The 144179-nt window shown below is 43.7% G+C and overlaps 5 protein-coding genes and 1 pseudogene across 6 annotated transcripts; 3 read left to right on the top strand and 3 right to left on the bottom strand.

Annotated features, from left to right (window-relative positions):
- Positions 1 to 25441: 25441 nt before the first annotated feature.
- On the bottom strand, positions 25442 to 38336 carry LOC121477848 (beta-defensin 119). Its single transcript, XM_041732380.1, has 2 exons — positions 38282 to 38336; positions 25442 to 25635 (listed from the first exon to the last, which is right to left on the bottom strand). The coding sequence occupies exons 1-2, from the start codon at positions 38334 to 38336 to the stop codon at positions 25442 to 25444; spliced, it is 249 nt and encodes an 82-aa protein (XP_041588314.1).
- Positions 38337 to 47607: 9271 nt separating this feature from the next.
- DEFB121 (defensin beta 121) lies at positions 47608 to 49082 on the bottom strand. The gene is made up of 2 exons (XM_041732379.1): positions 48986 to 49082; positions 47608 to 47765 (listed from the first exon to the last, which is right to left on the bottom strand). The coding sequence occupies exons 1-2, from the start codon at positions 49041 to 49043 to the stop codon at positions 47608 to 47610; spliced, it is 216 nt and encodes a 71-aa protein (XP_041588313.1). The 5' UTR covers positions 49044 to 49082.
- A 32117-nt stretch (positions 49083 to 81199) lies between these two features.
- DEFB123 (defensin beta 123) lies at positions 81200 to 92420 on the top strand. Its single transcript, XM_041732342.1, has 2 exons — positions 81200 to 81285; positions 92275 to 92420. Exons 1-2 carry the CDS (start codon positions 81228 to 81230, stop codon positions 92418 to 92420), a joined length of 204 nt encoding a protein of 67 aa, XP_041588276.1. The 5' UTR covers positions 81200 to 81227.
- A 14870-nt stretch (positions 92421 to 107290) lies between these two features.
- DEFB124 (defensin beta 124) lies at positions 107291 to 111431 on the bottom strand. The gene is made up of 2 exons (XM_041732378.1): positions 111374 to 111431; positions 107291 to 107445 (listed from the first exon to the last, which is right to left on the bottom strand). The coding sequence occupies exons 1-2, from the start codon at positions 111429 to 111431 to the stop codon at positions 107291 to 107293; spliced, it is 213 nt and encodes a 70-aa protein (XP_041588312.1).
- A 1434-nt stretch (positions 111432 to 112865) lies between these two features.
- On the top strand, positions 112866 to 124490 carry REM1 (RRAD and GEM like GTPase 1). Of its 2 annotated transcripts, none has more exons than XM_041733540.1 (5): positions 112866 to 112995; positions 114013 to 114387; positions 115440 to 115522; positions 119602 to 119803; positions 121091 to 124490. In XM_041733540.1, the coding sequence occupies exons 2-5, from the start codon at positions 114048 to 114050 to the stop codon at positions 121360 to 121362; spliced, it is 897 nt and encodes a 298-aa protein (XP_041589474.1). In that variant the 5' UTR covers positions 112866 to 112995; positions 114013 to 114047; the 3' UTR covers positions 121363 to 124490. The 2 variants fall into 2 exon arrangements, with proteins under 2 accessions (XP_041589474.1, XP_041589475.1); XM_041733541.1 differs by having other exon boundaries at positions 112986 to 113116.
- Positions 122926 to 136296, top strand: LOC121477845 (annotated as a pseudogene).
- Positions 136297 to 144179: the final 7883 nt, after the last annotated feature.

Raw genomic sequence — 144179 nt, 5'->3', positions numbered from 1 at the left:
CTGGACTAGAGGGGTATAGACAAAGAAAATGTATCCCATAATTCCCATAAGTTTTAGATAATTAATGTGATTCAGAAGGGGTCAAGGGTCAGTGAAGAGAAAGGCCAGGAATATGAGAGCATTACTAAGGTACTTGCCTTGTTAAAAGTAAGGCATAATTATAGATAAGTTTCAATATTAATAAAGATAGGTTTTCATGGACATGAGCTTTATGCTATTGCTAATAGCATAAGAATAAAAATAAAATGAGTACATTTTAAGCCAGCTGGAAAAATCCTTATTTCTCTAATTAAAAATAGTAAGAAAGAATAAAAATTACTAGTAGAAAATATAAAGTAAGATAGCAGACATAAATCCAAATGTAATTTTAATTACAATAAATGTAAATGAACTAAACTCACTAGATGAAGGCTTAGGCTTTCAAATGAGAAAGAAAGATCAAACAACAGGTAATCTACAAGGCACAGAAATGTTTGATCTAAAAACATCTGGATTAAGATAATGAAATGCCTTATCAGGCATATATAAACTAAATAAAAGCTGAAGTAGCATTCTTAATATGTGGCAAAGAAAACTCTAAGGCAAAATATATAATAATTGGCAGAGGCTGGTTATTTACTGGTAAAAGAAATAATTGGGTCATAAGAACCTGTGGCACTTACAATTTCAGCTTCCAGATTTGAAAAACAAGTCAGAGAGGGAGACAAATCATAAGAGACTCTTAATGTAGGAAACAAACTGAGGGTTTCTGGAGGAGAGATGGGTGGGGGTTGGGGGGTAACTGGGTGATGGGTATTAAGGAGGGCACTTGATGGAATGAACACTGGGTGTTGTATGCAACTGATGAATCACTAAATTCTGCCTCTGAAACTAATAATATACTATATGTTAATTAAAATTAAATTTAAAAAAAATTTTAAAGAAAAACAATAAATGATACTTCAGAGAGGAATAGTTAAGCAAACAATGGCATTTGAAGAACTTTAACTCAATTTTACCACTTAACTGATAAGAATACACTGAAGATCCAACCAGTGTATTAAGTAACCTAAGTTATTGGATATATATATATATATATGAGGACATTTATCTGCCCAACAGAGAGTAAGCATTCTTCTAAGAACACAAAAAATTTACAAAATTTACAAAAATATCTCACATATAAGACCACAAAGAAAGCTACATACTCCATGCTCATGGATTGGAAGAATTAATATTGTGAAAATGTCAATGCTACCCAGGGCAATTTACACATTTAATGCAATCCCTATCAAAATACCATGGACTTTCTTCAGAGAGTTGGAACAAATTATCTTAAGATTTGTGTGGAATCAGAAAAGACCCCGAATAGCCAGGGGATTATTAAAAAAGAAAACCATAGCTGGGGGCATCACAATGCCAGATTTCAGGTTGTACTACAAAGCTGTGGTCATCAAGACAGTGTGGTACTGGCACAAAAACAGACACATAGATCAATGGAACAGAATAGAGAATCCAGAAGTGGACCCTCAACTTTATGGTCAACTAATATTTGACAAAGCAGGAAAGACTATCCACAGAGAAAAAAAGTCTCTTCAATAAATGGTGCTGGGAAAATTGGACATCCACATGCAGAAGAATGAAACTGGACCACTCTCTTACACCATACACAAAGATAAACTCAAAATGGATGAAAGATCTAAATGTGAGACAAGATTCCATCAAAATCCTAGAGGAGAACACAGGCAACACCCTTTTTGAACTTGGCCACAGCAACTTCTTGCAAGATACATCCATGAAGGCAAAAGAAACAAAAGCAAAAATGAACTATTGGGACTTCATCAAGATAAGAAGCTTTTGCACTGCAAAAAAAAAAAAAACAGTCAACAAAACTAAAAGACAACCTACAGAATGGGAGAGGATATTTGCAAACGATGTATCAGATAAAAGACTAGTATCAAGATCTATAAAGAACTTATTAAACTCAACAGCAAAGAAACAATCCAATCATGAAATGGGCAAAAGTCATGAAGAGAAATCTCACAGAGGAAGACATAGACATGGCCAACAAGCACATGAGAAAATGCTCCGCATCACTTGCCATCAGGGAAATACAAATTAAAACCACAATGAGATACCACCTCACACCAGTGAGAATGGGGAAAATTAACAAGGCAGGAAACAACAAATGTTGGAGAGGATGTGGAGAAAGGGGGACCCTCTTGCACTGTTGGTGGGAATGTGAACTGGTGCAGCCACTCTGGAAAACTGTGTGGAGGTTCCTCAAAGAGTTAAAAATAGACCTGCCCTACGACCCAGCAATTGCACTGTTGGGGATTTACCCCAAAGATTCAGATGCAATGAAACGCCGGGACACCTGCACCCCGATGTTTATAGCAGCAGTGCCCACAATAGCCAATTGTGGAAGGAGCCTCGGTGTCCATCGAAAGATGAATGGATAAAGAAGCTGTGGTCTATGTATACAATGGAATATTACTCAGCCACTAGAAACGACAAATACCCACCATTTGCTTAGATGTGGATGGAACTAGAGGGTATTATGATGAGTGAAATAAGTCAATCGGAGAAGGACAAACATTGTATGGTCTCATTCGTTTGGGGAATATAAAAAATAGTGAAAGGGAATGAGAGGGAAGGGAGAGAAAATGAGTGGGAAATATCAGAAAAGGAGACGGAACATGAAAGACTCCTAACTCTGGGAAACGAACAAGGGGTGGTGGAAAGAGAGGTGGGGTTGGGGTGACTGGGTGACCGGCACTGAGGGGGACACTTGATGGGATGAACACTGGGTGTTATGCTATATGTTGGCAAATTGAACTCCAATAAAATGAAATTTTAAATAAATAAATAAATAAATAAATAAATAAATAAATAAATAAAATAGTATAATAAAGATCATACTCCCCAGTACAACGAATAAAATTGGAAATTAATAATAAAAGAATAGCAAATAACTTATTTATTTGGAAACAAAATAGCACATTGCTAAATAAACTTTGATATGTATAAAAAATTATATATGCTAACAAATATGTCACATGGATATGCCTTAAGTCAAATGGTGGGACAGATCCCCTCAACCATAATGGAAGAAAATCATAAAATTATAGAGCAAAAGGTGTGGATCCAAAAGGGGGTGAAAATTTGGGGGACTTTTTCACAGTAAGCCTACCATATATTAGAAATCAGGGTGGGCAGTGGGGGGATGGGGAGAAGAACATTAATGGCTGAAGGAAGACATGAAGGGGCTTTCTAGTGCTGATTACATGAGTAGTTTTATGATGATCCATCCAGTTGCACATCAATAATTAGTGCATATTTCTGGAACATGTTATGCTTGAGTTAAAATTTTACTTTAAAAATTCGAGCATAATTTTGCTATAAATAGCTTCTAGATTTATACCTTCTGTTTTTTTATCTAGATTACCTTCCATGTGTCCTTTTTCTCTCCTTTTTTTTCAATATTCAACCTGATTCCTGAATATCTTCTTTCATTTGAAACTATATTTGGTATCACTGAAGTGTTTAGAGTAGCAAATTTTAGCCATTATTAGTTAAGCATTGGATCTAGTTAAAAAAATATTTTTAAAACTGTATATAAACCCTGTGGGAACTTTTAAGATTAATAATAAAACATCAGGTCACAATGAAATATACAATGATATCTGTTGCATTTCTCAATTTTTAAATTTTATCTTTCTCAATTAAAATATGTGTCATTAGAAAATCTACTTAGATTCACTTAACAATTAAGAGTCAAATTTTGACAGTTTGGGGATACCTAGGGATAATGCTTCAACAGGTAAAACTTGTCACTTAAATGTACCCTATCCCATAAAACTTGGAAAATTCTATGTCTTGTCCATCTGTTTTCTGTGAAGTGACCAATAGGCCTTTCCTGAACATCTCAAAATTAAAAGGAAACATATTTTCATGTAACTGTGAGGATATTCCATCCTCAGAGATTCTGTACAATTCCTGATTTGTGCTCTTCCAGAATTTATTAATGTGTGGACATTTCCTCCAGATATGTTATAGATTTTGCCTATGGGATGCTAGGTCTCTCAATTACCACCATCAGCATCACCTGGGAACTTGTTAGAAATGCAAATTTTTCCAGCTTTATTGAGATATAATTGACAATTAAGTTGTGATGTTGCGTAAGTTTAAAGTGTATACTGTGTTGACTTGATACACTTATATATAGCAAAAGATTACCACCACCAAGTTAGCTAACACCTCCATCATGTCATGTAATTTCCATTTCTTTTTTGTCATGAGAACATTTACCATCTACTCTCTTAGCAATGTTCAAGTATGTAATACGGTATTGTTAACTATAATCACCATGCTGTATGTTAGATCCCCAGAACTTATTTATCAATTAGAAGTTTATACCCTTTGACCAACATCTCCCCATCTCTCTCACCCATTGGTAACCATCATCCTAATCTCTGTTTCTATGAGGTTGATGCTTTGATTTCACTTATAAGATCATACAGTATTTGTATTTATCTGTCTGACTTATTTCACTTAGCATAATGTTCTCAAGAACATTGGATGGCCATGTTGTAACAATGACAGGATTACCTTCTATCTCGTGGCTGAATAATATTCCTCTGTGTGTGTGTGTGCATATGTGTGTGTGATCTTTATCCATTTATCTGTTGATGGACACTTGTATATCTTGGCTGTTATTTCTGTATCTTGGCTGTTGTGAATAATGATATAATGAACATAGGAATATAGACATCTCTTCACAATAGTGGTTTCTCTTCTTCAGATATATGCCCAGAATTGGAATTGCTGGATCATATGATAATTCTATTTTTAATTTTGGAGGGAAACTCTATAATGTTTTCCATAGTGGCAATAGCAATTTACATTCCCACCCACAATGCACAAGGATTCCATTTTCTTCACACCTTCTCTAACACTTGTTATCTCATATTTCTTTATAGTGTCCATTCTAACAAGTGTGAAGTGATATCTCACTTTGGTTTTAATTTGCACTTCCCTGAAAATTAGTGAAGCTGAGCAACTTTTCAGGTACCTGTTAGCCACTTGGATGTCTTCTTTAGAAACTATCTGTTTAGGTCCTTTGCTCATTTTAAATTGGATTGTTTTGTGCTTGTTTGTGTTTGTTTGGTTTTGGTTTTTTCTTTTGAGTTATATGAGTTCTTTATACATTCTTTATACACATTAACCCCTTACTAAATGTGTGATCTGCAAGTATTTTCTCCTATTCCATAGGTTGCCCTTTCGTTTTGTTGATAGTTTCTTTTGCTGTGTAGAAGATTTTTCATTTGATGTAGTCCTATGTGTTGATTTTTGCTTTTGTTGCTTGGACTTTTGAAGTAATATCCAAAAAAATCATTGCCAAGACCAATGTCAAGGAGATATTTATCTAGGTTTTATTCTGAGAGTTTTACAGTGTCAAGTCTTCAATTTCAGTCTTTAATTCATCTTGAGTTCATTTTTGTGCACGGTGTAAGAGAAGGGACCAATTTCATTTTTCTGCATGTAGACATCCAGTTTTCCCAGCACCACTTGTTGAAAAGATTATCCTTTCTTCACTGATGACTGTTCTTGCCTCTCTTGTCAAACATTAGTTGACCATATGTGTAAGGATTTATTTCTGGGCTCTCAATTCTGTTCCATTATACCAATACTTTACTGTTTTGATTATGATAGCTTTGTAATATAGTTTGAAATGAGGAAGTATGATGCTTCCAGCTTTGTTATTTTTCAGGATTGTTTTGGCTATTTTGCGGTGTGTGTGTGTGTGTGTGTGTGGTCCCATATGAATTTTAGAATTGCTTTTTCTATTTCTGTGAAAAATGCCATTGGGTATTTTTTATAGAGTGCCTTGAATCTACAGATGGTTTTGGGTACTGTGGACATTTTAACAGAATTGATTCTTCTAATCTTTGAATACAGGACATCTTTCCATTGATTTGTGTCTTCAATTTCTTTCATCAAAGTCTAATAATTTCTTAGAAATGCAAATTTTCAAGCCCCATCTCAGATATACTGAATCAGAAATCCTGGGGGTGGGGCCAGCAATCTGTGTCTTAAGTCCTCTGGCGGGTTGTGACACATGCTCAAGTGTGAGAATCAGTAATAATCTACTATAGCTGTGCTTCTGAGATGGCCAAATAAGACACTAATTTGTTTTATTATTCCCTTTTAGAGCAATTATTTTCGTGGCATTTATGGACTCAGTTAAAGCAGTAACTTCTATACTTCTGGTATGATAAATGCAAATAACACCACTAAAGCAGAATTCAGTTAGCCCACTCTGCTCAGCTAATTTTACATAATCACACTACCTCTTACCAAATAATTGCAGTTCCTACTGGCTAGCAAGTTCCTTTGATACATTTTGATATTGATAAGATGCTTAGAAATATGGTATATATCAATCTTGCTTTACTTACACAATCTTCCCTAATGAACACAGGATTGTTGTGAAGATTACAAATATAGTCACTCTAATTGTTACAAATATAAGCATCAATATCTTGAGATAATTGACACTCTACTCTTTTCAGTCTGCAGGAGCCAAAAATCTTGCTGGATCATAAAAGGACACTGCAGGAAAAACTGCAAATCTGGTGAACAGGTGAAAAAGCCATGTAAAAATGGTGACTATTGTTGCATTCTAAGCAAGACAGATTCTCAACCACACAGACTAACCCAAGCTCCTACTGGGAAATCTCAGATTTTAAGCACTGATTTGGAAAGAAATGATGTTTTGGAGCATGTACCATTAGTCATCATGAGTCAAGGAAAAATTTAGAGTGAAGCAGAAGAAATTTGGGACTTGTCAGGCCAGGGATTGTTAATTCCAGTCTCTCTTCCATGGGTCCATTAATGCACATGATCTCCTTTCAGCTGTCATTCATCTCTATGTTCACAAGACTGGATTAAGACCTTGAGGTGCCCAAAGCACTCACTGAAAATACAATGGTGTTCCACCTTAACCAATATATAATTCTAAACAAAACAATAATAGATCACTATAATAGAAGAAAACTTCAATGTTTCCCATGAAAATTTCCTCAATAATTTTTTGAAACATCAAGTATCAAATTACTTCATCCAAGAAAAACATTTTTCCATTTCTTTTGCACCTGCTTTGCTAGTGTCCCATGTCAAAGGTACTCTTCTCTCCATCTAGACCAATGAGTTTGAGAAATATCTGGGAAATTCTTTGTTTTATACTTGCCTTCTGGTTCAACATAATAGCTCCATGATTTTTTGGCCAATAGCTACCAGGACACTAAGAATTTCTTTATAAAACAGAAGACATTTCAGAAAAATGCATCCCATTTATTATTAACCTATTTTTGGTTGTAAATGTCTGTCTGACATAGACCAATGGAACAAATTTGAGAGCTTGGAATTAAGTCCCCACATATATGATCAACTAATATTCAACAAGAGTGCCCCAGTGGAGAATATTCAATGAAGAAAGAACAGTGTCTCCATTAAATGGTCCTGAGAAAACTGGATAACTATATGCAGAAAAAATGAAACTGTACCCCTATTTTACACCACTCACAAAAATGAACTCAAAATGGATTAAAGACTGAAACTGAAGACCTGAAACTGAATAACTTCTAAAAGAAAACCTAGGGGGAAACCCCTTGACAGTAGTCTTGGCAATGATTTTTTGGATGTGATACCAAAGTCCAAGCAACAAAATCATAAATCAACAAATAGGAGTATATCAAACTAAAACTCTTCTGCACAGCAAAAGAAACTGTCAACAAAATAAAAAAGAAATCCATGGAATGGGGTAGAATATTTGCAAATCATTTATCTGGCAAGGGATTAATATCCAAAATATATGAAGAACATACAACAATTCAGTAGCAAAAGCAGTCAGATAAAGAAATGGGGAAAGGACCTGAACAAAACAATTTTTCCTAAGAAGACATACAAATGGCCAACATATACATGAAAAGATGCTCAATATTACCAACCAACAGGGAAATTCAGCTCAAAATCACAATATGAAATCACCTCACACTAAAATGGCTATCCCCAAGAAGATAAGAGTTAAGAAGGATTGGTGAGGATGTGGAGAAAAGGGAATCCTTGTGCACTGTCGGTAGGAATGTAAATGTGTGCAGCCACTGGGGAAAACAATATGAGGTTCCTCAAAACATCTAAAACAGAACTGCCATATGATCCAGCAATTTCAATTCTGGGCATATATTTAAAGAAAGTGAAAATAGGAACTCAAAGAGACATCTGCACTTCCATGTTCATTGCAGCATTGTGCACAGTAGCCAGCATATGGAAGCAAGCAATCTAAGTGTCCACCAGTGGATGAGTGGGTAAAGAAGATGTGGTGCATATATCCAATGGAACATTATTCAGCCATGAGAAAGAAGGAAATCCTGCCTTTTGCAAAACATGGGTGGACCTTGAGGACATTATGCTAAGTGAGATAAATCAGATAGAAAAAGACAAATCCTGTATGATATCACCTATATGTGGACTCTAAATAAAAGCCAAATTCGTAAAAACAGAAAGTAAAATAGTGGTTACCAGGGGCTGGGGGATAGGTTACCAGGGGTAAGAGAGAGGTTATTTAAGGTCAGAAACTTGCAACTAGTAGGTAAATATTAAATCCTGGAGATTTAATGCACAGCATAGTGAATATAGACAACAGTATTGTATTACAGCCATCAAACTTGATAAAAGACTAGATTTTAACTATTCCCACCACAAAAAAAAGAAAGATAATTATGTGACATGATAGAAGTGCTATTACTGAAATGGCAATCCTGTTGCAATATATAAATGTATCAAATCAACATGCTCTACACCTTAAATTTACACAATATTATGTCAGTTATTTCACTTAAAAATAAAATAGCCACTTCGCCAAATAAACAAACAAACAGAAAAGTCTTCTGTCTGATATCCTGCTTTAGAATGCAGCTGGCCAGAGGAAAGTTCTGAAGAATCCTTCTGTCTCCTTTACTTAAGGACTAGATGACAAAGACAACCCTGTTGATTTTCAGGCTCTCTGGGCTTCTTTTCTTTTTTTAAATATATTTTTAATGCTTTATTTCTTTAAGTAATCTCTACACCCAATGTGGGGCTTGAACTCACAACCTGAGATCAAGAGTCACATGCTCCTCTGAACAAGCAAGCCAGGCACTACTTCATGGGGCTTATTTTCTTGACCCAAGCTCAGATCATACTTGGCAATCCAAGGGCCTATCCAGGAGGTAGCTGAACCCTACGTGATAATACTTGCTTTCTTGAGGATGTGTGTGTAAGGAGAGGAGGACCCAGAAAAAAACAAGGGGATAAAAGCTCAAATAAATTCTCCAGCATAAGCACTACAGAGAGGACAGAGCTCAATATCAGTTTTATTTCATACCCTTTTTGTTACCTCCACTAAAAGGTCCATTCCAAGGGACCACTTAGAAATCCTCGAGGACTCCCCCATTTTGGTTTTGATCTTTGCACAGCTCCATCTTCTTGGAGACTCAGCAGGATGAGGAACTTTGAGTTCCCCTTCATGGTTTGAATGTGTGATAATCTCAAGGTATGGGAACTTGTAAGAAAATCTTATCCTGAATAGAAAGAGCTTATAACAGCAAGTACAATTAAACGCAGACTACTGGCCACTGTCCTGCAGACAGTTCCCAGCTCAGTATCCCTAATCCAACCAGTTTTTGTTACTAAATAATTATGCTCTGCTGATACCATTCTATCTAAACTTCACATGTTACAATGCCAGGAGCTCAATTTCCCTTCTTGGGGAAATACAATTGAGTTCTAAGAATAAAACACTACTAAAACCTAGCAGCACTAAAATAGAACAGAACCCCTGTGACATACTAGTACTATCACTTTTTTTTTTAATCTTTATTTTTTTTTAATTTTTATTTATTTATGATAGGAACACAGTGAGAGAGAGAGGCAGAGACACAGGCAGCGAGAGAAGCAGGCTCCATGCACCGGGAGCCCGACGTGGGATTCGATCCCGGATCTCCAGGATCGCGCCCTGGGCCAAAGGCAGGAGCCAAACCGCTGCGCCACCCAGGGATCCCGTACTATCACTTTTTGTAGATGAGAAAACTAAGGCCAGACAGGGATAATAATTTCATTAATTTATTCAACAAATATTTTCTAAATACCTAGGCTGTTGAAAGACCTGTGGTTGACACTGGAGCTACAGTGCTGGAGATGACAGGCTTGTTAGCTGATCTGATGAAGCTCATGGTCTAGCAAAGAAAGTGGAAAATAAACAAGTGAAAATATACATGATTTGTGATTGCTAATACAAATGAAACAAGGCCTTCAAGCCAAATGACAACTTGAACAGGAGGACCTCTCCTATTCAATTAGGAGTATTCCTAGAAATCCCTTCTGAGAACATAACATTCAAGCTAAAATCTAAAGCATATAGCCATGAAAAAAAAAATCATAGGAACAATGTTCTAAGAAGAGAACACAAAGAATATTTGCTAGGTAGTGTATAGTGACAAAAGGATAGATTATAGCAAATAAACCCTAAAATATCGGTGGTTTAACAACAGTAATTTATGTTTGTTTATAAAATGTCCAAGGATGGTCACCTTCTCTATCTTGTATTCGTTACAGCATTTGAAACATGTGGCATCTAAGATTATCATAGCACAGGAAAAGAAGGCTGGATAATCACGTGAAGTATCCTTAGGAGCCAGAGCAGGAAGACTTACATCATTTCTCTACTTAATCCCATTGCCAGAGCCCAGTCACATGACACCAACCTAGCTGCTAATTAACCCATCTGAAATGGTTATAACCACCAACAAACATCATTTCTCTACTTATTCCCATTGGCCAGAGCTCAGTCATGTGACACAAACCTAGCTGCATGACAAAAACTTAGCTGAAGTAGTTATATCCTCTTAATTTCTTCTTCCTCAAATATAACACACTCAATACCTTCCCAAGATATACGGTTCAAAATCCAATCCTGCTGAAAACCCAGTAGCCCTGAGTGATACATGGCCCTCACCACAGGTCCAGATGTGGATCTCCTCAGTCTGACACCTATGAACTAAAAAGACAAGTTATCTGCTCATCCACATCATATAAAATGCCGGGTGAGGAGTAAAGCAACTACAACAAATATTCTCATTTAGAAAAGTCCAGCACAAACATTATATGTTCTCATTCATTTGGGGAATATAAATAATGTGAAAGGGAATAGAAGGGAAGGGAAAAGAAATAGGTAGGAAATATCAGAGAAGGAAACAGAACATAAAGACTCCTAACTCTGGGAAATGAACTAGGGGTGATGGAAGGGGAGGAGGGCAGGGGGTGGGGATGAATGGGTGACGGGCACTGAGGGGGGCACTTGACGGGATGAGCACTGGGTGTTATTCTGTAAGTTGGCAAATTGAACACCAATAAAAAATAAATGTATTATTAAAAAAAAAAAGTCCAGCAGCCATTATTCTGTAGCAATGCTGAAATGCCATTAGGCCCAAATTGTGAAGCTCTTACCCCGTGCCCAGGGGAGAACCCTTCCTGATGCCCTGATTCTGTTCTCTGAGATGAGTTCCCTTGCCCTTTATTCTCTGTGACCCCTAAATCCATCCCTTGGAGCTTCTTCTTTACATACATAATTCTTCTTGGCTATATCTGAATTTTGGGAACTTGCCTCTGAAGCCTGCTTCCCTATGGAAGACTGGAAAACAAAAAATTGTTTTACATCTCACAAAGACTTTGTTGGCCTAGGGTTAAAAGTTTCTCCGGCAATATGGTACTTTTGAAGACTTAGCAGGCTCCTAATCTATTTGCTTCTAATCAGTTCCATCTGCAACTAACCAAACCCTATGCTCCATTCTACACTTACTTACTTCTCAAATTATTTTTATACTTCTTTGCACTGTTCTTTCCCTCCCTCCCCCTCTCCTATCTCCCCCCTGCCTTTCCCTCTTCTTCTGTCTCTCTCTTCTTTTTCTCTCTCTCTTTCTCTTCCCCATGAGTAGTAGCCACCTTGAGGCTCTCAGGCTAAAACCGGAAGTCCATATCATTCCTCTAATCTTCTCCCTCACTCCAGCTCACCTGAAATATTTTACTGAGATTTAGTTGTTCAATGCCTTTTAAATCTCATCTCTTATTATTTGGGACCTAGTATCAGTCTGATTTTCCAACCCCATGAAGGCCCTTGATTTCTGGACTCTTTATTCATATCTTTATTTGTGATAGCCAAAACTAGAAACAATCCAAATGTCTGAGTGGTTAAACAATGGTATATTCACCCTGTGGAATACTACTCAGCAATAAAAAGGAGTAAACCATATAAACATGGAATCACTATGTGGTACATCTGAAACTACTGTAACATTGTGTGTCAACTAGACTCAAACAAAATGGCTAACAAAAACCATGTATGCATACACCAAGGAGTGAACTGCTGAAACATGTCACAACATGGATAAATCTTAAAATAATTGCACTGAAGTATAGAAGTCAGATTTTTTTAAGAGTATATACTGTGTGATTACGTTTATATATAATTCTGGAAAATACAACTAATCAACTAATGCATGATTACAAAAACCAGATCAGAGGCTGCCTGAGGATGGAGGTAGAGGACGGGCAGAGGCAAGGTGGGGAGGGGATTCCAAAGAGGCATGAAGAATCTTTGGGGAATAGTAGACATGTTAATTATCTTGACATGTATTAATTATACATGTCAAAATTATCAAATTGTATGCTTTAAATATGTACAATTTATTGTTTGTTAATTATACCTCAGTAAAGCTCTTTTATAGCTTTCAGCAACATGAAAGCCCAATGGATAGGTAAACAATAACTAAATAATATCCTCCAGGTATATTTATTGATGGGTAAGATCCCAACTTATCCCCACAAAAAGAATGGCTGAAAGTGGGCACAGGGCCCCAGACAGTGGTACCATGGGCCACACCCACTTACCTTCTCCCCTGTAATAGGCTCTTCCCCCTTTTAAGGAATTACCCTTCTGCATTCCCCCCACTGCCATCTCAGACATTAGGGCAGACTATGAATTGGAGTGGGGTGACTCAAATGCTCCTGGTTTTCTGTAGTAAGACAAAGAATGATTTCCTCAAAGCCTTCCATTTTGAAAGGGTCAGGGGTCTCTTCATCATCAAGACATGGGGACACACCATTCATAACATTTAAAACATAAGCTTTTATGCTTGGATGGAATCAGAAAAGCTATTCTTTATCCTATGTAGAAAGTTCTACTCCATTACTTAGCCTCAACTTGACCAAGTCAGTTACAGAATACCTTTGACCTCTGGGCAGCCATGTCCTAGTAAGGGAGTTCAGCCTAATACTAAATAATATAATACTAAAATTATGTTAACTATAACTATAATAATAACTAATATAATGCTAAAATTAATTTGGAACTAGCCCATCACCATCCTGGGCACTCTACATGGGGTCATCCAATAAGAGAACAGTTTCTTTATACACATGCCAGCCCTGCAAATTCCTGCAGACTGTTCTCCTGCAGATATGGTCATTGATCCCAGTAGAATCAGCAACCCCCTCTAAAGCTCTACAGGGACTTTTAGGGCCAAGTAAAAAAAAGGAAACGAGTTGATGTGGTGTGAAAATGCTATAAGGAGGCAAGATAAAGCTAGTCAACTGTAAGGATCACATCAGGGTTCTGCATCCCAAAGGCAGATCTGAATGTAAAGGCCTTCACGATGACTCCAAGACCTCCAACGGCCTCCAGGGTGCCCTTGTCAAAAGTAATATCCCAAGTTACTGTGGAGCTGCCTTGGGTAGGGAGTCTTTTTGATAGCATTGGATATTATCCCCCTTTGAGTCCTATTACAAATTATCTCCTGCAAACTCTGCAGCAAGCCAGCTCTGTTGTCTCGGGCAAGTCACTTCCCCTGGGGGGCACATATGTAAGTGAGGAATTTGGACTATAGATTAGCATGTGTTTTTAACCTTTATTTCCACCAACGCTCACTGAGAAAATGCTATGTACCTTGGAGGGATTAAAAAATGAGAGACAGTCCTTATTCTCAGCAATCTCTCAGTGCAGTGTGGGGAGACAGACAAGTAAACAGTTCAAATGTGGGCTTATGCCAGTGTGAGCAGGACTGTGAACAGGGAAGGCAGGATTCCTGGAGAAGCCAGGAAAGATGGCCTGTGGGCAAGCCCTCCCTCTCCATGCCCCCAGCCACTCCCCTTTTTTAAAAAATATTTTTGTTTATTTGAGAGAGAGAGAGAGAGAGAGTGCACGCCTACATGAGCAGGGGAGGGGCAGAGGGAGAAGCAGACCTTCTCCCCATCGGGGAGCTGGACATGGGATTTAATCTCGGGACCCCAGGATCATGACCTGAGCTGAAGCAGACGCTTAACTGACTGAGCCACCCAGACACCCCTCCTCAGTCACTTCCCAAAAGCTGTGGCTTTAATCATCCACATCTTCTCTCAGTGTCTGTAACAGATGCTCAATCAATGTACCAGCCAACAGACTGATGTTCTGCATGGATTAGCTCTTACATATCTGTCTGTATCTGTCCAGTTCAGTGCTCCAGCCCTCTGCCCCACCCCAGAGAGGCCAATAAAACTCGAGATCAGATTTGAACTGCACCAAGTGTTCTGGACTCCTGGATCCACTGGCTTCTGCTTCCCAAGGACCATGAGACTCCTGTTCCTGACTTTTGCTATTCTTGTGTTCCTACCACAAGTGATCCCAGGTAATCAGAACCCAGGGAGGTTGCAGAAATGGAGGCAGGATCTGTCTGACCTATAGAGTGTTCAAAATGTTACTGTACCCCTTCAACCTGGGCATCTCCATGGCCCCTACACTGGGCCCATGTCCCTGGCAGGGGTAGAACCTAAGGATAGGACAAGTTGTCCTCAATAGACAGGGGCAACCACAACATCCAGAGTTGTTTTGGGTTCTATATTCCAAGTTGCCACCTAAAGGAGCCAGATGAGAGCTTGACGCACATCAGTTCTCTTTCCATTTGGTGCCAGCTTGAAAATGATTCCAAAGCCCTCTTTCCTATATTTTTTTGCCATAAAAGTTTTGAGAAAGCTTTTTTTAGATTTTTAAAATTTATTTATTCACGAGAGACACAGAGAGAGAGAGAGGCAGAGACATAAGCAGAGGGAGAAGCAGGCTCCATGCAGGGAGCCTGATGTGGGACTCAATCCCTGGCCTCTGGGATCACACCCTGAGCCAAAAGCAGACACTCAATCACTGAGCCACCCAGGTGTCCCAAGAGTCTGGTTTTTTGTTTGTCTCTTTTTTCTTTGTTTGTTTTGTTCCTTAAATTCCACATAAAAGTGAAGTCATATAATATTTCCCTTTCTCTGACTTATTTCACTTAGCATTATTATAATTGAATTAAAAAATTTAAAAAAGAAAAATGTAAACATACTATATGCAAGTTTATACAGCATTCTTTTGTTCACTTAATAGTATTTTGGGATTATCTTTCTATAACGTCACCAAAAGATTTACCTCATTCTTTGTAAAGTTGTGAAATCTCACTGTAAGATAAGTCATAATTTAGGTAGTCATTTGAGAATTTCCTAATTTTCTAATAACACATCAGTGATCATACTTATATAAATATCTTTACATATTTGGACAAAGATTGATATAGAATAGATTTGTGGGAGTCAAATGGCCAGGTTCAAGGTCAGTGTAAAATGTTTTCTTACATGAATTCCTCCCTTATTTACCTCTTAGGACATTCCCTATAAAAATTGCTAGCTATTGGGGTTTGAGTAATTCTCTGGTTGCAATTCTAAACACAATCAGGGACAATTTCAGATGGTCTACATGGAACCAATTGTGTCTGCTTTGAGTTCTGATGAGGGTGGTGAGACTAGGAAAGAGACAGATGTGAAAGATTTGGTAAAAGCAATCCATGAATCATGGGAACTCAGAGCATGTGGGGAAATATTACATGTTCTGGGGTTTCAAGTCTGAGGGTTCTGGTAAGAGATAAATTTGGATCCATTCCCTTGAAGGAATAGTTCAAAGGATGAAAGAAGCATAAAGTCTTCATGTTTCATCTTGGACAACTCCTAAGTTTAAAGACAAGAATAAATATTAGTGACATTTTTATAAACATGGAAATCTCTCCCCACCTCTCACCAGCAGTGCACCAGGGTTACCATATCACCATATTCCTCCCAACACTCACATTATTTTTTCCAGTCTCATGGGTATAAAGTGATATTATGCCATTGGCTTATCTAATTTTTTAAAGATTTTATTTATTCATTTGAGAGAGAGAGAGAGAGAGTATGAATGTGGGAGAGGAGCAGAGTGAGAAGGAGAAGCAGATTCCCCCCTGACAGGGAGTCCATGCGGGGCTCAATCCTAGAACCCTGAAATCATGACCTGAGCTGAAGGCAGGTACTTAATCAACTGAGCTGCCCAGGTGCCCTTACACCATTGTTTAATCTGCATTTTTCTTATGATCAAAATACATGAATGGCTTCCTCTCAATGACCTGCAAGACCCTTTGAGATCTTAACCTCCATTTTTTTTCTCTAGTTACTCTCTACTTAACTTATTCTGTTGACAGTATCACTCACTACCTTATGGTTTTTCCAAAACTTCAGGATAGATCCTGCCTCTGGGCCTTTGTACCTGCTGCTTCTCCTCCCTGGTACACCATTCCCACAGTTAGCATCAAAGCTCCCTCTTTCACGTCCTCTCCATGAAGTCTCCTTCCCTTTCAATCACACACTTCCTGCCCAAACTTTCCTGCTTCACCACTCTCCATAATGCTTGTCTGTATTTAACTATGTCTAATATAAAGAAAGCATCACCTTTTTCTCTTACTTATTGTGTTACTATCTCCGGAAAAGACCAACATCTCCATGATAGCAGGACCTTTCATTTATATTGTTAATGGATGTATCCTCTTGTATCTTGAACAGTGTCTGATATGTAGTCAACACTTAATAAAAATTGTTGAATGAATGAACAAGTGACTCTTTCCACTTCTATTAATTGCCTATTCGTGGCATTTGGCCATTATTTCTTCTGTGCAGGTGATGCTTTTTTGTTGATCTATAGGAATTCCTTATCTTTGATATGATTCTCCAGTCAGCTTTAGTCATTGGGTATATTATCTCCCAAACTGTCATCTACCTATAACCTTTGCCCATGATATGTCATTCATTGAACAGAAATACTTAATTCTGGTATCAAATTCAACATTTTTTTGCCTTGTGGGCAATGCTCAGTCATTTTATTTTTTATTTTTTTAAGATTTTATTTATTCATGAGAGATACAGAGAGAGTCAGAGACATAAGCAGAGGGAGAAGCAGGCTCCCTGCAGGGAGCTTGACGTGGGACTCCATCCCGGATGCCAGGTTCATGACCTGAGCCAAAGGCAGACGCTCAACCACTGAGTCACCCAGACGTCCCTGCTCAGTCATCTTATTAAAGAAGTTTTTTCCCCATTCTTATGTCTCAAAAAGAATGTCTGGCATTATTTTCTTTTTAAAAATTTTTTATTTAGGGGACCTGGGTGGCTTAGTGATTCAGCATCTGCCTTTGGTTCAGTTTGTGATCATGGAGTCCTAGGATCAAGTCCCACATAGGGCTCCCCATGGGAGACTGCTTCTCCCTCTGCCTATGTCTCTGTCTCTCTGTTTATCTTTCATGAATAAATAAATGAAATCACACAAAAAGGTATATATAAAAAAAGTTAAAAAGTATTTACCCACATGTATTCTTTATCCAATCATCTGTTGATGGATGGGCTCTTTCCATAGTTTGGCTATTGTGGACATTGCTGCTATAAACATTAGGGTGCTTGTGCCCTTTGAATCACTATGTTTGTATCCTTTGGATAAATGTCTAGTAGTGCAATTGCTGGATTGTAGGGTAGCTCTATTTTTAACTTTTTGAGGAATCTCCGTACTGTTTTCCAGAGTAACTGTACTAATTTGCATTCCCACCAACAGTGTAAGAGGGTTCCTCTTTCTCCCCATCTTCACCAATATCTGTTGTTTCCTGAGTCACTAATTTTAGCCATTCTGACCAGTGTGGGGTGGTATCTCACTGCAGTTTTGATTTGCATTTTCCTCACACCAAGTGATGTTGAGCTCGACACTATTTTCTAACAACTTTTTTGCTGTGCCTTTCACATTCAGATCAAGGCACGAGATGAAATGTGTAAATTCACTTTTGATTTTTCTCATGGAGTGAGCCAGTTTTCCCAGAACTATATGCTGAATCATCGATGCTTTCGTCCTTGAGCCATGGTGTCATTGTTACAGTATGGAATAGATCGATGAGTGTTAAGAAACAGAAATAGCAGTAAGAAACCTCTTCTTCCCCAAAACCTCAGCCCTGGATGATTTTTAAAATTTTAGTAAAATACATAAAACATAAAATGTACCATCTTAACCCATTTTAGGTGTATAGTTCAGGGGCATTACGCACATCCACATTGCTGCATTACCATCCCCGCCATCTCCCCAAAACTCTTCACTGCAACTCTGAAACTCTGTACCTGATAGAAAGTGACCTCCTCATCCCCCTGACAACCACCATGCTACTTTCCATCTCTCTGTATCTGACTATTTTAGGTGCCTCATACGAGTGAACTCACATAGTATCTGTCCTCTTGTGACTGGCTATCTCACTTAGCATTATGACTTAAGTGCTCACCACATTGTAGCATGTGTCAGAATTTCCTTCCTTTTAAAGGCTGAGTATTATTCCATTGCATGTGCACACCACATTCTCTTTGTTCATTCATCTGTTAATGGACAGATAATGTTAAATGTGAGTTCTTCTAATTTCACAGAAGATCAGTCCAAGTATTACCTTATATAAAATGTTCCAGAAAACAGGAGGGAAAAAGAATTATAGCTCCATTTTGTTCATAAATATAGATCCAGTTTCTTAACACTCATTGATCTATTCAAGTTTACATTTCCTTCCTGTGCCATCCCTGGAATATTTTTCAGGATTTACCCATTTCATCTAGATTTTTAATTTTAGTGGTGTACAGTTATTGATAATTTTCTTCTGTTATTTTTAATACGGTGAATCTGTTTTGAGTTCACCATTTCACGATAGCTGTCATTTTTGTCTTCCTTTTTTTCTTAGTCTTTCCAGAAGTTTTCTGATCTCATTTCTTCCGACTTCATTATTCCTGACTTTATTTTACTATTCTTCTAATTTAAGTTTTATTTTTTACCATATTATTTAATTTCTAAACACATGAAATTTTTAGTTCTAATATGGCATTTAGTTGGAAAACATAGAACACATAAACATTAAACACTATTGAATTAAACTAATACACTATTGAATATTAAATACATGAAATTCACTGAGGTTTTTTTATGGCCAGAAACCTTGCTCTATAAAATGTAAGCCTTGGAGCAGCAGTGTTGGCATCACCTAGAGGATTTAGAAGAGCAGAAACTCAGACCCTGCCTCACCAACTGAATTAGAATCTACATTTTAAAAAGATCTCTATATGATTCACATGCACATTACAAAATTGAAGAAGTACTGCCTTAATACCTAAGCAAACAAAGCATCTCATGTAGGAATATCTACACTATTCTAAGTATCTAGTAACATTCCACTTCTAAGTATCTAGTAATGTTCTACTTCTTAATGAGCATACAGGCAGGGCAGCCCTTGTGGCTCTGCGGTTTAGTGCCGCCTTCAGCCCAGGGTGTGATCCCGGAGACCTGGGATCGAGTCTCATGTCGGGGTCCCTGCATGTAGCCTGCTTCTCCCTCTGCCTGTGTCTCTGCCTCTCTCTCTGTGTCTCTCATGAATAAATAAATAAAATCTTTTTTAAAAAATGAGAATACAAGCATATGGGTATTCACATTATTGTTACTAGTATGTTTTATAGGTTCATTTGAATATATTTTTAAAGTAATTAACCACACAGAGTATGACCAATGCAAATAACTCCTCTACAACAGTGACAACAGATCAACTTTCTTTGTGTGAATAACATCTCACAGCCCCAGGCAGCTTCGTTATAGTAAGCTCAAATTTCTTGTGACTAGCAAATTTCTTTTCATTTATGGTAAGATTCATCTCACTTTCAGAAAAGTTAAAAAATGGGCAGGTTGGAAAAGGTACTTTTAGAAACCTGGTATTTACCAGGCCTGAGCTGGGAGTCTTAAGACCAGAATCTAATTATGACCCATGATGTTGTCATAGGATGCCAAAGATACAGTCAGTCATGCTTATAAAACTGAAAGCATCAGTAGCCTAAAATAACCATTATCTTCTTTTGTTATTTAGCCTATGGTGGAAAAAAATGCTGGCACAAATCTGGATACTGCAGGAAAACCTGCAAAGCTGACGAAGTGATAAAAACAGTATGTCAACATTATCAAGTCTGCTGTATTCCAGCCCAGAAGTTTCCTATCACTTCTCCCACACAAATATATAATTTTCTATTCGATATTACTGATACAATGGTAACAAGTCTTACCACACCTAGTTTTGAAATAAGTACCATGAATAAAGAAAATGAAAAGTTTGACTCAGAACTGGAAACTTAGAACTTTCTCTGAGAGGTTCATCAAAGCTCATGACTTCCTCTTGGCTGTCTGTCGTTCAGCCCCATCCTCAGAAGGATCAACTAAGTCATAACAATAAAGCACTGAAAATACCACAGTGATCCACCCCGACCCAATATCAATGTGTAATTCTAGATAAAAACAGCTGTCTAAAGAAGTCTGAAATTTTTCAATATTTCCAACAAATAAACTCCTCAGTGCTTTTCTCAAAATTTCAAAATTTTTGTACGGCAAGTTTTAAACCATTTTTACTGTCTCTTGTTTGCTGGTATTCCATTCCTGTTCTTTCCATTGTCCTATCTTTTCAACACGTGCTTTGGTATAGTAGAGGCATCCTTTGGGTTTCATCCTGCCTCTTGATGGCAGCAAAAATTGTCACAAAATTCCAAATCCTTGCATTTATAAGAGTAGCTTCTAGGACACTAAAGCCTTTCTTTACAACAACAGACACCTCAGGTGAACGCACCCATTTTACTACTCACCACCTTTGTTCCTAAACGCCTATATTATCACTCACTGTGGGAAAATGGTGACCCAGGTGTAAGCTATGAGGACTCCTTTTTGCTCCAATTGCTTCAAGTTTAGAAGAGAAGCTATTGAAAGGTTGGTCTCATAAGCCCATTTCCTGATGGGTCATTTTGTCCACTTGGTTATTGAGAGCTTTATTTATCTCCCTCTGATGGCACAAAAATATCTACACACTCTGTGCACTTTCAGAGAGGCCCACTCACATAACCACCACACACATCATTTTTACCTAACTTCTAATCTTGTTCTAAGACACTGATTAGCCCACCAGTCAGCATGTTATCACTATCCATGAATTACTATAGATCCAGCATCCCTCCTTCTACAGAAAGGATTTCCTTTACTCACTGTTGAATTTCAGGGTCACTTCTAAATCAGGCTATAATGCATCACTTCTGGCCAGTGCTAGATTTGGTGTAAGCCACTCCACAAGCCTGGTTTTCCTTTTCCTCCTTTGTTATCTAAACATAGGAATTCTCTGTGACACCATTAGTCTATATGAAGGAGAGCAAACAAAGCACAGGCATCTGAGCCACCTGGTCCTATAGGTTATTTATGCCTTTCAGATCTACTGAGTCTCTGCTTTGAATATATCATTTCCACCCAGTACTGGAATGCTTCTTCACAATAATCAGGTAATAACCACATGATGATGGAAAATTCAAATCTCATTAATTTATTTTTTCAAATTATTCTTAAAATTATTGTTACTAATAATTCTGATATTTGAAGTCCTTGAAGTCTGAATCTCTGGTCTGTGGTTTCTGCTGGCTTTAATTCATGATGCCTTAGTTCCTTGTGATTTTTGTGATTTGGGGCTCTAAGCTATGCATTTTCCTTGGAACTTATCTGAGTAAATTAGCTGACTCATGACTTAAAGGTCCACTCCTTCATTTGCTTCTGTCACACATCTTTGCTGCTACTACTTTGGGACAACTTTAAGCTAAATCTCAGCTTAATTTTCTTTTCAGACCATCTGTATACCAAGAAACTATGTGAGAGGAGCTCTTGGCTGGCTCAGTCAGAAGAGTATGTGACTCTTGATTTGGGGGCCATGAGTTTGAGCCCCACACTGGTGTAGAAATTACTTAAATAAATTTAAAGAGAGAGAGAGAGAGAGAGAGATGGGCCACCTGGGTGGCTCAGTTGGTTAACATCTGCCTTCAGGTCAGTCATGATCTCAGGATCCTGGAATTGATCCCCATATCAGGCTCCCCACTCAGCAGGAAGCCTGATTCTTCCTCTACCTGCTGCTCCCCCCACTCGTGCTCTCTCTTTTGTGCTCTCTCACATGTGCTCTCTCTCTTTCAAATAAATAAATAAAATCTTTTAAAAAGAAAAAAAGAAGAAGAAGAGGAAGGGGATCCCTGGGTGGCTCAGTGGTTTAGCGTCTGCCTTCTGCCCAGGGCATGATCCTGGCGTCCCTGGATCGAGTCCTGTGTCGGGATCCCTGCATGGAGCCTGCTTCTCCCTCTGCCTGTGTCTCTGCCTCTCTCTCTGTGTCTTTCATGAATAAATAAATAATATCTTTTAAATAAATATAAATATAAATAAAAACTTTTTTAAAAAGAAGAAGAAGAAGGGATACCGGGGTGGTTCAGTTGCTTAAGCATCTGCCTTCTTCTCAGGTCATGATCCCAGGGTCCTGATCCCAGGGTCCTGAGATCGAGCCCCACATCAGGCTCCCTGCTTAGTGGGAAGTCTATTTCTCCCTCTCCTTCTGCACCTCCCCTCCGCTACTGCTTGCTCTCTCTCTCTCTCTCAAATAAATAAATAAAATCTTTAAAAATTCTTTTAATTAAAAAAAAGAATATTAAAAAAGAGAGAAGCTGTGTGAGAGCCAACCTGAGGTTGTAAATTCTCCACAGAGATTTTTTTTCCGTGTAATGAGTACCAAAGTTTAAGACCAGACAGTATTCCTTGAAAAATGCCTAGTGAAGGAGGACAAATATTGCATCTGTTTTATCCTCCTTACACAGCATGTGTAACACTTTCAGGACTGAGATTTATGTAGGAGTCTCCTACAAGACTCCCGTTTTTTTCAGACCCTAGGCACTGTCTCCTCTCCCCTTTCTACACCTGATCCTGGCCAAAGCCATGGAAATCAAAGCTCAAGTTCATCTGATTCAGCAAATGCTTTCAAGACAAAAGCCAGCCTCAGTTACTGCCTTCAGAAAAGCAACTGATTTCACTTGGCCTTAATAGTCTTTACTTTTTATAGAAGGTCAAGGATGCATAAGGGTTTTTTTTAAGATTTTATTTATTTATTCATGAGAGACACAGAGAGGCAGAGACACAGGCAGAGGGAGAAGCAGGCTCCCTGCAAGGAGCCTGATGTGGGACTTGATGCTGGGACTCCAGGATCACTCCCTGGGCTGAAGGGAGGTGCTCAACCATTGAGCCACCCAGGTGTCCTGAAGGGGTTTTTTTTTTTTTATTTTAAATTAATGATTTTTTAAAAGATTTTACTTATTTATTCATGAGAGATACAGAGAGAGAGGCAGAAACATAGGCAGAGGAAGATGATTTTAAATATTCTCAATGAGAAGGTTCATCTGGGTTCTTAGACCATTACTCTTCCAGAAACAGAGGTCAGAGCTGCCAGTTTTGTCCAGATCATAAGGTTTGTTGTTATGGGCAACAGCATAGAAGGAAGTAAGAGAAGAGAATTGTCAAAGGAGGAGACTGATAGAGTCTGAAGCTAAAATGCTGAAATGATTGTTTTCTTTTTATTCCTCTCTTTTATTTAAGAGAGCCATGCTGATCATACATAGGCTCATTAAGCAGAATAAAGTGCTGAACTTATACAGCATTTGGGGGGAATGATCCTGGGGGAGTGGTGTTGGTTACAGATGCAGAAATGGGTTGATGACAACTTACAAGTGTTGACCCTGAAGTAAACCCAACTCTAACTGATCTTCAAACTATAATGCTCTCACTGACGATTTGGCTTCCAGAGGTGTGTTCACTGAAACAAATTGTCACTGATGGATGAGAAAGGTTTCAAACCTCTCAAGGTGTTTACTTTCTAACGTGGCTATAGAACCTTTATCCTAGGGATATGGAGGGTTTTGATTCTCAGAGGACAAGAGAGATTCCAGAGGAATGCAAGGAAGCAAACGACAGCAGAGGAGCTCCAAAAGTAATGGAGGAGGAACAGCCCAGAAGTTGGGAGGAAAACAAAGAGTGAAATCATAGAAACCAACCAAGTTCCTGCTTCTAGGGAGACAATGAATTCCACGTGGAAATGCTACCAAGAGGCAGAGTGGGATGCAAGTTGAGCAACATCCATGAACCTTTCAAAAAGGAGGTGCGACAATGAGCTTGGCCAGAGCCAGTTCAATAGAACAAGAAACACAAAAACCAATTGTAATGAGTTGAGGAGAAACAGCAGATAGAGAAAGGTAATCAGCAAATGTAGCTCCTCTCCTTTTGACAAAATTTGAAACTTAAGGTGGAGAAAAAAATGAGATATTAGTGGAGGTAAGACATAATAAGCACAATGAGAATTTGACCTTAAAAAGCTAGCATTGGGGATCCCTGGGTGGCGCAGCGGTCTGGCGCCTGCCTTTGGCCCAGGGCTCGATCCTGGAGACCCCGGATCGAATCCCACGTCGGGCTCCCGGTGCATGGAGCCTGCTTCTCCCTCTGCCTGTGTCTCTGGCTCTGTCTCTGCCTGTGTCTCTGGCTCTGTCTCTTCTTCTATCTCTCAAGAATAAATAAATAAAATCTTTTTAAAAAAATAAATAAATAAATAAAAAGCTAGCATTGGTTGTAAATGGGGGCACAAGCCTCCTAGATTTTCAAGAATTAAAAGTCCTTAACAGAATCATGGAAAAGAACAATAGCATCTAATGTTCAAATTCCTTCCTTAATAATCACCAAACAGACCTCTAGCCTCACAACCTTGAAACCTTGACAGGACAATGTATTTACCTTATAACCGCTGGTTAGGAGGTTCTTCTGTAAATTAAGACACATTTGTCTACAAGACCTCCACCCACTGCCCTGTGCATCCATCCCACTAGCCCAGGGCCCCCTCTGAGCCTGACATAGAACAGACAAAGTCATGGCTCAGCCCAGACTCTTCAACTCTCCCTCGGTGGTCTCAGGACATTCTCTCCCATCTCCCGTGGTTTGTCTAGATTCCCTACAGTTTTCTAGCCTTCTCTCCTGTAGGGCTGGATCCAGAATGGGATGGATATCTCACCATACAAAACTCAGTCTCTCACCATGTTTTCCAATGGATGAAAGACAGACAAGGGTAGCAGATGCATGAATTTTAATAAGGGGTCTTGACAGCAGGTTGAAGATGGTGATCACCAGCACTCAAGATATTTTTGGCCAGCGGTTCTGTTGACTCCAATCATCTTTCTCCTCTCTGCCAGAAATACTTATCCTCATGTAGGACTGGAGGCAGCATGGCTGATAATTTAGGCAGTAGAGGTAGGGCTGTTCAGTCTTTCTGCAAGAGGGTCTACAGATTCCGGTGTTTCCCATGCATCGAAGGATGTGATGTCTGCCTGGCCGAGACAAACAAACAAAATGCAAATAGTTAATTTCCACTCAACACCAACCTAGATGTGAGGCATCAAGGAACATAGTCAAAACAATGATAGAGATGCCACTGCACACCTATTAGGATGACCAAAATCTGGAACACTGACAACACCAAATGCTGGCAAGGATGTGGAGCAACAGAAATTCTAACATGCTGCTGGTGGCAGTGAGAAATGATGCAGCCACTTTGGAAGACAGCTGGTCAGTTTCTTATAAAACTCAACTTATGCTTACCACACAATCTGGTCGTTGTGTTTCTTAGTGTTTACCCAAAGAACTTGAAAACTTATGTCTACACAAAGATCTGCACATGAGCTGCTTCATGCAGACAGTTTGAAAATAAAGTTCCAGAGAAACAAAAGCTATTTTAGGAGGATAATGGAATTCCAGCACATCTAAAGGGCAGATGACCTCCTGTATAGAGCTTGTGTGATGCATCCTGGACGATGCTCACAGTTGATGGAACAGCATATGCCATATATCAGCTAGCTGTGGCTCCACTTCCCAAGAAGCAGGAGTGACTTCAGTTTATTATCTCAGCAGGATCAGTTTCATGTAGCTCTCTATGGACCACTAATCAATAAATTACTGAGTGCTTCTTTGGAGATCAATATTTATTGACTTATACTATACTAACTGCCACGAATAAAGCAGTCTTTACCATGAAAAAAAAGAGCTATACATGATGTTTGTAGTAGCTTTATTCACAACTGCCAAAATTTGTAAACAACCAAGGTGCCCTTCAGTAGGTGAGTGGATAAATAAACTGTGGCACATCCAGACAAGAGAATATGATTCAGTGCTAAAAAGAAATGAACTACCAAGTCATGAACAGACTTGGAGGAATCTTAAATGGCTATCACTGAGCGAAAGAACCCAATCTGTGAGGACTACATATTGTGTGGTTCCGACGATATGACATTTTGGAAAAGGCAGAACTATGGGGACAATAGAAAGATCAGTGTTGCTAGGGGTTGGGGTAGGAGACAGATGAATAGATAGAACACAGAGGATTTGGAAGGCAGTGAGATTACTCCATATGATCCTCTATTGATAAATTCATGTTTTTACGCGTTTGTCCAAACCCAGAGAATGTACAACACCAAGAGTGAACCCTAAGGTAAAACGTGGACTTTAATGATGTGTCAGTGTAGGCTCATCAGTTGGACAAATATACCACTCTGTGGGGGAATATTGATAATAAGGAAGACTGCGCATGAGTGGGAGCAGAGGGTGTGTGGGAAATCTCTGTACCTTCTTCTTGATTTTGAAGTGAACCTAAAATCAGTCTAAAAACATAAAGTCTTAAAAAAAAAAAAAGAAAGAAAGAAAGCCCTGGGCACTCAGGTGGCTCAGTTGGTTAAGTGTCTACCTTCCACTCAGGCCATGATCTTGGGGTCCTGGGATCAAGCCCCACGTCGGGCTCCTTGCTTACCAGGTAGTCTGCTTCTCCCTCTGTGCTCTCTCTCACTCTCTCACTCTCTCTCTTTAAATAAAGAATCCCTTAAAAAACAAATAAAGCTGTTATGTTATGTTACGTTATGTTATGTTATGTTATGTTATGTTATAAACATTCATCTACAAGGTTTCAAAACTAAATTTTCACTTCCCTGGAATGAATGCCCAGGAGTGATTTGCTAGGTAACATGGTCAGTGTATATTTAGCTTTTAAAAAAGGAAACTACAGGGCACCCCGGATGGCTCAGCAGTTTAGCGCCGCCTTCAGCCCAGCCCCGGGCGGTGATCCTGGAGACCAGGGATGGAATCCCATGTCAGGCTCCCTGCATGGAGCCTGCTTCTCCCTCTGCCAGTGTCTCTGCCCCCACTCCTCTCTCTCTTTCTCTGTGTCTCTCATGAATAAATAAATAAAATCTTTAAAAAATAAAAAAGTAAAAAAAAAAATAAAACAAAAAGGAAACTACAGAACTATTTCCCAGAGTTTAACCACTTCACACTCACCAGCAACGTGTAAAAGATCCAGTTTCTCAGCATCATTGCCAGCATTTGATATTGCCACTATTTTTAATTTTAGCTTTCCAACTAGTTATGTAGTGGAATATCATGTGGTCTTAATGCACGTATCCCTAATGGCTAATGATGTTGAGCATCTTTTGGTGTGCTTATTTGCTTATGTGCTTATTTCTGTATATCCTCTTCAGTGGAATGTCTTTCCTTCTAGTTTGATTGGTTTTTACTGTTGAGTTTTGAGAGTTATTTCTATATTCTCGATACATGTCCTTTGTCAGATATGTGGCTTGCAAATATTTCTTCCACTCTGCAATGTCTTTCCATCTATCCTTTCCACAGGCCTTCTTGCAGAGTGAACATTTTAAATTTTGATTAAGTCCAATTTATTGATTTTTTCTTTTGTGAATTGTGTTTTCTTATATAAGAACTTTTCACCCTATCCCTAGGTCTGAAAGATTTCTCCTATATTTTTTGAGAAGTTTTATATTTTTATATCTTATGCTTAAATCTATGATCCATTTTCAGTAAATTTCATATGTGAGGCTGAGATTGGGGTTCTTTCTTTCTTTCTTTCTTTCTTTCTTTCTTTCTTTCTTTCTTTTGCTCCAGCACTATTTTTTTTTAAATGGCATCTTTCTCCCACTGAATCGCTTTTGCACATTTTGAAAAATCAGTTGTACATATGTGCGACTAATTCTGATTTTCTATTCTGTTCCATTGACCCATATGACTATCTCTCTACCAATACCTCAGAGTCTTGATTATCTTAGCTATATAGGCCTTGAAATCTGGTAGAATGCTTCCTCTGACTTTGTTCTTATTCTTTAAACTTGTTTTAGCTATTCTCATTGTTTTGCCAATTTCTCTATAAGCAAGATATAGAGAAAATAATCTTATCTGTATCTACAAATGATGTTGCTGGGATTTTGATAGAAATTGTGTTAAGAATGTCTCAATTTGAGGAGAATTAGCATCTTTGCTTGTTGAATTTTTTTTGAAGATTTTGTTTATTTAAGAAAGCAAGTGAGAGTAGAAGAGAGAGAGAGAAAGAGAGAGAGAGAGAAAGAGCAGGAACAGAGGGAGGGGCAGAGGGAAAGGGAGAAACAGACTCCACAGTGAGCAGGGAGCCAGATGTGGGGATCAGAATGTGGGGCTCAATCCTAGGACCCTGAGATCATAACCTGATCTGAAAACAAACACTTAACTGATTGAGCCACCCAGTTGCTCCTGCTTGTTGAATCTTACAATCTATAAAAATGATATGTCTCTTCATTTATTTATATCTTTGATTTCTTTTATCAACATTCTGTAGTTCTCAGCTTACAATTGCTACACGTGTTTTATTAGATATACATGTAAGCATTTATATTTTTTGGAGTGATTGTGAATGGTACTGTATTTTTCATTTGAATGTTCACATGTTCGATGATAGTATATAGAAATGTAATAAATTTTTTATGTTTATCTTGTATCCTGTGGCCTTACTGAATTGAATTATTAGTTCTTGATTTTTTTGTAAATTCCTAGGGATTTTCTACAGAAACCATTATCACATCTGCAAATGGGCAGATTTCTTTCTTTCTTTCTAACCCATATGCCTTTTTTTTAAAAAAGATTTTATTTATTTATTCATGAGAGACACAGAGGGAGAGAGGTAGAGACACAGGCAGAGGGAGAAGCAGGCTCCACGCAGGGAGCCCAACATGGGACTCAATCCTGGGTCTCCAGGATCACGCCCTAGGCTGAAGGTGGCGCCAAACTGCTGAGCCACTGGGGCTGCCTTTATTTCTTCCTTGCTCGAATGCATTGGCTAGAACTACTCAGATTTAAAAGGAATGAACTTTTTTAAAGATTAAAAAAAAATTGATCCACACAACTTGGATGAATCTCAAGAGCATAGTGCTGACTTTAAAAAGGCCAATCTTAAAAGATTACATATGATTCCACTTATATAACACTTTTTAAATGATAGAAATTAGAGAGATAAGAAATGGATTAGCAGTTGCCAAAGGTTAAGGATAGTGGCAGAGAGTGGAGGCAGGAAGAGAGTCTGTGCTGCTATAAAGGAGGAGGAGAAACGAGGTGTCTGGGGGGCTCACTTGATTAAGCAGCCAGGTCATGATCTCATGGGCTGTGGGATGGAGCCTAGCATTGGGCTCCCCGCTCAGTGGGCGTGGGGGTTGGGGCTGCTCAAAGATTCTTTCCCTCTGTCCCTTCCTCCACTGGCTCTCTCACTCACTAAAAGAATTAAATAAATCTTAAAAAGGGGCGGAGCAGGGGAGGAGGAGACTAGTAGAGGGAAGATCTTTATGCTGATAGAATAGCTCTGTATCTTGATCACAGTGGTGATTACACAACTCTACACTTGCAATAAAATATCATAGAAATCTGCACACCCATTGCAGCAGTATCAGTTTCCTGGTTTGTATATTGTACCATATATAGTTCCGTATAATATAATCTTTGGTGGGGAGAAAACTGCATGAAAGGTACATGGACCTCTCTGTGTACTATCTTTGCAACTTCCTAAAAATCAACAATTATTTCAAAATAAAAAGTTAAAATAAAAAATTGATAAGGGTGTGAAGAAAAGGGAACCCTTGTGCATTGTTGGTGGGAATATAGAATTGGTGCAGCCACAAGAGAAAACAATATTTTCCTCGAAACATTACAAATAGAATTAGTGTATGATCTAGCAATCCCTCTTCTGGGTATATACCCAAAGGAAAGGAAAACAGACTCTCAAAAAGATACCTGTACTCCTACGTCTACCGCAGCAGTATGCACAGTAGCAAACCTATGAAAACAATCCAAGTGTCTGTCAACAGATGAATGGCTAAAGATGATGTGGTATAAATATATAATGGAATATTATTCAGCCTTGAGAAAGAAGGAAATTCTCCATTTGCAACAGCATGGATGGAACTCGAGGGAATTATGTTAAGTGAAATAAGCCAGAAAGAGACAAATACTGCATGGTATCATTATACGTTTAATCTAAAAAAAAAAAAAAAAGTCTAACCCCTAGAAACAGGGAGTGGAAAAGTGAATGCCCAGAGGTAGAGTGGGGGAAATAGGGAGAGGTTGGTTAAATGGTACAGTCAGCTATGAGATGAATAAGGTCTGAGGATATAACGTACAACATGGTGAGCATAGTTGATAACACTATATTGTATAATCGACATTTTCTAAGAGACTACAACTTAAATATTCTCTCACACACAAAAAAAGATAAATTTGTGAGGCAATGGATGTGGGGAATTAACTAGATGGGGGAATCTTTTGCAATCAAATCACCAAGATGTACAATTTAAATATCCTATATGTTTACATGCTAATTATATCTCAATAAAGCTGAAATAAATTAGAACACAAAAAATAACCTAAGGAACTATGGAGTGGTTAAATGAACAGGAAATGAAGTCAAGAAATTTCAAGTTCAAATCCTAGCTCCTGCTTTACGTGCTGGGTAACCTTTAGCAAATTTCTTCACTTCCTGCTTCCACCCTTTCCTCATCTACAGAGTGTAGCCTATAATAGTCCCTCACATTTAGAGCTGTGTTAATAGCTTAATAAATAAATGGTGGGGTGCCTGGATGGCGCAGTCAGTTAAATGTTCAACTCTTGACTTCTGCTCTGGTCACAATCTCAGAGTCATGGGATCAAGCCCACATGTTGCTCTGCATTCAGCAGGGAGTCTGCTTGAGATTGTCCCTCTCCCTCTGCCCTCCCCGCTGCTCACTCATGTTCTCTGTCTTTCTCTCTCTCAAGTAAATAAATAATTCTTTTTAAAAATAGCTTAATTGGGATCCCTGGGTGGCTCAGCAGTTTAGTGCCGCCTTCAGCCCAGGGCATGATCCTGGAGTCCCAGGTCGAGTCCTACGTTGGGCTCCCTGCATGGAGCCTGCTTCTCCCTCTGCCTGTGTCTCTGCCTCTGTGTGTGTATGTGTGTGTGTGTGTGTGTGTGTGTGTCTCATGAATGAATAAATAAAATCTTTAAAAAAATAGTTTAATAAACGGAAAGCAATTACAGACTGGCACATAGTACTAAATAAATGTATTCATTATTACATAAAGGTCCTCTCTGAAGGACCCATTTCTGCCTATGCTATAACGATGAATGATTAGATCAGGAATACACTCATGAAATCAGACAGACATTTAGACATTAGTCCCTCAGTGGTAACCAGAGATTTTTTTTTTTTTTTGGAGGCTGTGTACACATAGAAACCAAAGACACAGTTCCTAGTCTACAGTAAGCATTCAGTAAATTAATATTACTATTCTTCCCCCTTGGGACTAAGGTCTCTGAAACAGGAATGATCCTTTGACTGGAAAGAAAAATAAAAATAATGACCATTACCATTTGCAAAGCACCCACTGCAAGTCTTGTGATTTATGGTAAGTTGTTAAATGTTTACTATAACCTTCTGAAGTAGACATCTCTATTTTTCCTTCTTGCATTGTAGAATGGAGGCTCAGAGCAACCGTGTTCTGGCAAAGGCCCTGTAACTGTTGGAGACAGAAGGAGGCCTCAGACTCCACTCAGTATGGCTCCAAGCCCATACTCTTTTGGAGGTGCAGCGCCACCTTCTCCACATTCTGAGACATGGCTGGGAAATGTTGGTACCTCCCTGAAAGTAACAGCTGGAGCCCTGGCCAGCTATTATCTTCAAAGTCAAGCCCAAACTTCAGAACCTGGAATGCATGGGCCTCTCCTTCATTCAACAACAGTTACCAGCACCCAGTCTTTGCCAGGCCTTGAACTTGGTGGTAGGCACATTGGGTCCTTTGTGTCCAAATGGGCTTAATACAAAGCCTAATGTGCACACACACACACACACACACACAGCCTAATCCCTTGTATTAAGTAACAAGGATCTACTCCATTTAATTTTTTTTTTTAATTTTTATTTATTTATGATAGTCACACAGAGAGAGAGAGAGGCAGAGACACAGGCAGAGGGAGAAGCAGGCTCCATGCACCGGGAGCCCGATGTGGGATTCGATCCCGGGTCTCCAGGATTGCACCCTGGGCCAAAGGCAGGCGCCAAACTGCTGCGCCACCCAGGGATCCCTACTCCATTTAATTTTGACCAGAGAAGCCTTACAAGACACCCTTTCTGTCACATCCCCCAGAGATAAGATCTTTTTCCATCTTTCCTGAGAAGAAGGGCCCTTGTGAGATTAGCATCCGAAAGAGGGGTGTACATGGTGTACATCTGAGAAGGTGGATCAGATGGGCCAGCTGGCTTCAACTTTTACCCCTGGAAAGAGACTGTGGCACCCAAGAAAGGGCTTCAAAACTTTTGTCAGGGGCTTTGCAGCTCCTAACTCCTGGCCTCCTGTCGGCTCCATGTCACTCTGTGCCACCACTCAGTGTATCATCCACATCTCTATCACGTCCCTTCCATGTCCCCTCTGGCCCCCCACCAGAAACCAGAGAAACTGTTTAGGAATCCCAGCACTGTCTCAAATCTATTTATGAATGTAGGTGATGGTGCCTCCTTGGGGCTCATTTTCTCACCTGTGAAACAGAAAGACAAGGGAAAATTGCCCAGATCAGAGATTCTCACATTATGAGGGTATGAGGAAAGAAAGAAGTTTGGCAGGGGACTGGGCGGGGGGGGGGGGGGGGGGCGGGGGGGGGGGGGCGGGGCGTGGAGCTTTATCTCCCAAGGGAATAGTTTCAGGGAATTTTCAAAATTTCACATGCCCAGACTCCAACTGCAGAGACTCAGACCCAGGTTAATTAAGCACAGGTTAAAAACTTCACATGGCTCGAGGATGAGTTCCAAGCCTATTTATCACCTTCCCATCCTATCACTTTCCAGAGTTGTCTCTATGTGCATGTGTAATGAATTACGAGTGAATTTGATGGGGGCGTGATGGCTGTGTGTGGAGACATTAACACCAGGCCCCAGTATTGGCCACCCTTCGACTCTCCCCAGACCACCTCCCACTCTGAAATCTATTATGTCTTCTGAGAGCAAACTAACTGGTGAATAATGAGAACCAACTTGAGCAAGCCCCCAGAGCTGCTCTGCATCCTTTCTAACACTGCCAGCCAGACCCATATATATACATGTTTTTGATACCACAGCTCTCTGATGCCTCTTACCCAGGAAGGAACCCATCTTGTCCTGAAGCTGACATCACCTGGCATGCAGATATAAATAAGATGATGCCTCAATTGCTGAGGATTTCCACCCAGTCTGTATGTGTTTGAGGGGATTGATGAGAAGTGAGCAGGGACGAACATAATTCTATGATAATGTGACGTGTCAGCCCTGCTTAAGGGTGACACTTTGTGAAGCCAATCAGAACTTACTGTGAACCCCTGCTCTATCTTACCGTTGTGTGACCTTGGCCAATTATACCAGTTGTCTAGGTCCCAGTTTCTTCTTCAGTAAGATAGGGATAATCAGAGGGCTTTGGCGGGAATGGAATGATTTCAGGCCCCTAAACACCAAGCACAGTGCCTGACACATAAGGAGTGACAATGGGAACTATTATTAGAGCTATTATTATTATTATTATTATTATTATTATTAAGAAATTGTGAGACAGGGATCCCTGGGTGGTGCAGTGGTTTGGCGCCTGCCTCTGGCCCAGGGCGCGATCCTGGAGACCCGGGATCGAATCCCACGTCGGGCTCCCAGTGCATGGAGCCCTCTTCTCCCTCTGCCTATGTCTCTGCCTCTCTCTCTCTCTCTGTGTGACTATCATAAATAAATTTTTAAAATTAAAAAAAAAAAGAAATAGTGAGACAACTCAGAGAGGGAGACAGACCATAAGAAACTCTTAACTCTAAGAAACAAACTGAGGGTCACTGAAGGGGAGGATGGGGAAAGTGAGTGATGGGCACTTACAAGGGTACGTGATGTGATGAGCACTGGGTATTATGCACAACTGATGAATTATTGAACTCTACAACTGAAACTAATGATGTACGCTATGTTGGCTGATTGAATTTAAATTTAAAAAAAGGAATAGTGAACCAGAGCTTATGGAAGGCTTTCATGGGTAGGGACATCAACTGTACTTTGAAGGTGAGAAGGAATTCATCACAGAGATCACCCTGGTGGTGAGGACAAGGTGGAGGGGAACCATGAGCAAAGGCAAGGTTGTAGAGGGTTGGTCTGTGGGCAGTGGTCATGGGAAACGAAGCTGGGCTACCAAGGCCATTATACCCAACCCTGGGCAGGAAGGGGCAAAAGAAGCTATCTAAGCAGGAGAGTAGCATGGTAAGATGAATTTTCTAGAAAGAATCCCTCTGATTATAGACACCAATGTAAAGAAAATCTGGAGGCAGAGAAGCCAGTGAGGAAATAGTTTGGGTGGTCTCCTCCAGGACCTTGGGGCCCAGGTAGCTCTGTTGTGCAGATCGAGAGTCTCTCCAGATCACATAGGTGTTAAGAATGTGAAAGCATAGGTGAAGCAGACCCTGCCTCTGAAGAGAGCCTCGAGATGTGTTGTAAGCCAGAGCACGATCCAAACTCCAGACACAACCCTACCGTGGGTCCTGGGACAGGAATGCAAATGGAGGCTCATTTATCATATGTCTGCATACTTGACAGCTATGAAGCAAGCTAATGAGTGGGGTAAATAAAGTCTGTCCCATGGCCCTTCTTCCTAATGACCTGAAAGAGCAGATTTGAATTTATAATTCTTGGATTCTTCAGAGTTCTATGCAAAAATGAATGTCCTGGGCATGAGAGGAGCTGGCTCAGCCCACAGTCCAGCTTTCTTCTCTCATCCTCAACTCTTCCCCACACTGTGAGGACTCTCTCATGCAAGACATGGATACTCCATCCTGAACAGCCAAGCTGGCCCCCTGCCTCTGCAAACAGGAGCACCCCTTCGCTCAGGTGCACACACAGTGGGCCCCATCTTCCAGGGGTGGAACTAGAGAAAGTCCACGTGGTCCCTGAAAGCAAGCACAAGTATTCTCTGGACAGGGCTTCCAGGGCCAGCTCCTCAAAGCATGGTCTTGGAAGGAGAAGAAGGCATAGTCTCTGCATGGATATATCCCACTCACTCCCATTGATTCCTAACCCTGCGGGGAGGGGCTTAATCCAGAGGATGCCCTAACTAGGACCAGGGCCAGAGAAAGAGGCATCTCTCTTCCCAGAGTCTAAAGGCAGAAATATTGAATTGAGAACAAATTATCTCCATGGATCAGAGTGAACTCCTTCTATCCATCTCCGTCATGCACCCTGCTTTACGGAACACTCCTGGTCTCTGGCCTCTGAACTGCAGAGAACACGGTTCCGGGGTGAACAATCATGTTGGATAAATGGGGTCCAGAGAACAGGATTTGAGATAACAAAGCAAAGAAGATATCCAGGTCCTCTAGATTCCCGATCAAATGTTCCCCATGGCTTAGTCTCCTCCCAAGATAAATTCTTAGTTCAAATGAGACAGGCTTCTGTGTCTCTCAGAGTCTAACACAGCTGGAAGGCACACAGCATGTATTCCTTAAATGCTTGGAGAAATCAATGAGCGATGATAGCAACAGCTAACATTTATTAGGGCTTACAATGTCCTGGGCACTGCAAGCTCCATTCTCTCCTTTCCCACTTCCCCCAATCCTGAGATAGATTCTAGGGTTCCAAAATCACAGCTGGGGAATCTGGAGTGTGGAGAGGGGTATGAACAGAGTCTGACAGCGGTAAGTGGCAGAGCTGGGGTGACTGAAGATCTAAATCCAGGAGAGAACAGAAGAAGTGAACGGTGGATGTACTCATCTATAAATGGGTAAGTTCACATGTTTTATCTTTTTTTAGCACTTGGAAACCTTGTGATCCTTGGAGTTGTGGGATCAAAAGCCATCTCAGCCAACTTTCTTAGACACCCAAGGATTTGGGCTCTACTCGGTCCCTGTCCACCCCTAGCCTTTTCACCCCCAAGCTGGAACAAATCTCCCGCCCAAGGGCTCTCCTCCTCTCTTGGTGTCAGCTGTGTGTTTCAGGCTCTTGGCTTCCCCAGGTGTGCTTCTCAGTCCACTCCAGTAGCCTTTCCTGCAGCTGATAGATGAGGAACTACCTTCAAGACTGTCACCATGACCTCCATTGCAATGTCTCTCTGTTACCTCTTAACCTCCATCCTGCCATCCCACCCACCCAGCCTCACCCCCACCCTCAATCTGTTTGGAGCATCGTTCCTCATGATTGATGAACACAAGAAACAGCTTGATGAGTTTTAATGGACTGTGGGAGCCAAGGAACCTGGAAACAAAGCCATTTCTATCTACCATGTACATTTCTGTTCTGTTTACTGTCAGGTCTGGGCTTACGTTTCACAGGTTTGGGTGTGCGAGGAACGGTCCCGGGTTCTATTCTTTCAACCGTCATTGGCTGGACCGTTAAGTAGCGACTAGGGACACAGCACCTTTTACGATTTTCGCAGCGTACGACACTGTCTTCATCACTTTTGCACACCAACCGGCATTTTCCATTCATCCAACACTCTTCTGTTGGGCACAGGAACAACCAGTAAGCAGATAGATGTTAGTATTCCTCAAATGGCAAGGTGAGAGGGGCCAGAGGAGGAACAGGGAAGGGGAGAAGAGGAGACAGCTGTGTAAGTAACAGTGAACACAGTCCCAGGAAAGGGGAGGAGTGATCTTGAGAGAGGAGGGAATTGGGACAACTATTCCAACCTTGGAAACTCCAAGGCTTTTAGGAAAGCCTTTTTCAGACATCCCACCCTCTGTCTTCCTATCCTCCAACCTGCTACTCCTAACTTTGGGATCAGGTAATGCCGATGAAGATCCCCCCCCCCCAATGGAGCTTAGGAAGAATGGGAACGGACAATAAACACCTGTAATATTAGGGGATGGAGGGGATTCACCCACACTTCAACAGATCCAACTCTTTATCAATAGCCTAACCCCGACTTAAGCCCACCTGGGTCCAGCCACAACCCAACCTCCAATCCACTTAACCATATTCATCCAATTCAAACTAAAACCCCATCCAATCTTAAGTAGAACTCCCAACTTTACCCAGCTTAATGCCCCTTGAGCCTGAATTCCAAGCCAAACCCAAATTTAATCAAGTCACCAACCTAGATCCTGAGCAGCAGTCATCAGACACCCTGTACTATTTAGTACCAACTCCCAGCTTCAGCCCAAGCTCCAATCTACCCCCCAGCACCATCCTCCACTCAATCCAAAAATCCCATCACCTCCCCCTCCCCAACCCACCCCAAACCATCATAGGAGCCCAACACCTTATCTCCGACTCACCCTAATTTTCCCCCTGCCACTTCAACCCCAAGGTCTTTCTCCCCATCAGAGCTCATGCCTAGCCTCTCTAATCTTAATGCTCTCTTAATCTTAATCTTAGAGCCCCCAACAAGTCCCCTAATCTGCACCCAACTTGTCACCCCTAAATCTTCTCCCACGATCCCACCAGAAAACCACCCTGCTCTTAAGTGTCAGGTGCTCCAAAGAGCTACCATCCCACCACCTCGGCAAAAAAGAATCAAAGAGATGTGGATGTGAGCTGATCAGGAGAAAACCTCCGAAAGCTTCATAAAATGAGGAAAAAGTTTCATGCTGCCTACAGGAGAGAGAAGAGGAAAGCAAGAAGTTCATGACCAAGATCCCAGACACTTGAGAGAGATCCAAGTTACCTGATATCACTGGTTCCATGGCCAGAAGGATGACAAGAAAGAGGAAAAACTTCATGGCTGGCAGGTCACAGGAGAAGGAGGTCGCTGTGCTGCAGGGGATGGATATTGAGTTCTCTGCGACAGTGATGAGCCTCGCTTTTATTGGCAGGCTTGTGGGCAGTGAATTATAGCAGGAGAGGATTTACATGATATCAGCCAGGCTGAAGGACAGTGTGTAGCAGATGTCATAGCAAAGCACAAGATGAGAATGTGGGAAACTGGCCAGCACCCGTGCCAAGAGTGGCTTGCTTTCCTGGTGAGGATATAGATTAAGGCCCCTTGGCCTTTTAAGACTCACAAAAGGATTAATTAATACATAAATATTTATTTGGGAGTATCTGGGTGGCTCAGTTGGTTAAGTGCCTGCCTTCAGCTCAGGTCATGATGCCGGGGTCCTGGGCTGGAAGCCTGCATTGGGCTCCCTGGTCAGTGGGGAATCTGCTTCTCTCTCTCCTTCCCACTCCCCCTTATGTATGCTCACTCTCTCTCTCTCATAAATAAATTTATTTTTTTAAGATTTTATTTATTTATTCATGAAAGACACAGAGAGAAGGCAGAGACATAAGCAGAGGGAGAAGCAGGCTCCCCACAGGGAGCCCAACACAGGACCTGGGATCTCGCCCCGAGCCAAAGGCAGACGCCCAACAGCCGAGCTACCCAGGCAACCCTCTCTCATAAATAAATGTAAAAATACATTTCAAAAATTATGTTAATATGTATCAAGAAACACCTAATTTTTAAAAAATATTTATTTTCAGTTTTCTAACAGAAGAATACATAATAGGCATATAGTTCTGAACTTTGCTTGCCAATCTAGTTCCCAGTTCAGGGCTTTAGCATTTCTTATTTGATTCTTCCTGTAAAGTTCTTCCTTCAGATTCCTCCATGGGTGGCTCCGGTTAATCATTCAGTCTCATCTCAAATGTCACCTCCTGGGTAAGCTTTTCCTGGTCACCCTAGATAAGGGGACCCCCACCTATAGTCACTCTATGTCGTTATAACTTGATTCATGACCTGCATAGATTTATCTGTTCTTCTCAATTTTATTTTACATGGTTAATCTTTTGTCTTCCATTAGAATGTCAGAAATTTGCCTTGTAACCCCCAACTGCCCATACCATCAGCTAGATTAGGATATTAATTCAAGTGTTTCAACAGGTATTCTCCCCAAACGAGGATTCCAAAAGATAGACATTGGCTTCTTTCTTATGGAAAAGTCTGGACAAGCAGTTAAGTGTAGCAACTTCCTGGTGCTGCAAGGAGCAAAGTCCCCCGTGGCCTGATGCCTCTGCCATCCTCCACAGGCAGCTTTGTTTGATGACCCAAGGGGGCTGCTCCAGTTCCTGATGTCGAGTTCCCATGGTAGCCATTGGAAAGAACGAAGGAGGAAATGAAGTGCACGCTTTTCCCTTTAAGGGACACCACTTAGGATCAGCACATACCACATCCACTCCAGTCCATTGGCCAGAACTTATTCATTCAGGTGGCCACACCCAGCTGCAGGTAGGCTGGAAATGTTTTCTTTATTCTGGGCAACCACGCCTACCTAAAATTCAGGGGTAGTCTTACTAAGAAGAAAAGGACGGTAATGAGGAAGAGCTAGCGACCTCTGACACACCCAGCACATCACAGTACTTAATTAATACCTGTGGTCTGTGTATGAATAAATAACATACATTGTGAAAGTGACCTGTGAGAAGTGACCTATTGGGGAAGTAACTCAAGTTCTTTTAGAGAGTAGAGAAAGCACATCGACTGTGTCCCTTCAGTTCAGCATCTCAAGAAACTGAATAAGGACTGGGCTTCCTGCAGAACCTCAGAAATTCTGAAGGGAGAAGAAAAAAGAATTATAGAATCCTAGAATACCAGGATTGGAGGATAGTTTTTTGTTGTTGTTTTTTTTTTTTTAAGATTTTATTTATTCATGAGAGACAAAGAGAGAGAGAGAGAGAGAGAGAGATGCAGGCAGAGGGAGAAGCAGGCTCTGTGCAGGGAGCCTGATGCAGGACTCGATCCAGGACCCCAGGATCATGACCTGAGCTGAAGGCAGACGCTCAACCACTGAACCACCCAGGCGCCCCAGAGGATAGGTTTTGATTTCATATAGATTTGAATTTGAGTGTTGGCCTTGTCATTTGATACCTTTGACCTGAAGCAAGGTAAATTTCCTGAGCATCCTACGATAAAACTATAACTATCCCTATTTAATTAAGTGGGACAGATAACTTATATAAATCGCTTAGCAAAGTACCTGACACATAGTAGGTGCTGAATTTTTGTTAACTATTATTACTGTTGTTTTTCATTGTCATTATTATTATCATTGTCATCTTCATATCTATTCTTTTTGTTATCCTCAGAAGTGGTTATTATAAACCTCCAACTTGGCAGCCCGGGTGGCACAGAGGCTTAGCGCCGCCTGCAGCCTGGGGTGTGATCCTGGAGGCCCAGGATCGAGTCCCATGTTGGGCTCCCTGCATGGAGCCTGCTTCTCCCTCTGCCTGTGTCTCTGCCTCTCTCTCTCTCTCTCTCTCTCTCTCTCTCCCTGAATGAATAAATATATCTTTTTTAAAATAAATAAATAAACCTCCAACTCACTTCTTTTTTTTTTTTCTTCCCAACTCACTTCTAACAAAAGTGAGGTTGGGCAGGTGACATGAACCACTCAGGGGCTTCCCAGGGAGAACGGAAGACAGAAAGCCAATTTCCTCAGAGGATGGTCAGGAGAAGGTCAGCAAACAGTTATGGTTGTGAATGTTTGAGACAGAAGGGGAGACCCAGAGGGAGACATGAGGCAGACACCCCATCATCACATGAAGGGGATCCTCTTCGATGCCATGATCAGGGCTGGGGCATCCATCCTGTGGGCAACGGGGAATAGTAAGATCTTTTAGAGAGTGGGCATGCCTGTGGGGACATGGTCAGATTTTTTTTCCTAGAAAAATCACTCTGGCAGCCCATATTGAAGAGAATTGCCAGGGCAGAGGCAATTAGAAGGAAAGACTAGCAAGGAGGCTGTTTCTCCTCCCAGGAGAGATTATAAGGCCTGCATTATAGCCAGAAGAGTGTAGACATAAAGAAAGTGTGTAAAAGGAGTAAACATTCAGCAAGTGCAGTGGAGACCTCAAGTGTTCCATCTGCTGCAGGACTGGGAACTGAGCAGCTTGTGTGTCCTTGAGGATGTCATTCAGTGTCTGCTGGATCCAGCACAGAACGAGACAGCAGAGCAGGAGGTTGGCAAGCCTGGGTTCCAAAGTTAGTCTCCTCGCAGTAGTACCTTGGAAAATGTTATCAACTCTGAACCTGTTTCTTTGGCTATAGGATGGAGGTGATAATAGTACTTATTTTGTTGTTAATGAGGTTAATGAGGTTGTTAATGAGGACCAAATGAGTGAATACACAGAAAGCATGTAGTGAATACACAGCACACATCTGATACTTCCCAATTGCAATTAAAGTATCTGCTTTATTATTGCAAAGTTCCACCCTGGGGACTCCAGGCCCCTCCCCATGATGGTTCTTTGCAATGCTTCCTAAGCCCCTTGACGAATCCTCGAATCCTCATGGACACAGATTGCCAGGAAGCATGGGGAAGATTCAGAGAAACAGCCTTGACTGAGATAAGGAGAAACGCAAAAAGATGGGTTAATTGCAACCACACATCTCTACTTGGGTATCTGAGTTTACACTTGTATTGCATTGTATCTCTGTGTATTTATGCGTGTGTATAAATTTGTGCATAGCTGTGTAGGCTCACATTTTGTGTGTTTCATGTATATTCTGAATGCCTGGGTTATTTGTGTGTGTTTTATATATCTGAATATGTGAATGTTTACAAGTGAGTATGTTTATACTTGCATATCATTTGCACGTAGACGTGTAATTGAGTGTGTGGGTGTTTGTGTATTCTTGAGTGCGTGTGCGTATGCATATTTGTTCTCAGATCATCAAATGCCAAGACCTAGGGTTCTGTCCAGTTCAGCCCCACTGGGACAGTGCTCTGACTCTGGAGCATGACAGTTCCATGGTGATTTTCTGGGCCAGGAGACCCCAGCCAAGGAGAAGGGAAGTGGGCAGAAGGGGGCACGGGCTGCCAATGTGGCCAGCAAGCAGAAGCCACTGTGGGAGAAGAGACCAGGAGATAGGGAAAGAGGCAGACCTTGGTCAGAGAGCCAGCCTGGCCCGTGGGAACTGTGTAGTATCTCCCACATCCTGCCAAGACCAGAACAAACCGTAGCTTCTGTTGCCTCCCACACGGTACAGCCCGGCCTGGCCAGTTCCCTAAGACCTGCACCACCCACTCCCTGAAATCTGCACAATTGCATTTTTCAGCTCTTGAAAGGCTGCCCACTCTCCGCAACCTGAATCCCATCATGCAGAGGGTGAGACAAATGCTAGTGCAAGTTCCCAGGAGGTCCCACACAGGCCTTTTTATCTCCACAAACCTTCCCTCTAAACTATGAAGTTAATTATATGACAAGAAGAGGCGCTCCTGGGTGGCTTAAATGTCTGATTTCACCTCAGGTCATTATCTCCGGTTCCTGGGATCAAGCCCTGCATTGGGCTCCCTGCTCAGCGGGGAGCCTGCTTGTCCCTCTCCCTCGCCTTCCGCCCCTACACCTGCTTGTGCTCTATCTCTCAAATAAATAAATAAAATCTTTAAAAGATATATGACAAGAAGGTGGAAGAAACTAGAACCATAAATCACAGCCTTTTACAGATTTCTTTGACTTGCATGCACTCACATCTTCCCCTTACTTTTCCCAGGGAGGCAGGAAAAGTATCCAGATGAGGGGTTTTGGCTTTCGAGAGGTGATAATGAGGCCAAGTTTGCATAAAAGTGTGGCGAGGCTGTGACAGGGGGGTTGGCAGCAGGAGGAACCCCTACACCAGTATAACCCCCCATTGTGTCTTGCAAGCTTCAAGCAATGTGCCATGACACAGATGCTAGTGAGAGTGTTGCTTCTAAAAGTCATTAACACATTAATGATCACATACCAGTTATGAATGCTCTGCCAACACTCAAGCCTCAACGAGTGCTTTCTTTATTTATATGTATTTAAACTCAGCTCCAAGACACAACTTGCGAAGTTGGGGAGATGTCCAATGTCAGTTGCTTTTGGGGTTTCCTGCCCTCCTCCACTTGATCCTATCAGGACTCCATGATTCCGGGAAATGAAGAGGAACCTGCTCCTTGCTTCATGATGATGATGCTCATTTCTCTTGCTCCTCATGCTCAGGTTATTGCTGATGCATTCCACCAGCCATTAACCAGGCAGCTTTGGGCATTGGAGAATTGTTCCTCTCCAGGGCCCAACCCCAGAGGCCCTGCTGCTTCTCCCAGGACCACACCTTAGTGGCTGTCTCCGCAATGGTTGTCTCCATGCCGGCAGTCCCATGCAAGTACTTATCAGCTCAGGGTGCTTTATCAAACCGCCTGGGAGCCAAACCCCCATCTCTTCTCCCAGTTGGGTGGAGATTCAACACCTCCAAATACCAAGCCACTCCTCTCCAGAACCTGAAGCTAAAATCTCCATCCCACTGCTCCTAAGACAATCCAATCTAACAGCCCTCCTTGTGCCTGGGCCTCTCTAAGGAAATGAGGATGGGGGGAGGAAGGAGAGTTGTCTTCAGGGCAGCCCCTGAAACTCTAACACTCTCTCTCTCTCTCTCTCTCTCTCTCTCTCTCTCTCTCTCACACACACACACACACACACACACACACACACACACACCTATTTTTTTTCACTTCCCCAGTGGCAAAGGAAGATCAGGATTCAGAACATAAAATCTTGGCCCCCCTTCCAATAACTGGGTAGGAAAAAAAAAAAAAAGATCCTTTCCCTCTCTATGCTGATGCTTGCTCAAGTAACATGGGGAAAAATTATCAGGTAATTGCTACATTAAATTCTTAATATGGTGGATCCCTGGGTGGCTCAGCGGCTTAGCGCCTGCCTTTGGCCTGGGGCACGATCCTTGAGTCCCGGGATCGAGTCCTGGGATCGAGTCCCACGTCGGGCTCCCAGCATGGAGCCTGCTTCTCCCTCTGCCTGTGTCTCTGCCTCTCTCTCTCTCTCTGTCTCTCTCTCTATGTCTATCATGAATAAATAAAAAATAAATCTTAAAAAAAATAAATTCTTAATATGTCACCCTGTCACAACATGTGTTTTAAAAATACAAAGTATATTTGTATAATTGATCTCATTAATACATAATGGTTTTACTTTTAAGGCAAAGCATGGTGCCCACAAATACTCCAGACATTTGGAGAAGTCATCACCTGACTCACACAAGTGCACCTTTCAATCCAATCCCATAATGGAAGTGTTGCCCAATGGCCATCACAGTGATGGAAGATGTAACTGTACCCATCCTGCTAAGTGTCTAGTCTTACAATCACAATGTGTATCTCTAATACCATTCTGTGGTTTTTGACTGTCAAACACTGACTCTATTCCGATGTGAAATGATGCCTGAAAAAAGGGAATTCTCTTGTGAGACCATTCCTGCTATCTATTTTAAGTCAAACATATATCTAATTAAGTCAAAATTGTTCAACTAATATTGACTGAATGCTCAATTTGTGCTAGATTCTGTCCTGAGATACAGAAAAAAAGTCAGCCATGGTCTCTGCCCTCATGGGAATGACAGTCTATCATGAAGACAGACATTGAACAAATATAAACACAGGCATGGTGCGTGGTGCAAAGGAGAAGTGCAGGATGCCATTGGCAATGCTGGGACTGGGGGGAGGCGAAGGAGGTACAAGGAGATACTCACATGACCTGAGGGTGAGTGCCCCCTTATATGTTACACCATAACACCTTCCCCTGCTCTCCTAATCAAGGATGTGGCGGTCAGAAAGGTCAAAATGGAAAGGAAACATTCCAAGTGAAGGCAAAGGCTTGGGGTAGGATTCCCTGGTAGGGATCACTTGCAGCATCTTCAGACACTCAGCTTCTGAGAAACTTTCCATTCTTTGGCTTTTGATGGAAAGGAGGGCTGATGTCCTACTACAGAAAACACTAAAGGCAAATATTATTTTGCCCCACTTCAAGAGTTAGTGGGCAGGCATATAACCCAGGCTCAGCCAACTGGATGCTCCAGCAAAGGACTTTGAATCCTAAAGGACTAAATTCAAACCACAGAGAAGATGGAGACAATACTCACATGGTAGCCAGCAGGCAGAAGCCACTGTGGGAGAAGTCCAGGCAAAACTCCAGATGTCCAGTGCCAGGATGGCAACGCTCTGGTGGGATCCCAGTAGATTACTTCTGCAGCTCACTCTCCCTTCAAGCTGGATTGTCTAGACTACCTATAGGTTTTATGAGCTACATGGGATCCTTCCAAGAAAGGCCCTTTCTGTTTAACTTTGTCTCTGATGAACTCAAATCATTACGTCCAATGACATGTTTAAGGTATGTTATCATCAAATATGTTGAAGAATGTTGCTGTATGCCACAAGGAACGCTTGTGAAATTGGGTGCCAGGATGTGGGACAATCTGACCTGTGAGGGAGATGAAAAGATCAGCAGCAAAACTCAAGGTAGAAAGCCTAGAGTGTGAGAAAGAGGAAGGAGGATGCCAAGGAAGGACTGAGTGGAGACAGCAGCCCTGAAAACAGTGGGAAATAATAGGGTGTGTACAAAGGCATTGCCAAGGAACATTCAAGGAGCCAAGATGGCAGACCTGATATGAGAAGGGAAGAGGAGGGCATTCAAAGTCCTATCAGGATCGAATGTGCACTACCGTCTATGCTGGGCATTTCCTACCTAAATATTTCATTTAATCTTACGACAATCCTGTGCCTCGGGCAGGATGAATCCTCACTTTAGAGGAGATAAAACAGGGAGGGTTAAATGACTTTGCCTAGCATCGCAGCAGATATGTGATCACGGATTTGAACGGAGACCTTCAAAACTGGCTGAGGCCAGTTTAGTGTTCTCATATGAAGGGACTGGATGGTGAGGAGGTAATGCTGAATAGAATCTCTCAATTCGAAATAGAGAATCAAGTCCTTTATGATTAGTCAGATAAGCAGCAAGGGTTGGGAACACTTGAGACCATGACTCAAATCATGGGGCTGGTGATGGGAAGATCCTCATTGTCTCAGTTCAGGATCTGTCCTAGAAAAAGACTAGCTCACAATTCAATATCATGAGGCCTCAACTGGGAGGAAAGGAAAGAGATGGAGCAGGAACCCACATGAAGCCTGGTACCAGCTCTCTGCAGCTTGAAGAAAACTGAGACACAATCCTGGAACCCCTAACAGGAGAACTGCAAGTCTTATCAGGGGAGGGTTGCAGCCTTTTGGGATGAAACTAGAGAAAAGGAAGCAGTCTGTATCTCAAGACCCTAAATCTACAGTGTCCAATATGATAACCACTACCCGCCTTTAGCTATATAAACTCAAGTATAGATTAAATTAAATTAAATATTCAGTTCCCCAGTTACAACTAGCCATGTTTCTTTTCCTTCTTCTTCTTCTTCTTCTTCTTTTTTTTTTTTTTTAATGTCCTCATGGAGCTCAATGCCTTTTGTGGGGGAAGAGATATAAAAATCACATAATATGTATTTATGAATGATTTAAAAAACAAGCAATCTGCATCTGTATTTTTGTCTGCTGCTGACTAGATACATATACACGTACCTTTAGAAAATATATAGTATTAGTTGATGTTTTGTTTTCCATTTCAGGGAATGTCATTCTTTTTTCATCCCACAATAGGTCTTTTGGAGTCAGGTATGTTTACATCATCTTTTTTCAGTGATATGTAGTAGTCACTAGCATAGATCCTTCTTTTCCCTACTGATGGACATTTGGAACGTTTTTGGGGTTGGCTTTTGCATTTCGAACAAGGGTGCAACAGGTAGAGACCCACACTTACTCACTAGCCACATCTCAAATGCTCAATAGCCACTTGTGGCTAGTAGTTACCATATTAGACAACACAGAGCTGGGACACTCCATCATTGCAGAAAGTTCTACCAGCAGTGCTGGCCTAGAAAACAAGAATCAAATGGCTGGAATGAACATTTCTCATTTACAGCATCTGGGACAAGCAACGGGCCAGCAGGCTAGGAGCTTTGTGCAAAACAATCACTACCTACCGGTCCACCCTGTTCTCCTCAACCTGCACACACATACCTTCCTTTGCTATTGATTCATAAGTCTAATGAGGCAGAACTGCCCAACACAGATGGTACAGCCAAGAATGATTTAATAGAACGGTGGGCTCTAATGATGTTGGACTCAAAGTTAAGCAAGAGGGGACAGCTTGCAGAGGTTACCCCAGGCTTTCAGGTGCGCTTGAGGATCCAGCTCCGATAGGCACATGCTTGGGGTGTACACAACACTTAGCTTCATTGGTGCACAATATATGGAATACTTCATTCTTCTCACACGTTGCTCTGCACCTTCCCAACTTACCCCAGCAAGACATGGCTGAAATGAAAAGGGAAGGAGAGAACAACAACAAATTTTTTTTTTGTTTTAAAAAGGAGAGAGCAGGATCAGTCTTGAAATAAAGCAGAAGCCTGGGGAAGGAGGAGGTCAAAGTCCAGCAGAGAGAACGTTAGTGAGGAAAATAGGACATATGTGGGGAAGAAGCCCTTACAAGGCATCCTCCAGATTTAGGAGAGATTATGGGCCATTATCCTTTTTCTCATTTGTGTCCTCAGTCACTGTCCTAAAGCCCTCCCCACTTGGTGGCTTGGGACCTATGAAGCAGCTTCCCCTCCCTGGCCAGCTTCTTTGGGGAAGACAGGAGATCCCCCTCCCTCCCAACGGCTCATCTCCCCCATAGAATAATGGAAGCAGGTGCCCAGTATCAGCTACCTTTCCCCTTTGCTCTCAGTACCCTCTCTAACCATATCAATGAGATGGGACAGGAATCCAAAATACACTCATCTGGAAATCTGCAAATCCTCTAGGGCATCGTAAAATTCCCAAGAATGTTGTACTCCCTACTCCACAACATCCTAGACCTTTTCACTGGTCTTAACCAGCCAAGATCATTAGGAACAGCTGCTCTGAGGAACCTAAAGGAGCCCAGATAAATTGAAGTTGCCTGAGAAAGGAATTAGAATCCTCAATCAGAAACTCAGGAACTGTGTTACCAGGTGGCTCAGTCAGTTGGGTGTCTGCTTTCAGCTCAGTCATGATCCTGGGGTCCTGAGATAGAGCCCTCCATCAGGCTCCCTGCTCAGCAGAAAACCTGCTTCTCCTTCTCCCTCTACTCCTCCCCTGACTCCCCCAACTTGTGTGCATACTCTCTTTCTCTCTCAAATGAATAGATGGAAACTTTAAAAGAAAATAAATTCAGGAACCATTTTCATGGAGGCAACCCTAGATCAAAATTCAAGTCCCCTCCTCAATATTTTTGGAAAAGTACCCATTTTCTCTATATTCCACATCCAAATCTCTCTTCCATGCATCCTCTTCCCAGATCATCATGTTCCACTCTTCCAGAGCAAAGAAGATCAGAGCAGTCAAGTAAGGGCAGTGGCAAAATCAGTTGGTATCAGACAGCTCAAATTTTCCCTTGGCTACAGAGATCATCCGAAGGCCTGCAGGGAGCCTGCCATCCTCCTCGCCCAGGCTGTTAGGGCCCCCCAGAATTCCCTGAACATGACCCACTGCTCCTTGGGAGAGATCCTGTTTACCTTGGGTGACCTGGACCAGGAGCAGGGCAACAGCCAACATCAGGAGAATGAGCTTCATGAAAGCTGGATGCTCAGGGGAAGATTAGGAGGCTTGAGGCTTCTGGGCTGGCAAGACAGGCAGAGGTCTCCATTCTAGGCAGTCCACACTGCTATTTATTGCCTCGGGGAACATAGCAGGCCCATGATCAGCGAACCAGAAAGGGAACAGTCATTTAAGATTAGACAGACAGGCAAGTAGTCAACCACACTGGTTGATTGGCTACTGAATATACCTCCTAGTCTGCACTTCCAGAGGAGGTCAGGACAGGGGGAAGAGATGTTAACAAAGATGTTAACAAAGACATAGGCTTGCCTTTGAAGAGGTTTATAATATAACCGGGGAGCCAAGAAAGGGGAAACGTTTTTACTATTAATTCATGATGTCTGATAAAAGAAAAGAGAGAGCAATGAGACAGAAAAGGACTGATACTTCTGTATTCCTTGGGTTCCCTCCAGCCGTGAGGTCACCCTTGGATGTCCCATATGTTGGTGGTTCATTTAGAGGATAGTAAAGAAGGGGCAGAAGCAGAGGGAAATACCTAATAGCTCCATGGCCATCTCCACTAGAAGCTCACATGTCAGCATTTGTGGAGTGGAATGAGCAGGAAGGCCACAGACCTTACTTTTAACAGTGTGTGTTCAAGAAGAACAAGTAGCATCTTCCTAGGTGGCAAAGGAAAGGCCATTTGCTCTCATCGTGGTGTTTCCTACGACACATGGTAGACTGTACTATTGGCCCCAATTTTACACCCCTCCTTGAATCCACACATTTGTAAGGTCTCATTCCAGGAGGGATGTGCTTCGCTCTCCCTCCCTTTTGTCTTGCCTATGTGACTTGCTTCACTAATGATGCATGGGCAGAAGTGACAATGTGCCAATTTTGAGCCTAGGCTTTAAGAAGCAATGAATGTTTTCACTTGCCTTTTTGTGCCTCTGCTGTCACCATGAGAAGAACATACCCCAGTGGTCCAAAGACAAGAGATACATGGAGTAGAGCTACTCCAGCTGACCCATAGATTTGCAGTGAGAAATAAAGCTGCCCAGCTACTCCAGCCCCAAGCAGAGCTATCCAGCCAAAGTCCAGTTACCTGCAGGCACCTGAGTAATAACAAAGCATTTCTGTGTTAAGGCCCTGAGTTTGGGAGTGGAAGGATATATAGTAATGGCTTACTGGTACATAAGGCCGGCACATAGATCAGAAAAGAGCCAAATGCTTTTTAGCACAATAATGGGAAGAACTGGGATGCCTGGGTGGCTCAGGAGTTGTGTGCCTGCCTTTGGCTCAGGTCATAATCCCGGGGTCCTGGGATCAGGTCCCACATCAGGCTCCCCTCTGCCTATGTCTCTGCCTCTCTCTGTGTCTCTCATCAATAAATAAATAAAATCTTTAAATAATAATAATAATAACAATAATAATAGGAAGAGCTATCATTTCAAAATGGGCAGAAACGGGGGCACACCAACAGAAGGAATATCTCCTCTCATATATGGAATAGGACTGTTGTCTCCAGGAAAAATTAACCCTCTAGGCCTCGGGTCATCAGACCTTTTCTGCAAAGGCCCAGATAGTGACCAAAAGCGACCACAGTGTGTGAGCAAATGGGTGTGGCTGTGTTCCAATCAAACTTTATTTATAGACACTGAAATTTGAGTTTCATAGAATTTTCACACTTCCTTAAACATTATTCCTTTCATTTTTTTTTCAACCATTCAACAATGTAAAAACCAATCTTAACTAATGGGCCATGCAAAATCAGGCAGCAGGCTGGCTCTAGACTGGCAAATGTTAGAAAGCTGAATAATGCCAAATGAGGTCAAGGAAATGAGAAGAGAGGAATCCTCATGTACTGCTGGTGGAGTGTGGACCAGAAGAAGAAAGACTATGAAGCTCATGTAGGTTCAAGGCCTGTCACTTGCTTGGATTCTTATGAGTGTCGAGAATTCTAGAATGTTCTAGCTGAAGAGGAGAAACAGGCTGTAATCAGGAAATGTTAGTAAGTAAGCGTTTCAGACTAATGACCTTAAAAGGTCTCAGTCATCTATTGTAATTGCTCAGCTCATTCTCAATACATACTCACTTTTGGACCTAATTTTGAGCTTGTAATTTTATGTTCTTTTTTTTTTAATGATTTTATTTATTTATTTGACAGAGCGAGAAAAGGAGCAGGGGGAGGGGCAGAAGGGAAGGGAGAAGCAGACTCCCCACTGAGCAGGGAGTCCAGGCTCCATCCCTGGACTCCAGGATCATGACCTGAGCTGAGGGCAGGCGCTTAACCTGCTGAGCCACCTAGGCACCCCTTCTGTTCTTCTTAAAAAGAATCCTCAAATTCTAAAAGTGGCAGGCCCCACAAAACCTAGCTCTTACTCTGAGATGGAAGCAGCCATTCTGGGGAGGAATCTAATGACATGCAGTTGAATTAAGTTTAAGCATTTGTTGTGACCCAGAAATGGTCCAAAGAAAGCTCCACACTTTCCATTAGGGAATATGGTGAGAGCTATCATAAGCTGGAGAATTAGGTGCACAAAAATAAATATGGTTGAATGTTGAAAACCAGTGCTCACTATAAAGGTATCACCCCTTTGAAAGTCATTTTGATGTGGGTTTTGGTTTGGTTTGGTTTTAGGGTATTTTTTAAAGATTTATTTTAGAAAAAGAGAAAGAGAGGCAGGGGTAGGGGAGAGAGAGGCAAATGAAGAATGAGGGAGAATCTTAAGCAGGCTCCATGCTTAGCACTGAGCCTGACGCAGTGCTCAATTCTGGGACCCTGAGATCATGACCTGAACCGAAATCCAGAGTCAGCCACTTGACCCACTGAGCCACCTGGGCACCCTGGGTTTTTTTTGTTTTGTTTTGGTTTTTGGTTTTTTTTAGTTTGATGATTTCTTATCAAGTTAAACACACTTAACATACAATCCAACAATTCCATTTCTAGGTGTTTATCCAAGATAAAGAAAGAGTTACATCTATCCCAAAAAGTGCACATACATTTTCATAACAGCTTTATTTATCATAAGTAGAAACAACTTAAATATCCATCAAGTAGCAAAGAAATAAATGGCAGTTTATCCATCTAATAGAATACTACTCATCAATAAAGAAGCATTAACTGCTGCTGTACATCATATGCAGGAATCTAAAAAACATTGGACTGAATGAAAGAAGCCACACCAAAAGGGAATATACTGAATAAATCTACTTGTATGAAGCTCTAGAAAAGACAAGTCTAATCTACAGTGACAAAAAAACAAACCAACAAACAAAACAAAACAAAACCACATCAGTGATTCCCTGGGGCTGGTGAGAAGAGGTAGGGTAGACATTGACTGAAATGAAACACGAGAGAACTTTAAGAATGTTCCACACATAGGAGTCAAAGCTCATTAAAATTTACCGACTTAAAAATAGATGCATTCTGATGTAAGTATAGTGTTTTACTATACATTGGCAAATGAATTTCAATTTTAAAAATGGGTGCATTTTATTTTGTGGAAATCATAGCTGAGTAAAGTTGACTTCTTTAAAAACTAGTGCTAGTTTTAAAAGATAAACAACAGAATGACATATACGACCTAAAGCTACTTATGTAAAATAAAAATACCTACATTTTACAAAGGTACACATTAAACCATTGGAAGAGGGACGCCTGGTTAAGCATCTGCCTTTGGCTCAGGACGTGATCCTGGAGTTCTGGGATCCAGTCCCACATTGGGCTCCCTGCGTGAATAAATAAATTAAATATTTAAAAAAATACAAAAACCATTGGAAGAGTTGCCTATGAAGGACATGGTTGGGAGTTGATTGTGGGGATTTAAAAAAATCAATAAATCAGTAAAAATAAAATAAGAGAAGGGCTGTGCATAAAACCAACAACAACAAATTTGCTGTAAATAATTAACTCAATCCTTGCAACAGAGAACTAAAAGAAAGAAAAAAGTCAGGGAGCCTGGGTCATTCAGTCAGTTAAGCATCTGCCTTTGGCTCAGGTCATAATTCCAGGGTCCTGGGATGGAGCCCCCAGTCCGTGCTCATTGGCTCTCTATCTCTCTGTCAAGTAAATAAGAGAAAGTGTCCATTGAAAGATGAATGGATAAAGAAGCTGTGGTCTATGTATACAATGGAATATTCCTCAGCCATTAGAAACGATGAATACCCACCATTTGCTTCGTTGTGGATGGAACTGGAGGGTATTATGCTGAGTGAAATAAGTCAAAAGGAGAAGGACAAACATTATATGGTCTCATTCATTTGGGAATATAAAAAATAGTGAAAGGGAATAAAGGGGAAAGGAGAAAAAATGAGTGGGAAATATCAGAAAGGGAGACTGAACATGAAAGAGGCCTAACTCTGGGAAACGAACCAGGGGTGGTGGAAGAGTAGATGGGCGGGGGGTGGGGGTGACTGGGTGATGGGCACTGAGGTGGGCACTTGACGGGATGAGCACTGGGTGTTGTTCTATATGTTGGCAAATTGAACACCAATAAAAAATAAATTTATAAAAATAAAAAAAAGAAAATAAATAAATAAAAAGAAAAAAAAAAGGTGCTCCTTGACAAGGGCTTTTTTCTTCTATGGATTACTAGTAAGGAAATCAGCCCTATGGACTAGAATTCATTTCCTTTCCTTCCAGAAAGGTGGCTGAAAAGAAACCCAAAGTGCCATTTGAGTTTACAAGACTCCAGGCAAAACCAAGGCACAACTTCCTCCATTCTTGAGAAGAAGATTGTTCCTAGAGTCATTAAAGACTGGGGAGAGAGAAGAGGGCATCTTGTGGGAGCCCCGTTCATGCAGAAGCCTTAGGCTTTTTTTTTTTTTTAATTTTTATTTATTTATGATAGTCACAGAGAGAGATAGAGAGAGGCAGAGACACAGGCAGAGGGAGAAGCAGGCTCCATGCACCGGGAACCCGACGTGGGATTTGATTCGATCCTGGGTCTCCAGGATCGCTCCCTAGGCCAAAGGCAGGCGCCAAACCTCTGCGCCACCCAGGGATCCCCCAGAAGCCTTAGGCTTAAAGGGACTTCCTTTGTACATCCAAAGAACCCTGAAAGGCATGGAGTTTTTTCTCCACTAAACTGTTTCAAGATCTACTTCTCCTAGTAGAGAAGTTCATCATAACCCTGTGTGCTTGTTCTTATGGATGCTGATTAGCAGAATAAATGGCCTAACAAAGGAAGGACATGCAACCATTATGTGCATTATTTAGCAGAATCAACACTGGTTTTCAGCAGTAGAGGAGACTCTCCCATCTACATTTTGCTTCATTGCAGTCTTTGGGAGTGGGGACATTGGAGATTGGTGGGGAAGGTTATGAGACTACTGGCCCACATGATGCTTGGAGATTTTCTGGCTTTCTATGTTTATCTCTATTACATTCCTGCTCTCTGGCTCCTGGTGCTATGAGTAATTAGCAATGGCAGCAGATATACGGGCACTTTTTCTTCAAGTTTCTTGAAATGATGTATGACAACCTATCACCAGGGCCAGCATGGGGCAAATTTAAAAAAAAAAGAAGAAGAAAGTTTCGAAAACAAACAGATCTGGGTTTAAATCCTCATTTTCTCACTTCTCAGCCACGTGACTTTTTCTTTTTAAGTTATTATTTATAATTATTTAAATTTGTATTATTTAAATAAATGATAAAATAATTTTTATTATTTATATTTATTTAAATTCCAGTTGGCTAACATACAGTGAGTTGTTGCTCATCACAGCAAGTGTGCTCCTTAATCCCCATCACCTATTTCACCCATCCCCCACCTGCCTCCCCTTTGATGACCATCAGTTTGTTCTCTATAGTTAAGTCTGTTTCTTGGTTTGCCTCTCTCTCTCTTTTTTCCTCTTTGTTCCTTTGTTTTGTTTCTTAAATCCCATGTATGAGTGAAATCATATGGCATTTGTCTTTCTCTGACTGACTTATTTCTCTTAACATTATACTCTAGCTCCATCCATGTTGTTGCAAATGGCAAGATTTAATCCTTTTTATGGCTAAGTAATATTCCACTATATATATACATATATATATATACATATATATATATATATCATTATCCATGTGACCTTAAGCCAATTAATGTCCTTGAACCTCAGTTTTCCATTTCTAATATAGAGACAGCACTGCTGACCTCAGAGGTTTGCTGTGAAGATTAATAAGGCAATACCCATAAAGTGCATGGAGCAATGTCTGGCATACAGGAAAGCCCTGGTGACATAGCTGTTGGTATTTACCATGAATTCTCACCTGCCTGGACTTCTTGGAGCATATGACTGTTGACCTTTTTCCTCCCTGCGACTCTTCTGGCTCCTCCCTTGTTGAATCAGTATTCAATAAAGGGGGCAAGGATTGTCAGTGATTCAGAGACCTCTCTGCTCACTGTGCTTTTTCAAATCAAGGTTGAAAATTTCTTTTTTTTTATTTTATTTTTTTTTATTTTTATTTATTTATGATAGTCACAGAGAGATAGAGAGAGAGGCAGAGACACAGGCAGAGGGAGAAGCAGGCTCCATGCACCGGGACCCCGACATGGGATTCAATCCCGGGTCTCCAGGATCGCGCCCTGGGCCAAAGGCAGGCGCCAAACCGCTGCACCACCCAGGGATCCCAAGGTTGAAAATTTCAAAACTAAACTAATGTCAAGTCTAAGATCCAGAGTGTTTACCCAGAACCCAGGCTCAAGGACTGATCTGTCTTCTGTGTCTGGAGCATATACAGTGTATCTCTGTTTGAGCTCCAGTGAAAGACTGTATCAGAGCATGTTTCCAAGTGTATCCTTGTTTCTAGCTCTCTTGTGCCTCCTAGGATTACTTCACTGGCTTCCTTGCTGCAGCCCAAACCTTTCTAGAAGCTGCTCTTTCTCTCAATGCATCATTTCATTTGTCTTCTTTCCCAGGAACCAACCACTGCTGTCTCCAGCTCAGGTCATGTTTCCATCCCTCCTAGAATGTCTTTCTCTAACTGGCCCCTACACACAACGTATCCCCCCTACGCAGGCCTCAATTTATATTCCTGTGGACTGGAGCCCAGGACATAGTGGCAGAGGAACTATGCAAGGGGTTCTTGTCCCTAAAATGCTCACAGCTTCTTCAGGAAAATGGAAAGCAATCATTCTTAAGTGAACTTCAAAAAACACTTAAGAAATGTTCGCTAAATAAATCAGATCTTGATTGAGCATCAACTATGAACAAGGTGCTCTGTTGAGCATCAGAAATACAAAACATTATAGGATACTATCCCCCAGTAGTCAACTGTATTAGGATAAACTAGGTTATTGTGGGACCCAGGAAATTTAACAAAAATCCCCTACCCCTGGACAAGGAGAGCAGGACTAACTCCATTTTGTTCTGCACCCGCCATCTCCTGTATCACTCCCACATGACCTGTTTATTGCTTAAGGCGCTGCCCCACCCTAGCCAAGCCCCCGGGCACACCCTTACCCGACACCAGCTCATAACAACGTAACCCCACCTTGTGTCCACCAAAACTGCGTGCCAATTCTGACCAAAGTAATAGGCCAGTTCTAATGGATACTATAGGGTAAAATGTAATTCAATTGGCCACCTGTGTGTGGACCCACATGACTGTGCAACTTTCTGCGTATGTTACAATCCCATTGGCCACTGGCCCCTATAAAGCTGCTACGCCTCTTAGTCTCAGGGTTCAAGTCCCTGCTCCACTGTGTAGGACAAACTTGGACCTAAGCTCAAGCTTGTAAATAAACCCTCGTGTGTTTGCATCGGTGTCGGCTCCTTGGTGGTTTATCAGATTCACAATCTTGGGCCCAACAGTTATGATGCAGTGAGGGGGGAAGACAAGACTTGATGGCTTATAAGAACAAAAGTTTATTTTTCATTCATGCTACATGTCCATTGCAGGTTGGCTGAGGACCCTGCTCTACATCTTTTAACTCAGGATCCCAAACTGATTGATAGCCACTCAGTCATTGGTAATCACCATGGCAGAGGAAAAACAGACCTCTGGTGGGTCTTCAACTGCAGGTTTCATGGCCTGACCTTGGACATAACTCACTGGCTACAACAGTGACCTGGGCCTAGGCCCCATTCAACCACAAGAGGGCAGAGAAGTGAGATACTAAATGCAAAAAGCAGGAAATATTTGCTGAATAGTATTAACAACCTCTACATACATCATTACAGTGGTCAGGTGGAATGGCCACATGAATAAAAACAATACAAAGTTGTCTGTGTTGAATCAAAAACAAAACAAAACCATATTCCCGTAGAACAGAACATGGGACAATCTGCAAAGGCCAGAGGGGTCAGCAGAGCTTCATGGAGGACCTTCTGCAGAGCCTTGAAAGAAGACAGACTTCAGAGAAATGGCAGAGAGGAGGGTATAAGAGAGTATTGCGGGTAGGGGAGCTGTTGTGGGTAGGGGAGCCCCTTAAGCAGAGCAGTGGTGACTGGAGGGCTTGTGAGCCATTTGGAAACAATGAAAATATGGCATGGCTATAGCTGGGAGTTCATGCATGATATAATGTTGCAGAATTGCCTGGCCCTAAGGATTTCAAAATCTTGAACGCAAATATAAGAAACTTAGAGTTGGTTTTGGGGTCAAAATCAGAAAATCCAGAGAGGCTAAGAAGGTAGGGCTCTGGCCCCTCCCTTTCTCTTCCAGCTTTAACCTAAGCATCTTTCCTTTGATCTGTTTGAATTCCATTCAGGTCTTTGCTTTTTAAAAGTTTTCTGTGGCTTTAAAAACAAGTTTGAAAATCCGTGATGTTAACAATATGGAAACTTTTTTTTTTTTTTTTGAGCATGGACTCTTAGAATTCTAAGAGGCTGTCTCATCTGTTACAGATCAAAAGCAAAAATTCACCCTAAACAATCCTCATCTTTTCTTTTAAAACATGTCCAGTGATGGACAAATTAGTACATGTCAAGATAACACATTCAATCCTTGGATTCCTGTCATTTTAGGAGGTTATTTCTATTGAACCAGAATTTACCTTCCTGTGACATTTACCCATCATCCTGATTTCTACCCTCTAACAGCTACAGAGAATGAGACTAGAAACAACTCCGTGTCAAGTACTAGAAAACAGCTACCATCGGTCTGTTTGGTCTTTTCTTCTCCAACTAACCATCCCAAGCTTCTTCTCTCCACACTGAAAGCAGGGCAACGTGATCTCTTATTCTGGTGAGATCTCTCAATATACTTCTCTTCCTTCATTAAAGCAGCAAACACTTCAAAGGAGATGTTTAAAGAAGTGTAAGGCCCAGTAGCTTATCTATACAAAGTTTCCCTCCAAATTTGAACACGTTCTGAGTCAGAGAAAACTTAGGTGGTCCTTCAGTTTGAACCCTCATTAATAACCTGGAACCTAAGATAACCAAGGCACCTAAGGTAGGATACTGCCATGGTTAAGAGCAGAGGCACCGGAAGTAGACTTATCTGGGTGATAGCCTAGGTCTACCTCCCTATTAATTGGGTGATATATATATTTGTGTGTGTACAAGGAGCTAGGCAAGGATGTGTTCCCAGCTGGAGAGCATCTTCAGCCTGACCTCACAGGGAACCTGCAGCATGAATTGTACCAGAGTTGGTCCTACCTTGAGGCAAGAAGACCATCCTCATACATTTCTATGTCAGTCAGCCTGGGGGACAGACTGCCCCTGAGAGGAGGTTATGTAAGCCTCTGGGCAAGGCAGTGCCCATGTCATCTAGCCAAGGGCAATTCTCCTGAAAAGGGAGCAACTGTGACCCTTGCAGCAGCAACAACCACAGCAACTGGGGATGGGAACCCTTGGTCACAAAGGAGTCTGGCAAGGCATCAGCAGCATCCACCGCTGCTGATAATAATGTTGATAATAAAACAATAGCTGAAATTGCAAAAAAGTATAGCTTCAGTTACACAAAGTGATGAACACTCTCTCTCTTTCAATCAAACTCTGCTCAGCTTCTTTTTCAATTTGGTCTCAACCAAACTCTTTTTCAACTGGGTCTCAACTTTTAGGCTTCCCAGTTTGTCTCTGCACTGCCCAGTTTTAGTGAGAATTCTGCTAAATTGGTCTAACTGGAATCCCCCCATCCTCCATATCTGATCACCTTTGATATCTCATCGAGTTCCTCAGCCTCCACTGTCCCACAGATGATGTCTGCTCACGCTGCCTTCAGCGAGAATCCTGCTGGGTCATTTTAGCCAGAATCTGCCCCCACGCCCACCTCTGATGCGTTTTGCTGTGGTCTAAATGTTCGTGGCATCCCCCTCCCAAATTTGTATGTTGAGATCCTAATGCCCACTGTGTGGGAGGTAGGGTCTTTGGGAGGTTTTTGGCCATAATGGGGGATCTCTTGTGAATAAGATCAGTGCCCTTATAAAAGAGACCCCCGACAGCTCCTTCAATCCTTCAGCTGTAGCCATGCGAGGTTAGAGAAAAGACAACCGCTTATGGAGGAAGAGGGTCTTACAAGATACTGCGTCTGCTGGCACCTTGATCTTGGACTTCACAGCCTACAGAATTGTGAGATGTAATTGTTTGCTGTTTATAAGCCACTCAGTTTATGTATTTTTGTTGTAGCAACATGAATGGACTAAGACATTTCTTCTTGGCAATTTTCCAACCTGTAACCCTCACCCTGCTCCCTGGCTGTAAATTCCCACTTGTCCACACCACGTTCAGAATTTTACCATGGGGCTTCTTTTCCCCTGCTGCAATAATCCTGAATAAAATCTGTTTTTACCACTTTTAACTACGTTCAAGTCCAGTTTTTCTTTGACAAAAATGATACAGATAAAGTACTTGCAGAGTGTCTGATACATAGTAATTACTAATAAAGGTTGGCCATTATGAAAGAAAATAAATATATATCTTGGTCTTTGTCCCTGTCTCCTGGACTGAGCTCCTAAAACCTTTGCAATTTCCTAAGAAGTAAAGATCCCAGGAACATCTTTTGTTGTAAAGATTTTATCCATTTAGTTTAGAGAGAAAGCGAGCATGATGGTGAGAAGCAGAGGGTGATGGAGAAAGAATCTCAAGCAGACTCCCCACTAAGCCCAGAACCCAACAGGAGGCTCAATCCCATGACCAGGAGATCATGACCCAAGCCAAAAACAAAAGTTAGACACTTAGCCAACTGAGACACCCGGGCAGCCTGCATATTTTATTCTAATATTTGGTTATGAACTCTAGTTCCTGGTACAAAGTTCCTAAATCTCTTTGAATTTCCTGGGTAATAAGAACATCTTTTATTCTAATGAGATAACTTTTGGTGGACACCTGTATACCTTCAGGATGGGGGCTGGTCACTAGAAAAAACAAGTGATGATTAGAAGGTTAGAAATTCCAGCCTGAAAAAAAAAAAAAAAAAAAAAAAGAACTTTCAGCCTGGAGGACAGCCTCTCTGTCCTCCCAAGAGAGGCAAAGGGCTAGAAATTGAGTTAATAATTGATCTACATGATGAAGCCTTCATGATAAAGCCTTCATAAAAATCCCTAAATTATGGGATTTAAAGAGCTTCCAGACTGGTAAACATATCGATGTGCCAGGAGGGTGGCTCACCCCAACTCCATTGAGACAAAAGCTCCTACATTCAAGATTCTTCTAGTTCTCTCCCTATACATCTCTTCCATCTGGCTGTTCATCCATATCCTTTATCATATCCTTTATTATATAATAAGCTGATGAAACGTAATTGTTTCCCTGAGTTCTGTGAACTATTCTAGCAAATTATCAATCCCAAGGAAAGTATCATGGCAACCCCAATTTATAGCTGGTTGGTCAAAAGTACAAGTGACAAACCAAGACTTGGAATTAATATCTGAGATGGAGGCAGTCCTGAGGGTCTGAGTCCTTACGTTGTGCATTCGAACTCCAGGTAGATAGGATCAGAAATGGAATGAATTGTAGAGCACAAGCTGGTGTTGGAGAATTGGTCAGTATGGGGGAAAAACCCACACATTTGGTGATCAGCAGTGAAATGGTACGAGTTATACACAGAAGAAACACAGAGTCCTTTTCTTTACAGCATTGCCTTTGATACTATTATAAGCATCATTTTCTTCAGTCTTCTCTCCCATTCCGTAGATTGCCTTTCTTTTTGTTGATCATTTCTTCTGCTGTGAAGAGGCTTTATAGTTTGATGTACAAGTGAAACAAGTTCCACTTGTTTATTTTTGTTTTTGTTACTTGTGCTTCGGGTATCATATCCATAAAATCAATGCCACAGCCAATGTCAAGGAGCTCCCTGTTTTCTTCTAGGAGTTTAATGGTACAAGTCTTACATTTAAGTCTTTAATCCATTTTGAGTTAATTTTTGTGAATGGTGAAAGATATTTTCACTCTTTTGCATGTGAGTACCCAGTTTTCCCATCGCCAATTATGAAAAGACCATCTTTTCTCTGTTGAATATTCTTGGTTCCTTTGTCAAATATTAGTTGACTGTATAGGTGTAGGCTTATTTCTTGACTCTCAATTCTGTCCCATTGATCTATGTGTCTGTTTTTATGTCCGTTTCACACTGTTTTGATTACCATAGATAGCTTTGTAATATAGTTTGAAATCAAGAAGTACAATGCTTCCAGCTTTGTTCTTCTTTATCAGGATTGCTCTGGATATTCAAGATCTTTTGTGGTTCCAGGCAAATTTTAGGATTGTCTTTTCTATTTCTGTAAAAAAAAAAAAAAAAAGTCATTGGAATCTTGCTAGAAATTGCACTGAGTCCGTAAATGTCTTTGGGTAGTAGAGACATGTTTATAACACTAAGTCTTCTGGTCCATGAACATGAGATATCTTTCCATTTGTTTGTATCTTCTTCAATTTCTTTTAACAAAGTCTTGTAGTTTTCAGTATCCAGATCTTTCACTTTTTTGGTTAAATTTATTCTGAAGTACTTTATAGCTTTTGATGCTGTTGTAAATGGGGTTGTTTTTATTTCTATATTTTCCAAATAATTCATTGTTAGTGTACAGAAACACAGCTGATTTCTTTTTTACATGACTTATTTCTTTTTATTTTTAAAGATTTTATTTATTTATTCATGAGAGACACAGAGAGAGAGAGAGAGAGGCACAGACACAGGCAGAGGGAGACGCAGACTCCATTCCATGCAGGGAGCCCAACATGGGACTCAATCCCGGGTCCCCAGAACCACACCCTGGGCTGAAGGCGACACTAAACCACTGAGCCACCCAGGCTGCCCTACACAACTGATTTCTTATGTTGGCTTTGTATCCTCTAACTTTGCTAAATTTGTTTATTAGTTTTAAGTTTTTTTGGTGTAGCCTTTAGGATGTATTATGTATAAAATCATGTCATCCATAAACAGAGAAAATTTTATTTCTTCCTTTCCAATTTGGATGCCTTTCATTTCCATTTCTTTTTCTTGCCAGATTGTTCTGGTTAAGACTCCTAGTATTAAACCATGGACCCAGAGCTGTGCAGGCTGATTTATCTGATCTCCCCAAGAAGCCAGTAGTAGACTGGGCACTCATGCATAGGCTGCATGAGCATCATCTCCAGGACCTTGTCAGAGTGCACACTGCCTGATCCCACGCACGGAGTCTGGTTCTGGCAATCTGAGATGGGGGCTGGGAATTTGCTTTATTTAACCCACACGGCAGGTGGTCTGGGCTGCAGGTCTGTTGACTGTTCTTGAGAAACATTCTGCATAAAGACAGAACCTTGCCACAGTTTCACTGATGAGAAAACTGTGGCCCCAGGCCATAAAACAAGTGAGCAGCAGAGCTAGGATTTGAACAAGACCTGCCTGACCCCAAAGCCTTGGCATGAGTTGCATTTGGAGGTGTGTCTGTGAGACAAAAGGCCCTGCGTGCAATGCGGCCCCCTGCTGCCTCCTCTGCAGCCTGCCTCCCTTGTACCACAGCATCTCTTTCCATGGCAATCTTTGCCCAAAGAGACCATGGCCTCTGGAGAATGTGCTGACCACTATTCCTCCCTGTATGACTCCCCCCCCCCCCCCGCTCCCTCCCCGTCTGCTGTCGGCCAGCCCACCCTTCTCTGCCCTGTCCAGTGCCTCACGAGGCTGCCCTTATGGACTGCTCCAAAGGGCCTCCTTGGCCCCTGGCTTCTTATAGGGTTCGGTGAAAGGAGGGCACTAGCAGGAGATTGGGGGGCAAGAGAGGAAAGGCGCCAGAGTATTTCTCTCAGCTTCCCTCTACCAAGAGGCTACAGATACAGTTGGGGGGCCCTCTCTTCCAGCTACAGTTGGGGGGCCCTCTCTTCCAGCTACAGGTCTCTTGGGTTATGGAAACCACTCCTCCTGCTGCTCCTCCAGTCTTGGGGTCTCAACAGCTGTCCACTGCTGGTCCTGGAAGACATCAGAACTCAGTCCTGGCTCCCCTTAACCTGCCACCCTTGCAAATAGCTCCTTCACTAAGCCCTCCTCAGCTGCCTTGTTTGAGTGGCCATCTGTTGCCTGGGCTCTCACTGACACACACAGCTTCCTCAGTTGTGTGAGTAGAATCCCGAGAAGTCTATCCCAAGTTGGCGAAGTATGGCCCATGGGCCAAATCCACCACCATCCAACCCCCATCCGTGTTTGTAAATAAAGTTTTATTGGAACACACACACAAAAAAAGACTCCTAGTATTATATTAAATATAAGTGGTAAGAGTGGGCACCTTTGTCTTTTTCCTGATCTTTGAGGAAACTTTCACAGCTAAGTATGACATGCTCTGAGATGGAAAGGGGAAAGATGGGGGTGGGGGAAATGCCTTTTCTGGCTGGAGTCCACCATTGGGTGGGCCTTTTGGCTGGGCTCTGCATTCAAACAGAGCTGCTGACTGTGCTCCATGGTCAGATGGGACCACTACAAGGGCTCTGCAATCACCTTTGGTTGGATGAAATCTTAGGTTGTGTTTCCTGACATGGTGATACCACTGGGTGTACTCTGCAGCTGGGCCCGGCTAAGGCTGGGCTCCATAATCACCTCTGGTCAAGTGGGGTTTTGGGTTTTACTCCCAGGCCAGATGGCACCACTGACTGGACTCCATGTTCAGGTTAAGCTGCAGCAGGGCTTTGTGGTGCAGTCTAATGAAACCTCAGGCTGTGCTCTGCAGTCAGATGGGGCTTAGGCTGTGTCTTAAACTTGAGCAAGGCCACTGCCTGCTCTGAAGTTGGGCAAAGCTGCTGGGCATACTCTGGTCAAGCAGTGCCTCCAGATGTATTCCACAGTTGGGTGGCACTAGAGGCTGTACTCCATGGTCAGTGGGGTTGCTGTTCAGACTCCCATGAGGAGTTATAGCCTATGTGTGACAAGTGGGTGGAGTCACTGGCTGGGTTCCCTGCCTGCGAGAGGTCACAGGCTATGTTCAACAATTGTGCAAGGTTGTAAGCTGGGCTGGGCTGGGTTGCAGGGCAAGGATGTCGGCTAGGCTCCTCCTCTGGGAAGTACCATAGACTGGGTTCAGAAATTACCCAGGTCAATGTCCAGGCTCCCTGGTTTTGTCAGGCCAGAGGCTATATGCTTAACAGTTGGGCAGAGCTGCTGGCTTGGCTCCCTGCCCAAACATAACTGTAGGATAGGCTCTGTGGCTTCCCAGGTCCTCTGGCCAGACTCCTGGTCAGCAGAACTGGAGGCTATCCTCAACAATTGGGCAGGACTGCAAATTTACTTCCCTGCCTGGGCAGGCCATAGGATGTGCACTCTGGCTGGTGTGGCTCATTGGCTGGAAACATAAATCAAGTGAACTGTTAACTGAGCTCCCTAGCCATTTGGGATCACTGGCTTGGCTCTACAGAGGCCAGAAATGCTGGCTGGGATCTCTGCTCAGGTCTGCCGCAAGCAACAGTGCAATCCAAGAGCTGAGTACTGGTTACTGTAAGCCCTGCCCCCTTCTCCATCTCTGTTTCTCTGTAGTCAAGTCCTGCAGATTCTCCCAGTAATCCCCATGAAGCAAGACCCCAGTGAGCCCCTCTGAAAGCATCCCATATGGCCCAGCTGGATGTCCACTTTAGGTTCTCTTTCTCTCCCTGGAGAAACCCTAGACCCATGGGGTCCTTCTTGGTATAGCACTATGCTGGCCTGGGAGAGGGGTGGTACCATCAGAGTGTAAATTTTTTCTCTGTTTCTGAGGTCCAGGGGTTGCTTCCATCTCACCCCCAGGTTCTGTAATTTCCACAGAGCTGTTTTGTCTATGGATAGTTGCTAGTTGGTCTTTTTGTGAACAGGACTGAAGTTGAGAATGACCTATGTCACCATTTTGATGCTATCACTCCCCCCTCTTAGTTCCTTGAGGAGCTTAGGAAATCAGGGGACCCTGATTTAATAGAAATCAGATTTCCACTATCTGGAGGAATGAAAGTTTATAAGTGTGTTATAAAAAACAGTTTTTACTTTGTTGTACTTCCTATACACACTGATGGAGAACTCTCCTGGGGTGAGGAAAGGGTAGATAGGAGGCAGGGAACAGGTATGTAGGGGGAAAGGATTTAGTAGCTGGTAAATGAATCAGACAAGTACTCAGCCCCACAGTGAATGCCCAGGTTTGGAATCAGAGACAGAAGAGGAACCACATTTGGGGGGAGTCCTGGTGTCAAGCTCCAAACTGCAGGGCTAATGCTGCTGAAACCCCTTCTCAGTTCTGACTCTTGGGCCAAGGCAGGGCCAAGCTTTTAGCTGAGAGTAGCAAAAAGATATGAAGCCAGGCAGTACCCACCTTCTGGGTGAAGATAGCCCACTAAACTATACATGCTGATGTATGTGCTAAGTGTCAGAATTGCACAGACCTACAGATGGAGAGAGAGAAAACACATAAATACAACTTTCTGCTTAACTCTTTAGCTTCTACAACAACCCCAGAAAATAGGACCCCTTATCATACTGCCCACCCTATCTTTTTATTGGAGAGATTTGAATAAATACAATATGCATTTCTATTTATATTAGCTATAGTCTAGGAGGCAAGGGGCTATTTTCAAGCCTGTATGCAGCCCGGTATGTAATCCCAGTATCTCCTCATGTTAGTTATGTGAATAGCACTGGGTGAATCACTCCACTAGTCTGAGCCTCAGTTTCTCTATCCATAAAATAAAAATGAGAACCATAACTACCTCTCAGGTTGATCTAAAGAAATAGATGATGTAACAAATACATCCAGCACATGGTAAGTCCAGTTTCCTCTCCTCTATCTACTTCTCTACCCAAGCCTCTTCTACCTGAGTTTGATTAGGTGTACTAAGAGACAAATACAGAACACAGCCAAGAGTATTTTTTAATAAAGTTCAGGAATCTGCTGAGATCAGACTTGGGACAGGGTTATCTTCATTTTTGTGCCCTTAGGCTTCAAGCACTGATTCATCTCTGTAACATATTTGGCTGGAACTTGGGCTTCAGACAGCATAGTTTCCCACTCATGCAGAAAATGTAAAGCTTTTCATTCCTGATGCATTTCTCACGGCAGGAGCCACGAAGATTCCAGCATTTTTCAGCACTGCCTAATGCAAAGAGGGAAAAAGGAGAGGAGTCAAAATCAGCCCTGAGGGAAGATAGGTCCTGGCTTGAGATGGCTAATAGCCTCGCAGAAGATCATAGAACATGGGGTCACCTCTATTCATAGGGTCATGGTAGAGTCTCAATCTCACCTCCTTTCTGGACACCCATCCCAATCACTGCTCTTCCTGAGTGTTCCCTCTCACAGGTCAGTGGGTCATAATAATTAGGAGCAGGGACTATTGGAACCCATCGACCTGGACGTGAGGTCTGTCTATACCACAACCAACTGAAAGAACTCGAGCCAGTTACTTACTTTCTCAGAGCAATTTCCTCTTTTCCAATTTCCTCTTTTCTAAGAACAAGATACACCACCTGTCTCCAACAGTTCTTGTGGGGATCCAATGAATGGTGTATAAAAGCCACTTGCATGAAAAAAAAAGTCAAAGATGACATGACAGGACCTCAGAAAGAATTGTAGATTCTAAGAATCATTTCATAAGTAAAGACTAACCTGGAAGGAACACATGATCAAATAAATATGGCTGAGAATGTCCTAAAAGAAATACAGAGTGAAAAAGAGGATGTTTTTAAAAAGAAAGAAAGACGGGATCCCTGGGTGGCTCAGCAGTTTAGCGCCTGCCTTCGGCCCAGGGCGTGATCCTAGAGTCCTGGGATCAAGTCCCGCGTCAGGCTCCCTGCATGGAGCCTGCTTCTCCCTCTGCCTGTGTCTCTGACTCTCTCTCTCCCTCTCTCTCTCTCTCTCTGTGTGTGTCTCTCATGAATAAATAAATAGAATATTTAGAAAAAAAGAAAGAAAGAAAGACATAAGAAGGAATCAACCAAAAGTTACAAACATTGATGATGTCATGATGGGTAAAGGAAATCCAACATACAATTAATAGAAACCACTAAAGGCACCAAGGGGAAAACAAAATCAAGGGAACAGAACAAATATGACAAAGAAGGTTCAATACATTTTTCAGAAATAGATAAATATTTGAAAACAGATACTGAAAGAGGAGACTGCATACTTGAGAATATTGACCCCAAGCAAGATCCATTCTAGTAAAATTACTGGACATTAAAGAAAAAGAATTCTTTGAGCATTTAGGCCTTCCATAACACAAAGTGACATAAGGGAGAAAAAATAAAACTATATTATACTTTTGACAATAATGCTTCATGCCAGAAAAAACATTGTGTCACATATTTAAGATAGTCAAGGAAAGAAAAAAGTAGGCAAACAACATTATATTCAACAAAACTGACTTTCAAGTCCAAAGGACAGAAACAAACTGTTATCAGGACACTGAAACTCAAGAAATATTGTTCCCACAAGCCTTTCCTAAGGAATTGACTAGCGAGAGCTTTAGACAACCAAATGAGAGAGGCATTGACATAGGATTAATATGAACATTATTAAATATAGTCATTTGTACAACCAGAACTACCAAGGGATAAAAAGAAGTGAGCAGAGGGGTGCCTGGGTAGCTCAGTTGATTAAGCATCCAACTTTTGATTTTTGACTCAGATCATAATCTCAGGGTCGTGGGATCAAGCCTTGCATCAGGCTCTGTCCTCAGTAGGGAGTCCGCTCGAGATTCTCAATCTCTCCCTCTGCCCCTCAACCCATTCTCTCCCAAATAAATTAATTAATGTTTTTTTAAAAAAAAAAAAAGAAGCGAGCAGAGCATGCAATGACTATGTTCTGACCATCAATACAATATACTACAATCATGGGAGAAGAATCATGAGGGTAGGTGTTAACTAGAAATGTTAACTAGTTAGTGATCATGTTACTGTGACAGTATTGGTGTTATTATATTAAAACTATTGTACATGTAATGAAGGATAAATCAAATGAGCAACTTTGGGATGTTCTAATTCCATCATCCTCTGCAACCTAGAGAGCCAAAATTCTCAGTATAAGGAAAAAAATACTGATGTGAGATAGAATAACTAAATTTAAGTTTGAGCTTCTTAAAGATATGGCTTATTCCAGAGTTCCTAAACAGGAAATTATAAAATGAGCCTGAAATAGTCTGCCCTTAAAAAATATCAAGCAAGCTACCAAAGACTAATGGGGATATATGCAAAAAAATTCCAGAGCCAAATTGAAGAGGTTCCCACTGTCAAGAATAGGAAGATGTGCATTTCAATAGGGATAATTGCAATAGACTGGACTCTTAACTTAGAGCCAGGGGTTCAAAATGGTATTTAGGAAAAACTAACTTCTCAATCTCAGAGACTAACAGAAAATGAATTCATTATCTTGCAAACTGACAAGCAAGGATAGTCAAGTGTTTATCCTGCCTCTCCTCTCTGAGCCCTCAAAACCCTAAGGTAATCAAATAGATGAAGGAAAATGTGTCCTTTGTAAGAGCTCAGTTCATAAATAAATGCTCTTCCCTACGTATTTGGGTGGCTCACCCCCTCACTTCCTTCAATCTCTGCTCAAATGTTATCTTTACAGTGAGACATTCCTGTAACATCTCTTTTTGAATTGCAAATCCACCTCCCTAGACTTTTGCTCTTTCCCTGGGAAAGAGATTTTGTTTGTATGTTTGTTTGGTTGGTTGTTTGGTTGGTGGTAGTTGGTTGGTTGGTTGGTTGGTTGGTTGGTTGGTTGGTTGGCTGGTTAGGAGGTTGGTAAGTTGGTTGGTAAGTTGGTTGGTTGTCAGTTGTTTGATTGGTTAGTGGGTTGCCTGGTTAGTTGGATGGTTTACTGCTCTATCTCCAGCACCTGCCCCACTAACTATTTGCTGAATAAATAAATTATTTAAATAAAGAATGACATATTGACTATCCTCTAAATTCAGCTGCCATCATGGTAAGAAGGGGAAAGGGTTAAAGGAGAAACACTGGAAGACTAAACACTTACCCAAAGCAGAATAAATTAATAAGAGGATGCTTTAAACCAGAAAAGATGGATATAATTATCTCCTGAGTTTATGTACACCCCCTGTGCCATGTCCAACCTCCAACTGTCCCATCAGTGGGAGGGAAGTTCCTGGCAAAGTTTAAAGGAGTTATGGAAAATAGAGAAGCTACATTTGTTGCATACCAGAATTGTTGACCCCTCAACTTAATATATTATTTAAAATTAAGAAATATTGGGGTGTGTGAGTGGCTCAGTCAGCTAAGTATCGGACTCCTGATTTCAACTCATATCATGATCTCAGCATTGTGAGATTGAGCCCTGTGTTGGGCTCTGTGCTAAGTGTGGAGCCTGCTTAAGATTCTCTTTCTCAGGCATCTGGGTGCCTCAGTGGTTGAGCATTTCTCTTCAGCTCGGGTCATGATCCCCAGGGTCCTGGGGTCCTGCAGGGAGCCTGCTTCTCCCTCTGCCTATGTCTCTGCTTCTCTCTGTGTGTCTCCCATGAATAAATAAATTAAAATCTTTTTTTTAATAAATTAAAATCTTTAAAAAAATAAAAATAAAAGATTTTCTCTCTCCCTCTGCCCCTCCCCCTGCCACCTCCCCTCCTCTCTTTTTTCCTCTAGAAGAAGAAGGAGGAGGAGGAGGAGGAGGAGGAGGAGGAGGAGGAGGAGGAGGAGAAATAATGAGGAAAATGGAACAGAGCTAATAAGTGGTGGGGCAGGGTCTAACTCGGGGTTTGGAGGTGCTTCCTTTTTCCCTGCGTGAATGGTGTTTCATGCATGTGTCTACCATGAGCAGACACAAGCAATACATTCCCATCCTGACCCTGTGGAAAGACTAGAGAGACGCCGAGGGTAGCAGAGGTAGAAGCTTCTGTCAGATTATAGAGAGGGTTTCATGCTAACCACTTTGGGCTGGGCAAGTTTGACAAAGAATCTTCTCTACTTAAACCTACTTAGACCTTTTTCAAGGCTCCGGTACAGGGGCTGGCACAGACAAGCAACGGTAGTTACGAGATCCTGCCTTCCCTAAGGCAGCTGTGAATGGTGCAAAAGCCAAGTGATTTCAGGGACTGTTGTCTCCCTCTTTCCTGCTTTCCCTGTCCTCCCCCAGTCACCTCACACACCAGACCTCCTCCCCCCACCCCTGGAGCTGACCAAGGAGTAGAGGTCTGGGGGCACCAACAGAAAAATTTGGAAGTTACACTTGGCGCCTAAGTTCTGGCACCTGCTACTGGAGAAGATATCTGGCTGGGTGCTGGTTCTCCTTTTCTAGGGATTTAGAAAATAAAGAGGCTATGTGTGTTGCATTAAATTTCAGTGTGTTCCATGTTGAGCCTTCAACCTGACTTATTATTCTAAACTGAAGAATGAGACATTAAAACTCAGAGGAGCCAAGTGGTTTGCTGGAGATGTCACAGAGCTAGTAAATGGTGGGGTAGGTCCCTCCCAGGATTTGGGGGCTCTTCCCTCTTCCCTGGATGAGTAGCATTTCACATTGGCACCTGCCAGCCCATCCTCCCAGGCGTTGGGGTATCCAGGTTGAGACCCCCTCCCATGCCATGCCTCCCCCCTGAAGATTCCTAGGTTACCTGAAGTGACCTGGGACAAAAGCACCAGCGCAGCCAAAGTCAGCAAAAAAGCCTTCATGTCTTCAGGCAACTCAAGGACTCGTCTCTGGTCTTGACGAAGTGACAGGCAAAGGAGAGATCTGGACTCTGCGCCTTCTAATCAACTGGAACACTTTCCACTTACACGTGCCTCAGCTTCCCACAGTTGTGCTCAGCCCTGGAACAGCCTGCCTCCCTCAGACTTCTCAGTCACCACCCTGACCCCTCCATACCCACAGCTCTCCCCTGAGCTGACATGCCTCCCTTTATCCACTCTCACCTTTCAGAGACCTGCAGGGAGAAATCACACAACAGCCAAAAATGTTTTATTTTATTTTATTTTATTTATTTATTCGTGAGAGACACAGAGAAAGAGGCAGAGACACAGGCAGAGGGAGAAGCAGGTGCCCTGTGGGGAGCCTGATGTAGGACTCGATCAGAAAAGAAAAAAAAAGACAATCTACTCTGCCCTACAGAGTCCTGCATTATTTGGTCCAGAGATCCACTATCACCATTTTCAAACAGATTTCCAATTTGGGAGCAGAAGGATAGAGAAGAAAAGACATTCATTCAGACCTTGGGAAGAATATATCTAATTCTTTTCTCTCGAAGAGAAGAGGCCCCCCCATCCCTGCTCCATGTCAGGGAGGATTTGGGCATTGAGGGGGAGAAAGAAATGAAAATAATTGAGCTCCCTGTATGGGTTCACTGGCATGTGACCTTAGGTGGACCACTGCTTCCCTCCTTGGGCTTCAGTCTCACCAAAGAGCAGACTGGAACAGCTGAGCCATAAGGATAAACCCAGTCCTCATGTGCTATGGTTCTTGGGATGCTGAATATCATGGAAAATGGAACGCAGAAGAACTTCATGTTTTTGCCAACATAGGCCAGGTTAATTGGGTTTACATAAGGATTCACGAGGCTGTCCTCATCAGGTTCCAACTCTTGTTTATACTCTGGAGTCAGAGGCCCCTTCCCTGGATGCTCACACCCCATATGCCAAATGGCACTTGCAAACTACAGTCCCACTTTGGGCCACTCTTTGAATAGTTATGCGCAAAGATTCTATTACGTATTTTTATTTAAAGCTTAATATTCTCCCCCATGGTCCTTGCATGGATCTCACTACATCAGGCTGTTTCAGAAATGGGGTCCATGGGATACTCATTTGGGAGCAGAGAAGACCCCACCCTGTTCAGCCTGTCGCAGCTCTGGACACACTTCATACGTCACATGTCCATAGACTCATCAGAATCCAGGAAAAACAAATTAAAGTAACATTGAGTTATAGAATTCTTCACCTTTCCGGCAGCCCCAGTGGCGCAGTGGTTTAGCGCTGCCTGCAGCCCAGGGTGTGATCCTGGGGACGGGGGACCCGGGATCGAGTCCCACATCGGGATCCCTGCATGAAGCCTGCTTCTCTCTCTGCCTGTGTCTCTGCCTCTCTCTCTCTCTGTGTGTGTGTGTGTGTGTGTGTGTGTATCTCATGAATAAATAAATAAAGTATTTTTTAAAAAGGAATAAAAAAAAGAATTCTTCACCTTTCAAACTGGCAAGAGCTTCTTTTTAAAAAAAATAATAACCCCAGAATTTCATAGGATCAAAAATGCAGCGTTTCTATATTCTGCTTGTAGCAGTGAGGATTGGTGCAAACTTCTTGAGGGACTTTGGCAACTTCCAAAGCCTTACACGTTCACACTCTGCAATCCAGGATTTCTGTTTCCAGTACTCCGTGGTGGCCAGCCTGTCTTCCTTGCCCACTCAGCATTTATTCCAAGCCCTTCTAGTGGCAGTACCTGGATTTTCCTTTGGGCAACTACCCTTTCCTCATCCTCGGCTGATGGGGTTCCAGGGTCGCTGGCCCCACCTTCCAGGCTTCAGAAGGTGCACATGACCCAGTGGATATCTGGCCAAGTGCAGCCAATCAGAATCTCAGTGATAGGTTCAGATATGGGAATTTGACTGAATATGGTCATCAATCAGATCCAATGCCAAAACTTCTGAAAGAGATATTACCTTAGTCAGCTTGGGCTGCTATCACACAATATCAGACTGGGGGCTTAAACAACAGACATTTATTCTTCAGGGCTCTGGAGGCTGGGAAGTCCAAGATCAAGGGACCCACAGATTCAGTGTTGGGTGAGAGCCCTCTCCCCAATTTGCAAATAGCTGCCTTATTGGTGCCCTCACGCAGGTGAGGAGAGAAAGCTCTGGTATCTATCCTCTCTATGAGGGCATTTACAAATGCACCATCCAGGGATCTCCACCCTAATGACCTCGCCTAAACCTAATTTCTTCCCCCAAAGCCTCACCTCCTAACACCATCACATTGAAGATTAAGGTTTCAACACCTGATTGGGGGAGAGGGGGAGCACAACATTCACTCCATAGCAGAAATCTTCTATCTACTGGAGTTTCACCAGTGAATTCCCAGCCAAGGAGCACAGTCACTCTGTAATAGGAAGTTAGATTCTGACATTTTAAAAGTTGTGATATTCCCTCAACTCTACCCATGTATTTGATCTGGTAACAGTAAGACGTTTTTTGTACCTTCTGTAACAGATTGCAAAGTTGTCCTCCATATTTGGCAATTCCTCCTGATGAGAGAGGCCAAGGCCCCATGAGGGAGGGCCTCAGGATCCTCCCCAAGAGGGTTATTGGCTTTACACAAGAAAGAATTCAAGAGCAAGCCATTTAGAGAAAGAGACAAAAATTCATTAAGCATAGAAGCAAGAAAGAAACTACTTCATAGATAAAGTAGCAGTCTCTTCTGCAGGTGAGGAAGAGGACCCACCCACCTCTAACGAAAGCTATTCTAAGGTCTTTTGTGGTTAATTAGCCAACTATACAGGGAGGGGCTTACTCTTTTCCTTCAGTTTTATCACTTACATTCGGCTAGTTTTTCCATTGTCCTGGAATTACCCACAGGGAGCAATTTTCAAGAATGTCCATCCTGTGTGGCTTTTATTGCCAGAGGGAAGCGGGGTCTTGTGATTTTTCCACGAGTTGGATGGTGTGACTCTTTTTATGACTTGCTTACTTTTAGGTTAGGGGTCAGGCTAAAACTAAACTGACTTTACTTTGGTCAATTTGTCTTCTGATCCTCCCTTCCCTCCTCCCAACAGAGATGGAATCTATTTCCCCATCCCTTAAATCTGGGCTGGCCTCAGCGATTGCTTAGACCAATGTGACATTAGCAACAGGATGTAAGAGATCTGAAAAGTGCTCCCAAGTTGAGATACATCCCCCCACCGTACTGATCCCACTGCTGCTTTTGGGAACCCTTTGATTTCTATCATGTGAACAAACCAAAGCTAACCTGCTAGCTGATGAGAGATGTGGGACTCAGGCATCTGCAGTGGCCATCAAGTCAATCACCAGACATGTGAGTGATACCATTCTAGACCATCCAGCCCCAGCTGAGCCAACCCAGCCCCCCAAAAAATGGTCTAACCAAATGATAGACTTAAGAGAAATAATGAATTTTTTAAAAGATTTTATCTATTTATTCACGAGAGACACAGAAAGGCAGAGACATAGGCAGAGGGAGAAGCAGACTCCCCATGAGATCACGACCTGAGCCAAAGGCAGACGCTCAGCCACTGAGTCACCCAGGTGCCCCAGAAATAGTGAATTTTTTTAAGATTTACTTATTTATTTGAGAGAGACAGCATAAGCACAAGGAAGGAGGGGCAGAGGGAGAGGGAGAGACAGTCTTAAGCAGACTCCCCACTGATCCTGGAGCCCAACTGGGGGCTCAAACTCATGACCCTGAGATCATGACAGCCGAAACCAAGAACCAGATGCTGGATGCTTAACTGACTGCCTCACCCAGGCACCCCTAAGATCTTATTTATAAGTAATCTCCATATTCAACATGGGGCTCGAACTCACAACCTTGAGATCAAGAGTCACATGTTCCACCTAGTAAGCCAGCCAGGTGCCCTGAGAAATAATGACTTTTTTTAATGTATAATATCACTAAGCTTTGAAATGCTTGTTACATAGCAAAAGCTAAAAGACACAACATCCTTTCCTTTCACTATTAAGGGAATAATATGCCAATTATTTTTTTAAGATTTTATTTATTTATTCACAGAGACACACAGAGAGAAAGAGACAGAAACAGGCAGAGGGACAAGCAGACTCCATGCAGGGAGCCCGATGTGAGACTCGATCCCAGAACTCCGGGATCACTAATATGCCAATTATTATGCTAATTTTGTATTAGATGGAAACCAACCCTTCTAGTCTCTGATCCGCGATGCAGTGGCTGGAACTGCAAACTGCATTTTTCATTTCCCGGCCAGTTTCTGATAGAGTCCTGCCAATAGGGGGCGATAGAGAGACAGACTGTAGGCTGAAGGAGACCGAAAGGACGAGCTCCTTCTTTCTCCCTGTCCTCTCAGTGCCAATTCAGCAATGGCCTTTCACCCTGTGTGCAGCAGCTAGTTTTAGGCTCCTTTATACTTTTTTTAAGGCTTTATTTTTGTAGAGCAGTCTTAAAATAAAATTAAGAGGAAACTAAGAGATTTCCCATAGGACCCCTGCTCCCACACAAATATAGCCTCCCCATTATCAATATCCCCTACTATTTGTTACAATTGATGAACCTACACTGACACATTATAATCAGCCAAAGTCCATAGCTTACATTACGATTCACTCTTGGTGTTGTATGTTCTGTGGGTTTGGACAAATATATGACATATCCATCACTGTGATATCATACAAGCATTTTTCACTGCATCCTCTATGCTCTGCCTATTCATCTCTCTCCTCTCTCCATCCCTAGCAATCCCTGATTTTTTTATAGTTTCCATAGTTCTTGCCTATGTCATATAGTTGGAGTCATACAGTATGCAGCCTTCTCAGATTGGCTTCTTTCACTCAGTAATGTGTGTTTAATAAGATTCCTCCATGCCTTTGCAAACTCATTTCCTTTAGCCCTAAATAGTATCCCATTGTCTGGACGCACCACAGTTAAGTTATCCACTCACCTACTGAAGGATATATTGGTTGCTCCCAAGTTTGGGCAATTATGAAAAAAGCTGGGGCGCCTGGGTGGCTAGGTTGGTTAAGCGTCTGCCTTTGGTTCAGGTCATGATCCCAGGGTCCTGGGATCAAGCCCTGAGTCAGGCTCTCGGCTCAGTAGGAAGCCTGCTTCTCCCTCTCCCTCTGCCTGCTGCTCTGCCTACTTGTGCTCTTTCTGTCAAATAAATAAATAAAATCTTTTAAATCACCAAACTGTTTTCCAAAGTGGCTGCACCATTTGCACTCCCACCAACAGAGTATAAGAATTTCTGTTGCTCCACATCCTTGCCAGCATTTTGTGATATCAGTGTTTCAGATTTTGGGCATTCTAATAGCATATAGTGATATCTCATTGCTGTTTTAAATTTTTTTTTAATTTTTATTTATTTATGATAGTCACAGAGAGAGAGAGAGAGAGAGAGAGAGGCAGAGACACAGGCAGAGGGAGAAGCAGGCTCCATGCACCGGGAGCCCGATGTGGGATTCGATCCCGGGTCTCCAGGATCGCGCCCTGGGCCAAAGGCAAGCGCCAAACCACTGCGCCACCCAGGGATCCCCTCATTGCTGTTTTAACTTGTATTTCCTCAATGACATGTGGAGCACTTTTTCTTCTTTTTTTTTAAAGATTTTATTTATTTATTTGAAAGAGAGAAATTGAGAGACAGAACATTGGTGGAGGGAGAGAGCCAGAGAGAGAAGCAGACTCCCCCTAAGCAGAGAGCCCAATTTAGGGCTCCATCCCAGGACCCTTAGATAATGACCTGAGCCTAAGGCACACATTTAACCAACTGAGCCACCCAGGCACCCCTGGAGCATTTTTTTATATGATTATTTGCCATCTATAGTTCTTTGGTGAAATGTCCATTAAGATCTTTGGCCTCTTTTTCAATCAGGTCGTTTGCTTTTTTATTGTTGAATTTTCCATATTTTGTGAATTGCACTCCTAACACAGGCCTTTTTTAAAAAAGATTTTATTTATTTATTTGAGAGAGAGAGAGCACGTGTGTGCATGTGGTGGGGGGGAGCAGACAGAAAGAGAGGTTCTCAGACTCCCTGCTGAGCTTGGAGCCCAACACGAGGCTCAATCTCATGACCCTAAGATCATGACTTGAGCCAAAACCAAGAGTCAGACACTTAACCAACCAAAGCACCCAGGCACCCTAACATAGGCCTCTTTACTTCTCTTGGGGGAACAACTTCAGCTGTCTGGTGCCCCTCCTCATAGGTCAGAGGATCTCCTCTGAGTTCTGATGTGCCTGTAGGAGCTAGGAAGTTCCTTTCCCTCAAAGTATAGGTCCCAACCCTGTGGGGTCCTTGTCCAAGCTAATACTTCCAACCTCCTCCTTTTATTCCCTCAACCTTTGAGGCTAGAGTTGCTTCCAGCAATTATTATTTTTGTGTCATTTCAACATCCTCTCTCCTTTAGTCAATTCTCAAATACCTGTTTAGCCAATCCTTTGTCTCCAGTCCTCTTTGTTGAAATATCTGGCATTGACCATTACAAATAATAATGGGATCATAACCACAATGTTTATCACTGTTTACAATGCAAACAATTAGAAGCAACCGACATGTCCACACAGAGGTCTGGGTAAGTAAATTGTGATGCAGCCATCTGGTTGGTACCAGATAGGCCAAAAGAGGAGTCCATGACATTTCCCGGGGAAAGTAGGTCCAACGCATCCTCACCAAGTTTAGTTACTATGGTTCATATGAAGTGCTGTGTTCACACTCAAACCATCCTGACGGGATACCCTCCATGGAACAAGACTTCCTGCCAAGGCAAAAGGTCCCCAGAAGCAGGAGCTGGAAGAGTCACAAGAAGTCAACCAGAGAGCTCATCATCACTTTTGGGAACAATATAGTATGTGCATCCTCTGAAATATCCACAGATATTTCCACAGGGGCCCCACAAATAAGCCAACATTTGGATGCCCACCATAACTGAGAAGGAATTTCTCATCTATTCTTGAGGAACTTGGAGGCCCTGGGACAACCTCACAGTTGAGAATGGATGGAACAGCAACTGACTGGTCTCAACTCTTCACTGCCCTTGACAGAAATGCCCATGCAAGTGCCCTCTGGCCCAGCTGGGGAGAGAAAGGACCCTTCTACCCCAGCCTCCTCACCTAGCTCAGCAACAGCTTCAGCAGCCCCCAGCAGCTCTGAAAGGAAATCTCTTGGGCCTGAAGCTGCCAGAGTTGTCGAAGGAAACCATCTACCTAGTTTCTCAACAAATATCGTGTCCTGTCTTTTCACTTTTGCTTGGAACGCAATGCCTGGAACAAACAGTATGAGTCTTCTATGGTACTCTGAATGGGAAGAGTGGCCATATATTGGAAGGCTGGCATTCCCATATTTGTGGTAAAGACCAGGCTGTCTGTCCAGGACTCTTGTGGTTTCGTTGTCATCTTAATGTGGCACATGGGCTACTAGGCCTCCCCCCAGTACACCTCTGGTTGTTGGCAGGTGTTGCCTTTGACAACACCAGCACCCCCAACAGGGTTGTGTTGGAGATCCAGGTAAATGTTTTAAGGAAGGCACCCCCAGCTGGTGTCTTTATGGAAAAACTATATAAACAGCCCTTCATTACCACTACCAACAGCAGCCCACAGTCTCTTCTTACAGTTGGCTTCGTAGAACCTTGACGTTGTCTGCACCACAATGATATTCAGCCTTGGAAGTTTCTGTGTTGTCCAGAGCACGGTACAGTCCCCCTTTTAGCATTATTCACATTAATACTTAGTATATCTTATTTCAATATTTATTCAAGATTTTAAAGATTCAACAGAAATGCCTTCTTTTTCAACAACTTATTTGGCTGGAGTTGGAGATAAGGACAGACGTGATAGGACATGCAGTACTTTTTTTTTCCTTTTTATTTCTTCAGAGGTAAATTCAATGTCCAAAAGAAAGTAAGTGAATACATTAAGAGTTTTCTGTCCTAAAAGACCTGGAGCAGATTTTTTTTTTCTTCAGAAAAGAAGGAATAAGGGCACGGATGTTTCCATTTGGGCAGAAACAATATTCATTGTTCATTGTCATAAACACCTAAAGATACATTAGTGTCTTAGTAATAACAAACTTGATATGATGATGTATCCATTTTCAAGAACTGCCATGACAAAGGACCACAACCTGGGTGACTTAAAATAACAGAAATTTTCTTTTTTTCTAAGATTTTTTATTTATTTATTTGAGAGAGAGAAAGAGTGCGCACGCGTGCACGCATGAGCAGGGGGAGAGTCAGAAGGAGAGGGAGAAGCAGACTCCCCGCTGAACAGGGAACCCAACATGGGACTCAATCCCAAGACCCCAGGATCATGACCTGAGCCGAAGGCAGACACTTAACCGACTGAACCACCCAAGGGCCCCTCTTTTTTTTTTTTAAGGTTGATTGATTGATTGATTGATTGATTGATTGATTTGTGAGAGAGTGAGAGAGAACAGAAATTTTCTTCTCTCACAGTTCTGGAGACTAGAAGTTCAAAATCAAAGTGTTGGCAGGGTCACTTCCTCCTTGGGGGCTCAGAGGGAAAATCTGTCTGGTGCTTCTCTCCTAGCTTCTGGCAATTGCCTTGTTTCTCTTGACCTGCAACAGTGTCACCCCAATCTCTGCTTCCATTGTCATGTGGCTTCTCCCTTAGTGTCTCTGTCCAAATTTCACTCCTTTCCCTTTTCTTATAAGGCTCAGTCTGATCCAGTATAACTTCACTTTAACTTGATTATATCTGCAAGGACCCTATTTCCAGATAAGTCACATTCACCGGTGCTTGGGGTTGGGATTTGAACATCTCTTTTGGGGGTTGGGGGAGGGAGAAGGCAATTCAATCCACAGCAGATTTTTTTTAATTCTTATTATGAGTAAAGTTGAACATCTTTTCACATGTTCAAGAGCTTTTTAATTCTTTTTTGTGAATTGTCTATATGTATTTTTGTCCATTGTTTCTCAGACTTCTACAGCAGCTCCCTTAGTGACTGTACAAAGGGAGTCTTTACTTTCCCAGCTCCTTCTGCAATTGAATAGAGTATAATTCTTATAATAAATTCCTTGTCACATAATACTGTTACAGTTCTGCTGTTTCCCAGATTGGATCTCAAGGAATACATTGTTTGAAAAGATGAGCCTTTTAGGGGCACCTGGGTGGCTCAGTGGTTGAGCATCTGCCTTCTGTTTAGGGCATGATCCCAGGGTCCTGGGATCGAGTCCCACATCGGGGTCCCCACAGGGATTCTGCTTCTCTCTCTGCCTTTCTCTGTGTCTCTCATAAATAAATAAATAAAATCTTTAAAAATAAGTTGTTTACACTTCCTGACCTCATTATTTTTCCTATTTTTCAGTCTTCAACTCCTCACTCTGGTGCCTCACTCGGTGATATAGTTTTCGAGTCATTTTGTCTTGTAAACCCTCTATATGCTTTTATACCCTTGCCGTCTGTCTCCAGTAGCGTCCAGCCAGGAAATGGAAGCCACACGGGATATTTAATTCTGGGAACTGGTCACACACTGTTGGAAGACAGAAAGAACAAGAAGACCCTAAAAACAGAATAGTGACGACAGGAACAAAAGGGGGACAAGGGGCTTTCCAGACCTGGGAGTTCAGAGGGACCCCAACAGCTGGTTCCTGGATCTAAGGAGGGGCTCAGCTCGGAGTCCAGAAGACGTGCCCCCCACCCCCCACCCCAGGGGTCAGGTGCCCGGCGCGGTTGGCGCTCGGATGGCTGGATGGCCGAGGACACGGCCAGGCTGGTGCTGGGAGCTTCATCTCTCACCATCTTTCTCACGGGTTCCCTCCAATTACATCATGTTTCTCACTCCCACCCCAACGTCAGCCCCGGGGCGGACTTCCTCTGCCTGGGACACCAGGTGGGCTCACCTGCAGCCTGCAGGTGCCGCGGGCGCCTGGGTGGGGTCTCCCCGGCCCCTCTGAGTCCCGCGTGCGTGGCGCCCCCTGGCGATCCCTCGGGGCAGGCGCTCTAGAGCGGGCGGAAGGACCTGGGGCCAGGCTGCCTGCCCCCCTACTTCCCCCTACCTCCCCCTCCCACCCCCGACGACCAAATGACCACAGGAGGCGTGCCAGCTGCAAGAGTGGCCGCAGACCCTGGGCGCAGGGAGTGTGGGGGCCGAGGCCGCGGGCGGCCGAGGGCACGCGTGGGTGACATCGTTCCGGCTGAACAAAGGGACCGCCAGCCAGAGAGGCTGGAGCCCTGGCCCGTTAGTTTTGCCATCGCCTCGGACTTGCAGCCTCGCCTGGGGCCACTTCGAGCCATGAAGCTCCTTTGGCTGACTGTGGCTGCACTGCTGCTCCTGACCCAGCTCACTCCAGGTAACCTGGACCTCTGCCAGGAGGGGCAAGGGGGTGGAGACTGAGGCCTGGTCTCGGAATCCCCAGGCCCCGGAGGATGGGCTGCCCTGCTTCGGCCTCGGCCTGGGGGAACTTCCCTTTTAGAAGCTCAGAGAGGAGGCGCCCTGGCTCGCAGCAGGGGCCCAAGCTTGGGTACCAACCACGACATCCAGAGCTTCTCCGCGGCCTCCCTGTCCCTCTCTTCCTCTCAGGGAGCAGGTGCAGGTGGCCTCGCGTGTGACAAAGAATGGAAAGAGTGCACAGGAGAAGCAGGAAGAAGGCGGCAACAGTGGGCCTTTTACAAAATAGTCCCCAGAATGGGGACTTTGTAAAAAAAGTGGAGGCTTTGTAAAGATCACAACCACCTTAACCAGAGAGAAAAACTCAGGTACACTGTTGCTGCCTCTGTGGCTAGAGCCACAGAGATAAAGGACGCGGCCCCAGGGGAGACAAGAATGACATTTACAATCCAGAGTGACCTGAGCAGTGACCGAGGGGTCTACCGATCTCAGGTGCATATGGGAGGGACCAGCCCAGTCTGAGGGCCAAGAGAGTCCTCCTGATGGGATGTTGAGTCCCAAAAGTATGTTGAGATTAGAAGGGAAAGGAGAAAAGAAGGAAGTAGGAAGGGTGTCTCTGGCAGAAACTATCTTGTGCAAAGGAAGGTCCAGCTGTGGGAGAGCACCTGGCGCCTTCAGGGAACTGGCACACAATTGAGTGGGTTAGTGGCATCGTGAGGGGGAAACTGAGGAAGCATTCAAGGTTCAGGTGTTGATGGGCCTTGACTACCAGGTGAGGAAGCAGTGGGAAGACTAACCAGTCCAGGCCACGGACAGTCTTGCCCAATCCACCACCTCGGCCTAGCTGTCCGCCCCTCCTGCTCAGCTGGCTGGAGGATCTGCCCACACCAAGGCTTTCACCCCACCTGCCCATAGAGTCAGATTGTGTGAATTTCCTCAGCCAAGCTGACCTCAGCCCTTGCATCTGCCTGTGGCAAATGCCTGACACACCACTCACCACAGGGTACAGACGAAAGCCTCAGAACCTGGTCAGGATGCCCCACCATTTGTTAACTTCGTGACTTCTAGCAAGCAGCTCCCCAGCTCAGAGTTTCAATTTCCTCCTCTCAAACTGCTACAATAGCGTTTGTGCCGTAGTATCAGATTGAGGGGAGAGATGGAACACAAGAGGTATGCAAAACAATGTTATCTCCTTTACTTTCCATAAATCATCTGAATTTTCCCAGGAACTTCCATCCCGCTGGTGGGACAGTGGGAGAAGCCAGAGAAGGCTCATTAGAGGCTGGGCCCAAAGTCAGCAGTTAAAACTAATACTCTTCTAGTTGAAAAACGGTTTCCATGTTAATTGAGCTCTTTCGAGCAAATATTGCATCTTTCAGTATTTCTTCTGTCTTTTCTCTCACCTTCCCCTTCTCTGGACAGCATCTGGGTTTAGGAGAAAGTCATTCAATATGTCTTGAAGGAATTAAGTGATTCAATAAGCACGGTTGAGTGGATTTCATGTTCTAGGCACTGCGATAGGTTCTGGAGTCAGAGCATTAAACAAATCAGAACAAAATAAGGTGAGCAAAGTCTCTGTCCTCTTGAGTTTACGTTCTGCTGAGGAAGGCAGAAATTTTTTTGAAAACTAAGTGAAACGTATGCAATGATAGCTGATGAGTATAATGAGAAGAATTAGGCTGGAAAGGTGATAGCAAATACCAGGGGGTGGTAGATTTGCCATTGCGAAGGGGTGCCCATAAAATGGCTCACTGTGATCTGAGGGAGAATAAGGTGTGAGCCATGTAGATTTGTGGGGAAGAACATTCAAGCTGGAGGGAACACCATGTGGAAAGGCCCTGGGGCAGGAGCAGGAGGAACTGGGGTAAGGCCCTGTGCTAGACCTTCACTGACTTCTGAGACAATGGCCCTCGTGTGTCACAGGTCAGTGAGTATTCTGATGGCACTTGATACGGGATCCCATGACTGTTGAAACATCTTGGTCCTGTTGAGGGCCCCATTGACTGAGCCCTTCAGCTCAGCCAAATTTTCCTTCTGGTCCACAGGTTCGGACTGTTCACCCCCTCCACACATACAACCTTCTGTGTAGGGGTCTACTCTTGGCAGTTCCCTCAGGCTGACAGTCTGGTTTTCCAATGTCCACTAGAGACATGAAGAAAAGTGGGGGCCTTCTAGATCTCTTTTATGCTACAGGAGAGCAAAGGGAAGACACTCAGCCACTTCCCTCGACCATTTCTTAATCCTCCTCCTGGTGGCACCATGATGTGCTGTATCCCTGCTGTTAGCAGTTTCCCTGGGCTGCTCTGAGAGGCAAGGAGTAAATGCCCTCTCCTCTGGGAGTTTCTCCATACCAATCTGGGCGTTTCTAGAAAGACACTCTTGCCCCTGTCTTTCTCACACTACTTATCTCTACTTCCCAGGTATTTAGGTCGATCAGCAGACCCCTAGTAGGGGAGGAGTGAAAGGCCTTAGTCTCTAGCCTGCTGGTAAGTCCAGCAGTCTGATGGCTGCCATCTATGGATTCTAGAGGAGCTTTCAGGCCACCTACTGCTGGTCCTGATGAAAGAAGTGGATTTAAGTACCCCGTTTCCCCTACAGAGAACATTTCCCTTCTACTTCCTATTGGGTGTAGCAGTGATAACAGAGACTCAACAGAAGTTTCTTTAACTGGAACCTCAGCCTTTACCTCTTATGGCTTATGGTCAGGCAGTATTTTCTGAAACCATCAAGCCACCAACATATAAAATAGCTTTTGAAATTGGATCAGGAGCTCCGGATCCTTTTTGATAAATTTTGGGTTTAGAAATTATTTTCTTATCATGAACTAAAACAACTCTTCTTGTTTAAGCTAAGCAGTGACGTGTCATTCTGTTATATACCATCCTCCTAAATGCCAGAAACTGCCTGATGCTGCTTTTTGGCAACCAAGGGGGTCTCGAGATGAAAGAGGGATGAAATATATACCACTTTAATATGTTCAAAATATTAAGGTTAGGTTAATTATGGAAATTCAGGACATATATGTAAAGCCCGAGAACCCAGCAGAAATTAGGTTTAGGGGAGACGTGTCACTTATGTTTGCCACATTATATCTACATTATATCTTCTCAAAACACCCAGAGTTCCTCCTTTATAACTGTCATTACGACCCTGGTCAAATGTCTGGGTGGCTATTTCTTTCATGGCTATTTCTCCTCCTGCTAAACTAGAAGTTCTCTGAGGGCAGGTATCTATCTCTCACTTGTTTAATTAGTATCTTGAGTGTATAAGCTTCTTAGTCTATACATATGAGTATTTTCCTAGGACAGACATCTAGAAAGGAAATAGCTGGGTAAAAAAAAAATGTGCATAATTTTTAAATGTAAGTTTTTTTAAATTTTAAAATAAAGTAAAATGTTGTAAGTTTTTGCTAAGTAGCCCCCAGAGAGACAAAACAACGTATGAGGCCAACTTTTCCCCTCACTCTCACCACTGGTTATGACCATCAATTCTTTGCATTTCTGTATACTTCCATTGCTAAGTATGCACCTCTAGACACCCTATTGTTGACATGTTCACTTTGAAAATCTGCCATCTCTTGAGATTCTTTTAATTTTTTAATGTTTGATTATATCTTCATCCCTCTTGGTCTTTATAATTTATCCATTGGGTCATTTGAGCTACGCTTTCCCATGCACAGACTCTACTGATTGCATACTCAAGGTGAAATTCAGTGCCTTCCTCTGACCTCTCTATTTCCTAAAAATTGGTACCTGTATCCAGGGCTGTAATCAGGCTCAAGTTCTACCCTTTTTGGTAAACTTTTGATGATAATAATATTCTTTCATCAGGAGGCACGTAGTATCCTGGCTGTCTCTCTTTTAGTGACATTTATAATCACTGATGCTCAAAGCCCACCCACATTAATTCTTTGGGCATTGCAAAATGGTGATATTCTATTATATGATTTTCACTAGTTTGCTGGAAATTTATTATGCTAAAATAATAAAGACACTCATCATCTACTATTTGGTTACTCAGTAGGACAGTTTATATAAGAAAAACAGAATAAATGTTTGGTGGTTTTCCAAAATGTGTGAATCTGCAAGATAATGATCTATTTTCCTATCATCCCCCAAATGTGATGAAATAGTTTTTAATATATTTGATGAATTTTCATTCAATGCAATCTTTATTCCTGTTGAAACTCAAATTGTCCCAAATTGTCTTTGGCTTATGGTAGCCTTATTTTAGATATATCCCTGCCACTCTTTGATAGTTTCCTTATGATGAAGTCTATCTTACAGACACCACAGAAGACTCACTTGCAGTCTGACAGATAACTTGGCACAGCAGAGGAAAATACACACCTAAGGAGCCATGGGGCAAAAGAAGGAGCAAATAGGGTTTCTATAGGATTAAGGAGAGGGACAAAGTTCAGGTAAAATGTAAATGAAGTTGTGTTTTTTGTTCTGTTATGCTTCAAGTTTTTATTTAAACTTCAGTTAGTTAACTTAGAGTATAATATTGGTTTCAAGAGTAGAATTTAGTGATTCATCGCTTATATATAACACCTAGGGCTCATCACAACAAGCGCCCTCCTTAATACCCAACACCTGTTAGCCCATCCCACACCCTCCTCCCCTCCAGCAAACCTTAGTCTGTTCTCTATAGTTAAAAGTTTCTCTTTTTAAAAATAATTTATTTATTTATTCATGAGAGACACACAGAGAGAGGCAGAGACATAGGGAGAAGGAGGCTCCCATGGGGAGCCTGATGCAGGGCTTGATCTCAGGTTGTGGGATCACAACCTGAGTCAAAGGCAGATGCTCAACCACTGAGCCACCCAGGTGCCCCATATAGTTAAAAGTCTCTTATGGGTTGCCTCCCTCTCTTTTTTTCCCACTTTTCCCTATGTTCATCTGTTTTGTTTCCTAAATTCCACGAGTGAGATCATATGGTATTTGTCTTTCTTTGTGAGTAGTGTTTAATAGACTTCATGTGTAAAGGGATTAACATCAGGCTGAGGAATGAATTCAGGGTCCCATTTCTATGGAAAGTACAAAATTAAGAGAGATGTGGAATCTCACATCCCAAAACCCCTTCTCTGACACTCTGCCCTTGGGTCTGAAATCAAGAATACTTTTCTGTATTGAAAAACTGGCTCCTCAGAAAAGAATGTAATGTTCCAGTCCTGCAGATAAGATTTCAAATACAAAGTTTCAGACCGATGTGACTTGAGACTTTGTCCTTTTGTTATGTAACAAAAGCAGTCTCAGTGGTTCATAATTGGTTATCTGGTGTGACAAGATATTCTAGGTTCATCTTGCACAATTCCTGTCCTAGATCTTGAATTCCACATTTCTTCAAGAAGTTCTGATTTTTTTTTAAGGAGGAAAATGGTATTTCAGAACCATGATCTAGATGCTAGAGGTATTCAATGCCCTAAATTAGTCTTTCGTTCCACATCTTTTCATCAGATAGAGCTAGGTATGAAAATCAACACATTGAATGCATATAAAATACCTCATGAATTAATATTAATACTTCCCATTCAAAGTGATCTAGGGGCATCTGGGTGGCTCAGTGGTTGAGCATCTGCCTTTGGCTCAAGTCGTTATCCTGGAGTCCTGGGATCAAGTCCCACGTTGGGCTCCCAGCACGGAGCCTGCTTCTTCCTCTGCCTATGTCTCTGCCTCTCTCTATGTGTCTCTCATGAATGAATGAATAAAATCTTAATTTTTTTTTTCTCAGAGCACCTGGCTGGCTCATTTGGTGGAGCATGGGCTTCTTGGTCTCAGGGTTGTGGATTCAAGCCCTATGTTAGATGTAAAGATTACTTAAAATCTTTAGGGGCATCTGGGTGGCTCAGTGGTTGAGCATCTGCCTTTGGCTCAAGTTGTGATCTGGGGCCCTGGGATCAAGTCCCACATTTGGCTCCCAGCACGGAGGCTGCTTCTCCCTCTGCCTAGGTCTCTGCCTCTCTCTCTGTGTCTCTCATGAATTTTTTTTTAATTTTTATTTATTTATGATAGTCACAGAGAGAGAGAGAGGCAGAGACATAGGCGGAGGGAGAAGCAGGCTCCATGCACCGGGAGCCTGATATGGGATTCGATCCCGGGTCTCCAGGATTGCGCCCTGGGCCAAAGGCAGGCGCCAAACCGCTGCGCCACCCAGGGATCCCTCTCATGAATTTTTTTAAAAAGTGATCTTGATTAGACATGATAGGGCACACTTAATGAGTGATAATCCTATGAAGAGAAAAAGCATCAGTAACAAAAGTGTGCACCCAGGACCAGAGTCCTGTTTGGAATATCCAGGAAAAGCCACCAGAAGCAAACTCATTGGTCCTAGAGGTCAGACTATATTGTTCACTCAACAAATGTTTTGGTTGCTTATGCAGATGCACTCACATGCGTACCACACACATGCATGTGTGCACATGCACACATCAGAAAGGTTTCTAGGAAATGTGAATGTGGCAGACATTACCCCCAGTTGCACATCTGGCTCTCTCACATGGCAGGATGATGTCTAATGCCAGGTGATGACAGACAATGGTTTTCTGGAACTCAGAATTGGCAAAAGACTACACTAGTGTTTTAGTGACATTGTCAGCAGCTCAGATGCTTCATGAATGAACACATGGAAAACTTAGGCAGTGGGATGAACTTTTCCAATGTCCTCCAGACTGTTTCTCTAGAAATTTCCATAGCATAAAACCTATCCCCAGTGCAGGTAAGCCCATCTTGATTCCAAGTTTTTCAGCTTCTTCACGCAATTCTTTTCATCACCACATGAGAACAGGTGTTTTGCAGTTAACCCCAACCGCTGAGTTCAAGAGTAAGAGTTTGATTCCTGACGTGAAAAGGCAATAAATTGTTCCAGCTTAATCCAGTTGTACAGCAAGAAAACAAGAAAGAGCTGGTCAAGATATCATGGCCTTTTATAATTTTCTGAGGGAGAAAAACACTAAATATTAGACCCACAAATAAATTATGAGTCACTCAGGCTCTCCAGGGCCTTCTGAATTCTTCTGTCAGTATAGGAAGCTTTAATTTTAATTTATAACGAGTTCTACTTATTTTTTCTGAGGGTTGAAGATGATAAGGCATGATTTTTGGCAAAATCGCCATTCCTTAATTAAAGTCCCAATCAAAAGAGCACCATAGTCACTAGAAAGGCAGATAGGGTTTCCCAATTTTAGCATATGTGGTGCCAAAGCAAGCACCAGATAGGGTTTCCCAAATAGGAAAGACAAACTACAGTTGTTTCTAGTCACAGGAAATGCTGTTGCTTTCTGGCAAGGAAAAGCATCTAGTCCTCCGTAGAAAAGGCTGACAGTACGTATTCAAATCCTTGAGATTTAGGGAGCTGTATAGAGTCCCTGAGATGGTGGTTCCTTTTCATGTCCCACTTACACTGTTTTCCCAAGAATGATTAAGCTAGCAGGTGGGACATATACCAGCGCTACCCTCATTAATCAGTAAAAACTTCTCTACCAGCGTTGTCTTAGAATAGTTTGTAAGTTTTGGGGGGCACTGGGCTGGCTGAGTTAGTGGAGCATGTGACTCTTGACCTTGAAGTTGTGAGTTGAAGCCCCATGTTGGGTGTAGACATTACTTAAAAATAAAGTCTGTAGGGATCCCTGGGTGGCGCAGCGGTTGGGCGCCTGCCTTTGGCCCAGGGCGCGATCCTGGAGACCCACGTCGGGCTCCCGGTGCATGGAGCCTGCTTCTCCCTCTGCCTGTGTCTCTGCCTCTCTCTCTCTCTCTCTCTCTCTCTCTCTGTGACTATCATAAATAAATTTTAAAAAAAATTAAAAAAAAAAGAAAGAAAGAAAAATAAAGTCTGTAAAAAAAAAAAAAAGAATAACTCTGGGGGTATCTGGGTGGCTCAGTGGTTGAGCATCTGCCTTTGGCTCAGGTTGTGATCCTGGGGTCCTGGAATCAAGTCCTGCATTGGGCTCCCTGTGGGGAGCCTGCTTCTCCCTCTGCCTGTGTCTCTGCCTGTGTTTCTGCCTCCCTCATGAATAAATAAATAAAATCTTTTTTAAAAATAATTTATAGGTTTTCTTTACTGTGGGCCAAATTTTCCTTCAAGCTCCATTTCAGACAGTCCAGAAACACCAGTTAGCCATCTTAACTGTCTCTATAACACATCAGATTTCTCTCAGGATATTTTTTCAGAACCTAGTTCTTTTTTTTCTTAAGATTTTATTTATTTATTATGAGAGACACACAGAGAGAGGCAGAGACATAGGAAGAAGGGAGGAGAAGCAGGCTCCATGCAGAGAGCTCGATGTGGGACTCAATCCTGGGACTCCAGGATCATACCCTGGGCCAAAGGCAGACGCTCAACTGCTGAGCTACCCAGGCATCCCCAGAATATAGTTCTTATGATGCCAATTTGCTCAAGGTTCAAAAGAAGGGTGGTTTTTTTTTTTTTGAAGATTTTATTTATTTATTCATGAGAGATACAGAGACAGAGAGAGGCAGAAATGCAGGCAGAGGGAGAAGCAGACTCCATGCAGGGAGCCTGATGCGGGACTTGATCCTGGGGCTCCAGGATCATGCCCTGGGCTGAAGGCAGGTGCTAAACTGCTGAACCACCCAGGGATCCCCTCAAAAGAATTTTTAAAAGATAATTTGTGAAAAACCACCAAGCTCCTGGCTTACATATACACACACACATACATATACATATATATGTAAATAAATATATGTGTGTATATATGTGTACATATATAGATATGAACACATGTTAAAGATTTTATTTAACTCATAATGAGAGAAGAAGGCAGATTTTATAACTGAATCAAAGCAAAAAATAGAAATTGGCTTTTTTCCCTCCCATGGTGCAGGGGAAGAAAGGGAGTCAACTAACCTCTGTGCAACAGAATATCCTTGCAAATATAGAGAAATAATTATTTTTGCCCTACTATTATTTATCAACAGTTCATTGAGTTATAAAATAATCCCCACTTAATCAAAATCAGATCACCCTAAAGATTGTGATCTACCTAGACCAGGAACTATTGACACTACTGGCAATTATTGACCTTTGGGCACTATTGACATTTTGGGCTAGATAATTTTTTGTTGTGGCTGTCCTATGCATTGTAGGATATTCAGCAGAATCCTTGGCTTCTACCTACTAATTGCCAATAACACGTCTCACCAGTTTCAGCCACTAAAAATGTCTCCACACATTTCATTGCCAAAATTCCCCTGAGGAGCAAAATCACCCCAGTTGAGAATCACTGCTCTGGACAATGTAGTTTCCACTGACTCACAAATTTCCCCTGATAGTCTCTTCTGTATTGGTCAAAAGATAATCTCAAAGAAAGCTTACTCCTGACCAAAATATAAACCTGGTCAAAACCTATAACAGAAAGGAAGAAAAAGAAAAAGATTACAAATTAATGAAACTTACAATTAACTTACAAACTAATGAAATAGAGAATAGTCATGGCTTGAAACTGACCCAAGCTTTATGGTTTAACAGACAACTGGAGGTCACAGGCTTTGTTCAGCTGATGGAGTGCCTGAAGACCCAAGTCAGAGCAGGCTTGGGGCTTTTACAGAACAAAGAGAAGGATACATGTCCTTGTTCGGCTCAAGTGGAGGATTTCATCTTTAACAGCTGCAAAGCCTGTGGTTGGAATAGCAGAACTGTCCCGCATTTGTGTGCCTCTAGGCTGAGGCCATGGGTACCATTCCACCCCCACAATTGTCTGAACACTTCTTTCAAGAGCCGTGTTTGCAAGCCTTAAAGTTTGTTGGTTGGTTAAGATTCCAGGACAGGAAAGACACCAAAAACACTGTAGATGGGTCATTGCCAAGGGCTCCAGGGGAGTGGAGAATGAGGATTACTGTTTAATGAGTATAAGAGTTCCAGTCTTACAAGATGAAAACAGTTGCTCAGGTGGATGATGATGATGGCTGAACACAATGCAAATGTATTTCATACCACTGAGCTGTGCACTTAAAAATGTTTGAGATGATAAGTTTGATGTTATGTGTCCTGTACTACAGTTAATGAAAAAAACTAAGGATAGCCACCTTCTTAATGATAGGGCTTGGTAAAAACAAAACAAAACAAAACAAAACAAAAATAAAACTATGAAGAGAGTGATGGAATGTTGTCAAAAACAAAAACAGAGGGAAGCCCACGTGGCTCAGTGGTTTAGCACCGCCTTTAGCCCAGGGTGTGATCCTAGAGACCCAGGATCGAGTCCCGCGTCGGGCTCTCTGCATGGAGCCTGCTTCTCCCTCTGCCTGTGTCTCTGCCTCTCTCTCTCTGTCTCTCATGAATAAATAAATAAAATATTTAAAAAAAAAAAAAACAGAAACGAAAACAAAAAACAACCAGTATAGATAAACCTTGGAAACATGCTAAGTGAAAGAAGCCAGACACAAAAGGCCACATATTGTATAATTCCATTGGCGTAAGATATCCACAGTAGGCAGATCTATAGAGAGGAGAGCAAATGGGTGATTGCCCAGGGCTGGAGAGAGGGGTGCAGGGTTTCTCTCTGGGATGATTAGAAAGTTCTGGAACTAGATGGTGGTGGTGTGGTTGCACAAAGGCACTTGTGAATGTACTTAGTGCTACTGAACTGTGCATTTTAAAATGCTTGGTTAGCAGGGTGGAGGCACCTGGCTGGCTCAGTAGGAGGAGCATGCTATCTTGATCTCAGCATCATAGGTTTGAGCCCCACATTGGGTATGGAGACTATGTAAATAAATAAATAAGGAAACAAACAAACTTAAAAAAAATAAAATGCTTGAACTGGTAAGTTTTATGTTCTTTTACCATAATTTTACCACAACTTTTAAAAAGGGAAGGAAAGAAAAAGGAGGCCAATGGTGAAAGGCAGGGGAACCTGAGGACCCTCTATAGCACACCTGCTTTAATACCTCTTCTCAGGGCTAATAATCTCTCCATCCTTCTTTCTTTTTTGTGTCAGGTGGCACCCAAAAATGCTGGAATCTTCACGGCAAATGCCGCCAGAAATGCTCCAGAAGAGAAAGGACCTATGTTTACTGCACAAATAATAAACTGTGCTGTGTGAAGCCCAAGTTCCAGCCGAGAGAAAATCTATGGCCATTTTAAGTTCTTGGAAGCCAGAAGCCATGAAAATGCAGATGTAGGGAGATGCCCTGAGTCTAGCTCCAGTGGATTCCTAAATTCTGTCAATAAACACGTGTGGCTGATCTCTGTGTTTGCCTGCTAGTCTACCCCAGCAGTTCTCAGGAAGTCCCCTTTCGGGTGAAGTCAAAATATTTTCATCATAATAATAAGATAGTATTTGCCTTTTTCAATCTCACTGTCTCAGAAGTGTGCAGTGAAGTCTTCTGGAATCTATGAGACATATGCTGATGTCATTGTCCTGGCAGATAATGAAAAGTGTGTTTATACATCCTTGTGTTTCCAGAATTTTTTGAGGTAGCAGACTTAAAGCAGAGGGTGTTCATTTTCAGAGATTCACTCCGGTTGTTCTCAGTAATTGTATTGTACTCTTACTAGACATCCACTAGTTACGTGATTAATCTCCATAACCTCAATGATCAGCTAATAATAAATCATTACTTTGAAATCCCAAAGTTTTCCTTGTACCTGTGTATGAACCCAGGGAGAACCAAGAACACTTTGTTATCTTGGTTTGCAGAGGCATATTAACAACCGGTACCAACTTGCTAACAGAGGAAAGCCTACACTCCCCCTGAGTGAAAACAACACCTGCTCTACTCTCTGCAGTTCTTTTATTTATTTATTTATTTTTTTTAAATACCATGGACTTTCTTCAGAGACCTGGTCCATTTTATTTTTTTATTTTTTTTTAATTTTTATTTATTTATGATAGTCACACAGAGAGAGAGAGAGGCAGAGACACAGGGAGAGGGAGAAGCAGGCTCCATGCACCAGGAGCCCGACGTGGGATTCGATCCCGGGTCTCCAAGATCGTGCCCTGGGCCAAAGGCAGGCGCCAAACCGCTGCGCCACCCAGGGATCCCTCTGCAGTTCTTTTTTAAATACAGTTTCTAACACACAATTAAAACATCTTAAAAGACATTCACAGAGGAAGGAAACTAGGATCCATAACCAAGAATGAAAAGTCAACAGCAGCAAATCCAAACATGGCACAGGTGTTGGAATTCACAGACAACTTTAAAATAACTATTATAAATATGTTAAAGAAATTAGAAGGAAAGATTGAAAGGTTGAATAATTTAAACCAATACATAGAAAAATACGGTATCAGTTTTCTATTACTACATGATAAACCACTCCAAAACTTAGTGGATTAAAATAACAACTATTCATTAATTCTCAGATTTTTGTGTGTTAATTGAGTGGTTCTTCTGATATTCTCACCTGGGGTCACCCTCGTGACTGCATCTCCGTCCACGTGACCTCTTGGTTTCAAGGACATTAACTTTGGTTTCTTACATAGATAGTTAGGTCTCAGAGGGTAAGCCCCAATAAGGTGCCTTTTCAAACTTCTGTTATGCTTTCTTAAATACCATTGGCCAAAGCAATATTTTTTCAATTTAAATTCTAGTTAGTTAACATACAGCGCATAGTAGAATTCAGTGATCCATCACTTAGATACAACACCCAGTGCTCATCACAAGTGCCCTCTTTAATGCCCATCCCCCATCTAGCCCATCCCCCACCCATGGCCCCTCCATCAACCCTGTTTGTTCTCTATCATTAAGAGTCTCTTATGGTTTGTTTCCCTCTCTCTTTTTTAAAGCATAGCATAGTCAAACAGCTAACAACCAGAAGAAAACATATTTCCCAATACCTTTGAATATTTCAAACAATACATACTCAATAATTTTATGGAAAAAAATTAGAAGCCTTTATTGAAAGACAATATAGAAAGCCTAAATTTGTAGAGACATACTTATAAATCAGAAGACTCAATGCCTTTTTTTTTTTAAAGATTCTATTTATTTATCCATGAGAGACACAGAGGGAGAGGCAGACATAGGCAGAGAGAGAAACAGGCTCCATGCAGGGAGCCCAATATGGGACTCGATCCTGTGACTCCAGGATCACACCCTAGACCAAAAACAGACACTCAACAGCTGAGCCACCCAGGCGTCCCGACTCAATGTCTTAAAAGACATCAATTCTATAGGAATTGTTTCCCAGATTCAGTGATAATTAAATCAGAATCTTAACAAAACTTTTTCCAAGACTTGATCAAAATGTTCACTTATTAACAAGTGTTTTGTTAGGGGCATGGACATAAATGATAAAACGAGCAGTAAAACACAAATTGAGGATAATGGTTAACTCTTAAGAATATAGGAATTGGCAGGGATAATGGTGATAGTCCATTCTTTTATCTGGATGTAGGTATAGAGATGTTTGTTGTCTTATTATTTTTATACCTTTATAAATATTCTTTTGACTTCTCAATCTATAATAAAAATCAAGTTTCTCAAAGAGAGATAAAGTCCATGAACATTAAGAGGTGCCTGGGTGGCTCAGTTAGTTAAGTGTTTGCCTTCTGCTCAGGTCATGATCCCAGGTTTGGGGATTGGGCCCTGCATCAAACTCCCTGCTCAGCAAGGAGCCTGCTTCTCCCTTTCCCTCTGCCTACCACTCTCTCCACTTGTGTGTTCTCTCTTTTTTATTTTTTTTTTTTTGCTCTCTCTTTTTAAATAAATTTTTAAAATCCTTTTAAAAATCCATAAACATTGTCTTAAAATCTTTAAACCCAGAGGAAAAGGAAAAGGAAAAGATAAACCAGTCATGAAGACCCAGAGAAGAAAATATGAGAAAATTACATGGTGGGAACATAAAATAGTGCAACCACTTTGAAAACACTAGAGTTTCTCACAAAGTGTAATGTACCATATGATCCAAACACATGATCCAAACACATTTTCTTATCTACCCAAGAGAAATGAAAGCATATGTCCACACAAAGACTCATATATAATTGCTCATGGTAGCTTTATTTGTAAAAACCCAAAACTGGAAACACTCTAAATGTCCATCAACAGATGAATGGATAAACAAGTTGTGGTATATCCATACAATGGAATACTACTCAGCAATAGTGCTGAATGAAATTCCATAATGCTGAATGAAATAAATCAGTCAAATCATGAGAACTTCTTGCTGCAAAAATGTCTGTACAGTCTGATCTCCATGCATCCTCCAATTTTGACACATGGCATTTTGGGGCCCTAGATACTAGAGTCAACTCAGAAACAGCATTGCCTTTCCCAAATATAGAATCATCCTGGTCAAAGGCCACAGGTGCCTTGGCCTAAAGAAAGATTTTCATTACGTACTTTTGGCATTGGTACAGAGTTCTTCCTCAAAGGGACACAACTTTCACTTCAGGCAAGGGCTTTGGGGTCTATGAATTTAAATGAGAAGCCATGGTTCTCCACAGAGGCATCTCAACAAAGGATTTTTTTCCCCAGGGCAGGAATTTATCTGTTTTGTCTCTTGCCAAATCCTCAGTGGTTAGAATAATGCCTGGCACATAGTCATTCATCAATAACTATTAGTTGAATTAATGGAAAACAGAAAAAGCAGGGTATTGATGCCTGTGAAGTGAAGGTGGGCATAGTAAGCTGAGTATAGCTGGGATGGCAGTGGAAACCATGAGGCATGCCTAATCAAGGAAGCCTAAGCCTCAACAGGCTCACTGGACTGTTGGTTCAAATAAGGAAGAAATGGAGCAAAATTAATGGACATGCACATAATGCTTGAAATATATCATTGAAAATCATATATAGAGGCACCTGGGTGGCGCAGTCAGTTGAGTGTCTGCCTTCGTCTCAGGTCATGATCTCAGGGTCCTGAGATGGAGCCCCACTTGGGCTTCCTGCTCAGTGGACAGTTTGCTTCTACCTCTTTCTCTGCTCCTCCCCTTCCTCATGTGTTCTCTCTCACTCTCTCAAATGAATAAATAAAATCTTTAAAAAAAAAAAAAGTCTTAATTAAATGTCTGTGAAACTAAAGATTTTTTTTACCATGTCTTAGATCTACTGAACCATAATTCCCATAAAACATAGATTCATTTGTTCATTTAGTCATATAACAAGTATTTGTGGATACCTGTTATTTGCCAGGCACCAGGTGGGTCTCCAGTTATACAGTAGTAAATAAAACAAACATGCACTTTGTCAACCTGGAGCTACAACCTGTGGAGGAAAAAGTCATTAAAGAAAGAAATTCATAATTATATATGCAGTAGGGTTATGAAGAGTGTAGTGATTGAGATTAGGAGTGGGGGCTCATGAAGAAGGTGGACCTCATATGAGCTGTCACAGTAACTCTCTGAGGGGGTGGCATTTAACCTGGGATTTGCAGGGTGAGAAGTCATGCTTGAAGAGAGTTGGGAGTGGGTTTGCAGAAGAAGATTCCAGGTAGAACAGCATGTACATAGGCCTTTGAAGAGGCAAGTGGCTTGTTCCAGAGACTGAAAGAATGGCCATGTGGCTAAAGCCTGGTGTATAAGGAAGAGAGATACAAGAGGAGATTTGAGAGGCAGACAGTGTGATAGGCATGCAATATTGTGATGCTTGTATTTTTTTAAAGATTTATTTATTTATTTATTTATTTGAGAAAGAGAGAGGGAAGCCGAAGGGAGGGGCAGAGAGACAGGTAGAGAAACAATCCTCAAGCAGACTCCCTGCTGAGCGCAGAGTCCCAAGCCAGGCCAGGCAGGCTAGACATAGGGCTCCATCCCAGGACCCTAAGATCATGACCTGAGCAGAACCAAGAGTCAGCCAGTGAATCAACTGAGCTCCTTGATGTTTGTATTTAAAACACAAGTTCTGGAACAATTTATGTATTAAAGTGAAGGAGTCTGCCTTTTCCCCATTTTACTTATGGCTTCTACTTCCTCAAATTATGCTTTATTCTACCCCTGCTCCCACCACCTACCTCTGCTGCTCTTTAACCTAAACTTTTTTTTTTAAGATTTTATTTCTTGATTTGAGAGAAAGAAAGAGAGAGAGCATGAGTGGGGGAAGGGGCAGAGGAGAGGGAGAAGCAGACTCCCCGCTGAGCAGGGAGCCCCATACTGGGCTGAATCCCACCACCTGGAGATCATGACCTGAACTGAAGGCTGATGGCTTAAACAACTGAGCCACCCAGGCACCCCCAACTTGACTCTTACTAAGGCAGCCTTTCAGCTTCCACTCCAATTATAAACTGCTTATTCTCTGTATTTCCCAATTCTTGGAACAGAATCTGATGAATGCAGTTCATTCTGTACCCACCTACCTCATAGGTCACTGGTCAGCCTATAGGAATAGGTTGGCTTGAGAGGTGCCCACCTCTTGTCCAATCAATTGTGTCTGGGTCATGGGGGAGAGTGGTCTCCTGGTCTGCGTACAACTGTCACTTCAGTCAAGTCTGTGAACAGGGCTACAAGTGCCATCTTTAGTGCCCATCACCCAGTCACCCCATCCCCCCAGCCTCCTCCCCTTCTGCAACCCTTTGTTTCCCAGAGTTAGGAGTCTCTCATGGTTTGTCTTCCTCTCTAATTTTGCCCCACTCAGTTTCCCTCCTTCTCCTTATAGTCCCTTCCACTATTCCTTATATTCCACACATGAGTGAAACCATATGATAATTGTCTTTCTCCAATTGATTTATTTCATTTGACATAATACCCTCTAGTTCCAACCATGTCAAAACAAATGGTGGGTATTCATCCTTTCTGATGGCTAATATTCCACATGTGGTATACATATATACCACATCTTCTTTATCCATCCACCTATTAAAGGACATTGTGGCTCCTTCCACAGTTTGGCTATTGTGGACATTGCTGCTATGAACATTGGGGTGCAGGTGTCCTGGCGTTTCACTACATCTGTATCTTTGGGATAAAAACCCATAGTGCAATTGCTCAGTCATAAGGTAGCTCTATTTTTAACTTCTTGAGGAACTTCCACACTGTTTTCCAGAGTGGCTACACCAGCTTGCATTCTCACTAACAGTGCAAGAGGGTTTCCTTTCTCCACATCCTCATCAACATTTGTTGTTTCCTATCTTGTTAATTTTAGCTATTCATACTTGATGAGATGAGCACTGGGTGTTATACTATATGTTGGCAAATTGAATTTAAATAAAACATTTTTAAAAAATTTTTAATGCAAATTTAAAAGAGTATATATGGATGGGTGTATTCACTATTCCATGTATCTTTGCTATAAACTTCTATTGGGAAGGAATATGTCTGCTCTTTGTGAAACACTGAGACCCTTTGCTTAGGGAGAAAGAGACCTCAATGAAACATGGATCTTCCTGGTGGAAGTCTGAAGAAGGGTACCTATGGCTCCTCTCTCTATCACCTCATGAGGTCTCACTTATCTATTTGTGAGAGCCCAACATTCCCTGGGTCCTGTTAGGCCCAATCAATGCTCCTTTTTATAATAAATATTTTTCAGTGCCCCTTTCTGTCTTAAAATAAAATTCATAAATATTTTAACCTACCTACTCACATAACTGCAAGGAAAAAAATCAAATTAAGCCCTAACTATAATATAAAGGAGAAAAAAGACTATTTTTATAATCATATGTATTTTGATGTGTAAATATACTTAAAGACATAATGAAATATATCAGATATTGTACCTAAATGTAGCATGAGTGCAGAAACTACAAATGCACGCTCAAATGTGTGTGCCATATGCACAATTCAAATATGACCCCAAGTGTTTGCTATCTGTATCCTGACTTTCCACAATGGTAAACAGCTTGGGTAAAGTTCTAACCAAAACAAAGTATAATCATTCCTTTATTTACACAATAATTTCATTCCAAAAAATTCAATATGCAAAAAAATACTTGCAAAACAGCCTTAGATTCTAAGCTCAGATAATTATGAAGTTTTCTCACCTACATAAATGTCGAGTGGGACATTTGAATTTTGTTTGGGAAATGGATCAATACTTCATTTTCCAGGACAGTCACACGCATTGCATGCCATGCTGCATCCTGACGCCCCAACCTACTAAATTCCAGTAAGAACTCCTTTAATTTTCCAAAGAAAAAAAGGGGGGGAAAGCTACCACCAAATTCCAAAACTCACCCCTAGAGGGCAGTGTCTTCCCGTTAAGAATCATCGTCATTAACAGTCCTTTCTCCCTGTGGCTATTTGTGAGACAAACGGAGCTGCCTCATAAGCACAGATAAGCTACTCAACTAAGTGTGCTCAGAAGAAAAGAGACAAAAAGAGAAATGAGTTGTTTTGTTTTGTTTCAATTTTTTCTTTCTTTCTTTTTTTTTTTTTTTTTTGGAGATTTATTTATTTGAGAGAGTGCGAGCACGTGTGTGCGAGCATGTAGGGGGAGGGGCAGAGGGAGAAAAATCCTCAGACTCCCTGCTGAGCGCAGAGACCCAACCTGGCTGGATTTCAAGACCCTGAGATCATGACCTGAGCCAAAACTAAGAGTCAGACACTTAACCAACTAAGCCACCCAGGCTCCCCTTCTTACTTTTTAGAACAACCTAATTTTGCCTTTCTGAACGTCATATAGAAGCATTCAGTATGTACATCTCTTATATGTCTTCTTTTGCTTACAATAATGTTTTTGAGATTAATTCATGTTGTCTCAGTATATTGTTATTGTTTATTGTTGTTAGTATTATTGTACTGTGTGGATGTAATTCATTTTATCCATTTACTTGTTGAACATTTCAGTTGTTTCTAGCAATGGGATATTAGAAATAAAGCTGCTATAAACGGGGTACTTGGGTGGCTCAGCAGTTGAGCGTCTGCCTTCAGCTCAGGTGGTGATCCTGGGATGAGTCCTGCATCAGTTTCCCTGCGGGGAGCCTGTTTCTCCCTCTGTCTATGTCTCTGCCTCTCTCTGTGCGTCTCCATGAATAAATAAAATCTTTAAAAAAAAAAAAGCTGCTATAAACATTAATAGAGAAGTCTTAGTATACATATATTTCTATTTAGTTTTGTAAGTAACTGCAACTGTTTTTCCAAAGGGATTGTCTGTGTTACATTCCTATCAGCGAGATATTAGCATTCCAGTTGCTCCATATCTTCACCAATATTCACTTTGGTCCATTTTTTCAATTTTAATCATTCTGGTGGGTGAGTAATGGTATCCCATTATGGTCTTAATTTGCATTTCCCTAATACCTAATGATTTTGAACATCTTTTCATGGGCTTATTGCCCATTTGTATACCTACTTTTGCAAAATGTCTGAAATATTTGCCCACTATGTTATTAGATTGCCTTTTTCTTTATGGTTTGTAGGAGCTCTTCATATATCCTGGTAATGAGTCCTTTGTCAAATATATGTTTGCAAATATGAGCTATCGTAGTCCAAATAAACCAGAAGAATCCCTCCTGGAGCCAGTGGCTGTGTACATGAAAGATGGGAATTGCCTCGATTCCCATACAGGAAAAAGCACATGGCAATGAAGGCATCGCACTGTGTTGTGTGACTCCATTTGGAGAGATATTTCTTTTTTATGTAAATGGCCCAATAAAAGATACTGCATAAGGTATATAGTCTGTGGTATCATTACAGCAGTGCATGGTGACAGATGGGTGTTACACTTGTGGCAAGCACATCATACCCTATAGAGGTGGTAAATCACTATGTTGTACACCCTAAACAAATGTAACACTGAGTACCAACTATACTTCAATTAAAAGATAAATAATAAGCAGTGCCTAGCTGGCTCAGTCAGTGAAGCAGCATGCAACTCTTGGTCTTGGGGTTGTGGGTTTGAGCCCCATGTAGGGGGTAGAGATTACTTTAAAAAATGAAATCTATAAACAAATAAAATACATTTTAAAAAATAAGTATTTTTCTATTTTTTCAAGATTTTATTTATTTGAAAGAGAGATTTTATTTATTTATTTGTTTTTCAAGATTTTATTTATTTATTTGAGAGTATTTGAGAGAGAGAGAGAGAGCACAAGCAAGGGGAGTGGCAGAGGGAGAGGGGGAAGCAGGCTACCTACCTAGGAGGAAGTCCCACGCAGGGCTGGATCCCAGGACTTCAGGATCATGACCTGAGCTGAAGGCAGGTGCCCAACCAACTGAGCCACCAGGGTATCCTTATTTTTCTTTTTTTTAATAAAGGAAAAGAAATATCCCCTAAACATAACCAGTAACCTCCTTTGGTGTCTCTATAGGGAAACCTGATATGTTCCATTAATGGAAGAAAGTTCACTCTGTATGTTAGTCTCCAGAAAGATGCCTTTCTGAGCCATTGTCAAGGATAATTTGGGCCATATGTGATTGTAGCCTGGCTCTCAGACTTAGAGGTAGCCCTGGTACAATAAGTAATTCCATTCAACACTTTGCCATTGAAAACCCAGGTGGGGAAGGGAGTGCAGAGTCACCAAATCTTACCCTGAACCCCTTATTGTAACTTACTTGTTCTTTTTTTTTTAAGATTTTATATATTTATTTATTTATTTGAGAGAATTTGAGAGCACAAATGGGGGCAGAGGCAAAATGAGGGAGAAGCAAACTCCCCACAGAGCAGGGAGACTCATACAGAGCTCGATCCCAGGACACTGAGACCATGATCCGAGCTGAAGGCAGATGCCCAACTGACTGAGCCACTTAGGCACCCCTGTGACCCCCTTGTTCTTTTTCTTTCTTGTAAGCCCAAAGAGATCCACCTGTCAGTGGAACAAGAAAGTCCTCTAATCTCTAATAGAAGAATCTCTATGAAAATGCATATATATACTAATACAATATATATTATGTATTAATGTATATATGAATAGTATATGCACTATATATAATAGTATACACACATGCAGCTTTATGACTTCTAAAAAATATATAGATATCTCCATACTGAGAAAATATGTTAACGAAAACTAACACAGATTAGCATATGACTCTTGATCTCAGGGTTGTAAGTTTAAACCCCCAGCTGGGTGTAGAGATTACTTAAAATCTTTAGGGGCACCTGGGTGGCTCAGTTGGTTTGTTGTCCCACCCTTGATTTAGGCTCAGGTCATGATCTCAAGGTAGTGAGATGGAGCCTCATGTTGGGCTCCCTGCTCAGCAGGAAGCGTGCTTAAGATTCTCTCTCTCCCTCTCTCTCTACCGCCTCCTCATGCTCTTTCCCTCCTTCAAATAAATAAATGAATCTTTAAAAATTAAAATTAAAATCTTTTTTTAAAAAGCTAATAGAGATTATAAGAGTGGTAAATATGTTGAAGCCCATCTATGTTTTTTTTTTCCTACAAGGTGTTCTAACCATTCTACTCAGGTAATAAAAATTGGAAAATTTTTTTTTAAATTGGAAAATTTTAAGGAAATTTTCTAGGAGGCATTTTAGTGCTAAAAATCTTGTTTTGGAAGACTAAGCACATATGGAAATGCTCATGGTACATTGGTAAGCAAAAACAAAACAAAACAAAACAAAAACAGGACACCAAAAATTATGTGCAATTTTATTCCTTTTTATTTGTAAATCACATTTTACATAAATTTTATTGGTGAGTATTTCTGTGTAGTGAAAATACTGATGATGTTTCCTTTCTTATTTGTGCTTCTGCTTTCCAAGTTCTTTCCAATGCACATATATTACTTCTACAATTAGAAAAAGAAATGTTATTTTAAAAGCACAAGTAAGGGCGAACCTGGAAGACAAAATCAAGTGCCAGAGGACCAGAGCAGAGTCCCAACTCCACCATTTACTGAGTGTATGACCTGAACAGCTCGCTTCACTAAGAGCTTCAGTTGCCTTCTAGAAAAGAAGGGGATTATAGTGCCAGGGCTATGAGAATTAAGTGAGATTAGGTATGTGAAGCAGTTGGTACTGATATTATTGTCATCACTAGCTCAGCCATTCAATGATGCTTTGGGGAATGAATGTTTGTGTTCTGAAATGGTACTTCTGAATGCCAATGCATAGCAAAAATCCCTTCTGTAGCACTGCCTAGCCCCCTGGCTCATCTGGCCTACCTCCAGGGACAGGGAACTCTCTTCTTCCAAGAGCTTCCCCTTCACCATGGCCTGTCCTACCAATGTGTGGCTTTTGTTCTATGGAAGAAGCCTTGAGCTGAAGTCCAAAGATTTTTTTTAATTAATTATTTATTTGTTTGTTTGTTTGTTTGTTTGAGAGAGAGAGAGAGCATGAGCAGGGGGGAAGGGCAGAGGGAGAGGGAGAAGCAGACTCCCCCCTAAGCAGGAAGCCCGACATGGGGCTCCATCCCAGGACCCTGAAATCATGATCCCAGTGGAAGGCAGATGCTTAACTGACTGAGCCACCCAGGTGCACCTGAAGTCCAAAATTTAAGTCCAAATCCCAGCTTTGTGACTCAGGAGCTGTCTGGCTTTGGACAAGTCACTGTCCCTCTCTGAGCTTGGGAGCCTCATCTGTGAAGTATCTCAAGGAACCTTCCACTCTAGAATTGCCTCATCTCCTTGGCCCGTTAGGTGCATCCATACAATTTAGGAGGTGGGATATAGGCTTAGGTGATGGTCTGCTAGCTAGGGTCCTGGGTAGGAAACAGCCCTGCACATGTGAGGTGTGAGCTTCAAAAAAACTGTCTAGACTGTTTGGTCTTAGTTCAGCCCTCAGAAGGGTGATAGCTGCCTCCAACATGAAGCTCTGAGAGAAACACGGCATTGCTTCTGGAGTATTCCTGCCAAAAACGCATAAGTTGAATTCAGTCACAAGGAAACATCAGACAAACTCAAACTGAGGGACATTCCACAAAATAACTGGCCTGGACTTCTCAAAGCCTTCAATGTCATGAAACACTGAAAAACTGCTCCAGGTTAAAAGAGATCAAAGAAACTTGACAGCTGAGTGTATGCAATCCAGAGGCTTTGTTTTGCTGTAAAGGACTTTTTTGGAATAGCTGGTAAAAGCTGAACAAGATCTGAAGATTAGACAATAGAATTTTGTCAATGGGAATATCCCAAGATTTAGCATTGTACTGTGGTTATATAAGAAAATGCAAAAAAAAAAAAAAAAAAAAAAGGAAAAAGAAAATTCCTTTGTCTTTAGGAAAAACCCACTGAAATATTTAGGTATAAAGGGGATCATGTCTGATATACAAATAAATACACACACATATATTTATAATTTTATATGCACATGGAGAGCAAGAGAGAAGAAATGATAAAGGAAAAGTGGTAAAATGTTAATATTTGGAAAAACTGGGTGAAGGATCTATGAAATTATTTGCATTGTTCTTGCAGATTTTCTGAAGTCTGAAATGTGTGGAGAAGAAGGCCACTGATGTACCTCTTGCTCAAGAGAAGAGATAGCTTTACTGAGCACTTACAAAGTACCAGAGGATCTCCTCTGACCCCACGGCAACCCTAAACAGGGCTACTATGCCCATTTTGTAGAGAAGGATTCTGACATCAGACACAGGAAGTGACTTGCCCTGTTCACACAGCCTGTGGCCTGGACATGGCAGAGCTGGTGTATGAGCTTGAATCTAACTCCTCACTCCTAAAAATCATCACCATCTTCACTGCAACAAGGTCACAGACTCCCTCACACCATGCCTGGGACTGAGCAAGGAAAACATAGCTTCTTCACTCTGTAGAACAACAGAGAGGAGAGGGGTTAAAGTGCAGAACTAAATTTAGTTCATTCCAGCTTAAAACTTGGTCTAATTCAACAACTTAAATATTCTCTTGAGGTTTCTTGAATTCAGAGAGACTTAGGATCTTTGGTATCACTGCTCAGGCTTCCAGATTCCTCCTCTCCTCCTCTCTACTCCCAAACATGGCGGCTGCTAGCTGGGGGAGAGGAGATTCAATGATGGGCTGGCATCTGCCGGGATCTGCATGTCACTGAAAACAGCCACTGGTCTTCCAGCTACAGCTGGTTCCTGGTGAACTGGTCTGGCCTTCTGCTGACTCATTGAGGCCTGGTGGTGACACTGGCTAACAAACACCACCTTGCCCATAGCTCACCACGGTTCTGTGGCCGGCTCTGGGGTTCTTTTCTTATCCTCTTCTTAGGCTCCCAACACCAAGTCCACCTCATCCCCATCACATTGGGTCCTAAAACAGGGCCACTGGCCATCAGTTCAATGTCTAGATCACTCAGAAATGAAGGGGGGTACAGAGGCAGATCTGATACAAAGGTGGAATGCTTTGTTATTAAAACAATTCAGAGGGACGCCTGGGTGGCTCAGCGGCTGATGTCTGCCTTTGGCTCAGGGTGTGATCCCAGAGTCCTGGGATTGAGTCCCACATGGGGCTCCCTGCATGGAGCCTGCTTCTCCCTCTGCCTATGTCTCTGCCTTTCTCTCTCTCTCTCTCTCTGTCTCTCATAAATAAATAAAATCTTTTTTAAAAAATAAAAAATAAATAAAACAATTCAGAGCTGGGGCACCTAGGCGGCTTAGTGATTGAGCGTCTGCCTTTGGCTCAGGTCATGATCCTGGAATCCTGAGATGGAGTTGCGTCCTAGGATCAAGTTCTGCATCAGGCTCCCCAGTGGAGAAGCAGGGAGCCTGCTCCTTCTGCCTATGTCTCTGCTTCTCTCTGTGTGTCTCTCATGAATAAATAAAATCTCTTTTTAAAAATTTTTTTTAATTAAAAAATTCAGGGCTTCCCTCCTGGTTGGTAAAAAATCGTTGCCCAAGACCCTTCAGCATCCCCTCCTCCACTCCAGCTGCCTCTGGCACATTCCCAGGTCCCTCTCATACCAGAAACCAAAAGGTTAACACAGCAGGTAGTCTCCAAGACTCTGCTCCAGCCCTGAGGCTCACTCAGCATCCCTCCAGAGGTGAAGTATTTTGAATATCATCTTCTTAGCCAGGCCAAGCAGGGTCCTCTCTCTTGCTCCAAGACTACCTTGAATTCTCTGAAAAGTCTCAAAGGACAGCGGATAAGAACTTCTCTGTCCTTGGTATTCCCTTCAATTTATTGAACATGCCTGCCCCTTTCTGGGGCCCAGGAGAAGGTGGGTTAACACTGGAGGTCTTACCCATCTCCCTTTCCCCTTTCCCCACCCCCAGGCCATGTCTACCATACAGGCAAATGCATTCTTCCCAGCCTCCTGGACACCATGTGACACAGCTCTAGCCAACGAGAAGGAGCAGAAGTCAGCTGGGGAGCGGGGCGGGTTCCAGGGCAGTGTTTGCTTTCTGTGAAAATGAGAAACCAGCTCAATCCAACCCTCCGCCTGCTTCCTGCTTTAAACATTGACAAAGTGCCTGAAGTTTTCATAGCCATATGTGACCCCAACAGGATCCCAAAATGCTTGCCCTGAGGTGGTTGCTGCCTAACTCCAGATAAGCCCCTGCAAGGTGAGCTACCTACTGCTCTGCCAAACTACTCCTGATGCAGGGTAATTGGTATGAGCGTGTCTGCCTCCCTCCCTGACTCTGCTCATGTTTTCTCGTGCCCACAGTTCCCTGGGCCTGGCCGAGGCCGACTTCTCCTCTCTCTGCTTTCCCTATGTGTATGAAAACTGCTTTCATAAAATCCTGTGGTCTTTTCTACCTGGCGGGCCTTGAAACACTAAAACGGGAGGTAAAGGAACATAGAGAAATCCTTTCGCTCTGAAGGGCCTGCCTTTCAAAATGACAAAGTACATTAACTCTACCATTATTAATCCTTACTATATTGAACTCATTATTATTATTAACTCACACGGTTACTATTAACTGTAACTCTCTTTTTGCATTCCTTCTGTGGAGTCCAAATCTCCTGATGTTATAATGTATCCCCATTTATGGATGAGAAGACCCAGAATGTTTATGGAGGTGATTTTTTTCAGAGTTGGACTGACCAAAAGAAATAGGAACTGGCAGGCCTGGAAGCATTTACAAAGGTCTTTAATACCCACTCTCTCCCTGGGCACCTCACCTCCCTCCACCAACCATCCCTGCATCCCTCCCATACCAGGACCTTGTCCACCCCCACTTCCCCAGCATGAGGGTGGCAGCGTGGTGAGCAGGCAGCAAGAGGAGACAGCCAGCAGCAGGTGTTTCTTGGAGAGTAAGTGTGCCAGCCCCAGAGCCAGCTACACATATTCAGGCTTGGAGGACAGAGGCCTGCTTCCATAGGGGAGACAGCACAGAGAGGCATCTGGGCACATGTGTAGGTAGGTTTCTTGCCTCGTACAGTAAGTCCGGCAGGCCCCTTGGCCCTTCCAGCACCGCTTAAATTCACTTCTCCCTATGCAGAGGAAGACCATAGGTCACAGAGCAGCCCATGGGTTGTTGCAAGTTAGACCACTGTTCCCAGGTTTTTTCCCTTGTAGATCAAGGGCTAGGCCATAGGTCACAGATGAGACCACTGACCACAATACCTAATGTAGGCTGCAGTACCCACATTAGATCACAAGTCACCGGTTAGCTCTCTGGTCTTTTGTTAGCTCTCTGATCATTACACTGGGTGACTGGTCATACAACAGCCTACAGCACATAACTTAGGCCACAGGACATGAACTCTGATTACAAGCCAAGGGTTAGACCAGATGTAACAGACTATACCCCCAGTCACAGATGAGACAACTAGTTACAAATGAGCCCACAGATTTCAGTCCAGGTTAGCCCACAGATTCCAGGTTATACCACTGATTACAAGTTAAAAACTAATTTATTTCTTTCTTTCTTTCTTTCTTTCTTTCTTCTTTCTTTTTTTTTTTTTTTTTTTAGATTTTATTTATTTATTTAGAGAGTGAGCAAGTGGGATGAAGGCCAGAGGTAGATGGAGAGAGAATCTAAAGCAGACTCCAGGGGGATCCCTGGGTGGCGCAGCGGTTTGGCGCTTGTCTTTGGCCCAGGGCGCGATCCTGGAGACCCGGGATCGAATCCCACATCAGGCTCCCGGTGCATGGAGCCTGCTTCTCCCTCTGCCTATGTCTCTGCCTCTCTCTCTCTCTCTGTGACTATCATAAATAAATAAAAATTTAAAAAAAAAAATAATAAAGCAGACTCCATGCTGACCACAGAGCTGACATGGGGATCAATCTCACAACCCTGAGATCATGACCTGAGCCAGAATCAAGAGTTGGACACTTAACCAACTGAGACACCCAGCTGCTCCTAGATAATAATATCTTGTCCAGATTAACCCAACCCCCCGCCCAGGTACACTCTAAGCACTTTTCATCACAACACTATACAATTATAGTCGATCTTATTATGATCCCCATGATACAAGGTAAGGAAACTGAGGCACAGAAAGGTTAGCAAACTTGCCCAAGATTACAGAGTCATTAAGGAGCAGAGCCAAGATTCAAACCCAGGTAATTGGGTTCTAGAGTCCACACTCATAACCATGTCATAAACTGCCTCCCCAACTCAGGGATCTGTTTAATGTTAGTGGAGGAATTTCTAGCCATAGGCCATAGGAAAGGTAGGGCTCTGGAGGAACAGATCCTGTACCCCTTCTATAGGTCTTCGGTCACAGCATGCAGATTCTCCTTCGTTTATTCATTCAGCAAACATGAGACATTGGTGAACAAGATGGGCCATGGTCCATGCCCTCAAGGAGCTTCCAGAAAGAAAGGCAGTTGAAACTCTAGCAAATAAATACAACAGTAGAGTTGTGATAACGCCCCGGAAGGAAACCATCAGGATGTGGTGATAGCCAATTAGGGCAAGTCTGCAAATACACAGAGGCTCACTCACTCAGGCAGGCCTGTCTGTTACAGCAATATTTCTAGATATGACCAGATGGGCAGAGAGTAGCTCTGAAGAACTGTGGCTGAGTGGGAAGTGGAGGGGAAAGGCTTCCCTTCCTCTCCCTGGATTAAAAGAGATACCATGGCGGTGCATAGGTGGCCCCATCAACTGGGTGTCTGACTCTTGATTGGCTCAATCCTGATCCCTGAGTTGGGCTCTGGCCTCAGTGGGGAGTCTGCTTAGGGTTCTCTCCCTCCCTCTGCCTCCCCCCACCCTGCGTTCTCTTGCTCTCTCTCTAAAATAAATAAAAATAAATAAATGCCTTGTTTTTTTTAATATTTTATTTATTCATGAGAGACACAGAGAGAGAGGCAGAGACCCAGGCAGAGGGAGAAGCAGGCTCCATGCAGGGAGCCTGGTGCAGACTCAATCCTAGAATTCCAGGATCACACCCTGAACCGAAGGCAGACACTCAACCACTGAGCCATCCAGGCGTCCCACATAAAAAATTCTTTAAAGAGAGAGGGAGAGGGATGCCTGGGTGGCTCAGCGGTTTAGCACTGCCTTCAGCCCAGGACCTGATCCTAAAGGCCCAGGATAGAGTCCCACATTGGGTCCCTGCGAGGAGCCTGCTTCTCCCTCTGCCTGTGTCTCTGCCTCTCTCTCAGTCTGTGTCTCTCATGAATAAATAAATAAATCTTAAAAAAAAAAATAAGGAGAGAGAGGGAGAGAGATCCCATGGAACTCTCACAAGGGGCCGACCCATGGGTGTTATTCCACCCTGTCACCCAGCCAGCCTTCCATCCTGCCAAGGGAGAGAATCTTAGAAGATAGACCTGGCCTCAAAACCTCTACAAGGCAAAGGATCCACAGCCTGAAAAAGGTGTGTGTATAGAGGTTGACGGCATGGTTTGAACCCAGCTCAGACCACCTTCATCCAAATCCCAGCTCTGCCATTTCCCAGCTGAGGGATCTTGGCCTCAGATTCCTCATCTGTATAACTCCCTTTCACGGGACAGTTATACTGGCTTGAATCATTTTAGCACAGTGCCTGGCACATAGTAAATGCTCAATAAACGGAAAGTGAGATTATTGGAATGACAGCATAAAGGGTGGAACAAGCAGAGCCAAACCTCTCATTTTATAGATCATTTAAGGAAGCGACTTATCCGACTTTTCCTAGCCAGTAAATGGTGGGTTCTGGAACTAGAACTCAGGACCCTGACTCCCAGGTGAGGGCAGTTCCAGTAACTACTCTTAATGCATCATCACATTTTGACCTTCCAATGAGCCTGAGACCCAGAGTTGCTATTTTCTCCTATATGAATACATCCCCCACCACCCTTATGTCTTTGCCTTCATCTTGCTCCACTTCTCTCTTGATATATCCCTATTCCAGCCATACTGGCCTCCTCACTGCTCCTCAGACACATCTGTCATCTGTCTGCTTCCTGCTGCCTGTAAAGATCGTCTTAATATTCTCACTGGAGTTAGATCTCTGCTCAAATCGACCTTATACAAAATGGTTAAGATATCTGAGATTGACTTCATAACCAGACTGGTTTGGGGAGTCTGGGTGGCTCAGTTAGTTAAGTGTCTGCCTTCAGCTCAGGTCATGATCCCAGTGTCCTGGGGTCGAACCCCGTGTCCCCCAGTGGGAAGACTGCCCCTCTTTTTTTCCCCCTTGCCTCTCCCTCTGCTTGTGCTTGCTTGCTCTCTCTCTCTCTCTCTCTCTCTCTGTGTCAAATAAATAAAGAAAATCTTAAAAAAAAAAAAAAAAAGACTGATTCAAGTTGACAATTGTTGAGGTTAAGTGACGGGTACATGAAGGCTTTTAATATTATTTTTTAATTTATGTTTAGTATTTTCTAAAATAAAAGATCTCTTTTAAAAACTTACATCATTACATTATTGTCTCTGCAGAATTTACATTTTTCTACAATAATTTTTTTAAAAACTCACCTTGTTCTTTATCCTCTCTACTTTCATGTAAATTTCAAGTTTTTCTAAATAAAAACTTAAAAAACAACTTATACAGGGCCTCCCCCAACCATCCCCATCAGCTCCCATCCACCCTCCCCCACATACACACACCACACTAACACCTTCTCCTGCTTCTCTTCTTCTGAGCACTTATCCTGACATATTATGTGTTTATCTGGTTTTATTCTGTCTGAAATATCAGCACGTGAAAGCAAGGACCTTGTTTTCTTTCCCAGCTGGAACCCCAACAGTTGTAATAGGGCTGGCACACAGTAAATATTTTTGAAATAAATATTCGTTGAGTGAATCCCATTTTAAAGATTAAGAAACCAAGGTGCAGACTGATTTAGGAGCAGCACCTCTGGTGCTCAGCAAGTCAGTGGTGGGACCAGAACACAAAAACTGATCTAGGCCTCCTCTGTCCCCCAGAAGCTGAAAGGCTATTCCTCATTTCTACACATACACATGCATACGTACACACAAGTGGTTACCTGGCTGCATATGACCCAGGGCCAGGAGAGCCACAATGAGCAGAAGCAGCTGTGTCATGGCCACAGGGCTTCTGGGGAGAACACCAAAGAAGCCAGGTATACTGAGCTGCCTGTGGCACAGCCTTTATCAAGCTGCAGATGGAGGCAGGAAGGTGGCCAACCGGAGACCTGAGTGGGAGGCTGAGGCTCTGTGATCCCAAGGATGTGGCTGAATCTCAGCCAGCAATGTGGGGAACTGCTCAGCCATTCAGCAATTAAGCTGCAGATCCAAAGCTGGAAGTGAAGCTAAGTTGCCTCACTCCTAGATGATATACATCATGACACCAGCCACAGCCCGCCTTGTGAGTAGGAAAGGGTTGCCCAGAGGGTCAAACCACAGAAGGAAGCCAGGTGTGAGGGGATTCAGTGTCTGTCCAGAGCCCTGCGGGGGCTGAGCTCAGCTACAGGCCACTGTGGGAGTTGAGTTGCTCTGGGCTGGACACCTGGACCCCCTCAGCCATGACAATGAGCCCCACTCACAGGTACAGCTTGGTCTGCATGAACCCACATACATACCTGCCCCAGTCTCTCATGATCTCAAAGGAAGCGCCCTGCTCAAAGACCCTGGATCCCCGCCCTTTGGATGGCCAAAATCACCAGTTCTCTACAGTCAACTCCCTCTCCCAAGTGCCTAGGAAGTTTGTTTTTGTTTCTGTTTTTGTTTTAAGCCTTGGGCAGTGATGGAAAGGGACAGTTGGCTTCGAAGCAGAATCCTGAGTCCCAGGCCCAGCTAAGCCCCAGTGTAATCATCCTTTTAGTGTTGTGTCTGGATTAATTGAGCTAATAATCCAGGAAACGTGCTCAAATCATACCAGCCACAGCCCAAATGCCCAGTGAATATTTATCAGAGAGGGAACAGCCATTCTTCCAGGCACAGGAACCACTGCCCCTCCTCCCGCATAAAGAGTGCTCAACCTAGAATTTGGTGACTGAATGAATGGGATGCCAAAGTCGGATAGTCAGAAGTCTTTAGTGCAGACTTCCTAGGGTCCCTCGTCCCCTGTAGCTACCTCCCAAATTAATTTCCCCCCTTCCCCATCCAGAGCAGAGTTTCTCCAAATGGGGTCCACGAACTCTGCACGATTACTTAGGCACTTGTTTAAAATGCAGACTCTGAAGCCCTCTCCCAGATCGCCTGAATCCGCTTCCCTTGGAGGTGGGACCTGGGAATCAACGTTCAAGCAGCTCCCTAGGTGGTTTCTGCTAGGGCTAAAGTTGGTGCGCCCCGTGCCGGCGAGGACGCAGAGGGGATCCAGACGCAGGAACTCAGAAGTCCCATCTTTCCTCTCGCGGGTCCCGCACCCCGCCGCCGCCACCACCACCCCAGATGAAGGCCTCGCGACAGTGGGTGGACCGAGCTGTGCGGAAAGTCTGTGGGCGGCGGAGGCGTCGGGGCGGGGACCCCGGGGCTGCCCTGACGGGGCGGGGCGGGACGGGACGGGGCGGGGTCGCGGCTCCTCCCCCGGCCCGGGCGGCGGGGCGGAGCGGGACTGGCCCGAGGGGCTGCGCGCCGAGGCGGTGGTGCAGCCTGGAGCACCCGGCAGCTGCGGCGGCCGGGGACCCTGGACCCCTCCCCACGCGAGGTAAAGGCCCGTGCAGCCCGCCGCCAACTTCGTTGAGTTGGAGCGGAGTTCGCCAGGCGCCTGCATGGGGGGCTCTGCGGCGCAGGCCGGAGCGAGGGAGGCCTCGAACCCGCGCCCCGGGGTGAGGGTCCTCCGACCTGGGGCCTGGTGGGTTGGATAGCCTCGGACAAAGAGCCCTCCCGGGATCGGGGACCCACACTCAGGACCCGGGGCGGGGGAAGCTCGGCCGACTCCGGGAATGGCACACGCGCCCCCAGGCCCTATAGGTCCCTTCCCCGCCCCCCGCCAGGACTCTGTCCTGTCACCAAAACTGGGGCCCCACTGCCTCGAAACCCCCGCCCCCCAACAGGCGCCGGAGGCCGTCGCGCCAGCCTCTCCTGAATTTTTCACGTAGGGGGCGGGCCGGACACGCCGTTCCCATGGCACCGGGGCGCTCGGGTTACAGCCCAGGGAACCCCCAGACTCCCCTCGCCCTTCGGCATACCAGCCCACGCAGTCCTGCCTCTTCCCCAGCCTTCGGGAGCTGGGGCAGCGGAGGCGAACCCCCCAGGGGCCCTCAACCCTCCAACCCCGATCTGAAGCTCTGGGAAGAGAACTGTGGGGAAGGGGAGCACCGGGGCAATTCAGGAGGCTTTCAGAACGTGGGTCCCATGCTTCAAATGGGAGGGGCACGTCCGTGTACAGGGGTGTGCGCGCGCTTGTATGGACATCCCACCTCGCTGCTGCCCCTCTGCCCGTCCCTGTCTGTGTGTCCTGGCGTATTGGGTTATTATCCTCGAGGTATAGGAACTGACCTCTGGGTGTGCTCACAGCTTGTGTACTCACCCCTCCCAGCCTGACCTGGGTTTACTCTGGCCCTGAAGCCAGGGAGCCCCCACCCCAAGGAGCTGAGCCGCCTCCTCCTGTCATTTGAACAAGAGAAGGTGTGGGAGGAAGTCCTCTCAGAAGCTCATCTGAACCCTGCAGAAGGGGCTTATAGGGCCTGGCTCACTGCCCATTCTGGCTTCTTGCTTACAGAAGGAAGGAAGGAGCAAAGCCCCACCCACCCAAGGATGACACTAAACACCCAGCAAGAAGCAAAGACTCCCCTGCGTAGGCGAGCCAGCACTCCACTGCCCCTGTCCCCCCGGGGCTACCAGCCTGGCCTCCTGTGTACAGCACCTACCACAAAATCCCAGCATCCCCGGCTGGGCCAGTCAGCCTCCCTCAATCCTCCCACTCGGCAACCTTCACCTGCCCCCAATGGTTGGTCCTCTGAATCCAGTGACTCTGAAGGCTCCTGGGAGGCCCTCTACCGCGTGGTACTGCTTGGAGATCCCGGCGTAGGGAAGACCAGCCTGGCCAGCCTCTTTGCAGGGAAGCAAGAGCGGGACCTCCATGAACAGCTGGGAGGTAGGGACCCTGTGGGCTGGGCTGGAATGTGGCCAAAGGAATGAAAGCCCTGTCGTCAGGGGCACAAGGCTGCCAAGAAGAGTTGTGCAGCTCACACACTGCTCAATTCTAAAGGGCGTCATTCACATAGACTATGAAGTGAATGACACTCCCGCCCAGAATGGTGCAGGACACAGCCCACACAATGGTCTACAGGAGGGAAATTCCTTGAATAGTGAGAATTTTGCCAATTTCTCATGGATGAGAGGTGTATGATTAATTTCCATGTCATCAAGGAAGCAATTCTGAGTTCCATGAGTTTCAAATGGAAAGAAACAGTAGGCTTCCACCCCACTCCAGCCCCAACTTCCCCTGACTCTCAGATCCTCCTAGCTCCACAGACAACCATCCATGGCCACCCACAACCTGCAGCAAAACTAAGATCTTGCCCAAAATAGAGACTCCCTAGGTTCCCTTATTCCCAAGAGATGCAGTCAACTGCCAAGAGGGTTGGGGGTATGGGGGCAGGTTGAGGGGAGACAGGGACAGAACAGAGGAAATGAAGATGGGTCCTATAGGACCAGTGGAGAAGACACAGGATGAGTGGAGAGGGAGGTTGGTTAAAAGCAAAGAGAAAGTGAGGACACTCTGGCCAGGCCCCTTCTCTAACCTTGACCCCTCTGAGTGTGAGAACTCTATATGAGAGGTGGGCATATATGCACCTATAGCTGTGACAGATGAGGAGACTGAGGCCTAAAGAGGGTAATATGACCTGCCTGAAGCATACACTATGCCAGGGACAGCCCAGCTTTAACCCTACCACCCCACACTCATCAATCAACCAAACTAGCAAAAGGTTTCTCAGAACCTACTATGTGCCAGGTATTATACTGGCAGCTGGGGAGACATGGTCTTCCCACGGAGCTTCTTGACCTGTCAGGAGAGACAAATATCAAACAAGTGTGCTGAAAGCACACTGGAGGGGGTTCTGTGACCAGAAAGGGAACTGGGAGGCCATGCCTTCCACACACCTGCCCCTCCTCCCTGAGATCTGGCTCTTCCCTCGCTTGCAGAAGATGTGTACGAGAGGACCCTCACGGTGGATGGAGAGGATACCACACTGGTGGTCATGGACACCTGGGAGCCTGAGAAACGGGTATGGCACAGCAAGCAGGACTTGGGGGGAGGAGTGCTGAGCCTAGGACCAGACCCCTGTCCCCTCCTAGGACACGACACAGCATGGAAATGGCAGAGTCCAGCCTCAGCAGCACCCAAAGCCCATAGCTCCCAAGCAGCCTTTGCAACCAAAGACAGAACCTCATGACCCCAAGTCCTTTTCTCACTCTGCTGATCCCCTCTGCAGCCATCCCAGGATGTGCTCCTCCCCCTGCAAACCTCCATCTCGTCCTCAGCACCTTCATCCCACCTACCTGCCCCACACACTGTGCAGAGGAAGGAGCATTGCACTTAGCACCAAAATCCCTGAGCATAACCACCCCCCTTCTATTTCTTACCAGTTTCATGGCTTTGTGCAACTGACTCTATCCACTCTGCACTGAATTCAGTGTTCTCATAAATGGGTTAATCATTCCTGCCTTATTTACCAGCTGTTTTTTTTTTTTTTAAAGTTCTTATGCAATTTCACAGCAGTGAGCACAGTTTGGAGCATGAAACAATGCTGAACATAGATGAAGAAATGTAAATAATGATCACGTTTATTACTCATAACTTGGTAGCTACTAAAGGAGGAGACCAAAGGATGTCCTTTCCTACCCCATTCCAGAACAGGAAAAAAGCAGCAGACAGGGATATGCCCCTGTTGTGCTTTTCTTACCTTGAGGGTTTTTTTTTTTCTTGCTAAACAGATAATACATGCTTATTGTAGAACTTTGAAGAAATACCACTAGAGAGAAGGACATAAAAAAATCACCTGGGAGCCTATCTCAGTCAGGGGTAGGCCCCGCCCCTAACATGCAGGGAGACCCCACCCAGAGGGTGGAGTAGGAGGGCACTGTCAGGTGATTGGCAAGAACACTGACAACCCCAGTGATAGGCGGAAAGGCTAGGGATGAAGAAGCTAAAGTGGCCAATTCCTTTCCACAAGGATAAAAGGACAGCTAGGTCCAAATGAGCATGATGATGATGATGATGGTCTTCCTAGCAGTAGCTGGAGTACCCTCTTGCCAAGTGTCAGCCCCTGTGCTAAGCACTGGATATATATTATGATGTTCACTCAAAACAAATACCATAGGTGAGTATTCTGATTTCCATTCTACTGATGAGGAAATCAAAGCTCAGAGAACTTCAGTGATGTGTCCAAGGTTTTCAGAGAGCAAGTGGAATTCAAATCCAGATCTATAAGCCTCTGAGCCTGTAGTCTTATGCACTAGGACTGTCCCTCTCCATCCCTACCAGGAATAGCACCTTCTGAGCCTTCAGATGGAGTTTTACCCCTTCACTCATTCATTCACTAAGAAACACTAGCTGGGTATGGATCACAGGCCAGGACACTGAAGACCCAGCAGTGAGTAGGATAGACATGTTGTCCCCCGGCCTCACAGAGCTTACAGGCTGGTGAGGGTGGGGCCATTTTCTGAATGCAATTGAAAACTATGGGGCAGAGTCCTGCAAATTGAGAAAAGTGATCAGCCTGGGAATCCCTCTTGGGAGACAGGGGAAGAAGAGTACCAGAACTGAAATTCTGTGCCCAGCTGGCTGTATAGCCTTGAGAAAGTTTTCTCTTCTCCTCTGGCCCTTGGTTTTCCTACAAGTAAAATGGGGAAACTGAACCAGCTTCCCTGGCTGATGATGGTGGAAGCAGTTTCCAAAGAGGGTCCACACAGTAGCTGGAATAAGCATCCATCCTTTCAATAGATGGTACCCTTTGACATTAGAGAGGCAAAATCTGCCAGAACCAGGTAGGTCTTTGGCTCATGCGGTAGTGCCCTAGCTCCCACACTAATAATCACTAGGGTGATTATCACACTCACCTAGAGAGCATAAAAAATGAAATTCTCTGGGGCACCCAAGTGGCTCAGTCAGTTAAGCCCCGGACTCTTGATTTCAGCTCAGGTCATGATCTCATGGGTCGTGAGGTGAAGCCCCACATGGGAGTGCACACTCACTGGGGAGTCTGCTTGAGAATCTTTCTCTCCCTCTCCCACAGTCCCTCCACCCCTATTCGGGCACTTGATCTCTCTCTCTCTCTCATAAATAAATAAATAAATAAATAAATAAATAATAAATAAATAAATAAATCTTTTTTAAAAACCTAAATTCTCAGATCTCATCCCAGACCTAATGAATAAGAACCTACAAAAATGGGGTCCTGCCACCTATATTTTTTATCATACCCCAAGGAGTCTTACCCACCAATCCATGTTCCAGCTGGCTTCTGTGATCCTAACGTGTAGCAAATCCTTCATAAACATTTGTGCAATGAATGAATGAATGAATGTTCAAGACCCATACTTTCATTCTACAGATGGGGAAACTGAGACCCAGAGGGAGGAAGGAACCTGTCCAGAGTAAGGTTAGAACTCACATCCATCTGATTCAGCCCATGGCTATTTGGCCTGGGAAAAGATCAGTATGGCTGTTGAGAACTTAATCCCTTTGACAGTGTGTTGACTATCAATCCAATGCTTTCCTATTCATCTATATTATTGGGTTATCAGAAAATTCTTCTGGATTCTTCCCCCCTCAAAAACAATGCCCCCACCACACTAAGTATTTCCTACTCCTGGCCTACTCTCTTCTCCTGCTTATCCTCTCTTACTCCACTCACTGGTCCACTCTTAAACCCTCTCCACACTCTGCCAGGTTGAGTTCTTCTGTCCACCTCCCCTCCAGCCACTTGCTCTTGCCTCTTAATGGAACTTATCACAGGGCATTCTAACTCTCTATTTCCATAGCATCTCTTCCAGACCATGAGCTTTTGGAGATAGGAACTGTGTCTTACTAAAAAACACTTACAAAGTTGTTACCCAGATGGCCCAGTGCTGACCCTGACAAAAGATCACCACCCAAGATGGCATATCAAAATTGCTCCAGTTTTTCCCTTCCTTGTCAAACAACTTGCAACGACTCTGCTTCTTAAAGTGTCCCTGCCTCTCCCACCTCTTCCCTTACACTCCACATTTGCTCCTTCATTTATCCAACACTGGCTCCAAAAATGTTTCCCCTTGAACTCAGCCTCCCTTCTCGCTTCTTTTGTCTTTTTTTTTTTTTAAGATTTTATTTATTTATTCATGACAGACACAGAGAGAGAGAGAGAGGGAGAGGCAGAGACACAGACAGACGGAGAAGCAGGCTCCATGCAGGGAGCCCAATGTGGGACTCCATCCCGGGTCTCCAGGATCACACCCCAGGCTGAAGGTGGTGCTAAACCACTGGGCCACCGGGGCTGCCCTTCTTTTGTCTTTTTTAAAGATTTTGTTTATTTCTTTAGAGAGTATATTTTTTTATTTTTATTTTTTAATTTTTATTTATTTATGATAGTCACAGAGAGAGAGAGAGAGAGAGAGGCAGAGACACAGGCAGAGGGAGAAGCAGGCTCCATGCAGGGAGCCTGATGTGGGACTCGATCCCGGGTCTCCAGGATCGCGTCCCGGGCCAAAGGCAGGCGCCAAACCGCTGCGCCACCCAGGGATCCCTCTTTAGAGAGTATAAATGGAGAGAGGGGCAGAAGGAAAGGGAGAGAGAATCTCAAGCAGACTCCACACTGAGTGCGGAGTCCAATATGTGGCTTGGTCACATAACCCCGAGACCATATCCTGAGCCGAAAATAACAGACACTTAACAGACTGAGCCATTCAGGCCCCACTTTTGTCTCCTAACTAGACTGCAGAAGGCCAAAAGAATTGCCTAGCAAGACTAAGCTGTCCTCAGGAGCCAGACAGAAGAGCTGAATGAACCCTCCTTAGGGAAGGGGAACCAAAGAAATATTTTGTCTCCAGTGTCCTGCCTACAGAAGGAATCAATGAATGAGAAAATGTAGTGAGGTGTTATGATCCCAATTTTTCACAAAGAGAAACTGAGGCGCAGAGAGGATTGGTGGTTTTCCCAAGGTGACACAGAGAATAATGGCAGAATTTGTCTCCCAAACCTGTCCAAGTAGAAGCCTCAGCCCCACCACACCCATCAGACCATCCCAACCCCTCCTTTCTCAGACAGGGCCCTCTGGCCAAGAGGTAGGTACCCTTGGAGAATGGGCCTGGGGTCACTCTGTTGCAGGATGAAGGCTGGAGCCAGGATTCGTGCCTGCAGGTGGGCAGCGCCTATGTCATTGTGTACTCCATCGCGGACAGAGGCAGCTTCGAGAGTGCCTCTGAGCTCCGCATTCAGCTGCGGCGCACGCATCAGGCAGACCACGTGCCCATCATCCTGGTGGGCAACAAGGCCGACCTGGCACGCTGCCGAGAAGTTTCCGTGGAAGGTGAGCCCTCTACTCCCCCCTCTTCCACTTCCTCTCAGCCTGCTGACACTGCTCCTTCTCCAGTGCTCTCCATCTCAGGGGCTGTCACCCCACCCCCGATCCCTGTCCCCATCCTGCATCTATTTGCCTAAGCCTGAAAGCTAGGAACTATTCTTGCTTCCTCTCCCACTCCCCCAAACCAGTCCCCAGATCCTGTCAGGTCCACCTCCCATAACCCCATGTTCCCTTCCCCCTATGCCCACCACTTCTGCCCTATCCAGGCATCTCCACCTTAGCATGGGCTAGCCCCTGTACTTCTCTCTCCCCAATCAGTTCTCCTCACCAGCTACCAGAGTTTTCCAAAACCAGATCTGACCTTGTCATTACTTTGCTTAGAAATTCCCCATGGCTCTCCCATGCCCTCAGTCAGAGACACTTTATCCACCAGGCATGACAGGCCCTGTGCCTACAAGCTTTCCAAGGGTTTACATCTGGGATCTGAAACAATTATTAGTTCCAAAACACAGTGAGAAAATTGCACATTAAAATTTCACAAAGCTTTAGTCATCTACAAAACACAATATGGTGGCCCCTGAGAACTGCGAATCAAAACGTTTGGTTATATGTGATTTGTATTTAAAGTGGAATGGAGAATATTTGGATACATTTGATAATATGTGGGACCCATAAAGACCTCAAAATGACCCTTCTCACAGGGCAAAAATAAAAAAAAAACATATATGAAAACTGAGAGCCAGAGAGGGTAAGCCAGTTCCACCAGCCACTAGGGACTAGAACCGAGGCCCCTGTCTCCCAGCCCAGTGGCTTCCTGAAGATAGAAGACCATTTGCTTTCTGAGCAGACATCCCCAAATTCCCCAACATAATCCCCGGGGGAGATTTTGTTAAAACGCTGGCTCCCAGACCTCATCCCACCCTAGTGAATCAGTCTATCCTGGTGGGCTCGGGAATCAGCATTTTTAACGAGCCCCGCCCCCGGATAATCCTGATACACAAAAAAAAAAAAAAAAAAAAAAAAAAAAAAAAAAAAAATCCTGATACACAGCGCAGACCCCTTACCTGGCGTGCAAGACCCTTCCTAGCCTGTCTTTCCAGCCTCCTTCTGCTACCAGTTACCAGTCACTGCCCTGGGGACTAACTCCTCAGAGCCAGGTCTCATTTCCCGCCGAGTCCCCTGGCGCCCAGGGCAAGGTAGGACCAAAAGAAAAAGTGCTTGGCCTGGGACTCAACACCCTTCTTCCCACCTTTATGTTCCCCTCTACCTGGCGCACCCGGCCCCGCCCCGCAGAGGGCCGCGCCTGCGCAGTGGTGTTCGACTGCAAGTTCATCGAGACGTCGGCCACGCTGCAGCACAACGTGGCGGAGCTCTTCGAGGGCGTGGTGCGCCAACTGCGCCTGCGCCGCCGGGACAGCGCGGCCCCCGAGCCCTCCGTGCCCCGGCGGCGGGCGAGCCTCGGCCAGCGGGCCCGCCGCTTCCTGGCCCGCCTGACGGCCCGCAGCGCCCGCCGCCGGGCGCTCAAGGCCCGCTCCAAGTCCTGCCACAACCTGGCCGTGCTCTGAAGCCGCCGCCGCCCTGGGGTGACGGAACACTGGGCTGCGCTCCGAGCTCCCCGATGCCACCGAGGGGCCCCCGCGGGAGTCGCCCGGAGTCTGCGCAGTGGGCTGTGCCTGCCGGCTGCCCCGGGGGCAGGAGCATCTGGGGCCGCAGCTTCAAGGACCTCTCCGCCTCGGGAAGCAGTGGACAGACCATGGGGCCGAAGCCTCAAGCTGGACACAGTAGGGATTTTTATGCGGTGCGAGCCTTTTTGTAAAAATCTTCCCTGTCCCTGGGCTCTGGCCAACTCCCCACAATAAACCAGACCAGAGGGGTATCCAGTCTGAATGCCCAGATCTCATCTTTTGGGCTCTTCCAGGCATCTCCACCTCCCACTCTCCCGTCTACACTGGCTACAGACTGGGTTAGCCTGTCACCTGGTTCAAGTTAAGTCAGTAAAATCACGGGACCCTTCTCTCAACCACTGGGCATGGCCCCTGACGCCGGTCTTTGAGGGAGACCCAGTGGTGCACAGACAACCACATTCAGTGTGATGACCTCCTATTTTCTCATAAACCCGTTGTTTAGATTATAGATTCATAAAATCCTATCTGGAAGGAATCTCAGCATTCATCCTCACGATATTATAGCTCTTGTTTGTTAAGAGCTGTGTTTTAAACTGTCCCAACTAGTAATTTATCTTCACAAACCCTGTTTACTAATTAGAAAAATAGAGGCACAGGACAAAGGTTCATACTCAAGATCACATAGCTGCTATAAGTGAAGTTTTCAGGATTCCAACCCAGGCTTGTCAGGCTAGAGTCTGTGCCTTATCCACAATACTCTTGGAGAATGTGACAAAAAGCTATAGAGTCCCAGGGAAATGGACTTTCAAGCACAAGTTTGCTTACAATTTAAAGTGGAGGGGATGCTTGCCTCCGTGAAATTCAATCCATTAATCCCCAAGATGGACACCCTATTCAGTCCATCTCATTCATTTTTCTGAATGTGGAACCTGAAGCCCACGGAGGGGAAGTGAGCATCCCAGAGTTACCCAGCTAGTGAGAGTGAGGACCAGACCCCAGGGCCCAGCCTCCTCTGTGCAGGAAGGAGGAGGTAGTGAGGAATCCAGCCTGGCTGGGGCTGTGGGGCTAGGGCTGGGCCTTAGGGGTCAGGTCAGGAGTTTCCAGCTGAAGGGGCAAGGGGTGTCACTACTTTGAGAGGAGAACAAGAATGGTTTGGAAATCATGTCCCTAATGCCTGACACCCCCGCCCCCAACCAGCTGCCTGCCCCGATGCCTCAGCCACCAGGAACACAGTGCCAAAGAAGACCAGAGCTTGAGCAGATGAGCCATATCCTCTGTTTTCCAGCCCCCGATCTTGCCAGGAGGGCACTGATGGGATTTATTTCCCCATCCTAACTCCAGCTTGGGGAAGGGAGGAGAAGAAGGAGGGTCTTCCCCCACCCCAAGCTGTCTCTGGCCTGCGGTCGTGGGGGAGGGGCTATAGTTGTGGAAAGTTGGCAGAGGCAGCCGGCAGCAGCCGGAGAGTGGAAAAAATGATATCAAACCCGGAAAAATGCAGGCCGGATGGAGGGCCTGAGTCGGCCCTGGGAGGTGAGAGGGAGGGAGGGGGCCCCACAGGCTGAGAAAGGAAGGGGAGCCAGGGAGAGAGCACAGGAGCTAGTTTTGAGAAAACTGCAGGTAATCGCTGTCATTCCTTCCTTTCTTCAGCCACAAATATTTACTGAGGGCCTACTAAGTGCAGAGCACAGTGCCAGGCTCTGGGGAGATATGGGGCTGAAGATCAGGGTGATCATGGAAGGCCCTGAGGATAACTCAATACAATCCTCTCAATCCACAGATGGGGAGACTGAGAACCAGGGAGAGAGAGAGAGAGAGAGGGCTTACCCCAGGCCTCTCAGAGTGTGGAAGAAGTCCTTGAGACCAGGACTGGGGATGGGAGAGGAGGAAAGAAAGAAGGAAAGAGTGCAGACGAGAGTCAGGGGGAAGGAAGAGTGTGCAGCCAGCATGGCAGGACAGCTCAGTGGTTGAGGTAGGTCATGAGTTCTGTGTTCAGTCCTCCATCTGTTTCTTAGCTCCCCCATCTATAAGATAGAATTTGTGGCAATTCCCTCCTTCAGGGTTGATGTGAGCATTAAATGACTTAAGATGTTGGGTACCTGGGTGACTCAGTCGGTTAAGCAAATGCCTTCAGCTCAGGCCATAATCCCAGGGTCCTGAGATTGAGCCCCGAATCAGGCTCTCTCCCTGCTTAGTGGGGAGTCTGCTTCTCCCTCTCCCTCTGCCCCTCCCGGCCCACTTGTGCTCTCACTGTCTCTCAAATAAAATCTTTAAAAAAATAAATAAATGACTTAAGATGTGTAAAGTACTTAAAACATTTCCTGCATCTAAGAAGATTCACTAAATGTTGGTTTCTACTTGCATATCTTAAGACCTTGGGGGAACCAGGGCTTGTTGAGAGTAGACTATTCGGGCAGCCAAGGTGGCTCAGCGGTTTAGTGCTGCCTTCAGCCCAGGGCCTGATCCTGAAGACCTGGGATCTAGTCCCATGTCGGGCTACCTGCATGGAGCCTGCTCCCTCTGCCTGTATCTGCCTCTCTCTGTGTGTCTCTCATGAACAAATAAATAAAAATCTTAAAAAAAAAAAAAAAAAAGAGTAGACTATTCTGGGACTGTGAAGACTTGCTTGGAAGTCTTTGCCCTGCTATGACACTAGAGGACTTTAAGAGAGTCTCTTCCCCTCTTGGGCCTCGGTTTCCCCATCTGTAAAATAATATGAACTTGTGTCATATATTCATGGACTCACCCATTTACTGTCTATCTCCCCCACAGGAATAAAAGCTCTATGAGGGTTAGGGCCCTCCGTGCTGCTCTCTCCCCAGCACCTACAACAGTGCTTGGCTCATAATAAACAAGTGATCGGTAAATATCTGTTGAATGGATTGATGAACTGATCTGTTAAATGGCCCTTCTCATCTTGACCTCCCTGATTCTAGGAGTCTGTGAATAAGGCATAGCTGGGAAAACATGTGACAAAACCACAATACTCCTCCCAGGGACATGGCCCATTATAGTTTAGAAAGTTCCTTTCTCAGATTAAAGGGGAAAGGAGAGAAAATGAGTGGGAAATATCAGACAGAACATGAGAGACCTAATTCTGGGAAACAAACAAGGGGTAGTGGAAGGATGGTGGGTGGGGGGTTGGGGTGACTGGGTGATGGGCACTGAGGGGGGCACTTGATGGGATGAGCACTGGGTATTATACTATATGTTGGCAGATTGAACTCCAACAAAAATATATACAAAAAATAAATAAATAAAATAAAAATAAATAGAAAGTTCCTTTCTCATCCATTAAAAAAAAACAAAACCTGTTTTAGCTTTTTCTATGTGCTAGACCCCATAGTACATGCTTGGTACATATGTTCTCATTTAACTATCACCACACCCATCTACTTAATAAGTGACATTTAACAGATGAGCAAATTAATAGATTGAGGCTAAGAAAACCCAAGAAATTTGTCCAAGAAAAGATAACAGGGTTTGCACTCAGCTCAGGCAGGAACTGCTTTCTTCATTGTACAGTTGGGGAAACTGAGGCCCAGAGAAAGAAGATGAATTGGCCAAAGGTGTGTGGTAATAGCAAGCAATTACATCACTCCATGTATCAGGTACTGTTCTAAGTGCTTTTAATATATTCAGTCCTCAAAACTGGTCATATTATCACCATGCCAGTTTTCAGCTGGAGAGCTGTAACACAGAAAAGCCCAGTACCCTGTCAAATTTGTACAGCTAACAAACAGCGGGGTCAAGATTCAAACCAGGGACATCTAGTCCTGTGGTTTGGTCAGAGCTTGCCGACTTTACACCATCTGTCAGTGCAGCAAGTCCGGAGCGGGCTGGTATAGAAGAGGAGGTGTCTTTGACCAGCACCCTGCTGCCTGGACTGGGGGCAGGGCAGAAAAAGCACACTGAGAGTATCCTCAGCTGCCAGCTGGGACTTTCCACCTTGAAGGGAGAGTACTGTTTTGGAAAAAATGATAAAGCTCTGGAAAGACGAATGTCTCCCAAGGGGCCCCAAGTCTCTTCAGAGTCCCTCCTCTCCTCGCAGTGGGAGAGGGCCACAAACTGTGTCGGCCTGATCCAGATGAGATGAAGGCCACCTGGAACCCGACACACCCCAGCCAGGCTGCTTGAATACTGAGGATCACTGGCCTTGGATGGAAAGTTCCAGTTTCTCAGCCAAGGGCACGAAGCTTCCACTCAGGGACCCCCCGCCAAGTAATCAGGTTCAGGCTGACACTGCTTATCCTTGGATGGTGGCAAATTCCCATCTCCTAGGGGCACCCCAAACCTCCCTCTATTCAGCAAACTTGGACATGGTGTGCTCTGAAGAAGGATAAGGAGGGTAAAGAACGTCCCAGCTGGCTGCTTTATAAAGACTAAGCTAAGGATCCTTCAGTGCTGCCACGACCATGTGGCTTTAGGTGAGTCAAAATATACAGAGTGAAGGCCTTAGGGTAGAATTCTCTACTTGACTGTCTCTGTCTCAAGAATTATTTGACTATTCTAGTTCAACAGCTTGAAAAAAATATACAAGTTCCGTTTCAATTTCATCAGTGTTCCCTTCTGCTCTGATCGGGGTTCAGTTAAAAATAATACTAATGATGGGATGGGAGCTCTGGGTTCAGCAACGTGTGCAATTTTCCCCAGCTCCATCTGGTTCAAGTTCAAGGCAAGGATAGGTCATTGTTTTGGTTACTATGCTGCCTAACAAACCACCCCAAAGCTTAGTGGCATAAAAACAATCATTTTATTATGCTTCTACATTTTGTGAGTCAGGAATTTCGGCAGGGCAGAGTGGGTACAGTTCCTCTCTGGGGTCTCAGCTGGGAAACTTGAAAACTGGAGTGACTGGAATCACCTCACAAGCCTGGAGGTTGATGCTGGCAGTGAGCTGGGATCTCACCTCCACATGCCCCCTCTGAGGGGCCTGGCCTCTTTACTTCCTGTTGTTACTCTAACAAATCAACACAAATGTAGCAGATTAACACCGCACAAATCTATTATCTTACAGTTCTGTACAGTAGAGGTCCAACATGGGTCTCACTGGGCTAAAATTAAGGGGTCGGGGGACACCTGGGTGATTCAGTGGTTGGGCATCAGCCTTTGGCTCAGGTCGTGATCCTGGGGGCCTGGGATCTAGTCCCACATCGGGCTCCTTCACAGAGAGCCTGTTTCTCCCTCTGCCTATGTCTCTGCCTTTCTCTGTGTGTCTCTTATAAATAAATAAAATCTTTTTAAAAGTATAAAATAAAATAAAATCAAGGTGTCATCAGGGCTGCATTCTTTTCTAGAGGCTCCAGAGGAGACTCTGTTTCTTTGCCTTTCCCAGCTTCTAGAGGCCTACACTTTCCTTGGCTCATGATCCCTCCCTCCATCATCAATGGCAACAACGTCAGGCCAAGTCCATCTCTTGCTTCCATCTCTCTGGTTCTCTCTCCCTCCTCTGCCTCCCTCCCCACCCTTGTGATTACATTCAGCCCACCCAGATAATCCAGGATAACTTTCCCGGTTTAAAGTCAGCAGATTAGCAAACAATTCCATCTGCGACCTTACCAGGATAACTTCCCTATTTTAAAGTCAGCATATTAGCAAACAATTCCATCTGTGACTTTAATTCCCTTTTGCCCTGTAACATCACATATTCACAGTTTCCAGGGATTAGGACATGGACATTTGGGGGAACTGGTTTTCTGTTCATCACAGAAGGATGGAATGGAAGATATGGCAAGGTGATGGCTGGGTGTCCACTCTCCCCCAACACACACACACACACACACACACACACACACACACACTCAGTCTTGTTGTAATGAAGAAATAGAGAAAATCCTAAATTGAAGGGCTTCCCTCCTGGTGGGGTGTTAGGGGCAGTAGAACACTCTTCCTAGCATCTAGCCTTGCCTCCCTTCCTCGGGTTCACACTTCTCTCCAGGAGGACCAGCTTCTTCAGACCTCTACTGGGCAAATCTCCATCCACCTTTCAGAGGACCTTATTCCTTAGCCACAGATGGAGGTCTTGCCTCAGAATTACGCCTCTATCCCAGCAATGCATCATCCTAAGTCTGGGTTAAGACACCATGTGACACAGCAGGGCAGTCAAGGGTGCTCTTAGCTCTTCTGGTCTTATAGAAGAAACTAGAGAACAACCCACTACAAACCCAGCCTTCTGCAAAATCTGTCCACCTATGTGAATGAGGATAGACGCCTTGCACATGACTGATTGCCTAGAAGGCAGCTGTTGAATCTTTTGTACATACATATGCACGCGTGCATGAACTCTAAACCCCAAACCCAGGGGTGACTAACACAAATGCTCACAGAGTCAGATAGGTAAATCAGTGAAGTTGACTGGTGAAGCAGACATTAGGGCACACCAAGGTGTGCGGCCAACTGGAAGCACCAGCCTTAGGTAAAGGGAGAGAAAGAGATCAAAGCTACCAATTACTGCTGTTTGGAAATGAACCCTGCATTGCCCAATATTTCAGTTCTTCCAAGAAATCCAGCAAGCCAGATATTGATGTGAAGTATACCAATTCTTAAATACTAATTGCTAATTTTAATTTTTAAAAACACTGGACAGGAGAAGCCAAATATGTTCACCAACCAAATTCTGACCAGAGGCTGACAGTTTGTAACCTCTGGTCTAAACCCAAATAGTGATAGAGAAATGTGTTCTCAGCCATTCCTCCATCTGCAAGGTTAACCCTCAAACCATGAAGCGAGTACTTAATTATAAAGAACAACTTGTTCCTTTTTTTCAACTCCTCCCCCTGGCCTCCTTTTCAAGAGTGCCTCTTCAAGCCTATTAGGATACCAAAGGTGCCCAATGCCAAGTAATATATATTTTTAAGTTGAACTTTGAATTACAAAAATAATATATTTTAATTATAAGAGCAAATCAAAACAATAGAAAATATATGGTAAAAAGTAAAGAGGCATTTATCTACTAAGCTGCCGTCAGCCACACATGATAGAAATCCTTATAAGGATATTTTCTAACAAGATGTTCACAGACCTTAAAAATGCCAGGACACTGGGTCTGCATCTCCATAATTCTCTTGGCATTTCCTTCGTGGTTGCAATATGGCTGCAATTACTCCAAGGATCACATCTTCACACCAGTATCCCAAGCAAGAATGGAAAGGAAAAGGTCAGAAAGAGGGTTTCTTGGAGTGCCTGGGTGGCTCAGTCGGTTAAGCATCTGCCTTTGGCTCTGGTCATGATCCCAGGATCCTGGGACCAGCCCCATGTCCTGCTCCCTGCTCAGTGAGGAGTCTGCTTCTCACTCTCCCTCTGCTCCTCCCCCTTCTTGTGCTCTCTCTGTCCCTGTCTCTCTCTCTCTCTCTCAAATAAACGAAATATTTTTTTTAAGTTTTTTATTGAAGAGTAAATCATTCTCCCAGCAATCTCCCTTCATATCTCATATCTCAGTAGCCAAACTGAGGGCCACCACTGCTATAGGCGGAGCTGAGAAAGCAATTATGTGGCAGAAGAAAGAGGTTGCCGAAGCTGGCTTGGGCCAGTCATGATTCATCCCTTTGCTGCCCTAACAAGATGGCTTTTGTGAGCAAAGGAGAAATGGGGAAGGTTGTTGAAGGGGCAACTTTAGGATTTGCCACAGAACTCCTTTCTCTCCTAGTACCACTCCTCTCTCCAGGGGTTTCCTACCATGAGCAGTGTGGGGTGGATCCTTGCAGATTTTTGAGCATATATATATATATATATATAATATATAATATATATTATAATATTTATATATAAATATGTGTGTGTATATTTATATATAAAATATATGTATATTTATATATGTATATATATAAAACTATAGGCTATATAACATATATATAATACATGTTACAAGAGGCATTTGTCTATTTTTCTTTTCTTCCACACTATCAGAGCTATGATTTTGCCTGGCTGTTCTCTTTTCAATGGGATCAAAAATAAATCCCGATTGCTCTAAACCAGGGATTGGTTTAAAGATGAACCAACAACCCAGCTATAACCAAGAAGACGTGAAGGAAGTTTCATTGGAAGGTTCTAGAAAAAAAGCTTATTTGCTTAAAAAAAGAGCTGGAAAATAAACAAACAGAGCTGCAGCAGGAAGAGACCATCCTTTTCCTTCTACTAGTCATTGAGGTATATGAATGTGATACCTGGAAATGTAGCCACATTTCACAGTTGCAACAGGATCTAATTGGAGGATGGCAAGCTACAAAAATGGGAAGTACCCAAATCTTTGATGATGAAGTCAAGTCACTGAGTTACCCATCACTGCATTAAGCTGGTCCACCTCTGGACTTATTGATATGTAAGATAATATATCTTCAGTGCTAAAGCAAATTATTTTGGAGATTTCTGTATGAAAGTCAAAATCATCCATTTCATATACATATATAGGTTTGTTTGCTCTTTTTCACATAAATGGAATCATATGGGTTGGCACTGAGTTCATTTGCAAGGAATGAAACCTAATATAGCAGTGATGGAAATAAATATATTTCTCAAAAAAAAAAAGAAATATATTTCTCCTTCATGTAAAGAAGTCCAGAAGCAAAAAAAAAAAAAAGAGTCCAGAAGCAGCTAGCCTATGGCTGGCCTGGCATTCCACAGGGCAGGGACATTGACTCTTTCTATCTTATGGTTCCACCATCCTCAGTATAGTATGCTTCTCAAGCTCTAACAGTCACATCCACAATCCAGCCAGCAGGAAGTAGGAGGGAGCCAAAAAATGAGGGTGGGCACAGCCTCTCAGAAGATACACACATGACTTCTGATTATCTCCCATTGGCCAGTGCTTAGTCACATTGCCACATTTGATTGCAAAGGAGTCCAAGAAATGTACTTTACCCTGACTAGTCATGTGTCAGCTCAAGATCAGGGATTCTCTGTTTAAAGAAGGGGAGAATGGACATTGAGAGGCAACTAGCAATCTCTGCCATGATATGTACATATTGGATATAATTTGATTTTTCCATTCAATGTGCCCTGGCTTTCTATCAATGTCAGTACATATAAATTTACCTTGCAATTTTGAGGTTTATTTTATTCTTCTTTTTCTAGCTTCTTTTTTTAAGATTTTATTTATTTATTTGACAGAGGAAGAGCACAAGCAGGGGAGCAGCAGAGGGAGAGGGAGAAGCAGACTCTCCGCTGAGCAGGGAGCCCAATGAAGAGCTCCCAGGACCCTGGGATCACCACCTGAGCCAAAGGCAGATGCTTAACCGATTGAGCCACCCAGACACCCCCTTTTTCGAGCTTCTTATGATAGGAAATTATATTATTTACTTGTTAACTTTCTTCTTTTCTAATATGAGCATTTAAAGCTATTTTAGGGGGAACCTGGGAGGCTCAGTGGTTGAGTGTCTGCCTTTGGCTCAGGTTGTGATCCCCGGCTCCTGGGATCGTGTGTCCCACATCAGGGCTCCCCGCAGGGAGCCTGCTTCTCCCTCTGCGTATGTCTCTGCCTCTCTCTGTGTGTCTCTCATGAATAAATAAATCTTTTTAAAAAGCTATTTTAGAAAAAACTATATAACTTATATGAAGCTATAAATTTCCCTCTATGCACTGCTCTAGATGCAGCCCAGAGATTTTGTGTGTTGTGTTTCCACGATCATTCAGTTCCAAATATTTTCTAATTTTCCCTGTGATTTCTTCTCCCCTAGCCTATTCAAAAGAATGTTGTTTAATTTCCAAATATTTAGGGGGGAGGGGGCTATACATATCTCTAGATCATTAATTTCTAATTTAATTTGATTGCAAATTTGAGACTTGGTTTATAGTTCAGCATCTGATCTATCATGATCCATGTTCCATTGTGCACTTGAAAATAATATTCATTCTGGGACTCCTGGGTGGCTTGGTGGGGTGGTTGAGTGTCTGCCTTTGGCTCAGAGCATGATCCCGGTATCTGGGATCGAGTGCCACATCGGGCCCCTTGTGGGGATCCTGCTTCTCCCTCTGCCTGTGTGTCTGCCTGTCTCTCTGTGTTTCTCATGAATAAATAAATAAAATCTTAAAAAAAAGAAAAAATTTCATTCTGCCATTACTGGGTATAGTATTCTAAAATGTCAATTAGGTTCAGGTGATTACCAATGCTGTTCTAGTGTTCCACGTGCTTAGTGATTTTATCCCTAATGTTTCACCAATTGCTGAGAAAGTCACGTTGAAATCTCTGATTATAATCGTGTTGTAACTATTCTGCTTTTGGTTGGTCTGTCTGTTTTGTTTTTACCTTGTTCTTTTTCATGGGTATAAAATATTCCACAATATGGATGCACATATTCTATCCTCTGAAGGACATTTTATTACTGTAAATGTTTTGCCCTTATAAGTAGTGAGGCAGTGAATATTTTTGGACCAAAAGGAGAAATGCAAGATTATTAGGTCAAAGAACATGCACATTTTACATTTTGTCGGACACTGCCAAATGGCCCTCCAAAAGGACTACTTTTGTTTATATTCAGACCAACAGTGTCCAATTCCCTACACCGTGACCCACATTAGATATTACTAGTTTCTTTCTTATTTGATATTTTCTTGGGCACAGGATGAGGGAAGGTTGGAAATGAAGATGCCTATTTGCTTACTTGGCATTTCCCTGATTGTAACAAAGTTAAGTAATATTGCTCTCAATGACCATACCCCTTAGCTTCCCAGAACCCCAGTGAAGCTTTGAAATTACAGCTTGTAAGGGTTGGATTAAATCTCAGCCAAAGCTAGCCAAAGCTATTCTGCTCTTCATTATCTGCCTAAAACATAGGGGTTTTCTTTCTTTCGGTTACCAGAGCCTTGGTTATAATAGGAGACCTAGGGACACCTGGGTGGCTCAGTGGTTGAGGGGTCTCTGCCTTGAGCTAAGGTCGTAATCCCAGTGTTCTGGGATTGAGTCTCACATCAGACTGCTTCTCCCTCTGCCTATGTCTCTGCCTCTCTTTGTGTGTCTCTCATAAATAAAATCTTTTAAAAAAATTTTTTTAAGAATAGGAGATCTGTAATCAGCCAGATCTGAGTTTGAATCCCACTGGCTCAGCCATTTGACATCTGTGACCCTAGACATGTTACTTAGTTTCTCTGAACCTTTGGACCCTCAGTGTTACAAAGGGGATGGCAAGCACTTTGCACAGGTGTTGTATATATAGATTAGAAACCGGGGATGTAAAGCACCTAACACAGCATCTGGCACCAACTAGGCTTTAATAATAATTAATAAAAAATAGGTATCCATTGAGCACTTGCCATCTGCAGAGAGCTGAGCTAAACCCTTTTCTCAGCTTATTTCACAACAGTAAGACACAGTATCTTTTACAGATTGGGAAAACTTGAGGTTTTGAGATGAGTATCTTTTCTGAAGTTACCCAGTTATTAACCAGCTGAGCTAAGGATTAAATCAAGAATGTCTGACTCCTGGAGCACTTGCCTAACTCAACTGGTAAAGCATGCAACTCTTGCTCTCAGGGTTGTGAGTTTGAGCCCCATGTTGGGTGTAGAGATTACTTTAAAATAAAATCTTAAATTTTTTTTTAATTTTTATTTATTTATGATAGTCACAGAGAGAGAGAGAGAGAGAGAGAGGCAGAGACATAGGCAGAGGGAGAAGCAGGCTCCATGTACCGGGAGCCTGATGTGGGATTCGATCCCGGGTCTCCAGGATCGCACCCTGGGCCAAAGGCAAGCGCCAAACCACTGCGCCACCCAGGGATCCCTTAAAATAAAATCTTAAAAAAAAAAAAAAAAAAAAAGTCTGACTCCCAGGCCTGCTTCCCAGGGTAGCAAACTCATTTTACAGATTAAGAAACTGAGGCCCACGGGGACCCTTGGGTGGCTCAGCAGTTTAGTGCCTGCATTTGGCCCAGGGCATGATCCTGGGGTCCCGGGATCGAGTCCAGCATTAGGCTCCCTGCATGGAGCCTGCTTCTCCCTCTGCCTGTGTCTCTGCCTCTCTCTTTCTGTGTCTCTCATGAATAAACAAAATCTTAAAAAAAAAAAAAAGAAAGAAAGAAAGAAAGAAAAAGAAACTGAGGCCCAGGAAGATAAAATGGTATACAACATTAAGTGGTCAGGGGGATGCCTGGGTGGCTCAGCAGTTGGGCATCTGCCTTTGGCTCAGTTTGTGATCCCAGAGTCCTGGGATCAAGTCTCACATCAGGCTCCCTCTGAGGAGCCTGCTTCTCCCTGTGCCTATGTCTTTGCCTCTCTCTCTGTCTCTCATGAATAAACAAATAAAATCTTAAAAAAAAAAAAAAAAGAAAAAGAAAACAACTAAGTGGTCAAGGAGCAGCAACCAGTTGACCAAGTATTTCCCCTCCTTCTGGGTCCTGGTGACCAGCTGGAGGAGAGGGTGGAGAGAATGGAGGCAGGGACAGCTCCCCAGCAGAGGAGTCAAGAGCATGGAAAATGTCTCTTTCAGCCAATTTTCCTGAGGAACCCTGGCTGAGGCTCAGGGCTGGGAATAGAAAGTGTGCAGGGAGGAGGCAGCAGCCACGTCCCTCCGTCCATCCGGAGAAGCTGTTTGCAAAGTCCTGCTGAGAGAGACGAGTGGGCTGGGGGTGCGTGGAGAGGAACAGATCGGGGAGGCCAAGTCTCTGGCATCTGCCCAGGGCCTGGTCTCCTGGGAGAGGAGGAGCAGGCGTCCCCGAGCTCTCTGCTTCCTCCTTGGCCTCGCCTGCTGTGCCAGCTCCTGCTGTGCCCTCCCCACTCATCTGGGCATCAGCCATCCTGGAATTGAGACGCTGGCACGTCTGACTCTCCAGGGATTGTGCACAACCTAGTCAGAAGGTGCGGTGACCAGGAAGAAGGATCCATCTTACTCTCAGACGAGGGCCAGGGCTAAAGAGCTTCCTCAGCGGCCTGATCTCTATGACATCAGTGTGCTTCCTCTGCTCAGGAAATCTCCCTTCACTACTCACAGTGTTTGTTACTCCACCATTATAGATACAGCGGAGGCTCATGTTCAGACAGTGTGTCAAGATATGGCCATACCAGTTGTCAAGATATTTAGAGATTTGCCTACTTATTGTTAATAACCCCTGTCCTGGGGCACCTGGGTGGCTCAGTGGGTTAAGCATCTGCCTTTGGCTCAGGTCATGGTCCAGGGTGCAGGTATCGAGCCCTGCGTCTGACTCTCTGCTCGGCATGGAGTCTGCTTCTCTCTCGGCCTCTGCCTACCTCTCTACTTACCTGTGTGCTCTCTCTCTGTCAAATATATAAAATCTTTAAAAAATAATAATAATAACCCTTGTCCTGGGTGCCTCCACGTACCCCTTAAGCAAACTGGCCACTCTGGACCCTCCTCTGAGGCTACTTAGCCCTCCCGGCTTCTAGCTGCCATGGCAGGGCAGTCCAGGCCTGTGTGGATAGGTCGGTGAGTGATGGTCATAACGGTTGTTAATACTTTTCATATTCCTGGAAACAACACTTGGTCTTAAAACGTCTCTTATTTAAAGGCAGATAGAAAATGAGTGAAAACATCAGTGAGGGAGACAGAACATGGGAGACTCCTACCTCTGGGAAACGAACAAGGGGTGGTGGAAAGGGAGGTGGGCGGGGGGATGCGGTGACTGGGTGACGGGCACTATGGGGGGCACTTGGCGGGATGAGCACTGGGTGTTATGCTATATGTTGGCAAATCGAACTCCAATAAAAAAAAATAAAATAAAAATAAAAGATATATTTCTAGAAATACAAAAAAAAAAAAAAAGGCAGATTGCGGTTCGCCTGCGCCGCGCGGGGAGCCGCCGCGGGACCCAGTGCCCTTCCGCCCGGCCGCCCCCCGCCGCCACAACAGCACGTTGAAGCTCGGCTTCTGGCCCAGGACGAGTTCCCCGACCTCGGCGGCCACGACAACCACACGGCCAAGGTGCTGACCCCCGAGCTGTACGCGGAGCTGCGCGCCCAGAGCACCGAGCAGCTTCACGCTGCGCGGCGTCATCCAGACCCGCGTGGACAACCCGGCCACCCCTACATCGTGACCGTGGGCCGAGCGGCCGGCGACGAGGAGTCACATGACGTGTTCAAGGAGCTCTTTGACCCCATCATCGAGGACCTGCACGGCGGCTACAAGCCCAGCGATGAGCACAAGCCCGACCTCAACCCCGACAACCTGCAGGGCGGCGACGACCTGGGCCCCAACTATGTGCTGAGCTCGCGGGTGCGCACGAGTCGCAGCATCCACGCCTTCTGCCTCCCCCCGCACTGCAGCCGTGACCATCGAGCAGCTCGCCGTGGAAGCTCCGTCGAGCCTGGACGGCGACCTGGCCGGCTGGTGATACGCACTCAAGAGCATGACCCAGGCGGAGCAGCAGCAGCTCATCCACGACCACTTCCTCTTCGATAAGCCCGTGTCACCCCTGCTCCTGGCCCGACGCCCGCGGCATCTGGCACAATGACAATAAGACCTTCCTGGTGTGGATCAACGAGGAAGACCACCTGCGGGTCATCTCCGTGCAGAAAGGGGGCAACATGAAGGGGGTGTTCACTCCGTTCTGCAACAGCCTCACCCAGATTGAAACACTCTTCAAGTCAAAGAATTACGAATTCATGTGGAACCCTCACCTGGGCTACATCCTCACCTGCCCATCCAACCTGGGCACAGGCCTGCGGGCAGGTGTGCACATCAAGCTGCCCCACCTGGGCAAGCATGAGAAGTTCCCAGAGGTGCTCAAGCAGCTGCGGCTTCAGAAACAAGGCACTGGTGGTGTGGACACAGCTGCTGTGGGTGGCATCTTTGATGTCTCCAGCGCAGACCACCTGGGCTTCTCAGAGGTGGAGCTGGTACAGATGGTGGTGGATGGTATGAAGCTGCTCATCGAGATGGAGCAGCGGCTGGAGCAGGGCCAGGCCATTGATGACCTCGTGCCTGCCCAGAAGTGAGGCCCCAGCCCGCATCTGCCACCCCACCAACCCCACTGCTTCCTAACTTATTGCCCGGGCAGTGCCCACCATGCACCCCTCTGATGTTCGCCACATGGCGGCTGAGCCCTTAGCCTCGCTGTAGAGACTTCTGTTGCCCTTGGTAGAGTTCATTTTTGTGATGGCTAAGATGTTGCTGATGCTGAAATAAACTAGGGTTTCGACCTGAAATAAATTAAATAAATAAATAAATAAAATAAAATAAAATAAAGGCAGATTGATAGGAATGTAGAGTGAAAAAGACCTTGGGGAACTTATTCAATTTCCAGATGTGGAAAAAAGCCCAGAGAGAAGCAAAGACTTACCCAAGGTTACACAGCCTGTCAGTATAAGAAAGCACTACAGTGCAGGTCCCTGCTCCTGACAAAGACCTTGGGTGTCAACCTCTCTGGCCCCACAAACACCGAATTTAATTTTATTTATTTATTTATTTATTTATTTATTTATTTATTTATTTATTTATTCAAACACTGAATTTTAGAGGAGATGGTCTTCCAGGTGATGTCCAGGTGACAGACTGGGAGGAACCTGTCTCAAGGCATAACTGATAGCCAGTCAATTGGCTCTTGGACCTTGTAATCATAGTCATGGCAACAGTGTCCTTGGTCACTATCTCCACAGCGATAGTTGTCACAGCAACCACCACCTGGGGCCCCAACTTCCTGACACCAAGAGCCTTAAGATAAACCAGAAGCAAGCCTGTTCCACAGCACTGACCCAGATCAGAGCTCTGAGTAGGAAAGAGACTTAGCCAACATCACACAGCAAGTCGATGAGGAAGCCAAGCATCCTGAGTCCCCAGGCCAAGGCTCTCACAGATGCCCCGCCCTTTGACTGACACCTCCACCCCTGACCCATTTTTCTGCCTGCCTCGGTGCTTCCCACATTCCTGCAGCCCTCGAGGACTCAGGATCTCCTTCCCACGGCATCTCACCCTTGGCTGCCTGTCAGCCAGATCATCCTCCTGGGAACAGGCTGACGTGAGCTTAGTGTAGGACTCATCGCAGGGGTTTTCATCATTAGTTGGGGCTCCCTAGAGACCAAAACGCCTTCAACACCCTTTGCCCACCCCCTCAAAAGAAGTGATCTCCAATGGCAGAATTTCAGGCACTATTAAAATTGAGGGGCTCTTTTTGGGCATTCAGGCCCTGTTCCCTGTATAACGCCAGAGTTCCTGCCCCACTGTGGAAAGAGCTCTGGCCTGGGAGGCCCAGCTGGGATTCTAGCACAGCTCTGAATCTGATTCCCCGCTGTGCTTTTACCAAGTCCCTTCCTCTCTCTGGGACTCTGTATTCCCCCCCAGAGAGATGGGCACAAGGATACTATTCTTCTGGCCTCCTTCAGCACACCACCATCATAAGGCAGCTGGAGACCAGGTACAATCCAGTGTTTTAGTATTACCAGAGAATGATGTGGTTTAAAAACCTGGCCTTCCTTCCTCATTTCTCCCTTTATGAAGAATGTAATCTTAGGATTGGAAAGATGGTTTCAGGGATCCCTGGGTGGTGCAGCGGTTTGGTGCCTGCCTTTGGCCCAGGGTGCGATCCTGGAGACCCGGGATCGAGTCCCACATCAGGCTCCCGGTGCATGGAGCCTGCTTCTCCCTCCGCCTGTGTCTCTGCCTCTCTCTCTCTCTCTCTGTGACTATCATAAATAAATTTAAAAAAAATTAAAAAAAAGGAAAGATGGTTTCAGTACAGGGAAGAGTTTGAGCCAAAGCATGAAGGCTGAGAGAATCTAGGGACCTAAGAGTCACTAGTATGTTGAAGTGTAGGTATAATGCTGGGGGCGAAGAGAGAATAGGCTAGAAGAAAAGGCCAGATGTGGTTAAACACCACCAATGACTAGTTCTAGGATGAGGACATTGCCTCAGGGACTTCCTAAGACAGTCTCCAGCCTGGGTCCAACCCATGTACTTCTGCTATTGTGAGACATAGCCGTGTTGGATGAGGGACAGCCTGGAGGCCAATGAGAACACACCAGGAATCAGTCCCTCATCTATTAATTCATGAGCACTTATTAAGTGCACCAGGCTGTGTGACCCTGGGCAAATCATTTAGCCTTTCTGTACCTCAGATTCCTCACATGTAAATGAGGACAATGAAGATGCTGACCCATAGGGTGGCATGAGGATCAAATGGGTTAGTTACTAAATATAAATGTCAAGCACACTGCATGGGAAGTAAGTACCCCATGAATGCAGATTATAATTACCAAGATGATGATTGAGCATCTACCACATGCCTGGTCCTCTCTAGACAGTAGATGTGCAGGGTAAAAAGTGGTGAACACTGTAGATAATTCTGCCATCCAGGGGCTCACAGTCTAACACAAGGGATAAACCAAAAAAGAAAACTGCATAAAAGCAGAAATAATTTTTTTTAATTACAGATTGTTGCATCAGATCTCAGTCTTAACCCCCAAATTTAGGCATGCAAGAAGTACTCATTTTTTTGTTTTCTCAGAAAGCAAATTAATTTCAGGAAGTCTGGCTGGCTCAGTCGAAGAGTATGTGACTCTTGATCTTGAGGTCTTGAGTTTGAGCCCCACATTTCGGGTAGAGATTACCTTAAAAAAAAAAAATAAAGGAAAGAGGGGCAGATGGATGACTCAGTGGTTGAACATCTCCCTTGAGCTCAGGTGGTGATCCCGGGATCCTGGGATCGAGTCCTGCATCAGGCTCCCTGCAGGAAGCCTGCTTCTCCCTCTGCCTATGTCTCTGCCTCTCTCTGTGTGTGTCTCTCATAAATAAATAATTAAAACCTTAAAAAAATAAAATAAAAATAAATAAACAAAAACAAATTAATTCCTATCTTTATTGCCCTTGTCCTTCTATACTAGAGAGAAATTCAGTCTCTGCCCTTACTGAAAACTATTCCCCACCAAGAGAAAAGAAGGGAAGCCGGGGGCCTCTCCCTGGCACTGGACCACTCTGGCTGCTGTGCCCAAGCCCTGTACAAGCCCCAAAGTCCAGCAGCCCCTGCTTCTAAGCCTGGGGCCTCGAAGTCTTGCTGGAGGCTGGGATCACCAGGCCTGGATCCATCCCCCATAGAGTCTGGCTGCCTCTTTTGGGGGCAGTGTCAAGAAGGGGACAAGAGGATCCCCGATCCCAGACTCCATCGACCTTCCTTCCCTCCTAGAGTTCCTAGGGTTCCTTTGCATCTCCCATTGCCCTTTCCCTCAGAAGAACTGAGCTCTCTCTACAACAAGAATTTGCAAACTCAACAACAAAATAAGTGTGAAGCTTGCTAACCAGATAACTCATGCCCTACCTAGAGGGGGCAACATAGCTTAGCCCACAAACTGCCATCAAGCAGTGTGGTCTAATGGTTAGGAGCCCACATTCTAGAGCTTTGCTGCCTGGGTTCAATACTGGTGTTGCTGCTCACTATCTGTGAGCTCCTAGGGAAGCTACTTAGCCACTCTATGCCAGCTCCTTTAGCCACAGAAAGAAATACCATTTGTACCTACCTGTACAACAGCCTCACGGGAGGAAGCACTTGGAACCATGCCTGACATCAGTAGGTAGTCAATAAATATTAGTGCCCATGACATGAAAACAAAGCCTGAGATTGCTGGAGCCTCTAACGGTTCAAGAGAGTCCAAATATCCAAAGTTTTATTTTGAAATCACTCTGCTTTTTAGCTTTAGCAACAGAGTGAAAACAGTTTTTGAATGTGTGAACATAAAGAGTGTACAAAACACATCTGTGAGCAGGACTGGACCTAAGAAGCTGGCACCTTCCACATCTGTTCTGCCAAGTTTAAATGTATAGAAAATGGGGGACACCTGGGTGGCTCAGTGGCTGAGTGCCTTTGGCTCAAGTGGTGATCTCGGGGTCCTGGGATCAAGTCCTACATCCGGCTCCCCACAGGGAGCCTGCTTCTCCCTCTGCCTATGTCTCTGACTTTCTCTCTGTGTTTCTCATGAATAAATAAATAAAACCTTAAAAAAAAAAAAAGTAGAGAAAATGGAAGCCAAAAAGGAAAGAGTCTTGGAGACAGCTTCAGCTTTGAACTCTATGACCAAACCTTCCCTACGCAAGAAATACAAAAAGGAGAGGAGAAAATAGAGACAAAAACCACAAATTGATTTCTCAAATTATCCTAGTACATAGCACATTACCCACTGCAGAGTTATGTGCTATGAGAATTATTTTTTCTTTTAAGACACTGAGATAAAAAATGTAAGGTAGCATTAAAGCTAAGACTCATGCGAAAGAGCTAAAAAATCCAGGTGAGACGAGTGCCTGGGTGGCTCAGTCAGTTGAGCCTCTGCCTTGGGCTGAGGTCATGATTCCAGAGTCCCGAGATTGAGCCCCGCATTGGGCTCCCTGCTCGTCAGGGAGCCTGCTTCTCCCTCTCCCTCTGCCTGCAGCTCTGCCTGTTTGTGCTCTCTCTGTCAAATAAATAAATAATTTTTTTAATTTAAAAAAGAAGAAAAAAGATATTGAAATATCCTGGAAGAGATGATGTGGCCTGGATTGTCCAGCAGCCTTGGATATGGACAGCCCCCAGATTTCTGTGTCTGGATTGGCCTCAAAGTCAAAGGCTGTATTTAAGCCTCAGAGCAGACCTACTGCTTTTCCATAGCCAGTGTCCTGAGGACCATCTTGGATATACTGGTGCCGCCCAAGCTGTGTCGGTTAATTGGCCTAGGCTGCCCTCTGCTGACAGAAGGGGACATTAGCACAAGGGAGTAGCTGCCTCCCAAAGAAACACCACCAGATTGAAAGAGAAAGATAGAGGACACCTGTTCCCACAAAATCTTCCCTGTCTTGGTTAATGTCATCTTTGTCATCCAGTAGCTCAGTTCAGAGATGCAGGACTCAGTTTCTCCTCCTTCTTTACACCCCATCGCGGAGTGTTGTTGATTCTATTTTTTTTAATATTTTATTTATTCATGAGCGACACAGAGAGAGAGGCAGAGACACAGGCAGAGGGAGAAGCAGGCTCCATGCAGGGAGCCCGATGTGGGACTCGATCCCGGGACTCCGGGACCATGCCCTGGGCCGAAGGCAGCCACTCAACCGCAGAGCCACCCAGGCGTCCCTGATTCTATTTTCTAAATAAAATCCCAATTCAGAAATTTCCTGAGTATATCTTTTATTTTAAGATTTTATTTATTTGAGAGAGAGAGAGAGTGAGTGAGCGAGAGAGAGAAGAGGCAGAGGAAGAGGGAGAAGCAGACTCTCCGCTGAGACCCAGAGCTTGATCCTAGGACCCTGAGATCATGACCTGAGCCAAAAGCAGATGCTTAACCCACTGAGCCACCTAGGTGCCCTTCCTGAGTATGTCTTAATCATACCCACTTGTTTCTATCTCCACCAGCCCAGCCTAGCCAAAGCCACTAGCATCTCTTCTTTTACCATCACTACTTTTAATTTGTTCTGGCCAATCCCTTTCCCACTCAGCAGCCAGAGCTCTCATGATATCCTCGATTCCAAAATTATTTCTCCTCGATTTGTAGTCCCTCACTCCATGCAGTGTTGAGCCAAACAGGGTAATCCCTGAAAGACACAATGCGCCACCTCTGGGAATAGTCCCCTCTTTCCACATGGTGTCTCAGACTCTTGCCATTCTGCTGGTTCCTCTCCTTCCTCCATCCTCCCCTTCATTTTTGCTTATCTCTTTCTCTCCCTCCTGTTCATTTCTAATGCAAAGCAGATTTGCCATTTCTGTTTCTTCAGCACTTGCCAGACAGAGCTCCTAAGGTCTCACATTCAGCTCATGCAGATTGTCAAATTATTTCCCATATTAAACATATACACCTTTCTCTCCCTAGGAAAAACACCCATGCAAGACGATGACACTTCCACCATGAGTGCATTGTGCATCCTGTGGCTCTTAACATTTCATCATTCCGACACCCTCTGGCTTAGCCTGTGATTACAGAAATCCTCACTGACCCCTGACTCAGACCGTGTAATGGAACTCTCACCCACCCCAGAGGCCTTTTGGACATCATGACCACACTGAACCAAGAGGAGCCTCCGGGTTTCAGAGGCAAATCATTACATGTTAAGTCAGCTCCTGGGGTACCATTTGTAGCACAGAGGTTTGCTGTGAAAGAGAATAAATACAGCATGCAGAGATAAGTAGAGAGAGAATCTGGCAGCATAGATGACCCAGTTGCTGGGGGTAACTGAGGCCCAGCTCTGTCCCTGCCTATCCTGTCTAGTTGTCCAGTGGTTCGGTTATTTACACCTTCCTTGGAATTCAAGAGCCAAACATTCCCACCTTTCCCTAAAAGTGCTTCCGGCTAAGTTTCAGTCCTCACAAACCAAAGAATCCGAATCCGACTCACTGTCAGAGGGCACTTGTCATTCCTTTTGCAGATCCAGCCTCCATCCCCAGCCCCACAAAGAACAAACAGAACTCTGAAAAGAGTTTTTTCTTCAAGTCTTCAAAGATCTTGTATTTTTTTCTTTTGTAAGTAGGCTCCATGCCTAACGTGGGGCTTGAACTCATGATCCAGAGACCAAGAGTCATAGACTCCAGTGACTGAGGCAGCCAGGTGCCCAATGTATTTTCTTTTTTTTTTTTTTAAGATTTTATTTATTTATTCATGAGAGACAGAGAGAGAGAGGCAGAGACACAAGCAGGCTCCATGCAGGGAGTCCAATGTAGGACTCAATCCTGGGACTCCAGGATCATGCCCTGGGCCGAAGGCAGCGCTAAACTGCTGAGCCACTCAGGCATCCCATATTTTCTGAATCTCAGAAGCAGAGGGATGAGTTCATCATATTCATTCCTTCATGGCAGACCATCTTCACCATTTTCTGGCAAAGCTCCTGTTTTGTTTTATTTATGTATATTTTGTTGTTGTTGTTGTTGTTGTTGTTGTTTAAAGTTTATTAATTTTTAGTAATCTCTGTACCCCATGTGGGGCTCCAGCTCATGCCCCCTGAGATCAAGGGTCCCATTCTCTTCCAACTGAGCCAGCCAGGTGCCCCTGTTGTTATTGTTTTATTTTTATTTTTTAAGATTTTATTTATTTATTCATGAGAGAGACAGAGAGGCAGAGACATAGGCAGAGGGAGGAGCAGGCTCTATGCAGGGAGCCTGATGTGGGACTTGATCCCAGGATTCCAGGATCACTCTCTGGGCCGAAGGCTTATCGCTTAACCGCTGAGCCACCCAGGAGTCCCTTGTTGTTATTGTTTTAATCCCCAATTCCCACTCTCATTGGAATCCCTCTATTGGGAACCATTCAAATGTGCTTGATGTATACTCTTTAATAATAATATTCTAAAATATTCTTGTTAGATTTTCAATGTTCCTATGTGATATGTACTTTTAATTTATGCAAATCATATCATACATTTCTTAATGCTCATCTCCACATTTTTAAAAAAGATTTTATTTACTTATTTGAGAGAGAGGGAGAGTGAGAGAGCACAAGTAGTGGGAGGGGCAGAGGGAGAAGCAGACTCCCCCTTGAGCAGGAAATGGAAGTGGGGCTCGATCCCAAACCCTGAGATCATGACCTGAGCCAAAGTCACTTAATCACTGAGCCATCCAGGTGCTCCTCAGCTCCACATTTTAAAGATCTATACATGTTGTTAAAGATTAGGGAGATTATAAGGAAGGCATTTGGTACCCTACCCAGATCCCCTTCAGGAGACATAGTGGCTGAACCCCTAGCTGTTGGGGGTGTTGACTGAGAGCCACTCACCATGGCTACCTTCTCTGGAGAATTGCCCTTGGTCAGACAGGAGCCAACCAGCCAGGGTTTCTCTCCCCTGACTCCTAGCTGTGGCCAATGACTAACACGTACATGGTGCAAGAGGCCTGGGCTCAAAGCAAGAACAATACTGTGGTGAAGTCTGTGCCCCAGAGCTC

This window comes from Vulpes lagopus, chromosome 18, assembly GCF_018345385.1.
Source record: "Vulpes lagopus strain Blue_001 chromosome 18, ASM1834538v1, whole genome shotgun sequence".
Lineage (NCBI taxonomy): Eukaryota > Metazoa > Chordata > Mammalia > Carnivora > Canidae > Vulpes > Vulpes lagopus.
This window is presented reverse-complemented; position numbering and strand designations above follow the sequence as displayed.

Bases quoted from the DNA above. Each gene is read 5' to 3' on its own strand.
- LOC121477848 (XM_041732380.1), bottom strand. From the start codon at position 38,336: ATGAAGTTTTTCCTCTTTCTTGTCATCCTTCTGGCCATGGAACCAGTG. The intron at 25,636-38,281 runs GTAACTTGGATC...TGTCTCGGCCAG, and splicing joins CATGGAACCAGTGATATCAG to GCAGACATCACATCCTTCGA.
- DEFB124 (XM_041732378.1), bottom strand. From the start codon at position 111,431: ATGACACAGCTGCTTCTGCTCATTGTGGCTCTCCTGGCCCTGGGTCAT. The intron at 107,446-111,373 runs GTAACCACTTGT...TCCTCTGCATAG, and splicing joins CCTGGGTCATATGCAGCCAG to GGAGAAGTGAATTTAAGCGG.
- DEFB121 (XM_041732379.1), bottom strand. From the start codon at position 49,043: ATGAAGCTCATTCTCCTGATGTTGGCTGTTGCCCTGCTCCTGGTCCAG. The intron at 47,766-48,985 runs GTAAACAGGATC...TTTTCATTTCAG, and splicing joins CCTGGTCCAGGTCACCCAAG to CCATGTCTTGCTGGGGTAAG.
- REM1 (XM_041733540.1), top strand. From the start codon at position 114,048: ATGACACTAAACACCCAGCAAGAAGCAAAGACTCCCCTGCGTAGGCGA. The intron at 114,388-115,439 runs GTAGGGACCCTG...CCTCGCTTGCAG, and splicing joins CCTCCATGAACAGCTGGGAG to AAGATGTGTACGAGAGGACC. The intron at 119,804-121,090 runs GTGAGCCCTCTA...CCCGCCCCGCAG, and splicing joins CCGAGAAGTTTCCGTGGAAG to AGGGCCGCGCCTGCGCAGTG.
- DEFB123 (XM_041732342.1), top strand. From the start codon at position 81,228: ATGAAGCTCCTTTGGCTGACTGTGGCTGCACTGCTGCTCCTGACCCAG. The intron at 81,286-92,274 runs GTAACCTGGACC...TTTTTGTGTCAG, and splicing joins CCTGACCCAGCTCACTCCAG to GTGGCACCCAAAAATGCTGG.